At 27.7% G+C, this 121,896-nt stretch overlaps 5 protein-coding genes across 10 annotated transcripts; 4 read left to right on the plus strand and 1 right to left on the minus strand.

Annotated features, from left to right (window-relative positions):
• The first annotated feature begins 50,423 nt into the window (after positions 1-50,423).
• Positions 50,424-77,721, plus strand: LOC123269935. 2 transcript variants are annotated; one of them, XM_044735883.1, is made up of 7 exons: positions 50,424-50,436; positions 57,280-57,285; positions 64,800-64,961; positions 74,585-74,625; positions 75,091-75,189; positions 77,003-77,077; positions 77,245-77,721. In XM_044735883.1, the coding sequence occupies exons 3-7, from the start codon at positions 64,811-64,813 to the stop codon at positions 77,455-77,457; spliced, it is 579 nt and encodes a 192-aa protein (XP_044591818.1). In that variant the 5' UTR covers positions 50,424-50,436; positions 57,280-57,285; positions 64,800-64,810; the 3' UTR covers positions 77,458-77,721. The 2 variants fall into 2 exon arrangements, with proteins under 2 accessions (XP_044591818.1, XP_044591817.1); XM_044735882.1 differs by lacking the exons at positions 50,424-50,436; positions 57,280-57,285 and having other exon boundaries at positions 64,497-64,961.
• A 3,421-nt stretch (positions 77,722-81,142) lies between these two features.
• LOC123269937 (glutaredoxin-C4-like) lies at positions 81,143-82,641 on the plus strand. 2 transcript variants are annotated; one of them, XM_044735885.1, is made up of 3 exons: positions 81,143-81,311; positions 81,914-82,045; positions 82,392-82,641. In XM_044735885.1, exons 2-3 carry the CDS (start codon positions 81,917-81,919, stop codon positions 82,590-82,592), a joined length of 330 nt encoding a protein of 109 aa, XP_044591820.1. In that variant the 5' UTR covers positions 81,143-81,311; positions 81,914-81,916; the 3' UTR covers positions 82,593-82,641. The 2 variants fall into 2 exon arrangements, with proteins under 2 accessions (XP_044591820.1, XP_044591821.1); XM_044735886.1 differs by having other exon boundaries at positions 81,145-81,311; positions 81,927-82,045.
• Positions 82,642-84,903: 2,262 nt separating this feature from the next.
• LOC123269933 (group XIIA secretory phospholipase A2) lies at positions 84,904-88,361 on the plus strand. Its single transcript, XM_044735880.1, has 3 exons — positions 84,904-85,272; positions 85,769-85,836; positions 87,909-88,361. The coding sequence occupies exons 1-3, from the start codon at positions 85,038-85,040 to the stop codon at positions 88,233-88,235; spliced, it is 630 nt and encodes a 209-aa protein (XP_044591815.1). The 5' UTR covers positions 84,904-85,037; the 3' UTR covers positions 88,236-88,361.
• A 43-nt stretch (positions 88,362-88,404) lies between these two features.
• On the plus strand, positions 88,405-90,360 carry LOC123269936 (FACT complex subunit SSRP1-B-like). The gene is made up of 3 exons (XM_044735884.1): positions 88,405-88,683; positions 89,865-90,149; positions 90,337-90,360. The coding sequence occupies exons 1-2, from the start codon at positions 88,619-88,621 to the stop codon at positions 90,136-90,138; spliced, it is 339 nt and encodes a 112-aa protein (XP_044591819.1). The 5' UTR covers positions 88,405-88,618; the 3' UTR covers positions 90,139-90,149; positions 90,337-90,360.
• A 1,423-nt stretch (positions 90,361-91,783) lies between these two features.
• On the minus strand, positions 91,784-121,598 carry LOC123269915 (histone acetyltransferase KAT6B). 4 transcript variants are annotated; one of them, XM_044735832.1, is made up of 7 exons: positions 121,377-121,598; positions 115,028-115,779; positions 107,190-107,827; positions 103,700-104,696; positions 103,294-103,669; positions 100,083-100,465; positions 91,784-96,433 (listed from the first exon to the last, which is right to left on the minus strand). In XM_044735832.1, the coding sequence occupies exons 2-7, from the start codon at positions 115,547-115,549 to the stop codon at positions 92,375-92,377; spliced, it is 6,975 nt and encodes a 2,324-aa protein (XP_044591767.1). In that variant the 5' UTR covers positions 115,550-115,779; positions 121,377-121,598; the 3' UTR covers positions 91,784-92,374. The 4 variants fall into 4 exon arrangements, with proteins under 4 accessions (XP_044591767.1, XP_044591766.1, XP_044591765.1 ...); XM_044735831.1 differs by having other exon boundaries at positions 103,294-104,696; positions 107,190-107,824; XM_044735830.1 differs by having other exon boundaries at positions 103,294-104,696.
• Positions 121,599-121,896: the final 298 nt, after the last annotated feature.

Here is a 121,896-nt window from a genome sequence, read left to right on the forward strand (position 1 = left end):
AACTCGCCGCTAGGTGGCGACGCGAATCCAAATTTTCTCACTTGCAGAGACTTTATTAAAATTTAATAAGTTGAATTCTGTAATAAGTAATATCATTAACATTTTTATAAATTTTATTAGCAATTTTATTGATTTTCTTAAAATTTTACACGTATTAAAATTAATATATTAATTTTTATTGTCAGGTAAACTTTTTAAAGTTCTTCGGCATGTAAGTCGATTAAATTTGTTAGTAAAGACATCATTTTTCGCAAACGAATTTTTTTTTATTTATATTATGTCACTCATTGATTTATCCAATGATTAAATCCAAATTGTCGAACAACAATTGTATTGTCATTTGTAAATTTGTAAATTTTCAGAAAGTTTTCGAAATAATAATACGATTCGTATCTTGTTAGTCAATTTGTCAGTTAAAATTTCAAAAATTTGAAATGTTTTTAGTCGTAGTTGTTAATTTTTAAAGCAATTTTTACAATAATTTGTAAGAAACTTTTGATAATAATATCGGATCTAATTTTATAACATTTTTGTGTAATTTTTTACATGAAATTTAACTTTTATGTGAATATAAAAATCGACACTTAATTTAGTTTGCAAGCAAAAGTTTGATCTAAACATTCAAATATCCTTCGATCTAGCATAGCAAAAAAAATTACAAATCTTTCTGTTTTCTTCCGTATAATTCAGACTTACCTAAATCTGGTTAAAACTTCGCTTTCTTTTATTCGTTCATTCTTTTATTTTTATGAATATTCAGCTACATTGTACTGTTCCTAGTTTCCTTTATCTTGCAATTTCACAAGTATAAAATTAATATCTTATTTTAGGTGAATCGTATCTGTCAAAATTTGATCAATTCTTCATCTTTAATAAATTAAATTAAATTTCTTTCCTTTAAATTTCAATTCTAACTAATAATCAAACTATTTTTAGTCAAATAAAAATCAGTACTAATTTTTAATAATGTTTCTTGATTTTAAGAATATTTTCTTTCAACTGAAATTACTCTTTTACCGAGATTCGACCTTGAAAACAAAATCTCGCTACTTTAAAAGGCATTTTGATTTTTTATCGAGTTTAGTTCCAAAATTCGCCGCTAGGCGGCGACACGGATCGGAATTTTCTCACTTGCAGAGTCTTTATTCAAACATATTAACTTAAATTTTGTAATAATCAGTACGATGAACATTTTTATAAATTTTACAAACTATTTTATCAACTTTCTTGAAAATTTATAAGTATTAAAATTAATTTATTAATTTTGTTCATCAGGTAAAATTTCTAAAGTTTTTAAAAATTTAATTTGATGAAAGTTTCAGATAGAGATACTACTTTTTAATAAGCAATTTGTTCAATAGTGGTCGATTTCAATGATTGATTTATCTAACGATTGAAATTCAAATTGTCAAACAATTATCATATATTTAATTTGAAACTTACAATTATTGATGATGTGTATGAATTTCATTTCTTAAACATTCATATGAAATTAACTTACAATTTTCTACAAAGCTTTTGGAGTAATAAAATCATTTGGACATTAGTTAATTAGTTCAATTTTTTCATAATTGAAATATTTTTGGAATCAGTTGTTAAATTTCAAAGCAATTTTTAAATGGGTAGTTTGTAGATGGGTTTGAAAATAATATTAACAGATCTAATTTGATAGAACTTTTGAATATTCTGTTAATCAAAACTAAAGTTCAAACAAGTGGAAATAAAAAGCGACACAAAATTTTGTTTCCCTTTTTACTGTGTCTTTAAAACATGTTAGCATTGGCCGTTTTTTAGCATCGTTGAAAAAAAAATTTAGCTTCTTTTTTATTTCCCCAGTATAATTTGAGGTTAGCTGAATTTTTCTTTTAATTTTTTAACTTTAATTTTACTGTCAGTCTCTTTTCAATTTAATAAATATTTTTCTGCTTTCACTGTCCATTGCTAATTCTATCTTGTAATTTCGCAAGTTTTAAATTCGTACCTTGTTTTAGGTGGATCATATCTCTCAAAATTTGATCAGTTTTTCATTTTTTATAAATTAAATGAAATTTCTCTTTTTTAAATTACAATTCTAACTAATAATGGAATTATTTTTGGTGAAATAAAAATTAGCACTAATTTTTAATGATGCTTCTTGATTTCAAAAATATTTTCTTTAAACTGAAGTTACTCTTTTACTGAAATTCAACCTTGAAAACAAAATCTCGCTACTTTAAAAGACATTTTAGTTTTTTTCAAGTTTAGTTCCAAAACTCACCGCTAGGTGGCGATAGAAATCCAAATTTTCTCACCTGCAGAGACTTCATCTAAAGTTATTAACTTGAATTTTGAAATTAACAATGCGTAGAACATTTTTATGAATGTTATAAGCGATTTTAAACTTTCTTGTAATTTTACATGTATTAAAATTAATTAATTAATTTTGATCGTCAGGTAAAATTTTTAAAATTCTTTGATCTTCCTTAAATTCGATGAAATTTTTGAGTGATACTTTCATTTTGAACTAGCAAATTGTTTAGTCTTTAGTGCTTTTGATGATTGATTTATCTTATCGATTGTCACGATTAATTGGATCCACACAATTACTGATATTTTCGAATATATTTTTCTTTAACATTCATATGGAATAAACTTAAAATTTTTCAGGAAGTATTAAAAATCATAAAACGATTTATGTGTAATTGAAATTGACATTCTCTAAAATTTGTAATATACTTCCTTATCGGTGATTAAATTACAAAGTAATTTTTAACAATTGTAAGTAGAATTTGATAATAAAATCAACAGATTTATTATATAAAATTTTTATATATTTTTTTGAACGAATTTCAAGTTCTATCTGAAGATAAAAATGGAGGTATAATTCATTTACTCGCAATAGTTTGTTCAACAAATTCAAATATCTTTCGATCTAGCATTGCGAAAAAAATTTCGAATTTATCTTCAGTATAATTCAAACTTACCTGAATTTGGTTAAAACTTCGCTTTCTGTATTCGTTCATTTATTTTGATTAATATTCGGCTACATTGTACTGTTCCTAGTTTACTTTATCTTGCAATTTCGCAAGTATAAAATTAATATCTCATTTGAGGTGGGTTAAATTTGTCAAAATATAATCAATTTTTCATCTTTAGTGAATTTAATGAAATTTCTTTACTTTAAGTTTTAATTCTAACTAATAATAGAATTATTTTTTGTGAAATAAAATTTAGCACTAATTTTTAATAATGTTTCTTGATTTTAAGAATATTTCCTTTAAACTGAAACAACTTTTTTACTGAAATTCAACCTTGAAAACAAAATTTGACTAGTTTAAAAGGCATTTTAATTTTTTTTAGTTTAATTCCAAAACTCGCCGCTAGGTGGCGACGCGGATCGGAATTTTCTCACTTGCAGAGACTTTATCTAAATTTATTAATTTGAATTTTGTGATAAGTAGTATGATGAATATTTTTAAAAATTTTATAAGCTATTTTCAACTTTCTTCTCATACAAGTATTAAAATTAATTTATTAATTTTGATCATCAGGTAAAATTTTCAAAGTTCTTCGACATGAAATTCGATAAAATTTTAAGATGAAAATACTTTTTTTAATAAGCAAATTGATTCATATTCGTTGATTTAGATGACTGATTTATCTAATGATTGAAATCCAAATTATCGAACAATTGTCATGAAGATGATTGAGACATTTACAGTTATTGATGATGTTTATGAAATTTGTTTTTTTAACATTCATATGAAATTAACTTATAATTTTCTATTAAGTGTTTGAAGTAATAAAAACATTCAGATACTCTCGAATGAATTTTATTTTTCAAAATTTGAAACATTTTTGGTATCGGTTGTTAATGTTCATAGCAATTTTCAATAATTTGTGTATAATATCCACAGATTTAATTTTAGAAAATTATTAAATATTCTGTTAATCGAAATTAAAGTTTTGACAAGAGAATGGGAATAGTGACACATAATTTAGTTCCTATTAGATTGGTATCTGCAAAACATTTTTATTTCTTTCGATTTTCAAAATTGTAGAAAAAAAAATTCACATCTTTCTAATTTCTTTAATATAATTTGAGTTTACCCCAATTTGGTTAAAACTTTTATTTCACTGTCAGTTTCTTTTCAATTTGATGAATATCCTGTTGCTCTGGTTGTTCATCGCTAATTCTATCTTGTAATTTTGCAAGTTTAAAATTCGTACCTTATTTTAGGTGGATCATATCTCTCAAAATTTAATCAGTTCTTCATTTTTAATAAATTAAATGAAATTTCTTTTCTTTAAATTTCAATTTTAACTAATAATAGAATTATTTTTGGCGAAATAAAAATAAGCACTAATTTTTAATAATGCTTCTTGACTTTAAAAATATTTTCTTTAAACCGAAATTACTCTTTTACTGAGATTCGACGTTGAAAACAAAATCTCGCTACTTTAAAAGTTATTTTAATTTGTTTTTGTGTTTAGTTCCAAAACTCACCGCTAGGCGGCGATAGGGATCCAAATTTTCTCACTTGCAGAGACTTTATCTAAAGCTATTAACTTGAATTTTGAAATTAACAAAATATAAAACATTTTTATAAATGTCACAAGCTATTTTCAACTTTCTTGCAACTTTACAAGTATTCAAATTAATTAATTAATTTTGATCATCAGGTAAAATTATTAAAGTTCCTTGATCTTCCTTAAATTCGATAAAATTTTTGTGTAATTCTTTATTTAAAACAAACTGTGTATTCTTTAGTGATTTTAGTGATTAATTTATCCAATTATTAAAACCAAACTGTCGAACAATTTCACTGCAGTTGATTGTGTTCACAGAATTACTGTTGTCAAATTTATTTTTCGTCATCATTATCATTAATAAGATATAAACTTTGAATTTTTGATAAAGTTTTTTAAATGATACAATGATTTGTATCTTAATTAATTAGTTACATTCTCTAAAATTTTTTAAATTTCCATTTGTGTAATTAAATTTCGAAGCAATTCTTGAAAATTGTGAGTAGATTTTAATAATACTATGAATATATTTAATTTATAAAATTTTTGAATATTCTTTATAACGAATTTCAAGTTGCATGTAGATATAAAAATCGAGATATAATTTTGTTTATTCGCAAGTTTGTTCAAAACATTCAAATATCCTTCGATCTAGCATTGCAAAAAAAATTTAGAATCTTTTGTATTCCTTCCATATAATTCAAACTTATCTGAATTTGGTTAAAACTTCGCTTTCTGTATTCGTTATTTTATTTTGATGGATATTCAGCTACATTGTACTGTTCCTAGTTTACTTTATCTTGCAATTTTGCAAGTATAAAATTAATATCTTATTTAAGGTGAATGATATTTGTCAAAATTTGATCAATTCTTCATCTTTAATAAATTAAATGAAATTTCTTTACTTTAAATTTTAATTCTAACTAATAATAAAATTTTTTTTAGTGAAATAAAATTTAGCACTAACTTCTAATAATGCTTCTTGATTATAAAAAAATTTTCTTCGAACTGAAATGACTTTCTTACTGAGATTTGATCTTGAAAACGAAATCTCGCTTTTTAAAAAGGCAATTTAATTTTTTTCTGCGTTAAGTTCTAAAGCTCGCCGCTAGATGGCGACGCTGATCTAAACTTTCTCACTTGCAGTGACTTTATTCAAACATATTAACTTGAATTTTGTATTAATCAATATGATAAACATTTTTATAAATTTTATAAGTAATTTTATCAACTTTCTTGAAATTTTATAAGTTAAAATTAATTTATTTATATTGATCATCAGGTAAAATGTTTTAATTTTTTTGGACTTCATTAAATTTGATAAAAATTTCTAGTGCTTTTATTTTAAACGAGCAAACTGTTTAAGATTCAATGATTTCGATGGTTGATTTGTTAGATAAATCAATCCAAATTGCCAAGGAATTTGTTGATAATTGTCCTGCGGTTATCACAATTACTAATGATACTTATGTTCATCAGGTCAAATTTTTGATGATCGGATTTATTCTGCATGATGAAATTTTAAGATTAAGATACCATTTTAAAGAAGCAAGAAAATTATTCTTGCAGTTGATGTAACACTTACAATTTTTAATGATGTTTATGAAATTTGTTTCTTTAACATTCATATGAAATTAACTCATAATTTTCTACAAAGTGTTTGAAACGATAAAACCACTCAGATATGAAGTCGATCAGTTTCATTCTTCAGAATTTGAAATTTTGTTGGTATTCGTTGTTAAATTTCAAAGCAATTTTTAATAAGTTTTAATAGGTTGATAATAATATCAGCAGATTTAATTTTATACAATTTTTGGTTAATAATTTATTTTCAATTAGATTAACAGCTTCAAAACATTTTCAATTTTTTTCATTCTTAACATTGTGAAAAAAATTTCAAATCTTTCCTATTTCCTCAGTATAATTTGTATTTTTCTTGACTTTGTGATAACTTCGATTTCAGTTCTCGTTGTTTTACTTTATTGAATATTCGGCTACTTTGTATCGTTCATTTCTAACTTTATCTTGTTATTTCGCAAGTTTAAAATTATTACCTCTTTTTAGGTGGATCATATTTGTTAAAATTTGATCAATTCTTTATCATTAATAAATTCATTAAAATTTCTTTACTTTAAATTTCAATTCTAACTAATAATCAAACCATTTTTAGTCAAATAAAAATTAGCAGTAACTTCTAATAATGCTTCTTGATTTTAAGAATATTTTCTTTAAACTGAAATTACTCTTTTACTGAGATTCAACCTTGAAAACAAAATTTGACTAGTTTAAAAGGCATTTTAATTTTTTTCGAGTTTAATTCCAAAACTCGCCACTAGGTGGCGACGCGGATCGGAATTTTCTCACTTGCAGAGACTTTATCTAAATTTATTAACTTGAATTTTGTGATAAGTAGTATGATGAATATCTTTAAAAATTTTATAAGCTATTTTCAACTTTCTTGTAATACAAGTATTAAAATTAATTTATTAATTTTGATCATCAGGTAAAATTTTCAAAGTTCTTCGACATAAAGTTCGATAAAATTTTAAGATGAAAATACTTTTTTTAATAAGCAAATTGATTTATATTCGTTGATTTAGATGAATGATTTATCTAATGATTGAAATCCAAATTGTCGAACAATTGTGATCCAGATGGGTAGGACATTTACAGTTATTGATGATGTTTATAAAATTTGTTTCTTTAACTTTCATATGAAATTAACTCATAATTTTGTACAAAGTTTTTAAAGTAATAGAACCATTTGAATCAGTTGATTGGTCACTTTTTAGAACTTGAGATATTTTTGGCATCAGTTGTTAAAGTTCAAAGTAATTTTTATTAATTCGTAAGTAGGTTTTGAAAATAATATCAACAAATCTAACTTGGTAAAATTTTTTGATACTTTCATCATCGGAAGTAAAGTTTTAACATGTGGAAATAAGCGACACATAATGCGATCGTGTCTTTAAAAAATTTTAACATTGGCCGTTTTTTAGCATTGTAGAAAAAAAAATTTTACATCTTTCTTATTTCCCCCTTAAAATTTGAGATCAGCCGAATTTATCAGAAACTTGAATTTAACTGTCAAATGCTTTTCAATCCCATAAATATTCTGTTGCTTTGCTGTTCATTAGTAATTCTATCTTGTAATTTCGCAAGTTTAAAATTCGTATCTTATTTTAGGTGAATCATATCTCTCAAAATTTGATCAGTACTTCATTTTTAATAAATTAAATGAAATTTCTTTCCTTTAAATTTCAATTTTAACTAATAATAGAATTATTTTTGGTGAAATAAAAATTAGCACTAGCTTCTAATAATCCTTTTTGATTTTAAGAATATTTTCTTTAAACTAAAATTACTCTTTTTCTGAGACTCGACTTAGAAAACAAAATCTCGCTACTTTAAAAGAAATTTTAATTTTTTTCAAGTTTAGTTCCAAAACTCGCCGCTAGGTGGCGATAGGAATCCAAATTTTCTCACTTGCAGAGACTTTATCTAAAGTTATTAACTTGAATTTTGAAATTAACAATACGTAGAACATTTTTATGAATGTTATAAGCTATTTTCAACTTTCTTGTTATTTTACAAGTATTAAAATCAAATTAAATAATTTTAATCATCAAGTAAAATTTTTAAAATCCTTTGGTCTTCATCAAATTCGATGAAATTTTTTGTATTAGGTTTTACTGTCAACAAGCAAACTGTTAAGTATTTAATCATCGCTTTAGTCGATAAATGAAACCAATTATCAAACGTTTGATTGGTAGTTTCTTGTTTATTTACGATTCCTTATGACTCTGAATTTTCATTTCTTTAACGTTCATTTGGAATTAACTTTTAATTTTTTACAATGTTTTTATAGTGATAAAAGCATTTGGAGAATTAGCTAGTTTCATTATTTTAGATTTGAAATATTTTTGGAATCACTGGCTAAATTTCAAAGCAATTTTTATTAATTCTTGAACGGATTCTGTTAATAATATAAACAGATCTAATTTTCTAAAAAATTCCTCAGTATAATTCAAGTCCTTCGAAGTTGTTTGAAACTTTTATGTAGTTGTCAAGTTTCTTTTCAATTTGATGAATCTCGGCCTCGGTGTACAGTTCCTTGTTAACTTTTATTTAAATTTGCAATTTCGCAAATATAAAATTTACATTTGAAACTTTACAATTTTTGAAACTTCGTGGGTACATCTGTCAAAATTTGATTAGTTCTTCACCTTTAATAAATTAAATAAAATTTCTTTCCGTATAATTCCAATTCTAACTCATAATAAAATTATTTTTTGTGAAATATAAATTAGCACTAATTTTTAATAGTGCTTCTTGATTTTAAAAATATTTTCTTTAAACTTAAATTACTCTTTTACTGAAATTCAATCTCAAAATAAAATCTTGCTACTTTAAAAGACTCTTTAATTTTTTTCGAGTTTAGTTCTAAAACTCGCCGCTAGGTGGCGACGCGGATCTAAATTTTCTCATTTGAAGAGACTTTATATAAATTTAATAAGTTAAATTTTGAAATTAACAATATGTAGAACATTTTTACAAATTTTATAAGCTTTTTTCTACTTTCTTGTAATTTTACAAGTATAAAAATCAATTTACTAATTTTGATCATCAAGTAAAATGTTTTAAGCTTTTTGGAATTAAATCAAATTTGATAAAATTTTTTAGTGCTTTTATTTTAAACGAGCAAATTGTTTAAGACTTATTCATTTCGATGGTTGATTTATTAGATAAATCAATCCTAATTGCCAAACAATTCATTAACTGTCAACTGAGATTTTTACAATTACTATTGATGTTTATATTTTTTTCTCCCGTTTTATATTAATATTAAATAAACTTCTAATTTTTTAGGGAGCTTTTAAAATAATAAAATGATTTGTGATTATTGAATTATTCACTTTCTCTAAAATTTGTAACGCTTACCTGGTCGGGGTTGAAATTTCGAAGCAATTTTTAACAATTGTAATTAGATTTCAATAACAATATCAACAGAATTAATTTATAAAATTTTCATCTATTTTATTGAATAAATTAATGTTTAAAATAATTATTAAAATGGACACATAATTAATTTTCATTCGAATGTTCTTCTCAAGTATAAAATTAACATTCAAAATTTCGTGGATTTATCTGTCAAAATTTGACCAGTTTTTCAATTTTATTTAACTAAATGAAATTTCTTGACTTTAAATTTTAATTCTCACTTATAATAAAATTATTTTTGTTGAAATTAAAATTAACATTAATTTTTGATAATGCTTTTTGACTTAAAGAATAATTGTCATTAAATGGAAATTTTCTTTTTTTTAATTCTTACCAAAAAGACTTTTCATCAAATCCACAGATTCGGTAGAATCTGGCGCCAAGTTCCGTTCAAATCCGTTGTAAACGGAGCGCCAGACTACCGACTGTGTTTACTGTAAGCAGGACGATATTTTGAGGTTGCAAATTTTATTTAATTCTACGGTACTTTTTTTTTCTAAATTGTATATTATAACAGTAATTCATACTTTATTTTACTGACATTAATTAATAATAGTCGATCATAACAATTAATCTGCTTGAAATTATTAAATTTAATCAGCACAAACTATAGCAACGCAAAAATTTAGATCCTGACTTTTTCGATGTAAAAGTGACATGCCACAGACTAAATAATTCGAGAATACATGGTAATCCTCCAATAGATGGGAAACTACAGTTGAAAAAAGATATTTCAAGGCTTGCATCTACATCCGCCAGGGTGCGCTTGAATTATTTTTACATAAACTGTAGCTTCAAAGGGATAGTTTGCTATAAAAAATGCAGCCAACGCGATACTTAAGTTGGTACCAATTGTAAATTTTTATTATAATTACAAAAAATACTAAAATCCGAACAAAAACAGTTTCACTGTAAAAAAATCGCGCCAAGTCCACGTTCATAAGACTATTAAGAGAAAAAAAAATTTTTTTTTTCTTCACAAACCGATATAAAATAAAAATTGAAAAATCCAAGTAACCGATATGATTGTATACGATTTTTGAAAATTAAAAAAATTTTGTTGTAAATTTAAAAAATTAAAAAAAAAAATTTAGAACGTACTTGGTGTGCGTGGTTGCAAAATATTTTACTTTTAATGAAATTCGTAAAATTTATTTACTAGGACTTTCAAAAAATTGAAATACACAATGACGCACACCAAGTACGTTCAAAATTTTTTTAATTTTTAAATTTACAACAAATTTTTTAATTTTCAAAATCGTATACAATCATATCGGTTACTTGGATTTTTCAATTTTTTTATTTTATATCTTTTTGTGAAGAAAAAAAAAATTTTTTTTTCTCTTAATAGTCTTATGAACGTGGACTTGGCGCGATTTTTTTTCAGTGAAACTGTTTTTGTTCGGATTTATATTTGCTTCAACATAAAAATTGTCTTTGTCCCAAACAATATTAAATGAAGAAAAAAAATCGAACAAAAATAATGTTTTTAACTAAAAATCACCTTTTTGATCAAATAAAAAATATTCTTTCTTAAAACATGTATAAAATAAATCCCTTGCGTAAGAAAGTGTCCAGACGAATGACAAATGGATTTATATTTTATAAAAAAGTAAGTTACATTATCCCCAACAAGACCGGCAGCAGATCGAATGCTCCAAGTCGATTAGTTGACATTTTAAAAAAAAACCGTAGAATAAACGATTAAATTTGTTACCTCCCTCCTCTTTCTTTCATTTTTCTTCCGTTTTATCCATACATACATCCATATATTCCTATTTCTCTAAAATGATCGATGAAAGCTGCAATCACGCGTAGAAAATTCTTACGCGAATAATTTTAATCGTCGGCAAATTTTCATGGATGATGGATTTTAAAAACTTACAGAGGGTAGAAAAACGTTAGTTGCACATAGCACCTCTACCTCAGCTTCTTTTTTACCCTTTTTTTGTTACGCTTCAATCATACGGAATATTGTATATTTATTTCATGTCAAATACGATTGAGTGATGACTCTATGCTAATTTTACATCGTGAGAATTTTTTTATTTTTCGACACCCAATAAATTTTATTATTAAAAAAAAAATACTTATTAATATTACACTGTAAAAAAGCGGTGTTAAAATTGACTCATTTTAACACCGCTACACGGAAAAAAGTAAACTGTAATATTCACTCAGATTCCGGATAATTTTTATAGTTTCAAACAGTAAAGCGGACATTGGGGTGGCAAAAATATAAATATTACAGAACTTAATGTAGAAAGTATAAAAGCCACAATTTATAATTTAATATCCAAAACAAGTGATGAGTAGCTGTCACTATAGTAAATAACGACTCTTTCATCTTAAAAAATTACAGTTTCGAACAGTAAAAATTGCCATTTCGATATATAGTCCATATTATGAGGTGAAGTGGAACTCAGATGAAAGAGAAGGGAGTCTCACTTTGGGAGAATTTAACATTTGAAACAGTAAAAATTATGCTTTTAAGGAGGTCCTTTCGCCGCCAATGTAAAATAAAAAATATTAGATTATGAGTAAATTCAATTTTTTTTTTTAATAGTTAAGGTCCTTATTTATCTTATAGTAAGGTTTAAATTATACTTTACCGGACAAATTTTTGAAAAAATAAAATTTTTAAATGTTAGTATTTGTTCAGAGTCTTACGAGAAAATCAGACGTTTGCAGTATTTCTCGAATTATACTATCAGTCATGGATTAGATGAAGTAAAAAAAAAACTAAAAATCAGATTTTCGAAATATTCAGGTTTCTTTTTTTGCAATAAAATATATCAGTTACCGAGATATTTATTGAGAAATTAATATTTAAAAATCACAAAAAATTCTCAAGTTACCTACAATAAAATGGAGTCAAAAGATTTGGCAACGTTGCCCCGAGAAAAATGTTTATATATAATTATATATAATTGTATATAATCATATATGATTATATATGGAATCACATATATAATTATATACAATTATATATGATCATACATAATTATATATAATCATACATGATTATATATGGAATTGTATATGAGGTTATATATAATTATATATGACTATATATTGAGCAATATACAACCATGCACGATTATATATAGTTCCATATACAATTATATATAAGTATATAGAATTATATATAATCATACATGTATATGGAATTGTAGATGAGGTTATATATAATCATATATAATTATATATGACTATATATGGAGCAATATACAACCATGCACGATTATATATAGTTCCATATACAATTATATATAAGTATATAGAATTATATATAATCATACATGATTATATATGGAATTGTATATGAGGTTATATATAATCATATATAATTATATATGACTATATATGGAGCAATATACAACCATGCACGATTATATATAGTTCCATATACAATTATAAATAAGTATATAGAATTATATATAATCATACATGATTATATATAGAATTGTATATGAGGTTATATATAATCATATATAATTATATATGACTATATATGGAGCAATATACAACCATGCATGATTATTTATAGTTCCATGTACAATTATATATAAGTATATAGAATTATATATAATCATACATGATTATATATGGAATTGTATATGAGGTTATATATAATCATATATAATTATATATGACTATATATAAAAGCAATATACAGCCATGCAAGATTGTATATAGTCCCATATATAATTCTATATAAGTATATATAATTATATATGCTTATATATAATTAACAGACATAAAAATTTTTTTTTCTTTGAAAACAAATTTTTTTTGGTAATCACAAAAAGTGTAAAATGATGTTTATAATTACGTTTAAATAATTTTGAAATACAAAATTTGTCACATTTCCTATGAGATGTTTTGGTCTGCTCTGCTATTACCTAATAGTAAAATCATTATTTATTTTATTATTTAAATAAGTGTTATATTATAATGAAATTCGGCAAAATAAATAAATTATGAACAATGACTATCCAAATATATATTAAAATCAATTTTTATTTTCCATTTATGATAAACTCATATGATACATTATGTAGATCATAGAATCATTATTATCTAAGACAGCAGCACAGCAGACACTTCAAGACGCACGGAGATCACCAAAGTTAAGCAGCATTGAGCAGGGTTAATAGTTGGATGGGTGACCGCTGGTATTATAGCTATAAAATTATATCTAGATATTTTTTTTTTGCATTTTAATTGGTTACACAGAATTGCGTAGGACCATATTAAATATTCTATCCATAAAATTAACCCAATAATTAATTAGATGTAATAAATATATAATTAAATATTGTTATATATAATTATATATAGTTATATATAATTAGATATGATTATATTTGGCCATTTTTCATATATAATCATATATAACCAATTTATATATAAATATATATATAGTATATTACACACCTAGGGAAGTAAAGTAAGAAATGTCTCAGATCACATGTAATTGTCGGCCGAGGCGAAGCCGAGGTTGACAAACATGTGATCTGAGGCTTTCTTATTTACTTCCTGTGGAGTGTATACTATTTTTGCTCGACGAAGGCAGGAAGCGGCACTTTTGTTTAGCGCAGCGGGCCGAAAGTTGACGCTTTCTGCCCGTCGAGCAAAAAATATTTTCTCGGGGCGTAGCGCGCGAGCTTCAGACCATTCAATAAATTCAAACTAAACTTCAACACGCTTATGTTTTTCATGCATACTTATTAGTTAATTTATTGTTAACAAATTTTCATTATTCATAATTGAAAAATAAAACAATAATTAAAAAATACTAGCATTCCTGCCATGAGACATTACAATGCTATGGTTTTGTGACCAAACATTTTTAATTAATTTATTTATTTACACTGACTGCAAAAAGTTAAACACGGTTAAGGTTATATTGTGCAAATAAAAATGTAAACAACCGAAATAAAGCGTTGCCAAATCACGGACAGGTTACTAACAGCTGATTTACAACAGTCGAATTAATTTTTGTATTTATCTTTTTTTTTTTTTTAATTTTTAAAATTTCAACGATTAATGCCTCATATACTATTTATTTTTTAATTTTAGGAATTTTTATGGATTTTGTATTTTAATTTATTGAAAATTTACTACTACAGGTGTTATGACTCAACTGGAGCGAAAAGGACTTCCTTGAAATATACATTTTACCAGTCCAAGCAAGTCAATAATTACAGTTTGATTTTTAGCGTTTCGTTTAAAATTTACCATTTTACTTTGTAAATATTGACGTTGCTTGTATTAGAAATTTACTAACTTTATTTAATACTTTTTACATATCATAAGATCATTTTTTAGGTACGAAATGATAAATATCAAAGTCTGAATTCTTAATTATTATACTTTAACATTTTAGACATTTACATAGCAAATATTACTGTTTGAAATAGTATTTCCTTCAATGTAAAGAGTAAATTGTAACGTTTAAATGATAAATATTATAAAGTGAATAGTAAAATCACGATTTTACTGTTTGAAATGGTAATTTGTAGTTGTTGATCATTACTTATTATAAATCGACTGTTATTTATTACCGTTTACTTTTTTCCGTGTGGACTCACACCGGTTTTTAACAGTGTAATATTAAAACCCAGAAAAATTTTTAAAAACTTCTTTAATTTCTCTAAGCCTATGATTAACATGCGTAAAATAGAGTGTCATGCTTCTAAATTACAAAAAAAAAAAAAAATAAAGTTTTTCTACAAAAGTGGATTTATCGAGATCTTGCGTCAAACATGATCCACAAAATCCCCACCTATCCTTCGTATGGCGAGGGCGATTTTAAAAGGATCAGAGCGATGTATATGTATATACAGCATATACGGGTGCAAGGTGTCCTCGGAGGGGGACGGGGTGATGAATAAAGTCCCGTAAAAAAAGGTGAATTCCGTATTACACGAAATCTCTTGAGAAAACACAGCTGGTTACGTCAGGTATACCTTTTTTAGTGAGCATACGTATATAGACCTTGGTCCATTGAAATGAAAAGAATCATCGGGCCAGAGATGTCATCTTGCAATTTTTTTCCTTTTTCGAGACAACCCTCTACCCCTTTCACGTTTCGAATACGGACTTATTGTTTGTACTTTTTTTCTCATACTTATGGAGGTAATTTTAAGTTTTAACCGACTGTGTACAAACTGCAGAAATAAAGGATATTTTTATAGAAAACTTTTCTTCAAGAAGTTTTTTTAAATTAATAGGATTGAAAAAGTTGAATTAAGAAAATAACTTTTGATTGGAGAATTTATTTTTAAATCAAGCCAACATTTTTATTGAAACGTTAAGGACTTGGAAATTTAGGAAATTATTCTCTAAGCTTGTCAAGTAAATACTTGACTCAACAACATCAATGTTCGAGACTTGATAATATTTATTTTTTGAGAAACTTAAAATAATATAAAATACGCCCGAGACCGGACTCGAACCCTGATCGGACCAAGCACGAAAAAAAGAGTGCTACCACTTAGCAATCACAGCGTAAGCGAACTTACGCTCAATCTTGAGGTGGCGCTGCTGTCGGATTGTCTAAAGCCAAGAACATCTTCGCGAGTTTAATTATTTTGTTTTGGAGATAGTTAAATATTACTCTTGTGTAAGAGAGATTTTATTTCTTAGTCCGAAATATTTTATGTTTAAATGGAAAAATATAAATATTTATTGAAAAATAATAAAGCTTTACTGAATTATTTGAAACTTTTGAATCAAAATCTTCAATATCAAATTTTCTTAAATCAAGATTTTCTTCTTCAAAATGTTCTCTAAGAATATTGTTCTTCACCCAATATATCTTTTTTTTGTATAAAAATTTTCTTTAAATACAATATTTTGTTGTTTAATAGCTAAGTAGTTCTTCAATAAAACATTTAACTGATAGAAGAAAATTCTACGCTTATATATACTCTGGTAAAATTTTTCTAATAGCGAGAGGGCGTAGCCACCTAGCGGCAAAACCAAAAACTAACTTCTAATAAAACTCCTAATTAATTAAATATCTTTCAGATCAAGAGGATACAAAAACTCATAATAAAAATTCTTATACCATTGAAAAATAATCAAACTTTTCTTAATTATTTAAAACTTTTGAATCAAAACCTTCAATATCAAATTTTCTTAAATCAAGATATCAAAATATTTTCTAGGCAAGAATAGTATTCTCTACCCAATAGATTTTTTTAAAAATTCTCTTTAAATACAGTATTTTGTTGTTTAATAGCTAAGTACCTCCTCAATAAAATATTCAACTGATATCATTAAATTCTATGCTTATATATACTCTGGTAAAATTTTTCTAATAGCGAGAGGGCGTAGCCACCTAGCGGCAAAACCAAAAACTAACTTCTAACAAAAATTCCTAATCAATTAAATATCTTTCAGACCAAGTTGAGGATACAAAAATTTCATAAAATTCTTATACCAAAATTTTTTTTAAAATAATTTTACATCAAAAGAAGTTAGTCCGAAATATTTTATATTTAAATGACCAAGATATTTTTTTAGTATATAAATTTTTATGCAAAATTTTATACGTTACTTTTTTTTAAAACGACGTGATGATAATAAAAAAATAAGAAATCGCGTGCCGACTAATGAGAGTAATCACTTAATAAAGATGCCTGGAGATCGCGTGACCCTCTTATTTTCTCGTTCATTCTTCACCTCAAACTATCAATATTTACAAAATATTTTTTGCTCATCACTTTCAACGCGGCTCGATTACACATTTTACGTCAAAACATCTCTGTTTAACGTCAATCTTCAATTACCGCTCCATAAAGATGTTATTATATTTACACGGAATAAGAATCTTAACCTTACCATCTATTTTATTTCGGCTTTCTTAGTATATAAATTGAATTTAATAAACTAAAAAATTCTTACAAGCTCTCAGGCGCTTAGTTCATAAATAAAACTTTAAATTATTATTATTTCCACGATAAATCAGTGAGTTATATATTACTTATTATATATGTACTATCCAGGGGAATAAAAAAGAATGTTATTAGTACGTGTTTAGCAAAATGGAAAAAAAGCCAGGCGCTTAAATGCATCAGGACAAAATCTGGTCAAAACAAACAAAAAGCTGGGACAAAATATTTGTTCTTATATACATGTTTCTACAAGTTTCCTTTGAGCAAGAGAACAAACTTCGAGAGATGAGAGATCCTTTGAGATGATCCGCGCCGATTGGATCCCATAAATCAATTAATTTCAAAGCTAGTTCGATATACCGGTCTAATTTAAATTCTTGCGGTAGCCCTTTGGACATTATGTCCGACATTAATATAAGAAATTTATTTATTTATTTATTTATACATTAAGATCTGCAACAAAAATTTTATTCAACTGCTTAGGTAATTAATATAATTATTGTTTGAACGCCAGGACAAAAAAAAAGGTAAAATTTAGTTTTTTTTAATAATAATAATTTATTTAGCAATTTGCTATTTTTTTTTTGTATTACAAAATTAATACATAAATAATGCAATGTGCACGGAAAAAAGTAAACTGTAATATTCACTCAGATTCCGGTTAATTTCTATAGTTTCAAACAGTAAAGCGGACATTGGGGTGGCAAAAATATAAATATTACAGAACTTAATGTAGAAAGTATAAAAGCCATAATTTATAATTTAATATCCAAAATAAGTGATTAGTAGCTGTCACTATAGTAAATAACGACTCTTTCATCTTAAAAAATTACAGTTTCAAACAGTAAAAATTGCCATTTCAATATATAGTCCATATTATGAGGAGAAGGAGAACTTCCCGTGTAAAAAAAAAGTTTCCTGAAAAGTTCCGGAATAGTTCCTGGTCCGGAACGTTCCTATGATAAGACAATCCGGAACATCCCCGGAATACTTTTGCAATGTTCTCGAAATAGTTCTGGATCATTCATGGAACACTTCCGGAACATTTCCGGAAAATCTCCGACAGACTTATAAAACATCGCTGGAATACTTCGAGAATAAATTAGGAATACTTCCGGAACATAATCCAAACGTTTACCGGAAATGTTTCAGAAGCATTCGAGGATTTTTCCAGGAATATTTTAAACATATCCCCGATGTATTCCCGATATATTTTGTAACTATTCCCGATTTGTTCCAGAAGTATTTCGGGAATATTCCAGGAATGTACCGGAGATGTTCCGGAAGTATTCCTAATTTATTCTGGAAGTATTCCAGCGATGTTCTATAAATCTGCCGGAGATTTTCCGGAAATGTTCCGGAAGTGTTCCACGGATGTTCCAGAACTATTTCGAGAACATTGCAGAAGTATTCCGGGGATGTTCCGGATTGTCTTATCATAGGAACGTTCCAGACCAGGAACTATTCCGGAACTTTTCAGGAAATTTTTTTTTTACACGGGTTAGATGAAAGAGAAGGGGGTCTCACTCTGGGAGAATTTAACATTTGAAACAGTAAAAATTATACTTTTAAAATATACATTTTACCAGTCCAAGCAAGTCAATAATTACAGTTTGATTTTTAGCGTTGCGTTTAAAATTTACCATTTTACTTTGTAAATATTGACGTTGCTTGTATTAGAAATTTACTAACTTTATTTTATACTTTTAACATATCATAAGATCATTTTTTAGGTAAGGTAAAAGCCCCAATAGATGATCACGTACCAGTATATGATCACTCCATGTATTTGTATATCTATATTCACAAATATAGGTATACAAATACATGGAGTGATCATATACTGGTACATGATCATCTATTGGGGCTTTTACCTTACGAAATGATAAATATCAAAGTCTGAATTCTTAATTATTATACTTTAACATTGTAGACATTTACATAGCGAATATTACTGTTTGAAATAGTATTTTTAACTTCCTGCTAAGAAAATTGAAAATTTTCAAAAATCGGGAAGTTATTGTTTTCACCCCGTTTTTCGAAAATCGAGTTTTCATCAGATATCGACGTTTTGAGGTCCTAGGAAGCTTTCTTGACTATTTCCGCGGTGATGTCACCGTGTCTGTACGTATATGTGTGTGTGTGTGTGTGTGTGTGTGTGTGTGTGTGTGTGTGTGTGTGTGTGTGTGTGTGTGTGTGTGTGTGTGTAAATCTCTCATAACTTTTGAACGGATCATCCGATTCGATCGAAATAATAGGCGTTCTGAAGATTTTCTTTGCCCTTAGAATTCTGATACTAATTTACAGAATTTGAGTCGATCAATTTTGAGAAATCTCAAAATCAAAATTTCCAAAAATTCGTTTTTTTGAAATATCTTTTAAACGGCTGAACCGATCAATTCCAAAAACTAATCAGCTCTTAACCTCACAAGACCACGTCAATTAGCATCAGCCCGGTCAAAATCGGTTGATTTGTTCGTGAGATATCGTTGTCGAAAAAAATAAAAAAAAATGTTTTTTTCAGAATTTCTATGAAATTTTTAGTCTGACCAGTTTACGCTTGAAAATTTTTCAAAGAACTCAAAAAATTGCGTTGAATGCCGTAAACCGCGAGAAAATCGGTTAATTCATTCAAAAGTTATTGCGGTTTGAAAATTCAAAACATAGGGGAAGGACGGGCAAAACGGATATGTTAATTTGAAAATGAAATAACAAATATATATTACAATCATATCCATTTTTAACTTTGGCTAATAATTTTTTGGGTAATTGAAGTTTATAATTAAAGTAAAATAAAAATAATAACAAAGAAATTCTTCTTCGAAATTAAAAAAAAAAAAAAGTCAACATTATCCGTTTTGCCCTACCAGGGCGGGCAAAATGAATACTCAGATCGCGTAAAACGAATACTGATTGGAAAATACATTTCAATCAAAACAATCGTCGCAAAAATATCAACCGCGTCCTGAATATGAAGAAAAAAAATCAAATCTGCATCGTCCTTAACAACATTAAACTAAGTACTGTATACTTACGATTTAAAATTTTTTTTTTTTCCTAAATTTCAATATTTATAAAAAAAATTCCCACAAATATGCAAAATCAATGCTTTATCGATAACGGTAAGTGTAGTTACATAATAGATTGATAGATTGCTGTCTAAAATGTTTCTATCGACCGACCAGCGATTTAAAACGATTATTCATTTTACCCGCCCTCTCCGTCTTGCCCGTCCATCCCCTAGTGTTCTATAAAACTTCCATTAGCCTTTTGAGCTCGAAGAGCTCAAAAGCACAGAACAGCGATTCATTTGAGCTTGGAGAGCTCAAAATGACACAAAAATTATATTTTTGAGCTCGAAGAGCTTAAAAAATAAGTGAATTATTGAGCACTTAGGTATGGACGTAGCGGAAAGTTGCAGGGATGGCCTTTAGGGTCAACCGTTTTCCTAATTTTCTTCCATGTAAAGAGTAATTGTAACGTTTAAATGGTAAATATTACAAAGTAAATAGTAAAATCACGATTTTACTGTTTGAAACGGTAATTTTTAGCAGTTGATCATTACTTATTATAAATCGACTGTTATTTATTACAGTTTACTTTTTTCCGTGTGGCGCTTCGTGATAAAAACTGTAAAAATTACAGTTTCAGATTGTAATTATTACAGATTTTATAAAAATTACATTGTAGAATGTAATATTTACATTGAAAGCTCTGAAAATTAAATTCAAAGATTGAATTTAGAAAAATTTTATTTCAAACTGTAATTTTTCTAGTTTTGATTACGACAGGACCGATTTTACATTTTATACTATAATTATTCCTGTTTTTTTTTTTTTTTCCGTGTATATACAAATATAAAAAAAAAATTTTTTCTAGTCAAAAAAACATTATTAATTATAATTGATAAATTATTTAAATTTAAATTTGTCACTTTATTTTTTTGGGTAAATTTTTATTTGATCAATTTTAATATTTTCACATTGAATTTTTTTTTACAGACTAAAATAAAGCCGTCGAAATTAATATTGCATTAATAAATTATAAGAGAAGTACAATTAAACTTAAGAACGAAAATAAAGAATTTTATTAGAAAATAAATGGAAAATTGGGGAATTAATTGTATTAATAGTTTTCTTTTTTAAAAATTTTTTTAAATTGAAATTAAGTACTTAGGATATTTTGAAAAAATAAATACTAAATTTATGAAGTACTTAATTATGTATTTTATTGAAAATTCACAAATTTATCATAATATTTTATGGACAAATAACAAAAAAAAAGTAATGACAATTTAGTTTGTTAATCTCACAATTTGATAAAAAAAAAGTTGAAAAATGTTACTTAAATATTTTGCTTCTTTATTAAAACGATAAATTCTTCCTGTAAAAAAAAATAATTTTTTAAATAAAGATAGCGTGGAAATAATTAATAATTAAATAGAGATAATGACAGATTTGTTAAAAAATAATTCTATGAATTTAATTAAATTTAATTGAATTTAATAAATCTAAGTAATGTATCTGTAAATGGAAAACTTTGGTAGAATAGACATCTAGCGGCGAGTTAGGTACTAAATTTCACAAATTGACCATTAAGAAGATAAAAAATTAATCAATAGCATTGAAAAAAAATTTTATTTTTTAAAATGTTTAATTTTTTTTTCTTTGCATTTAATATTGTTTATAATTTTAGATTTTTTAAATAATTTACAATTTATAAATTATAAATTAACATGAATAAGTTCTTGTTTATCGACAGAAAATTAAATTACAGTGGTCGGTAAGGTTTATTGACTAACCGAGGTTCGGTAGTCGATAATAAAAAAAAATAACTTACTTATCGTGGATTATAACTTCAATTGATAAGTTTGACTTTCATTTTTATCATTTTTCAGTATATTTGATAGATGATTAAAAATAATTTTATTAATTTATTTATTTCCCAAAATTACAAATATAATTGTACATTTAACTACATATAATCCCGATAGAGACAAATGGTTATCTATAAATATAGTTGGTAAAAAAAAATAGGCTTAATACCTAGTAATAAACAAAAATATTAATTTCTAATTGAATTAAAAAAAAAATCAACGTTTTTGTATTTAAAATTTGGCACTTGAATTTTTAACTTAAAAATATTAAAAAAAAATCTTTGCTAGGTTTTTAGATTTGTGATGATAATTTTTTACAAATTCACAAAAGTAGGGTAAAATAGGCCGCAAAAATTATTAAAAATAGGCCGATGGATTATTGTTAGAAAAATCTCGACAAAATTAATTTTTTTAAGTGTTAAAAAATTTTCTAACTACTAAAAAAAAGAATTTAATACAAAAAAAAATCTTGCAAGAAAATTATTGATAATAATTCGATTTTTAAAATTGAGAAGAAATTCTTGAATAAAGCTCAAAAATTTTGGTCAAGTTAAAAAATTTAAATAAAAAAATATAATTTAATACAAAAATAAAGTCGAACGACACTAGTTCTGGTGAGAAACTTGAAGCAAAAGTTTCTCATTCTATTGGAAAAAATTAGGAAAACGGTTGACCCTAAAGGCCATCCCTGCAACTTCCCGCTAATTCCGTTAATACCTGGCCGCTTTTTCGAGCTTCTTCGAGCTCAAAAGTACAATCTGTGTGTTGTTTTAAGCTCTCCGAGCTCAAAAAGATACCTTTTCTATGCTTTTGAGCTCTTTGAGCTCAAAAGTCTGATAGAAGTTTCATGGAACACTATTTTTTGAATGTTCATACCGCAATAACTTTTGAATGAATGAACCGATTTTTACGCGTTTGGCGGCATTCTACGTAGTTTTTTAAGCCTTATAAATAATTTCTAAGTTTCAATTGGTCAAACTAGAAATTTCGGAGTAACTCTGAAAAACCCTTTTTTGGTTTTCTTTCGTTCACGATATCTCTCGAACGAATCAACCGATTTTGACCAGCTTGGTGGCAATCGACGTGGTTTTATGATGTTAAGAGCTAATTAGTTTTTGGAATCGATCGGTAGAGCTGTTTGAAAGTTATTCCAAACCATGTCAAAGTTATGTTGAAAAAATCCTTATTTCCAAATATTTCGTCGAGGATATCTCTCGAACTAATCAACCGATTTCCACGTTTTTGGCGGCAATCGACGCGGATTTTTAACCTCTAAAATTATTCTGTATCATCAAAAACGATCCGAGAAGAAATGACGAAGTTATGTGAAAAACAGCTTTTTCGCTTTTGTTTCGCTCACGCTATATCTCGAAAGAATCCACCGATTTTGACCGGATTAGCGCCGATCGGCGTGGTTTTTGACGTTAAGAGCTAATTAGTTTTGAAATTGATCGATCGAGCCGTTTAAAGATATTCCAAAAACCACTTTCAAAAATGATTTTTTTCTAATTTTTTTTGAGATTTTTCAAAATTTCTCAAAATCTATCGGTCCGAATCGGTTCAAATTCTCAGGAAATCTAAGTTTGGCGAAGCCCTTTCGAATGGCACCAACCGCGATGAAATCGGTTCAACCGTTCAAAAGTTATAAGTGATTCACATGCCCACACACACACACACACACACACACACACACACACACACACACACACACACACACACACACACACACACACACACACACACACACACACACACACACACACACACACACACACACATACATACAGACATAGTGACAACCTCGCGGGGATAGTCAGGGAAGCTTCCTGTGACCTTCAAACGTCAAGATCTGATGAAAACTCGATTTTTGCAAAACGGGGTGAAAACAATAACTTCCCGATTTTTGAAAATCTGAGATTTTTAGCGGGTAGTTAAAAAGAAATCTTACACATTTACAAATTATTAATATTTTATTTAAATATTTATTTATTTATCGCGTAAGGAATTCTATCGAGGTGTAAAGACACCTGTGTATAGAACCAGTACAAAAATAACAATTTTATAATACATAGACTTTTTTACAAAATTTTTGTCGATAATACAATGCAAAGAGATAATAAGTACAAAAAGTAATAAATTTATAGAGAAAAAAATACAAAAATATAAATAATTATCAGAAAAAGAAATATCCAATCAAATACTCGCATTTTCCATTACATTTTTTAAGCATGTTAACCATTAAGGTTTCTTATCCAGTAACTTAACTTTTTTTTTAACAATTTTTTATTACAGTCTATAGTTTTCATATCAGCAGGGAGTTTGTTATAATATTTAATTGCTACACAATAAGCATTCTGTGTACTAATAGTTTTGTTTATTTTTGGTAGAACTACACTGAAAAAAGTAAACTGTAATATTCACTCGGATTCCGGTTAATTTTTATAGTTTCAAACAGTAAAGCGGACATCGGGGTGGCAAAAATATAAATATTACAGAACTTAATGTAGAAAGTATAAAAGCCATAATTTATAATTTAATATCCAAAATAAGTGATTAGTAGCCTCACTATAGTAAATAACGACTCTTTCATCTTGAAAAATTACAGTTTCAAACAGTAAAAATTGGCATTTCGATATATAGTCCATATTATGAGGAGAAGGGGAACTCAGATGAAAGAGAAGGGGGTCTCACTCTGGAAGAATTTAACATTTGTAACAGTAAAAATTATACTTTTAAAATATACATTTTACCAGTCCAAGCAAGTCAATAATTACAGTTTGATTTTTAGCGTTGCGTTTAAAATTTACCATTTTACTTTGTAAATATTGACGTTGCTTGTATTGTAAATTTACTAACTTTATTTTATACTTTTTACATATCATAAGATCATTTTTTAGCTACGAAATGATAAATATTAAAGTCTGAATTGTTAATTATTATACTTTAACATTTTAGACATTTACATAGCAAATATTACTGTTTGAAATAGTATTTTCTACAATGTAAAGAGTAAATTGTAACGTTTAAATGGTAAAAATTATATAGTGAATAGTAAAATCACGATTTTACTGTTTGAAATGGTAATTTTTAGCAGTTGATCATTACTTTTAAAAAATCGACTGTTATTTATTGCAGTTTACTTTTTTCTGTACACGAAAAAGTAAACTGTATAATATTCACTCGGATTCCGGTTAATTTTTATAATTTCAAACAGTAAAGCGGACATCGGGGTGGCAAAAATATAAATATTACAGAACTTAATGTAGAAAGTATAAAAGCTACAATTTATAATTTAATATCCAAAATAAGTGATTAGTAGCTGTCACTATAGTAAATAACAACTCTTTCATCTTGAAAAATTACAGTTTCAAACAGTAAAAATTGCCATTTCAATATATAGTCCATATAATGAGGAGAAGGGGAACTCAGATGAAAGAGACGGGGGTCTCACTCTGGAAGAATTTAACATTTGAAACAGTAAAAATTATGCTTTTAAAATATACATTTTACCAGTCCAAGCAAGTCAATAATTACAGTTTGATTTTTAGCGTTGCGTTTAAAATTTACCATTTTACTTTGTAAATATTGACGTTGCTTGTATTGGAAATTTACTAACTTTATTTTATACTTTTTACATACCATAAGATCATTTTTTAGCTACGAAATGATAAATATCAAAGTCTGAATTGTTAATTATTATACTTTAACATTTTAGACATTTACATAGCAAATATTACTGTTTGAAATAGTATTTTCTACAATGTAAAGAGTAAATTGTAACGTTTAAATGGTCAAAATTATAAAGTGAATAGTAAAATCACGATTTTACTGTTTGAAATGGTAATTTTTAGCAGTTGATCATTACTTATTATAAATCGACTGTTGTTTATTACAGTTTATTTTTTTCCGTGTAGCAACTTAGATCTTGTAATTGTAAATTTTTCATAGTATCAGCTTTTACATTCTTGATAGTAGTAAGTTAATACATTTATTATAAATGAGTCTCTTATTGTCAAGGGATAATAATTTAATCTTTTAAATTGAGAAGAAATTCTTGAACAAAGCTCAAGAATTTCTCTCGTCAAAAAATTGGAATTAAAAAATTAAATTTAAATTATAAAAAAAAATTTATTTTTTCGCAATGTAGGATTTCGGAAATACCCTGTAATATTTAGTAGAAAACAAGCATTAGTGGTGTTTGACTGAAAGCATTTCGCGGATAAAGATAACAGCTAGGGGCTTTAAAGCGTCGGGACAGGCTGATAGCGGTGTAGTGTTACAGTGTTCGCTGGGTGTATATCGTGTCTACACCAGACGTGAAAGGTTGAAATTCACCATCCAGCATCGCAGCTGTACAACATAATGTTCAGTACTTGAGTCATACTCCAAAATGTACTTCACTACCGAGTGTGCATTTAAACAAGTTTACAAAGAGACTTTTTTTACCCTTTCACCGAGTTCACAAAGTCTTTGGAGCACCCTGTCGTTCCGCCCTTTCGCGTCTACTTCCACTCGCCCAGCAGACCAAGAACGAACCCATTTCCCGTTTGGACTGACCTCAGAATAGAACCAAGACGGATTCGTTATTATTATTATTATTACATCCTAACTTTTAATTCGTAAAATTAATCACCAACACTTCTAATTATGATAAAGAAGATCTTGATATTTTTAATGAATTAATAATGAGGTACTAAAAATTTATCAATTTAACTCACACACTTTTCCATTTATAACCTTCTCGATCTCCTGAGAAAATAGTTCCAGTAATTAAGGTAATTAGAGAGCGTGTTCTCGAGACCTGAGATGGTAGCGAAGAGTTGATGGAATAGCACGGTCCATCGAGGAGAGATGTGCATAAGCGGCGGCTCACAGAAAGCGCCGAGGGTGATATCAAGAGGAGCTGGTGAAGACTCAGTTGTTAGGTAGATTGAAGGGGTGGTAAGGGTGAGCCGATGCTCTGTTACAGCCCGAGGTGAAAGAGGTCGTAGGTCACGTACGTCCTTGGAGACCGCAATGCGGACTGCTCATAATGTGCTTTCACGATTATAATCATGCATAATCGGAATAATTGTTATTGTTAGTGTTTACTGAGTTATAAGGATTTATTTGGATAAGCCTCCAGGGTTCCTTTAGTTCTTTTGATTAGTATGATTTTTTGTTGATGCTAGTTTGAAATTTATGTATCATTTCTATTTATGTGTCATATAAGTTCATATGTGATGATACATGTCATATGAGTTCCTATATGTCTTATAAGTTCCTAGATCTTCGCATATTTTCTATGAGTTCCTAAATCGTCACATATTTCCTAGGAGTTAATATGAGTCTTATAAGTTCCTAGATTTTCATATGTGTCTTGTAAGTTCCTAAATCTTCACATGTTCCCTATGAGTATCCGTTTGTCTTATGAGTTTATCTGTGTCTTATGAGTTCATAGATCTTCAGATGTTCCTTATAAGTTCACATGTTCCCTATGAGTTCATATTTGTCTTATGAATTCATATATCTTCACATATTTCCTATCAGTTCATATGTGTTATATGAGTTCCTACATCTTCACATGTTCCCTATGAATTCATATGTGTGATAGGAGTTCATATGTGTCTTAGGAGTTCATGGATCTTCACATATTTCCTATGAGTTCATATATGTCTAATGAGTTAATGGATCTTCATATGTTACCTATAAGTTCATATGTATCTTATGAGTTCCTAGATCTTCACATGTTCCTTATGAGTTCACATGTTCCCTATGAGTATCCGTTTGTCTTATGAGTTCATCTGTGTCTTATAAGTTCATAGATCTTCAGATGTTCCCTATGAGTTCATATGTGTCCTAAGAATTCACATGTGTCTTATGAATTCATAAATCTTCACATATGTCCTATGAGTTCATATGTGTCATATAAGTTCATGGATCTTCACATGTTTCCTATAAGTTCATATGTATCCTATGAATTCGTAGATCACATGTTCCTTATAAGTTCACATGTTCCCTATGAGTTCATATGTGTCTTATGAATTCATAGATCTTCACATATTTCCTATCAGTTCATATGTGTTATATGAGTTCATGGATCATCACAAGTTTCCTATCAGTTCATATGTGTTATATGAGTTCATGGATCTTCACAAGTTTCCTATAAGTTCACATGTTCCCTATGAGTTCATATGTGTCTTATGAATTTATATGTGTCTTATGAGTTCATGGATGTCACATGTTTCCTATAAGTTCATATGTTTCTTATGAGTTCCTAGATCTACACATGTTCCATATAAGTTCATGTGTCTTATGAGTTCATATGTGTTTTATTAGTTCATAGATCTTCACATGTTCCCTATGAGTTTATGTATTCTATAAGTTTCTAGATCTTAACATGTCTCATATAAGTTTCTAGATCTTCACATGTTTCCAATAAGTTCATAGATCTTCACATGTCTCATATGAGTTCCTAGATCTTCCCATGTTCCCAATGAGTTCATAGATCTTTATATGTTCCCTATGAGTTCTTAAATTTTCACATTTTCCCTATAAGTTCATAGATCTTCATATGTTCCCTATGAGTTCATATATGTTTTATTTTTCTAGATCTTCACATGTCCCTTATAAGTTCAAAGTTCATATGTATCTTATGACTTCCTAAAACTTCACATGTTCCCTATGAGTTCATATGTGTCTTATAAGCTTCTAGATCTTCACATGTTCCCTATAAGTTCATATGAGTTCTTAAATTTTCACATGTTCCCTATAAGTTCATATGAGTTCTTAAATTTTCACATGTTCCCTATGAGTTCATAGATCTTCATATGTTCCCTATGAGTTCATATTCATATGTGTCTTATAAGTTTCTAGATTTTCACATGTTCCCTATGAGTTCAAAGTTCATTTGTATCTTGAGTTCCTAGATTTTCATATGTTCCCTATAAGTTCATATGAGTTCCTAGATTTTCACATTTCCCCTATGAGTTCATAGATTTTCATATGTTCCCTATGAATTCATATGTGTCTTATAAGTTTCTAGATCTTCACATGTTCCCTATGACTTCATAGATCCTCATATGTTCCCTATGAGTTCTTAAATTTTCACATGTTCCCTATGAGTTCAAAGTTCATATGTATCTTGAGATCCTAGATCTTCACATGTTCCCTATGAGTTCATAGATCTTCATATATTCCCTATGAGTTCTTTTGTATCCATATATCATGAGTTTTTATACATTAGTTCCTATTTTATGAGTTCACATATGTTCTATGAGTTCATGTATGTTCATACGAGTTTTATGATTTCATATGTCTTCACATGTGTCATATGAGTTAATAATATCATGTGACTCATATAAAAACACATAACCTTCTTAAAAAATGTTCAGAATTCATCAAGCTGCATTGTCAACTTAAAATTAAAAATACCAAAGCCCATTCGTTGACTTCATTACCGTAAAAAAATCTCCTTACTGTTTTTTCTTTTCCAATTTACATTATAATTGCGGAAAAGGTGAAGAAGGATTCTCTAGCTTCTAGAACCAGAATATTATTACTATTATTATTAAGAAAATGCAGGTACAAAGACTCTTTGGTCTCTAGTAAGTTTTTTTAATTTCTTCACCACGGTGATGAAAAAGTTTATTTCGAGGAATATATTCCAGATGAACAATCGCTGCGTGGGAACACTGTATGAGTAACGGCGACACTGAAGCTCCAGCTCCAGCTCCAGCTCCTGGAATTGAAAACTTGGAAAGTTGATAACTTCCGACGGAGAGCTTCTAAATCGTGGACAATAACGAGCTGGGAGTCCAACTTCAAGGTATTGATTTTCATAGTCATAACTTTGCTATTTGAATTTTTAGATTTTTTTATCCTCGCTCTGATGGATTATCGAATCCATTAGATTTATTAAAATTTATGTCTTACATCCTGCAATTTAATTTTCTTATGAAAAACTCGGATTAAACTAAATATTTAAATCGTTGTTTTAATTAGAAAAAATAAATTGAAACTTTTTTTTATTTCAAGGACTGGAACTTTTTTTTTTTAATCCAATTTTCTGAGGTCTGCTTTTACAAATTTACATATTTTATTCTATTAAAAGTCTCTTTGACATTTAAATATAGTTGCAAGAATTATTTTTTTTTCAATAAAATACATTAACAATAAAAATAAATTCTTTAATTTATTTTTTCTACAATATTAATTTTTGGATTTAAAAAAAAAAATATTAAATTAATTTTAGTATTTATTTATATAAAAATTCAATCAATAAAAATTTTGTAACTCGTGTGTGAAAACACACTCTTTGCTCGTTTGCCAACCTCTTACCCAAAAATTTAATCCATTAAAATTTTTCTACTCTCAATAAATTCACTCTCAATTTTTTTGCAGCCTAATCTATTTTAACAAGAGAATAAGAAAAATTTTGTGTTCGGGTACATAATTAAGAAATGACCTTGTATTTTGTAAACTATTGACATTTTTGAAGATAAAAGCTCATCCCGATGTTACACTCATCAAAACCTTTCATTTGAGTACCCACATCAATTTTTCATATATTTATAAATATTTATATATATGTATATATGAAAAATATATCAAAATGCATGTGGGTACTCAAATGAAAACTCTTTATAAGTGTAAAATCGGGATGAGCTTATCTCTTTAAAAACGTCAATATTTAAGAATGTACAGGGCATTTTAACAAATATCATGTGAACTATTGACATTTTTAAAGTTATAAGCTCATTTTGATGTTACACTCATCAAGACCTTTCATTTGAGTACCCACATCAATTTTTCATATATTTTATATATTTATATGAATATATGTATATATGAAAAATTTATCAAAATGCATGTGGGTACTCAAATGAAAGCTCTTGATGAGTGTAACATCGAAATGAGCTTATATCTTTAAAAACGTCAATATTTAAGAAAATACTGTGCAATTTAACAATATATAAGATACATAATTCAAAAATAACCTTGTATCTTGAGAACTATTGACATTTTTAAAGATCTAAGCTCGACCCCACATTACACTCATCAAGACCTTTTATTTGAGTACACACATCAATTTTTCATATATTGTATATATTTACATATATTTGTATGTATGAAAAATATATGAAAATGCATGTGGGTACTCAAATGAAAGCTCTTGATGAGTATAACATCGGAATAAGCTTATATCTTTGAAAACGTCAATATTTAAGAAAATACTGTGCAATTTATCAAAAGTCATTATTTAATTAAGCAAAATTTTTTCACACGGAAAAAAGTAAACTGTAATAAATAACAGTTGATTTATAATAAGTAATGATTAACTGCTAAAAATTACCATTTCAAACAGTAAAATCGTGATTTTACTATTGACTTTATAATATTTACCATTTAAACGTTACAATTTACTCTTTACTTGGAAGAAAATACTATTTCAAACAGTAATATTCGCTATATAAATGTCTAAAATGTTAAAGTATAATAATTAAGAATTCAGACTTTGATATTTATCATTTCGTACCTAAAAAATGATCTTATGATATGTAGAAAGAATGAAATAGTTAGTAAATTTCTAATACAAGCAACGTCAATATTTACAAAGTACACGGGAAAAAATTTCTGGGAAAATTTACGATACAACTATTGTAAAGCTGGACTATACTTTTATTACTATTAATTGTCAAATATTTTAGAAGAAAAAATACTATTTATTCATGAAAAATTACGATTTTACTATTGTAAAAAGTAAGAGATGAAAATTTCCAGTGCTGCCTCTGTATCTTTCCAATAGAACTATAGCAAATTTTACAATAGTTGAATTGGAATCTCTCTCAATTAGTGTGAGTGATGGCCGTGACAGCGCTAGACTCCGAGTTTATGTAAATGTTAAATGGTATGGGTCTTAGTTTACCTCGGATAGCGTAGAGGGAGAGTCTCTGGCTGCCACCACAGTGTTCTGGGTTCGATTCCCAGATAACACGAAAATGTCGGTTTCTTTTTTCGATTACTGTACAGGTACCAATTAGTCCAACCTTCTATCTCTCTCCCTCCCTAATATTTCTTTTAAAAAAACCAACTGTGAATTTTTACAATAGTTGAATTGTAAAGTTCACAAACACATATTGTATAATTTGCTCTATAGTATCCGACTTTTTAAGACTCTTGCTAGTCTTATTTGTTGGATAAAATTTACAATAGTAGATCGTAAAAATTACTAAATGAGAAGTATAGTCCACCGTTACTATTTTATTTTGTAAAAATTACAATAGTAAAATAGTAAAAACTCCTTCAATTTTCTTTCCGTGTAAAATGGTAAATTTTAAACGCAACGCTAAAAATCAAACTGTAATTATTGACTTGCTTGGACTGGTAAAATGTATATTTTAAAAGTATAATTTTTACTGTTTAAAATGTTAAATTCTCCCAGAGTGAGACCCCCTTCTCTTTTATCTGAGTTCCCCTTCTCCTCATAATATGGACTATATATTGAAATGGCAATTTTTACTGTTTGAAACTGTAATTTTTTAAGATGAAAGAGTCGTTACTTACTATAGTGACAGCTACTAATCACTTATTTTGGATATTAAATTATAAATTGTGGCTTTTATACTTTCTACATTAATTTCGGTAATATTTATATTTTTGCCACCCCGATGTCCGCTTTACTATTTGAAATTATAAAAATTAACCAAAATCCGAATGAATATTACAGTTTACTTTTTTCCGTGTATATATAGTTCACAAGTCACGGCAGTCACGTAGTGACTGCCAAGTTACTAGTAATTTTTAATTAAAAAAATAAAGTTGTTTAAAAATTTTAAACAAAATTATTTCTCATTAAATTGCTATTTAAAAAAAAAATTTCCTAGTGCATTGTATCATAATTTTAAATCCTCAATTTTTTGCAACTTGAAAGGGAAAAAAAAATTTTTATTGTGCCATTAACTGTATACTACTCATTATATTTCGGACTGAAATTAAAAAGCGTATTTATTAATAATAAAAATATAATAAGGACATAAAGTCCTTATGGAGTTTATAAGTAGAGAATGATGACAATAAACGACCTCGGCTTATAACATTTGAGTGGGCACTAGTGTATACTAGTAAGAGTAGGGATCTTCGCGGGTTTTCGGGGTAGCTCGCGGCAGAATCGCAAGCTCCCGGGCTGCTCTCTGGTCTCTGGCTCAGTGTGTTGCGCGCTACCCTGGACCGCACAGGCGCCTGTGAACAAGCACATAATACACGATTAATTTCATCGTTATTTCCGATTTAATTTCTTTTTATTTTTATTTTTATCACAATTTTCACTATTAATTAATCCCCCTCTTTTCCCTCAATTATTTTTAATTACTCAGTAATTGCAAACAATGAATAATTTATAATAGAGGGTTCAATACGGTGAATGATTTTAATAAAATGCTCCAAGTGCAGCTTTAATTTAAGAAGCTTTTGAGGATCACGAGATTAAGTGCCGTTCAATGTTTAAGTAGTTGTTGGATTTATCTTCCTGTTATTATTATTATTTATTTATTTTAACTCTTTTGTTAAGTTTATTTTTAATTATTAAATTATGGAAAAAATTATTCACTTAAATAATTTATGATAATTTTTTTAAGTAAGATAATATTTTTAATAATTCTTCTGAAAATGATTTTTTTTTTATAATTATTTATGAAAAGTGTTTTAAAAAAAGTATTTTTTTTAAAAACAACGTGATTTTTTTTTTTAAATGGATAAATGCACACCAAAAAGAAAATTTTATAAGTAAGTATTTTTTTTTTTTTTTATAAAAAAAATTGGAAAATTGAAATTTTTATTTAATTTTCAAGGAAATTTTTTGAATCAATACAATTATTTTTAAGAGTTTGTTTGCTTTAAATCAAGACGGAGAATTCTTTAATAAAGTTAAGTTTACTGAAGCCAAGAAAATTTTCAAGAAAAAGAATTTTTAAATTTAAATGAAAATGTTGAAGATCATTAAAATATTTTTCTTTGGTCGAGTTTTTAGTAGATTTCATAGAAATCTAAATATTGTATTGGTTCTCATGACGCAACTTTTGGAAAATTTTGCTATTTCCTCACTCAGCTCGTCGAACTGATAACGGGCTATGTCTCTACTCTAACTTCCGCAATTCTAATCGGATCTCAATAAAATTTAACATACTTATTTTTTGACCGGTTTCTGAGGTTAAGTTCTAAGATGATCAACGTCCAAATTTTCAGTGACCGTTTAGAAACGACACTTTCTAAATTAATTAAAATTTTGGACCGAAATAAAATTTTAATTGAAAAAGTTAATATTATGAAATAATTTGATTTAAAAAATTTTTTATTATCCATGCTTTAATCAAATGTGACTTATTGAGTCGGAGGAAATATTAAAATCAGATTGAATTTTAATTAATTATAGAAAACAATATTTTTAACGATATTGATCTGAAAACGTCACTGAAAATTTGGACATTGATAAGCGAATTCTCATAATCTTAAAACTCGTTTGATGAATATTGGAGGAACTACTGACTTTATAAAAAAAACTTTGTAATCAAAATTGGTTTTAAGTACTATATTCTTTAATTTTTTAAGGTTTATAAAATTTCAAAATTCTAATTAATTTGGAAATTGTCGTTCTGAAAAAGCCATTTAAAATTTGGAAATTGATAACAAAAAATTTTACAAATGTTAAAATATAATTAAAAAAAAGAAAAGTTAGTTTTTATAGTTATTATTTTTTGTCTTGTAAATATTTTAGAAAAAACTCTTAGAGATCGAAGATATAAAAATCAGAAGACTGAGATGAAGATAAATTTGCCATCATAATAATTAAAATAGAAATGATAATAATATAAAATAAAATGTATAATATAACTTTTAAGTTTTGTAGAATTATATAAATTAACTATAGAATAAATAATAATGATTTTTAAGAAATAACTATGTGGATTGTCTTTGTAGTAATTAAAAAAATAATAAATATCATTGATGAGCATCTAATCCTTGATTAAAAAAAAAATAAAAAAATATTGGAAATAACGAAATTTGAATTGTTTTCAATACTTTTGAATACTTTAAACACTTTCGAATTTCTTCTCTTAGGGAGCATGAACATTATCAATCGGTTTAAATTATTATTTTTAATCAGGGATAATTATGATTTTGAAAAATAATTTTATTGTATATAAAATGAAATCTACTTCCATTTCGGCTGCCGAATGGCCTTTTTTTTCTTAGAACAAATTTTTTTTTCAATGTAGTTATATGTGATTATATATGTCATATGGGAGCAATGATCAAGTGATCATATATGGGGCATTCCATAGTGACTGGTGGGACATTAGACTCTAGAATTCCATTAATTATAAACTACAATAAAATGAATTATGTGACTGAAATTTATACTCAAGTAAAATGTATCTTGTACTATAGAAAAATAACTAATTAACAACATCCCTTTGTCAAAAACCTCCATTACTTTTTAAGTTTTTCGTAATTATCATTTGACTGAGTGTGACTGGTGGGACTTAGAAAAATCCTTCTCTCTTACCAAAGATATACTTAAAGTCCAATTTCAGTTCGACCACTAAACTTTTAAAAAATACTTCCCTCGAAAATACAAAAAATTTTGGAAAATCAAAAAGTGCACGCCTCATAACGCTCATTCATTTTTTAAGAAAAAATAAATTGTGTAACTGATAAAAAAAAGAAAATTATAATTAAGTAATTTCTTACAGAGTATTTTTTTTTTTTTTTAATATCAGCGCCCTTTTTTCTTGTTATATGCGCGGGCAGTCTAAAAAAATATAGCTTTATCAAGTGGCGCCATAGTTTTCACGTGACAAATAAGAAAAATTCGTTTGTCTTTGTACAGTTATATCGTAATAAATTTTAATAAAAATTCAATTTAAAAAAAAAATACGTAAACTAGGCTACTGATATGAAATACGGACCCAGTTCATCGCATTCGTAAACTAATAAAAAGGTCCGGTCTTGAAATATCAATTTGTTCGGGAGTAATCATTGGTACATCCAAAATGGGGTGACATCCAGACGTCCACGTAAAATTTTTTTCAAAACGTTTTTTTTTTCAAAATAGCAACATGAAATGATTTTAGAAAGTAAAAGATAGTTTAATTCAAGTGTTTTCTCCGTGTACATCTACTTATATTATTGTATAAGTGTAATATGGTTGCGATAGAGACATTTAGATCACAAAATTGCTTGACCTTGACGAGTCGAGTATAAAGCACAACTTCACGCGCTTCGCGCTATGAGGCGTGCAATTTATCCTACAAACAGTCAATATTATAAAGAATTAGACTGATTACCTACGTAGAAACAATTAAAAAAGTTTGTTTTTATTGTGACTGGTGGGACAGGCATTTGTGACTGGTGGGACAAGTACAAAATGTCTACATCAAGTTGTTTATTAAAAAGTCTTTTATAATATTTCAACCTTAGAAACATTATTGTTTATATATTTAACTATAAATTATTTAGGATAATTAAAAAAAAACGAATAAAAAAACACAAATAAAGGATTTAGCATGCTGACAACACGATCTTAATAAACTTTGGTGTTAATTAATAATGAACATAATAAAATTTGTTCTTAAAACTATAATAATAAATATGTTAGTTAACAACAAACATAAAATGAATTTGTTGTTAAAACTATTAAAACAACATTTGGCCCGAATACAAGTTAGTACGACTGAAAAATTACTAGGAGAGAAAAATCGATTTTCTTATTGATTAAAAAAAATTTTCTTTACAAATTAGTAAAATATAGATTTTTAATAATAAATTAGGACTAAATTAGAATGAATTATAGAAATTTTTTAATTTTAGTCATTTTCCCATTTTGCATGAAATGCCTGATATGTCATATGTGATCATATTTATCATATATGATCATATATATATAATGAGTAACCATATGTATCATATGACCACACACAGAAAGAAAAATTTGTTGACTGGAGAAAAAAATTCTTGGCTCAAAAAAATTTGTCGGGTGCCTGAAGGAAGACCGAGGTTGTGTTAGCCGAAGTAAAAATTTTTCTTCAAATTCTATTCTTGCACGGAAAAAAGTAAACTGTAATATTCACTCGGATTCCGGTTAATTTTTATAGTTTCAAACAGTAAAGCGGAGATCGGGGTGGCAAAAATATAACTATTACAGAACTTAATGTAGGAAGTATCAAAGTCACAATTTATAATTAAATATACAAAATAAGTGATTAGTAGCTGTCGCTATAGTAAATAACGACTCTTTCATCTTAAAAAATTACAGTTTCAAACAGTAAAAATTGCCATTTCAATATATAGTCCATATTATGAGGAGAAGGAGAACTTCCCGTGTAAAACAAAAGTTTCCTGAAAAGTTCCGGAATAGTTCCTGGTCCGGAACGTTCCTATGATAAGACAATCCGGAACATCCCCGGAATACTTTTGCAATGTTCTCGAAATAGTTCTGGATCATTCATGGAACACTTCCGGAACATTTCCGGAAAATCTCCGACAGACTTATAAAACATCGCTGGAATACTTCGAGAATAAATTAGCAATACTTCCGGAACATAATCCAAACGTTTACCGGAAATGTTTCAGAAGTATTCGAGGATTTTTCCAGGAATATTTTAAACATATCCCCGATGTATTCCCGATATAATTTGTAACTATTCCCGATTTGTTCTAGAAGTATTTCGGGAATATTCCAGGAGTGTACCGGAGATGTTCCGGAAGTATTCCTAATTTATTCTGGAAGTATTCCAGCGATGTTCTATAAATCTGCCGGAGATTTTCCGGAAATGTTCCGGAAGTGTTCCACGGATGTTCCAGAACTATTTCGAGAACATTGCAGAAGTATTCCGGGGATGTTCCGGATTGTCTTATCATAGGAACGTTCCGGACCAGGAACTATTCCGGAACTTTTCAGGAAATTTTTTTTTTACACGGGTTAGATGAAAGAGAAGGGGGTCTCACTCTGGGAGAATTTAACATTTGAAACAGTAAAAATTATACTTTTAAAATATAAATTTTACCAGTCCAAGCAAGTCAATAATTACAGTTTGATTTTTAGCGTTGCTTTTAAAATTTACCATTTTACTTTGTCAATATTGACGTTGCTTGTATTAGAAATTTACTAACTTTATTTCATTCTTTTTACATATCATAAGATCATTTTTAGGTACGAAATGATAAATATCAAAGTCTGAATTATTAATTATTATACTTGAACATTTTAGACATTCACATAGCGAATATTACTGTTTGAAATAGTATTTTCTTCCAAGTAAAGAATAAATTGTAACGTTTAAATGGTAAATATTATAAAGTCAATAGTAAAATCACGATTTTACTGTTTGAAATGGTAATTTTTAACAGTTGATCATTACTTATTATAAATCAACTGTTATTTATTACAGTTTACTTTTTTCCGTGTGGTGGAAGTCATTTTTTCTTAATTCAAATTATCATAAATACTTGATACAATAAATTTTTATATTAGATCAAGATTTTTAGATACTTTAGGGAAGCAGCGCCATCTACTTCAGCTAAGAAAAAAATTTTCTCACCTTGAGAAAATTTTTCTCGAGAATATTTGATACCCATTTTATATTATTTTACCGTGCAATTATATATATTAAATGAAAAAAAATGATGAAATATTATTTGATCTTCCCAATTGACATGTTAATCAATAAAAATATTAATGAAAATTTACTTCTATCTTTATATTTAATTTTTTGGAGCAAGAGAGAAATTTTCTCAAGACAAGAAAATTAACTTCTATCAAGAACTAAATTTTTTGGAGCAAGAGGCTGAATTTTCTCAAAACAACAAGATTTTCTTGATTTAAATAAATTTTCTTGGATCAAGATACGTATTTTTTAAAGCAAGAGAATTAATTTTTGGAATAAGTGAAATTTCTTGTCGAAAAAAAAATTTTTTTCCACTCAAGAAAATAATTAGAAAAAATATTTTCTTGGCTCAAGTCAACCTTTTTTTCAAAAATTTAAATTTTTAATTACTGCGTATTACATCAACTCACATTAATTGACTAAAAATATCACTTAAAAATAAATAAATAGTAGAAATGAATATTGCTGCGTGCTTATAATTAATCGAGTAATTAACATGGCTCTGAAATTTCAATTAAAACCACGCACTAAGCTTTATTAATTTAAATTTTCGAGGATTTTGCATTTGACACTAGCGAGCTCACCTCTGTATTAATATTAACACCAGCCTATCAAACAATATATTTCTAGCTACACATTACAATCACAATAGTTGAAAATAAAAAAATATTGCAAAGGTATCGAGTGAGTTCTTGAAACCGTCTAGACTTGAAACTCATCGTGGAACAATACAAAGAAACTCAAACAATTGTTCCCTTTTATATCTGATTATTTTGTACTTAAACCAATTAACTGATGACACTTATTATATTTTTATTATTTACTTAATTAAGCTAACTATTTTTAGCGCATAAATCATTTTTTAAATAGATTTAAAAACACCTTAATAAATGAATAAACGGTTATGTCAGCATTAATAATTCATCGCTTTTATAATTTATACATCCTACTTTAGTCGAGCACGGGCTGAATTATAGCGTAGCTCAAAAAGATACGGTTGTTACGCGAAACGAGGAAATACGGTAACTATCTCGTGTTCACTTAGAATTTTCCATCTCTGGTTGTTCGCTTGGAAGATAACTTCAAAGAATAAAAGATACTTCAAGTAATGTTTCTGTTTGATTAAATGTCAATATTATTTTCATTATTATTGTAATTGTTGTAATATTATTGTGATTTGAGGTTTTGTTTTACTTAAATTTATTCAAAACTTCTATGTTTGTACAATAAAGAACAATTGAACTTTTTTTCTTTGTACAATATAAAAAATTATGAAAAATAAATTTTTTTAAGGATAAGAAAAAAATTCTTGAACATATAAAATAATTTCAAAGAGTTTTTTTTATTAATTATTAGGCTAGATTGAATTTACAAATTTTCAGGAAGTTTTAAAAATTTGACTACTTCGCGTGGATCTCCGTAAAATATTGCAGGAAAAAAAATAATTTTGATAAAAGAAAAAAATTCTTTAACAAATAAAATAATTTCAAAGAGTTTTGTAATCTTGGATCGAGTAAGAAAATTCTTAAATTAATTAGGATTGAGAAAAAAAATTTGTGAATAGAACGCCGGTTGATAGTATAATTTATACGGTGATGTAAGATAGATTTAAGTGTGTAGCTGAGTGGTAGGGGCTGGTGAGGAGGTTGGCGCAACGAGCAGAATGTGTGTGCCAAAACACGAGCGCAGAAAAACCTACTTAGTTCGTACATTGGAAAAATTGGGAGAAAATTCGGAGTGAATTTGGAGTTGTTTTCAGCGGAGTTAATCTCGATTTTAATCCCAAAAACATCCGGAGTTTTTACACTAAAATTAATTTTTATTTGCTGAAACAAGTTTTAAATGCTAAATTACTGACAAATACTTCAAACTATTTATTTCAAGTTTAACTTTGTAAATATTAATAATATTTTTTAAAAATTAGACTTTGGAACATTGAACCAAATTTTCATAAAGATTATTTTGTTTTTAAGTCTTGTTGATAAATCCTGACGTAGAAAGTTTTAAATAATAAATTATTAACAGTACTGCATTTAATTAAATAAAATTAACTAGCAACCTTGCAGTCACTATGTGACTCCCGTGACTTGTGAACTATAAATAAATAAAATTTTGCTTTATTAAATAATGAATTTTATTAAAATGCTTTGTACTTTCTTAACTATTGACGTTTTTAAAGATATAAGTTCATCCCGATGTTACACTCATCAAGAGGTTTTATTTGAATACCCACATGCATTTTTATATATTTTTCATATATGCATATATATAATATACATAAATATATGAAAAATTGACGTGAGTACTCAAATGAAAGGTCTTGATGAGTGTAATGTCAGGATGAGCTTATATCTTTAAAAATGTCAATAGTTCACAAGATATTTGATAAAATCTCCTGTACTTTCTTAACTATTGACATTTTTAAAAATATAAGCTCATCTTGATATTACACTCATCAAGAGCTTTCATTTGAATACCCACATGCATTTTCATATATTTTCCATACATACATATATATAATATATATATAAATATATGAAAAATTGATGTGGGTACTCAAATGAAAGGTCTTGATGAGTGTAACATTAAAATGAGCTAATATCTTCAAAAATGTCAATAGTTCACGATATTTGTTAAAATGCCCTGTAATTTCTTAAATATTGACATTTTTAAAGATATCAGCTCATCCCGATGTTACACTCATCGAGAGCTTTCACCTGACTACCCACATGAATTTTCATATATTTTTCATATATACATATATATAAATATATAAAATATATGAAAAATTGATGTGGGTACTCAAATGAAAGGTCTCGATGAGCGTAATGTCAGAGTGAGCTTATATCTTTAAAAATATCAATAGTTCACAAAATACAAGCTCATTTCTTAATTATGTATCTAGAAATGGAGCATTTTTGAATGCAGCCTAAATACTTATCATAATAAATCGACTGTCGGTAAGAATGATATAAAACCTTGAAAAGGCACAAATTTAAGTCAAGACCTTTGCAATGACACTAAATTTCACTAAAAAAAAAAAACAATTTTATCATATGATTATCCTGGATACAAAATTTTTCTTATTCTCTTCATATGGATTACTTAAATGTTACTAAAATTAAATTTTATACAGCAATTTTTAGGATTTTTATACAAATAAATTGCTGTATCAAAAAATGATAGTTGAAGAATTAAATAAAATTGCAATTTTTTTTAAATTTTTTATATCAAACTAAAATCTTTAAAAAAAAAAAAAAATAAAGAATCCCTCCAAATTTTCTTCAATTGTAAAAATTCAAGTTATTTTTAATAAATTAAAAAAAAATATTTTGAGGTTGACGCAACGAGCAAAGAGTGTGTTTCCACACACGAGTAACGAGTACCTTCTCTACTTAATTGTTACAAAACTAAATTACAATTTTCAAACCTTCAGAACATCTTTATTAAGATGTGATATAAATTTATTAAAAAATATTTCCATAAAAATTAATTTTCCTGGCTCTTGATAAATCTGATCATCAAACAAGCGACAGCTTGTCAAATTAAATTACTTCAACACAACCTCCTAATGTCATCAGAGGTATCAAAGCAAAATACATTATACTATGACTAGATGATTAAATATTTGCCGAGTCTTACTTTGACACGAAGAGTTAGTTGAGTTAGTTGTTTCGTGACTGTGCAAACACTCGCCGCATCAATAGAGTTTTCTCTGTGTCAATTCCCAACTAGGCGGTATAGTAGTTAAGTTTATGGAAGCCCAGCCCTTTACGATGCAATAATTCGACAAAGATGTCATGTTTGCGATGATAACACCCAAAAAGCGAGGCGTGGAATTTGAATTTTATAATTAAATAATTATAATAATAATAATAATAAGTATGAAGCCATTGAATAATCTCAGAGACTGACGGGACAAAGAGGATTTTCAATATAAGTTAGCTTAATTATTATTCATCAAGCCTCTCGAATAAAGTCGCTTAATCACAAGCTTATCTTTTAATCCTGTGATTGCTCGTGCTAATCATAAGTTTTATGACCTTATTAGTTTTATTGTTTTATTAATTAACTATTTGATTTGAATTTATACATGAATTGCTACAAGGTTTAGCAGAGATCCATCATATGCAAATGTCTTATTGTCTGGCTTCTGGATTCACAATAGTTACCCACGTGTGTAACTGTACAATCATGAATCAAGAGCTTCAATTTCGTGTCTTATGCACTCGTGCTTGAATTTACTGCCACAATGTATCATCAAAGGGCTCCTGGTATGCCAATTCCATTATAAAAATAATTTTTTTCTACAATTTAGTCGATTTTAGAAAATTACAAATTTTATTCCATCTTACGGCAATAAAATATACACATTTCTTCCATCTTACAGCATTAGATAAAAATTAATGAGTATTTATCCATATAAACATAGATAGTGAAATTTCAGACGCACTTTATCAGTATTTCATCCATCTTACGGCATTTTTGGGGATATAAATCATCATACAGCATTTTCGGGGTATCAACTATTATACGGCTTGTTCGCAGTTGACCTATACATCTTACAGCATTTAATAGAACGATTTTATATCCATCTTACGGCAATTCAGAAGCAGTAGCACTTCATATTTATTTTCCATCTTATGACTTCAATAACAAATGTTGAAAATTCAATATAATTAACATCATCGGGAAAAAATTGTACTTCTTCCGTACTTCATCCATCTTACGGCAATGAAGCGGACGTACCTCTTCCATCTTACAACATTAGATAGAAACCAATGAAGATTTATCCACATAAACATAGATGGTAAAACTTCAGACGGTAATTTATCCATATTTCATCCATCTTACGGCATTTTTTGGGGTATCAATTATCATACGGCTTGTTAGTAGTTCACCTATTCATCTTACAGCATTTCTTTAAATAGATTTTATATCCATCTTACAGCAATTCAAAAGTAGCTGCACTTCATACTTATTTTCCATCTTACGACTTTAATAACAAAAATTAAGAATTTAATATAGTTAACATCGTCGGAAAACTTCTATTTGTACTTCGTTAGTACTTCATCCATCTTACTGCAATAAAGGAAACGTATCTCTTCCATCTTACAACATTAAATAGGAACTAATGAAGATTTATCCATATAAACATAGATAGTAAAACTTCAGATGGTAATTTATCCGTATTTCAACCATCTTACGGCATTTCATAAGTATGAACCATTATACAGCTTCAAAGATTTTTCAATAAAATGTATAATATTTATTTAATTGTAATTGCTTGTAGTTCACCTATTAATCTTATAGCTTTTATATCCATCTTACAGCACTTCAAAAGCCGTAGCACTTTAACTTATTTTCCATCTTACAACTTATAATAACAAATATTAAGAATTCCATATAATTAATATCATCGGAAAAACTTCCATTTGTACTTCGTCAGTGCTTCATCCATCTTACGGCAATTTATGAGCTTTATTCATCCTAAAGTTAAAGATTTCTTTGAAACATACCTTAAAATTGTGATTTTTTACATTTTATCTATATATTAACAACATTTATCCGTCTCACAGCATTTCTTTGAATGAATTTAATCTCCATCTTACAGCAATTTAGAGGCAGTAGCACTTCGCACTTATTTTCCATCTTATGACTTAAATTAATAACAATTATTAAGGTTTTAATATTATTAATATCATCGAGAAGACTTCTAATTGTACTTCGTCCATATTTTATCCATCTTACGGCAATTTGTGACCACAATCCATCCTACAATTTGATATTTCTTCGTAATATCCCTTAAAATTGCAATTCCTTATACGTTATCGATTTATTAACGATATTCATCCATCTCACAACATTTCTTCTCAATAAATTTAAGTTTTCCGTCCATCGTACGGCTATTTAGAAGCAGTAACACTTCATACCACTTTTACATCTCAAATTTTATAAAGTAATATCCAGAATTTAATACAATCTTCACTAAAAGTGACTTCTTAGACAAAACTTCATCCATCTTACAGCTCATTTTTGAAGTGAAATTTCATACTTCTCTTCCATTTGAAAGCTTTACAAATGTAATTTCATACTTCTCTTCCATCTTACGGCTTTAGAAATGAAATTTCATATTTCTCTTCTATCTTACGATTTTAGAAGTAAAATTTCATACTTCTCATCCATCTTACAGCTTTACAAGTGGAATTTAATACTTATCCTCCATCTTAAAGGTTCAGAAATGAAATTTCATATTTCTCTTCCATCTTACGACTTTAGAAGTAAAATTTCATACTTCTCATCCATCTTACAGCTTTACAAGTGGAATTTCATACTTCTCCTCCATCTTAAAGGTTCAGAAATGAAATTTCATATTTCTCTTCAATCTCCACAGCTTTAGAAGTGGAATTTCATACTTCTCTTCCATCTTACGGCTTTAAAAATGGAATTTCATACTTCTCTTCCATCTTCACAGCTTTAGAAGTGAAATTTTATACTTCTCTACCATCTTCACAGCTTTAGAAGTGAAATTTCATACCTCTCTTCCATTTTAAAGCTTTACAAATGTAATTTCATATTTCTCTTCCATCTTACGGCTTTAGAAATGAAATTTCATATTTCTCTTCTATCTTACGATTTTAGAAGTAAGATTTCATACTTCTCATCCATCTTACAGCTTTACAAGTGGAATTTCATACTTCTCCTCCATCTTAAAGGTTCAGAAATGAAATTTCATATTTCTCTTCCATCTTACGGCTTTAGAAATGAAATTTCATATTTCTCTTCCATCTTACGACTCTAGAAGTAAAATTTCATACTTCTCATCCATCTTACAGCTTTACAAGTGGAATTTCATACTTCTCCTCCATCTTAAAGGTTCAGAAATAAAATTTCATATTTCTCTTCAATCTCCACAGCTTTAGAAGTGGAATTTCATACTTCTCTTCCATCTTAAAGGTTCAGAAATTAAATTTCGTACTTCTTTTCCATTTTTACAGCTTCAGAAGTGTAATTTCATACTTCTCTTCCATCTTACAGCTTTACAAGTGAAATTTCATACTTCTCATCCATCTTACGGCGCAACATAACTGACAAACTCATGAAATATCAGGTTAGCCCTTTGAAAACTCATTTTCCAGTCAAAGCAAACATAATCATCGAATCGTATGATACTTCATCAAACATTACAGCCAGTGTATTTATTCAGCATCCGAATAATCCAGGAAAACTCGATTAATTACGCATTTGGAACGTTATCGCCTCCATAAACCCTCTGTGCAAATACAAACACACCACGGATGACCGGTTTAATGCACCGGAGATATATTATGGATGATTTGTATCGTAAAAAATTAAACCCCAGATATATTCACGCTCGAAATAAATATAATATTTAATAAAATAATATTATACATCCACATGTGATACAAAAGGATCCAGTCACTGGAAATCTACCGCAGAGTTAAATTTGAATTTCAAACTAACCGCCATTACATACCCGCTAGTCTTCTATAATACAATGCGCATAATTACACCCCAAAATTATTTAAATATCTTGAGGTTTATCTTTAAGTTAAACGTGAATAAAAACTGTTTTAATTGTGCAAATATGTACTTAAAATTAAAATAAGTTAATTTTGAAAAAGAAAAGTTGGATTTTTTTCTGGTAAGGGGCGCTGAGCTTGCATTTATTGACTTGTGCACTTGACAGACCGGCCACAATGGAGTCATTATACTTTTTTATTTTTAGTGATCGGAGTGAAAGACCCGACTGGGATCCATTGAAATCGAGAAAGAAAAGTGAATAATAGTTACTCTGATGATCGAATATGATATACCTTGAGGCTTTATGCATATAGGCCTCGTATTGAACCGAAAGTAGAGCAATCAAAAATAACTAAAAATGAATTATTGCTTTTTTTTCCCGATAGAAAAATTGTGATTCAAAATAATTTACTTTATTACACACAGTTTATAATCTATATTATTAAGAGGATAAGCAAAATTTTGTGAGCAGTGTATTTATATGATAAAATGGGTTTTTTAAATGAAATTTAGTGTCTTGATTTGAATTTTTGCTCCTTCAAGATTTTATATCTTTCACACCTATAGTCAATTTATTATGAAAAGTATTTATATTCTATCTCTAGATACATAAGTTAGAAATGACCTTGTATCTCGTGAACTATTGACATTTTTGAAGATATAAGCTCGTACCGATGTTAGACTCATTGAGATCTTTCATTTGAGTACCCACATGCATTTTTGATATATTTTTCATATATACAGATATGTAATATATATAAATATATGAAAAATTGATGTGGGTATTCAAATGAAAGCTCTTGACGAGTGTAACATCGGGATGAGCTTATATCTTGAAAAATGGCAATAATTAAGAAAGTACAGGGCATTTCAACAAATATCGTGAACTATTAACATTTTGAAAGATATAAGCTCATCCCGATGTTACACTCATCAAGACCTTTCATTTAAGTACCCACATCAATTTTTCATAAATTTATATATTTTATATATATCTATATATATAAAATATATTAAAATACATGTAGGTACTCAAATGAAAGCTCTTGATGAGTGCAACATCGGAATGAGCTTATATTTTTAAAAACGTCAATATTTAACAAAGTACATCGCAATTTAACAAAATTCATTATTTAATAAAGCAAAATTTTATTTATTTATAGTTTACAAGTTATAGCAGTCACATAGTGACTGCAAGGTTGCTAATTTTAATTAACCGTGTTATTATTTTGGACTTAACTCTTCACTAGCGAGAAAATTTACTGACCATGCGCCACCTGTCGGAAATTCCAAACACTATTTTTTATAAAAATACTAAATATGGTCTTATATGACCACATTATGCTATATTTGGATATATTAAGTGATATATATGTTAATATGTCCTAATATGGTCATATCTGGCTAAAATATATTTATTAAATTGTGTAATAAAAATTACGATAATAAAATAGTAAATATCCCTTAAATATCTCTCTCCGTTGTACAGTACCTACTCAGTAATAAGTTTTTACCTAGCGACTATCTTGTCTTCGTCTACGGATTTTATAAGCGATAAGCGCTCGTCTTGAAGCCTCTGTCGTCGACAGACCTCCGGAAAAAGTAGTTTCTTATTTTAAAAAAATAAACCGGGAAATTGAGATACCAAAAAAAGGATTTTAGCCGGAAGCATTTAATCTCAAACTAACTCTAAGTTTAATACGTTTCGCCATTATATAAATAATATATATTATGGTTTTTTAAATAAAGATCAGGGTAAATATATTTGAAGAGCTTTATAGGGGATTAAATGTAAACAACTTTTAATGGGTTTGTTCATCATAAGTTTTATGATTATTATAATCGAAATAAATTCTTATTAAAATTGTAATCGTATGAAAAAATAAAAAATAACTGACATAATTTTTAACTATTTGTTTAATTAATTTTTTTCGCCGGGAAAAATGTTAAATAAAATAAAATACGTGTTCCCATAAGTTATCGATACAAGTACATTCGGATATTGGAAAATTAATAAAAATCTCTCCGGCACCACGTACTAGGATTTTTTATATATATGTTATTATTGTATAAAGGGATGATATGTGCATACTAGTATATTATAGAGCGAAGAAAAATCCGGGATACATGTTTGTAGATCCGCTCGTATATTTTCCTGGATTTTATACTTTTTTTAAGTCTTTAAGTATGCCAATAAGTTTGGATATTTATATTGTATGTATATACACATGAATATGGATAGATAGTTTGAATTTTTTTTAATAAGTTATGATTTGAGGGAGATAAAAATTGAATTTCACTCAATTGGAAGATTTTTTTATTTACTTTTTTTAAGAAAAAAGGGGGAATTTTTATTTTTAAATCTTACAAATTGAAATTCCAGGAAATATATTGAAGATATGATGAAAAGTGATGGAATATAAATTATAGAAAATTAAATTTAATATCGAAAAGATCCTTATCAATTTTTCTGAATCGTTTAGTCAGCCGAAAAATATTTTCTGAGTAATCCAAAAGAGCACACGGAAAAAAGTAAACTGTAATAAATAACAGTCGATTTATAATAAGTAATGATCAACTGCTAAAAATTACCATTTCAAACAGTAAAATCGTGATTTTACTATTCACTTTATAATATTTACCATTTAAACGTTACAATTTACTCTTTACTATGACGCAGATTTTACTTTTTGTATTTGAGTATTTTAGTTAATTACTTAAAAATTAATAGAAACAATTATTGTTATTAGTGCGGTGATTATTATTTAATTATTGTATTTATTTAGTTAATAATTTTATATTATTGTTACCGAAGGTATGATTAAATTAAGAAATTAAGCGTGTGAGAAATTATTACGAAGCCGAGCGAATTAATTGTAAAAGAAATTAAAAGACTGGGAGAATTATTCTAAGTTCCGAACAAGATTTAGTATGGGAAAGCGATGAATGGATATATAATGAAAGAAATTGCGATTAAAATAATAAAGAATTGTGAATTTGACGAAACGAATGGATAGAAAATGAAGGAAATTACGATTAAAATAATAAAGAATTGAGTTTCGAAAATAAAAACTTAGAATTTGGCGAGACGAATGGATAGAAAATGAAGGAAATTACGATTAAAATAATAAATAATTATTTTTGAATGCTAGTTCGAAGACACCGGACAGGTGTCTAAAACGACCCTTCCGGTTCGTTACAAGAGAGTTAGGGGAAAAATGATAAACGCCAAAATTTGGCTCGATCCACAGATTCGGTAGAATCTGGCGCCAAGTTCCGTTCAAATCTGCTGTAAACGGAGTGCCAGACTACCGACTGTGTTTACTGTAAGCAGAACGGTATTTTGAGGTTGCAAAATTTTATTTAATTCTACGGTACTTTTTATTCCTAAATTGTATATTATAACAGTAATTAATACTTTATTTGACTGTTATTAATTAATTATATTCACTTATAACAATTAATCTACTTGAAATTATTAAATTTAATCCGCACAAACTATAGCAACGCAAAAATTTCGATCCTGACTTTTTTTCGATGAGCAAAGTGATCTGCCACAGACTAAATAATTCGAGAATGCATAGTAATCCTTCATTAGATGGGAAACTACAGTTAAAAAAAGATATTTCACAGCTTACATCTACACCCGCCAGGGTACGCTGGAATTATTTTTACATAAACTGTAGTTTCAAGGGGATAGTTTGCTATAAAAAATGCAACCAACGCGAGATTTTAGTTGGTACCAATTGTAAATTTTTATTATAATTACAAAAAATACTAAAATCCAAACAAAAACAGTTTCACTGTAAAAAAATCGCGCCAAGTCCACGTTCATTAAGACTATTAAGAAGAAAAAAATTTGTTTTTTTCTTTACAAAAATATATAAAATAAAAAAATTAAAAAATCCAAGTAACCGATATGATTGTTTATGATTTTCGGAAATTAAAAAAAATTGTGTTATAAATTTAAAAATTAAGAAAAAAATTTTGGAACGTACTTGGTGTGCGTCATTGTGTATTTCAATTTTTTTAAAGTCCTAGTAAATAGATTTTACGAATTTTATTAAAAGTAAAATATTTTGCAACCGCGCACACTAAATACGTTCCAAATTTTTTTTTTAATTTTTAAATTTGTAACAAAATTTTTTTTAATTTCCGATAATCATAAACAATCATATCGGATACTTGGATTTTTTAATTTTTTTATTTTATATATTTTTGTAAAGAAAAAAACAAATTTTTTTTTCTTAATAGTCTTATGAACGTGGACTTGGCGCGATTTTTTTTTACAGTGAAACTGTTTTTGTTCGGATAAAAGAAGTTCTTTCTCGGGAGAATTACTCGGTTGAATACTCTTCACCAAGTAATTCGAGAGGATGATACTCTACCTGGAGTCTGACCAAGGCCCAGGTACCCTGATAGCCACAGTTTCAGACCAACCAAGTTGGTGTCAGATAGTTGCCACCAACTTAGCGACAACTTGCGGTCAACTTCCGAATTTGTAACTGTTGGCGCCAAGTTGGCTACAAGTTTCTGAGAAAAAAGAGACCAATCTACTGCCGCAATATGTCGCCAAATTTCTTGAGAAACTTATCGTCAACTTGGTGTGAAAAAGTTTCAGAGCAACTTTTGCTGACAACTTGGTGACAACTTGGTGAACAAGTTGACACCAACCGAGTTACTTTCCAAGAGTTGCCGCCAAGTTGGTGACAAGTTGCGGCAGTAGATTGACAGAAAGTTGCGGCCAACTTGGCTATCAGGGTAGGGCCGCGATTGACGGTGTAACCATCGGTAGGATTACTACTTTGTAAAGGTAGTAGACAGAGTTTAGCCACCAGGTGGCACCGAAAACGGAAAAACAAACGGTGTGTGCGGGTTATGTTCGAATATTGTTAATTTTGACATAAAGTTTGTACATATTATCACTTAAGCTTTTGATATTTGTTGAAAAGAGTGTTCTAATGTATTGTTTATATTGTTTAATTTGCTTATATTGTTTATATCGTTTATTAATATGATCAGGCCAATAAAGAGGTTTCCTTTTTTTGATTTATTTAAAATGAAGTGTTTTGTTTATATTTTGTTATTGATAATGTGATCTCCGTTTATGACTCTGGACTCCGGCGAGAAAATTTCGAGCCGGGGACAAATTAGTTATTTATATTTTTGGAAAACGTGGACGTTATATTACATGGAAGAAAATACTATTTCAAACAATAATATTCGCTATGTAAAGGTCTAAAATGTTAAAGTATAATAATTAACAATTCAGACTGATATTTATCATTTCGTATCTAAAAAATGATCTAATGATATGTAAAAAGTATAAAATAAAGTTAGTAAATTTCTAATACAAGCAACGTCAATATTTACAAAGTAAAATGGTAAATTTTAAACGCAACGCTAAAAATCAAACTGTAATTATTGACTTGCTTGGACTGGTAAAATGTATATTTTAAAAGTATAATTTTTGCTGTTTCAAATGTTAAATTCTCCCAGAGTGAGACCCCCTTCTCCTCATCTGAGTTCCCCTTCTCCTCATAATATGGACTATATATTGAAATGGCAATTTTTACTGTTTGAAACTGTAATATTTTAAGATGAAAGAGTCGTTATTTGCTATAGTGACCGCTACTAATCACTTATCTTGGATATTAAATTATAAATTGTAGCTTTTAACTTTTTACATTAAGTTCTGTAATATTTATATTTTTGCCACCCCGATGTCCGCTTTACTGTTTGAAACTATAAAAATTAACCGGAATCAAAGTGAATATTATTATTATTATTATTATTATTTATTTATTTATTTAATTGGCCAGGAAGTCGAAACTCCTTGCGGCCATCCACAATTGATACAAAAAATCTTAATATAATATATAAAGTAGTGTGTTAAGTAGTATATATAAAGTATATATATAAAGTAGTATATATAATGTAGTGTGTTAAACACTCAGTCACTCAATCACTCAATCATCACTAAATTCTAATACAATGAATACATATTATGATCTATCAGATTGTAAAAAATATTCATAACAAGCAGTTCGAAACTCCATAAACGTTGGTAACATCGTACAATCAGCTGGTAATTGATTCCAGATTTTAACCGCAGAAATCAAGAATGATTTTTCATACTTCGCTGAATGATAAACCGGTAACTCAAGATAATCTTGACGAATATCTCCTCGGCGTAGGCGAGGCTCAAGAATTTCTAAGTCTCGCCTAATTAGAGGCTTTTGATTAAGATACAATGCTTTATAAATAAGACACGATAAGAAAAATTTACGCCTAGAACTAAGTGTCAGCCAGTTCAATTGGTAGAGTAACCGACATGTCTTCGGAAGGTTCTGGGTTCGAATCCCAGTCCGAGCTATCTAATAATTTTTTCTCGCATATTCTATAAACTCACATTAAGATGATCCTCTCCACATTCCTTTCTCAATCCTTTCCTACCAATATCCTGTTACGTGAATGTGGAACGCTTCACGTAATAATTACCGTAACTCCTATTCTTTCCCGCTTCACAGCATTATTTATATTTATAAATAAACTATTATAGTTTACTTTTTTCCGTGCACTATTTTAAAAAATTTTATGGGGCATTCCATGCAAAATGGGAAAATGACTAAAATTTTTCTAATTCATTCTAATTGAGTCCTAATTTATTATTAAAATTTTATATATTACTAATTTGTAAAGAAAATTTTTTTTAATCAATAAGAAAATCGATTTTTTTCTCCTAGTAACTTTTCAGCCGTACTAACTTGTATCCGGGTCAAATGTTGTTTTAATAGTTTTAACAACAAATTCATTTTATCTTTGTTATTAAGGGGTTATACGCAGTTGCAAAGCTAAAAAAACAACATTTTTTTATGAATTTCTTCTAGACACAGTTTTTAATTATCAATTACAAGTCATGGTTATTTAAATAGAGCCTACTTTCAAGAATACAATAGCGCGTCAATCATGTAAAAATGTAAATGTACACCGCTCCTGTAGAAGATGTTCTGAACGACCTCTAAAAAAAAGGCGCTTGGCGGTGATCTCCATTTCGGTAATTTGGATTATCTGAAATCAAAAAATATGGTGAATTCTTTTACAGGATAGATTAATGCAGGTATTGGACGAAGGAATAAGATTCAAAAAAATTATTACTATTTTTAACTTCCCGCTAAGAAAATCGAAGATTTTCAAAAATCGGGAAATTATTGTTTTCACCCCGTTTTGCAAAAATCGAGTTTTCATCAGATCTCGACGTTTGAAGGTCACAGGAAGCTTCATTTCATCGCGGTTGGTGCCATTCGAAAGGGCTTGACCAAACTTAGATTTTGAAAACTATTTGGACCGATTCAGATCAATAGATTTTGAGAAATCTTCAAAAAACTGAAAAAAAAATTTTTTTTAAATGTGGTTTTTTTGGAATAACTTCTATTTAGTATAGAAGTAGTACTCAAAAAACTACGTCGATCACCACCAGTCCGGTCAAAATCGGTTGATTCGTTCGAGAGATATCGTGAACGAAAGAAAACTGAAAAAAGTGTTTTTTCGGAATAACTCCAAAATTCCTAGCGCGATCAATTCAAAATTTGAAATTCTTTGTGAGGCTTAAAAAACTGCGTCGAATGCTTCTAACCGCGTAAAAATCGGTTTATTCATTCAAAAGTTATTGCGGTTTAAAAATTCAAAAAATAGTGTCTTATCAAATCTCTATCAGACTTTTGAGCTCGAAGAGCTTTAAAGCATAGGAAAGCAATCTCTTTGAGCTCGGAGAGCTCAAAATAACCCATAAATTGTATTTTTGAGCTCGAAGAGCTCAAAAACGTCATTGGTGCAATTTTAAGCGCCTAAGTATGGAATTAGCGGGAAGTTACAGGGATGGCCTTCAGGGTCAACCGTTTTCCTAATTTTTTTTTTAACAATTTGGAAAATTGTTTTTCAACAAAAACGAAAAATTTTTTACAAATAGACGCCATTTTGTCAAAAATCAAAATTTTTCTTATTCCTTCGTCCAATACCTGCATTAATCTATCCTGTAAAAGAATTCATGATATTTTTTTATTTCAGATAAAACCATCTCCAAACCACCGAAATGGAGATCACCGCCAAGCGCCTTTTTTTTAGAGGTCGTTCAGAACATCTTCTACAGGAGCGGTGCACATTTATATTTTTACATGATTGACGCGCTATTGTATTCTTGAAAGTAGGCTCTATTTAAATAACCATCACTTGTAATTGATAATTAAAAACTGTGTCTAGAAAAAATTCATAAAAAAATGTTGTTTTTTTAGCTTTGCAACAGCGTATAACCCCTTAACTAACATATTTATTATTATAGTTTTAAGAATAAATTTTTTTATGTTTGTTATTAATTAACACCTAAGTTTATCAAGATCGTGTTGTTAGCATGCTAAATCCTTTATTTGTGTTTTTTAATTAGTTTTTTTTTATTATCCTAAATAGTTTATAGTTAAATATATAAACAATAATGTTCCTAAGGTTAATATAGTATAAAAGTCTTTTTAATAAACAACTTGATGTAGACATTTTGTACTTGTCCCACCAGTCACAAATGCCTGTCCCACCAGTCACAATAAAAACAAATTTTTTTAATTGTTTCTACGTAGGTAATCAGTCTAATTCTTCATAATATTGAATGTTTGTAGGATAAATTTTTTATTGAGAGAGAAGTATTTTTTAAAAGTTCAGTGGTCGAACTGAAATTGGACTTTAAGTATATCTTTGGTAAGAGAAAAGGATTTTTCTTAGTCCCACCAGTCACACTCAGTCAAATGATAATTACGAGAAACTTAAAAAGTAATGGAGATTTTTGACAAAGCGATGTTGTTAATTAGTTATTTTTATATATTATAAGATAAATTTTACTATAGTATAAGTTCCAGTCACATATTTATAGTTTATAATTGACGGAATTCTAGAGTCAAACGTCCCACCGGTCACTAATTATTTATAAATTCCAAATTCTTAAAAAATTTTCAATTGAAAATTTAAAAAATTTGAAATTAAGCCTATTAGTACACTCTTTTGTTATTTTTTTCCTAAAAAAAAAGTGAGAGTGATTCTTCTGTCGATAGAGCAGAAATTTTTATTAAAAAACTCAATTGAAATTTAAATAAATTACAAGCACAAAGATAAAAATGTTTTTTATTATTTTCAACCCCCGCAAAAGCAATAAAAGATAAAATACCAAGTTAATGGAGTGTAATTGCTGGAATTGACATTCGATAGGAATATTTACCGACGTTTTTAGTGAGAATTTAATCTCCACAAAAGGAATACAGTCGCTTTAAATTTCTAGTTCGTTAATTAAATTTGCCAAAAAAAAATCTTATTAAAAAAATCGAACAGAATATTTTTACAAAAAATATTTCCAGCTACATTCGTTGGCGGATAATCAAACCAGCTAATCAGGAGTATTGATACCACTGATGAAAAGAATTCTCCACCTGAATCAACACGGAACATATATGGAACGTGTAAACAACCCTCATGCATTCACCCTATTTTCCCACTCTGGTTTTTTTGTTTTTTTCTCGTTTCCTGTCCCGCATTCGGGTGTGAGCCAAATATTTAGGTCAACAGCCGCCAATTAGTGAAAATAACATCAACAATATCTAGATTCAATCGTAATAATTTATTATTGAGCTCCATTTATTTTTAGTAGATTTTATAAAAATTTAACTATTGTATTTGTCCTCGAAACTTTTAGCTATATTACGACTTAATTCGACGAGCTGAGTCAGAGAATAGATATAGTTCAAAAGTTAATGTATTTATAAATATATATACGGTAAAACGCGAAGAAAATTAAAGGAATTTTTACTATTTTACTATCGTAAATTTTATTCAACAAATAAAACTAGCAAGAGCCATAAAAAGTCCAATACACTAAAAAATAATTATACAAGACGTGTTAGTAAACTTTACAATTCAACTATCGTAAAAAGGGACCATCGGTTTTTTTTTAAGAAATTTTAAGGGGGTATTCTGGTCTAGAAGCCTAAATTTTAGGCATTTTTTAAACTAACATAAAAAAAATGAAAAAGATCTTTACTATCCGTCTTTTATATGAGATGCTTATTGACATTTTAAGAATATAAAAAAAAAATTAGGAAAACGGTTGACCCTGAAGGCCATCCCTGCAACTTCCCGCTAATTCCATTCTTAGGTGCTTAAAATTGCACCAATGACGTTTTTGAGCTCTTCGAGCTCAAAAATACAATTTATGGGTTATTTTGAGCTCTCCGAGCTCAAAGAGATTGCTTTCCTATGCTTTTGAGCTCTTCGAGCTCAAAAGTCTGATAGGGATTTGATAAGACACTATTTTTTGAATTTTTAAACCGCAATAACTTTTCAATGAATAAACCGATTTTCACGTGGTTGGCAACATTCGACGCAGTTTTTTAAGCCTCACAAAGAATCTCAAATTTTGAATTGATCGCGCTAGGAATTTCGGAGTTATTCCGAAAAAAACACTTTTTCGGTTTTCTTTCGTTCACGATATCTCTCGAACGAATCAACCGATTTTGACCGAACTGGTGGCGATCGACGTGGTTTTTTGAGGTTAAGAGCTGATTAGTTTTTGGAATTGAACCATCAAGCCGTTTAAAAGTTATTCCAAAAAAACCACATTTGAAAAAAATTTTTTTTTCAGTTTTTTGAAGATTTCTCAAAATCTATTGATCTGAATCGGTCCAAATAGTTTTTAAAATCTAAGTTTGGTCAAGCTCTTTCGAATGGTACCAACCGCGATGAAATTGGTCAAGTCGTTCAAAAGTTATAAGCGGTTCACATACTTTCACACACACACACACACACACACACACACACACACACACACACACACACACACACACACACACACACACACACACACACACACACACACACACACACACACACACATACAGACACCGTGACAACCTCGCGGGGATAGTCAGGGAAGCTTCCTGTGACCTTCAAACGTCGAGATCTGATGAAAACTCGATTTTTGCAAAACGGGGTGAAAACAATAACTTTCCGATTTTTGAAAATCTTCGATTTTCTTAGCGGGAAGTTAAAAATTTGAAAAATTCTCAATCTGTGAAGATGTCGCTATCGCGTTGAACTTAGCCGAAAGAAAAAAAAAAAATTCACGAAATGGCGTCGACATGAAATATCAATTTTTTTTTTACCTTTTCGAATTCTTTGAAAATACTTCAAATTCAAATTTTTTAAAATCCAAAGTAGACGCGATATAGAGATATATAAAGAAGATTCCCATCAAATTTCAAAGGAATCAGTTACGTAGAACTTGAGATATCATGTCAACCACTTCAAAAAAAATAATTTCGAGAAAAACGCGTTTAAAGTTTGAGAAACAATTTCAGTAGAGTAACTCATATAATAATATTTAATACTCACTTTGGATTAATCGGTGATGCTAATCGAGCTGTTCTGCCTTCTTTGGAAGAAACAGAAGCTCGCAGAAGCAGAAGCAGTTGCGTCACAAAATCCACTGTATCTCCGAAAATAATTCGAATTTTTAAAAATCCATTTTAGGATATATTTTTAAAGGTTTAAACTTTGAAAATATGCAAAAAAAATCGATTTTTTCAAATTTCTAGATCAGAATACCCCCTTAAGTAGAGAAAAGGATAGGAGATTGGATTTGGCGATATAATGCGGGTTGTAAGCATGATAGCGTCTACAATTCTTAAGGGATTTCAATGAAACTCAACATACTTATTCTATGGACGATTACGAAAGTGAAGTTTGAATTTGAGCTGAATCGGACAATTAGTTTGGAAATTGCAGAATTTTGAAATTTTGAAAATTCGAAACTTCCATATTTTTACTGTTTTTCCTTTAAATAACTTTTGAACGCGTCGAGATATTTGAATTCTGTGCAATGCATATGAAAGCTGAGAAAATAAGCTTTAATTTACATGTTTGCATGTATTTTTAGACCAAAAAATATCTATTCTGGGTTCATTTCAATAGAATTTTTCAGTACATTCCATAAAAATCTAACTATATAATCTATCTAACACTTGTATAATACAATAGTTAAAATACAATTTGTATTTTTCTTCGACGGAACTTTTAAAAAATTTGCTATTGACGAGCTGAGTGAGGAAATACATATGATTCAATAATTAATGTATATATTTACGATATAACGCGGTGTGTCAGCACAATAGCGTCTACAATTCTTAAGGGATCTTAATAAAACTCAACATACTTATTGTATGGACGATTACAAAGGTCAAGTTTAAATTTGAGCTGAATCGGACAATTAGTTTAGAAATTACAGCATTTCAAAATTTTTAAAATTCCATATTTTTACTGCTTTTTCTTCAAATAACTTTTGAATACCTCAAGATATTTGAATTCTGTGAAACGTTCCTGAAAGCTGAGAAAATAAGCTTTAATTGACATGTTTATATGTATTTCTAAGCCAAAAAATTTCTATTTGGGATCATTTCAATAGAACCTTATTCTTGCAGTCGTTTTATTTGGCTTGATGGTTGTAATTTAATATTTAATAGAAACATTTTCAATACGTTGATATTAGTTAATATATACATATTAACTAATATTAATATACATTATATACATTAGAACTAATATTAATATACATTAAAATTAATAATAATATATATATATATATATATTATTATTAATTCCACTGACTGAATTTACGCTATTGTAACAAAACCAGAAAATTTTTATTTGAACAAAATTAGTTCTAAATACTTTTAAATTAATTATCGAATTTTTTTTTAATTAATAAATTTAGTTATATATTATTATTATTATTTTAGGAAAAATTTTTTCTAATCGAATTTAATGCAATAATTTTTTGATAAAATTACAATAATAAATTGTAAAGAATCTTTTGTAAACAGTAAATCTTCGTCTAAACATTTGAAACTTGTCACAAATTCAATAATAGTCCAGCATTTCAGCTTCCGAATGGTTTCTTTTGTTTTTTTGGAATAAAATTGAACGGCCCGGCGTGAACTGTCAAGCGGGGAGGTGTTACAATTTTCAATTACAAGGTCCGAGTTATCTGCAATCTTCAATTTAAACTCACACACCAGTGGTTAAAAGTTACATTAATATTAATTACTACCCCGTTTTAAGTGACAATTTATTGCAAACTATAATTAAAAAAAAAAAAAAAAAAAAAAAAAAACGTGAAATATTGGATGTTAAAAATCAATGCATGCAAATACATGCATATCCGATTATCAAACTGCGATGAAGTAATTTTTTCTTTTTTGTATATATTTTTATGATGTATATATTGAAGCGAAAACTTTGCGGGCGAAACGCTCTATAGAGAAGAAAAAAAGGATGTTTTTTGTCTTTGTACACTCAAAGCCTTTTACGTCAAACTTTTATGACGAAAGTTTTCGGTGTATAACATTAGAATTTTCCTCTTTGTTTTTTGCATACGCTGACTTTAAGATGTCGTATAAATCACAACTGGTGAGTGTGTTGTAGATCACGCCTTATGGTTTCAAAGGGGTAGGGTCGAGATTTTCTTGAGAATTTTTATTAATAAATAGGCGGAGTCTATATGGCTTGATATAAAAAGATAATTTATGAAAACATGGCAGCTTCCTGATTTAATTACAATTTTTTTTTGATAATTATTCCCCACAATTTAATTAATATATTTTGGCCAGATATGACCATATTAGAACATATTTACATATATATCACTTAATATATCTATATATAGCATAATATAGTCATATAAACCCATAAATAGTATTTTTATTGAAAATAGTGTTAAAAAATTCCAACAGGTGGCGCATGGTTGGTAAATTTTCTCGCTAGTAGAGAGTTAAGTCGAAAATATTTAGTACCAAAAAAATATAAATTTTTTTTCGATTCTTCTACGTCATTAATTTGTAGCCTAATCGATTACAAAATCGTTTTTCGTCTTATCTAATATATAATCTATATTATTAAGAAAATAAGAAAAATTTGGTGTCTAGAATAGTCATATGATAGAATCGATGTTTTTAGAGAAATTTAGTATCATTGCAAAGGTCTTGATTTAAATTTGTGCTTTTTTAAGGTTTTATATCATTCTCACCGATAGTCAATTTATTATAATTAGTATTTAGGTTGCATTCAAAAATGCTCTATCTCTACATACATAATTAAGAAATATCCTTGTATCTTGTGAAATATTGCCATTTTTATAGATATAAGCTCATCCCGACATTACAGTCATCGAGACCTTTCATTTGAGTACCCACATCAATTTTTTATATATTTATATATATCATATATATTTATATATGAAAAATATATGAAAATGCATGTGGGTACTCAAATGAAAGCTCTTGATGAGTGTAACATCAGGATGAGCTTACACAGTAAAAAATTTTGTGTTAAATACCGTCAACACAAAATTAGTGTTAAAATTCAACACATTTTTGTGTTAAAATGACACAAACTATGTGTTAAAATGACACAAACTTTGTGTTGAAACAACACAAATTTAACATTAATTTTGTGTTGACGGTATTTAACACAGAAATTGTGTTGATTTTACACAATATTTTTTACTGTGTATATTTTCAAAAATGTCTATAGTTAAGAAAGTCTAGAGCATTTTAACAAATATTTTGTAAACTATTGACATTTTTAAAAATATAAGATCATTCCGATGTTACTCTCATCAAGACCTTTTATTTGAGTACCCACATCAATTTTTCATATATTTTACATATTTATATATATGTATATATGAAAAATATATCAAAAATGCATGTGGGTACTCAAATGAAAGCTCTTGATGAGTGTAACATCAGGATAAGCTTATATCTTTAAAAATATCAATAGTTAAGAAAGTACAGTGCACTTTAACAAAAGTCATTATATAATAAAGCAAAATTTTATCTATTTATAGTTCACAAGTCACGAAAGTCACATAGTGACTACAAAGTTGCTAGTAATTATTAATGTACATAAAAGTATAATGTTTATTTTTATCTAAATTTTTCTGTGGGTAATTTTGTAAAAACATTAAAGAATAATTTAAACAGCGACGTTTTTATACCTGACCATCTTTCAACTCTAATGTTTATTAAAAACATAACATCTCTTTTTATGTGGAATAAAAAATAAAGTTTAAGTGAAAGAAATTAAAGTACAGCATAAGCTTTACATTTTTTACCAAGTATTAGTGCTTTAATTATTTAAATGAATTTTTCTCATTACGCAAATGTGTTTCATCTTAGTAAATCATAAGACTAATTACTTTTTTCTCCTTCATATGGAATGTAGAATTTAGTATGTAATTTTCTTAAGTCTTAATGGTAAGCTTTGTTAATAATAAATTTGCAATTATAAATTAACGTCTCGAGTTTTGTAATTTAGAATAAAACTGATTGATGGCCGAGAAAAAAAATTTTTTTTTTTTTTGTGTCATCCAGCGGTTAAATTGCTTATAAATATTTATAAAAACAGAATAAGGGAAGGTATAGAATAAACAAAAAATGTTAGCGGTCGTTTTACGCAGGAGTTTCCTAGCGTAATAAAATTTTGGTAAATGACGCGTATGAATTATTGCATATAAAGCTCAGTACAGTTTGTAACTATTTCACGTTAGACAATTAACCCTCGTAAATGGAGTACATTTCTCGTGGGAAATTATGCTAACTGACAATTTACAATCATGAAAATGGGCTTTGTTGAAAAATATTTAATAGTAAAAAAGTTTTTTAATTGAGAAAGTGTTATGAAACCGTAGCTAATGTTATGTAACTCTAAAAAAATTAACTTGAATCAAGAGAATAATTTTGGAACCTATAAAGTAATTTTTGAAGAATTTAATTGTCTTGGATTAAGACGAAAAATTTTTTATTCAAGAAAAATTTCTTAGTTTAAAAATTGTTCTTCCAAAATAAGCCTAACAAAACGACTGTAAGAGTAAAATTCTATTGAAATGGACCCAGAATAAATATTTTTTGGTCTAGAAATACATATAAATATGTAAATTAAAGCTTATTGTCTCAGCTTTCAGAAACATTTCACAGAATTCAAATATCTTGAGACATTCAAAAGTTATTTGAAAGAAAAGCAGTAAAAATTTGAAATTTTGAAATTTTCAAAATTTTGAAATGCTGTAATTTCTAAACTAATTGTCCGATTTAGCTCAAATTCAAACTTGACCTTCGTAATGGTCTATAGAATAAGTACGTTGAGTTTCATTAAGATCCCTTAAGAATTGTAGACGCTATCGTGTTTACAACCCGCTTTACATCGTCAAATCCAACCTCCTATCCTTCTCCGTCCTAAAAATTTCATTAAAAAAAGAAAGTAGTAGATCTTAAAAATTATTAAATAAGAAGTATAGTTTATCGTTACTATTTTATTTAATAAAAATTAGCAACCTTGCAGTCGATATGTGAATGCCGTGACTTGTGAGCTATAAAAAAGTAAAATTTTGCTTTATTGAATAATGACTTATATTAAATTGCCTTGTACTTTCTTAACAATTGACGTTATTAAAGATATAAGCTCATCCCGATATTACACTCATCAAGAGCTTTCATTTGAGTACCCACATGCATTTTGATATATTTTTCATATATAATGATAAACGAAAACTGCTGATAAAAATTTGTCCAAATCGAAAGAGATCGATTCTAACTATTTGTCGATCTGACATGGAATGACCCAATTGCCAACTATTTCTTTTAATTTCGAAATTTAGTCATTTTTAAATGGCTGTAACTAGTCTTTTTGTAGAGATAATCATACTTTGTCTTAGAGTTTTGTAAAGCTCTAAGACTCTACTTTAAGAATATAAAATCGTTTTTTGTAAAAAAAATTGCGTAAATTATATGTAAATTCAATTTAAAACAAAAAAGAATTTTTCCCATGTTAATCTAATGGGAAACTAAAATAAAAAAAGCGACCCCTTAGAGTTAAGCTATAGGGCTCGTGTCGGGTGAGGATTTTTTTTATATCAAATAGAAACGTTTGAGAGGGTAAGAGTTAAAAAAAAAAATTAAAAAGTTTTTTTGAATCACCCTAATATACATATATATAATACATATAAATATATGAAAAATTGATGTGGGGACTTAAATGAAAGGTCTTGATGAGTATAACATCGAGATGAGCTTATATTTCTAAAAATGTCAATAGTTCATAAGATACAAGGTAATTTCTTAATTATCTTAAATCGCATCGTACTTTCTTAAATATTGACGTTTTTAAAGATATGAGCTCATTCCGATGTTACACTCATCAAGATCTTTCATTTGAGTACCCACATGCATTTTGATATATTTTTCATATATACATATATATAAATATATAAAATATATGAAAAATTGATGTGGGTACTTAAATGAAAGGTCTCGATGAGTGTAACGTCAAGATGAGCTTATATCTTTGAAAATGTCAATAGTTCACGAAATACAAGGTCATTTCTCATGTACCTAAAGATAGAGCATTTTTGAATGCAGAAAAGCACGAATTCAAATCAAGACCTTTTCAATGACACTAAAAAAACCTATTTATCATATGACTACCCTGGAAACAAAATTTTTCTTATTCTCTCAATAATATAGATAACGATAGTAAAATAATAAAAATCCCTTTAATTTTCTCTCCGTAGGATCAATCCACTATTTTTTTGCACTTTTATGCCAATAAAAGAACTCTATGTACAAATTTTCATTAAATTCTATATTTCCACATGACATATGACGATTCATCCGAGAGAAGACTTTTTTACCCGTTGACACAGCAGACCAATACATACATACATACATACATACGGGCATATGACTGTGAAAGTCCTTTTAATCCGTAAAAAATCAATAAAAAAATGATGCTTACAAGCACTATCGCCGGAAAGTCGAGGGGTGGGGGTTCATTCCCCTAAAGGAAAAACTAAAACCTAAAAAAAAAAGTATAAGCTGTGAGCACATCAGAATGGACAAGTAGATGGCCAGGGTTGGGTAGTTTTGTATAGTAATTCTACTCTCTTACTTTATCTGTCTTTTTTTTTTTATTTAATTTATTTTGACCCTTCTTTCTCCCATTCACTTTATTTCGAGCGCAAGTTTAAGTCTGCCTGGATTTTAAAGAAAATCAAGTTTAGTCTCTCAAGTAAATTACCGAACAACTTAAATTGAATGTTAAAATAATATCTCCGGACAGTTGTAGATTCCATTTGTGGAGTTTTATTTTATTTGTTGGATTTTGTGGCGTATATTGTTAATGTTCCGGCCGACTAATGGATTGTTGTTTTTTGCACTTTTATGCTGTATCAAGAGATGTGAGGAATGATCACGTGGGTGATGGTCGGACTGCTTCTGGCTGCGGAAACACACGGGAGAAATTTTTTGTCCGACGCCGACGACACTAACGATCAAATTCTGGTTAAATTAAACGGAGTTAAGAGAACTGCGGGGACTAATGGAGAAGATACTTATCGTAAGTACTAAAATTTTATTGCAACTTTTTTTTCATATTTTTATTAATGTAATTATTAATAATTATTTTTTTCATTGACCCATTAGGGGGCGTCCATTAATTACGTGAGGTGTTCTAGGGGGGGAGTGGATCATGCTAAATCTTACCAAATCTCACTTAGGGGGAAGGGGGGGGGGATCTTAACAAATATCACGTAATTTTTTCTCTAGCAGAAAACAGTGTTAAATTGCGTGAATTAGTATTTCTATAATAAAATATGGCCAAATTTGACACAATAGTGTTTGTCGTATTCGTCTGAACCCTGCAGAGCAGCAAAGTAGCGCTCGATTGTTTAATTTGATTATTGATCGATAGGATTCACTAATTTTTTAGGTATAGATTTCTTTAGAAATTTATCGGTGGTAGCCGGTCTCATGTTGTAATTTTAATACAATTTTGTCATAATATGTTTAATTATCTTCAATTTAAGGAAGTACGAGCACCAAGGCAACTTTTGATAAAAGGCTTGATTTTTTTTTAATATCAAGTTTAAATATGTCTAAACAAATTCCGAAAATTTGAAAGAGATTGCCCGATTATTTAAATAAATAGTTAACTTTAAAGATGAGCAATTTAACATTGGTCTTATGGGGTAACCTTCAAGCATTGATACCTTTCTGTATTTTTCTCGTAAAACTGTCGGTGAATATTTTTAAAAAACTTATGGATGAAAGTAAATATATAAGTGATAAATTTTATTCAAAAAAATTTACACTTTCCCGACTAATTAAAGTGTATTAATTAAAAGAAAAATAAATGCCGCCATTAGCCAATGTTAAATGTATATCTATACATTGAGAAAAATCATATGGTTACTGCTCTCCCCTTACCGCGCTAGAGTCGATACCTATCCCCACCCCGTCTAGCGCTCGTACTTCCTTAAACTACAGTCGACTCTCTCAAAATGACCACTCTCAAAGTGTCCGTTCCCCTATTTTCACTTTTAGATCTTTCCCCCACCAATAAGCAAAAATGAATTTTTTCGCTCTCTCTGAAAATGTCCGCCAAAATTTTCTCACCACGCTCTCTCAAAATGTCCCCATATAAACTACTAATTAAAAATATAAAAATTTAAGACCTTATAAATAATCAATACATATTTTAAATAATTAACACATATATAATATGAATTAGTATAAATATAAAAGATTTCTTGGATAATTAAGTGCAAATGAAATTTTATTTCTATGCTTGCACATAAAGAATAAGTACAGTCTGTTAGTAAAAATACAAAATTCCATTTTATAAACTAAAACTGAGAAAAAAATAAGTTAATGATTTAAAAAAGACATAAAAAGTACGAAATTAGAATTCTGCAGGATATAGAACATTGATTGATTCAGAGAAAAGTGATGAACAGTTATCTTGTGATGAAAGAGGGATAGGGTGCTCACGCAAATCATTAAAAAAATTTTCATCATGAATATTTTCTATTTGATGTAAAATATCAGGGTTGGAAATATCTTCAGTATCTGGAACTAAATTTTAAATGATTAAAACAATCAAAATTAAAAATGTAGTTAGTGTGATGAAAAGTAGCAATTTATAGCGATCAATTTATCTAATAAGTAAATTAATTTCTATACATATTGAAGAATAAAAATAATGAGCCTAACTTTATTTTAGTTTACAAAAGAAGTAATGTAGAATCATGTAAACGCATTATTTCAACTCAATATTAATTTAATCAATGAAGACCGAAGTATTAAAATGAAATATTAAAATGACCGAAGCCGAGCGGCGGACACTTTGGGAGAGTTGTCGACTAAGTTTAAAAACACGAAAAAAGTTAACGACGATGGTATGGTAGAGGGGGAACTGCCATTCTTAGAAATATATTCCCCTACAGCCCCAACAGCGGACATTTTCAGAGAGTTGACTGTATTGTTCGTCAACTTTTAATACTTTTTTCAATTTATTTCGTAATTGAGAAAATTCAAAAAAAATCAATAATAAATTAAATTTTAGCTTTTATCATCAAATGACTTTTATATGTAAAAAATACTATTTTTTAGGTAGATGTCTTTAAATATCTATTTGCTGTAGTCAGTCTCATATCGTTATTTGCAAAAATATAATAAAAAATAAATTTTAGGACATTACGGCCTTTTAATAACGTGTTTTTTTCAATATTCAAACAAGAAATCTACCTATCCATATCGGGTGTAGCCGAATGGCACTTTTTTTCTCAATAATCCAACCCGTTTACAGCCAAAACATAAATTTTGAATAATCTCGCGTGAGATTAGGGGAGGGGGAGGGAGTTGAGGAAAATCTTACGAAATCTCATCAAGGGGGGAGGGGGGGGGTTAAAAAATTCTCAAAAATGCCTCACGTAATTTATGGACGCCCCCTTATGTATATATAAATTAAAGTTTTATTTATTTTTTCAAAGTTTATCTTTACTCTCATGTACACGGGAAAAAAATTCTGGGAAAATTTACGATACAACTATTGTAAAGCTGGACTATACTTTTATTACTATTAATTGTCAAATATTTTAGAAGAAAAAATACTATTTATTCATTAAAAAATACAATATTACTATTGTAAAAAGTAAGAGATGAAAATTTCCAGTGCTGCCTCTGTATCTTTCCAATAGAACTATAGCAAATTTTACAATAGTTGAATTGGAATGTTTCTCAATTAGTGTGAGTGATGGCCGTGCACAGCGCTAGACTCCGAGTTTATGTAAATGTTAAAGGATGTGGGTCTTAGTTTACCTCGGATAGCGTAGAGGGAGAGTCTCTGGCTGCCAACACAAAGTTCTGGGTTCGATTCCCAGATAGCACGAGAATGTCGGTTTCTTTTTTCGATTACTGTTCAGGTACCAATTAGTCCAACCTTCTATCTCTCTCCCTCCCTAATATTTCTTTTAAAAAAACCAACTGTGAATTTTTACAATAGTTGAATTGTAAAGTTTACAAACATATATTGTATAATTTGCTCTATAGTATCCGACTTTTTAAGACTTTTGCTAGTCTTATTTGTTGGATAAAATTTACAATAGTAGATCGTAAAAATTACTAAATGAGAAATATAGTCCACCGTTACTATTTTATTTAGTAAAAATTACAATAGTAAAATAGTAAAAACTCCTTCAATTTTCTTTCCGTGTAGTTTCTTTCATTTGTTTAACATCTTTACAACTCGAACAGATACCACAAAACTTCCAGCTTTACTAGTATTCAAGTTCGATGGACCCCATAGAACTAATGCAAAGAGAGAATGTCTCTCGACCAATAGTGTAGATGAAATGTCCATCGCTTGGCTTGAATAAGGTTCACTAGTCACTTGACCAGTAGGCATGAAAAACTTTAATTTGTAATTATTAATATTACTCTTTAAACAAATTTATCATTGAAAATTCCTACTTTTTTTTTTCTCAAAGTTAATCTTCTCCAAAGTAAGCCTATTAAATTTTGCTATGAGAAGATTATTTTCTCAAATAAGAAGATTAATTTCTGATGTATACATCATGTAAGTTAAGAGCATTTTCCTGTGTCAGGTTTCTTGAAGCTTTCCAAAAAAATTAAAAAAGTTTTAATTTATTTTATTTTTTGATAAAACTTAATTAAAATAATTATTTCAATGAAATAGTGACGGGTACCGCAGTTTTATTTAAAATTTGAAGTAAAATTAGAATAATAGTTTTGCGACTGCCGCTAGGTGGCGAAAAGTAGTCAGAAGTTTCCGTTTGCAAAGCGGTAGCTCGAGTAGTCTTTAGTATCACTCAAATAGTCTTTAATATGATTGAAAATATAAATTAACGCACTGATAAAAGGATTTAGTTTTATTTAACAAGATTTAGTAATAGTTACTAAATAATTTAGTAACAAAACTTTAATTACCAAATATTTAGTAATAGTTACTAAATCATTTATTAAAGCCCATTTATTTCAACCAAATAAATATTTAGTAGTATTTAACAAATTATTTATTGCTATGCAATAAATCGTTTATTGATATTAAAGAAATTAATTTTTTAACTAATTTTAGCATACCTAACTTTTTTACTCAAAATAAATCAAAATAATTAAAATTAATAATTTTAAGTAAAAATATAAGATATTCCCGAGTAAAAATGAAATTATTATTTTTTACGGAAAAATAATAAATTTCGTTCGACCGCCGCACCACCGCTGCACGACCGCCGTTTGGCGGACTATTACGCCGCACGCTAAAAATTTACTCCCCCTAGCATCGCCGCACTACCGCTGCACCACCGCCGCACCAATGCTAAATCATACCTACAATTTCACAAAAAATGGTATCATAATTAATTTATCACGCAATAATTAATTAATAAATAATGCGACTAGAAATCTTTATGTAAGACCTATTGATCAACCTCCTTTTAATCGAATGCCTAACATTAAAAAAAAAAAATTTTTTTTAAATCAGGCCAAAGCACCGCGAAATTATTGATTTTTTTAGTCGTATTGTTGATGAAGATTTTTAATTTCGTCCTCGGGTTGCACAGAAGCGGTACGCCTATTGAAATACTCTGAAAGAATTTTAAAAATTGAACTGTGATGGGATTCGAACCTGGATCGTCTGCATGGAAGTCTCGAACATTGCCAACTGCACTGCAAGCCATACATAACTTAAAAAATTTAGTTAAGCTATTTGAATGATCAACGAATATATTATTTCAATGTATATACCATCAAACAGTGGTATGGTGCGGCGGTGGTGCAGCGGTGGTGCGGCGGTCGAACGAAATTTATTATTTTTTCGTAAAAATTAATAATTTTATTTTTACCCGGGCGCGTCACAGCTGTGATGCGGCGGTGGTGCGGCGAATAGAAATTTATTTACTTGTCACGGCGCTGATGCGGCGGTAGTGCGGCGAATAGATAAATTCTTTACTTGTCACGGCGGTGGTGCGGCGGTGATACGGCACTTATAAAATAACCAAAATTGTCACGGCTGTAGTGCAGCGCCGGTGCGGCGCTTAAAAAGCCGTGCAGCGGTGTTGCGGCGGTGGTGCGGCGAGATTCTGTTTTTACTCGGGTTATAAAGAAAATAATCTCATTAAATTATAATTTTTTATTTGAGACATTTATAAAATTTAAAATTAAACAAGTTTTTAACATATCAATAATAGACTAATTGAAAAATTTAAACTAAACTCCACTGAGAAATGACATATAAGCAATTTGGGAGTATGTGTGTTTTCAAAGGGAAGATAAATCTCCCAAAATCAAGCTAAATAAAGTATTCTAAGTCAGTTAAGGAAGTTCGAGCGAATCTAATGTAATAAATAATTTTCAACTTTGAGCTTTGAAATTAAGTATACGTATAAATAAATACGTCATTCATCTAATCCCAAAATTTAGAAAAGATTCACCGTTTAGTTACTTAGATATTAAATTTAAAAAATCACATATTTTATCTCCTTATACACGGGCTCTTATGGCGAACAAACGTTTTGTCGAGACTTTAATTATTTTTTTCAATATTAACCTCCCAACTTTAACGGATAAAAAACTATACACAAGAAACTTGGATTATTGCAAAATATAAAAACAATTTAATAATAATACATTACCGATATAATTTTAGAAATATTTAAAGTCAAATTTTATGTTTGCAACTCGTTTACCGTCAGCTATTCATTCGAATAACGATTTGACAACATCGCGTCAACAGCTAAGAAAAAAGAAAAGGATAGAAGTATAGTTACAGAAAGAGAAATATTTAACTCACTCACTCATCCACGTCTCTGTTATGGGTATAATCAAGCGCGCTATTGCCAAATCTGTTTATTTATTCCGGCAAGTAATAAATATCGAAGTCATTTTATTACTTTACTTAATTAAATAAGTAAAAATCATCAATTATTAAATTGTTTAAATTATTTTAAATTAAAATAAAGAATTTTGATGAATATTGGGAAGACTAAAATAAAAAAATAAATTTAACATTATTTTGACTCATTAGTTACGCTCGAACTTTCTTAATAGGTTATGTATCACATTGGAATTATAGCATTGCCATCTACCGACAATACTTACCAAACAAATACTTAGTACCTACTACTAAATATTATTTGGTGGAAACAAATATTTATTTTGATATCCCTGATAAAAAAAAAGTATTGAGACAAAGAAAAAAGTATTGAAAAGTATTGGTTTTCTAGTCAATCCAATACTTTTCAATAGTTTTTTCTTTGTCTCAATATTTTTTTTTATTCAGGGATAATAAAGCTTGGTTTATATTAATATAATTTATTTATAATAAAAAAATGATTTATTATACTGTAAAAAATAATATTGATGGGTAAAAAATATTTTTTTCTCCCAAATAAATTAAAAATTTTGTTACTAAATCAGTTTAGAACTCCGTTCTAAATCCTACATACGCCGGGCTCGAACCCGGTCCAATGCTTTAGTAAGCAAAGGCCGAATCCGATAGGTTACTGCGCGCCGAGTTAGTCTATGAAGGAGATCCACGCGAACTAGTAAAATTTTTAAAACTTCCTGAAAATTTGTAAATTCAATCTACGTAGCCTAATAATTAATAAAAAACTTAAAAAACAGTAGGTTTCCGTGATATTTTATCAAATAATTAGGTTTGAAAATTGTAATTTTTACATGTAAGTAAATGGAGATTCCACCAGCCGTGTATTTGGTTAAGAATTTAATGCAATTAACGATTTAAAAAAAATTTTATTTTCATTGAATTTGATTGAAAAAATAATAAGCTTTCGATTAAAACAATAAAAAAGTATTTTTTGTAATACCAACCGCGAAACTTGGATTTTCGAGCTATAGTTAGGGGGGGGGGGTAAAATGAATGATATCTGGTCATCTATAGTTGAGTCTACTTTTCACGCACACGTAAGGATAAGTGACATCTCTCTCTCTCTATCTGTCTCTACATTCCCGCATGGATGCTAAAAAGTACTATAGGATATTTAGGATGTTTAGTTTCGTTTATCAACAGACTCGATAGAGTCTGGCGCCAAGTTCCGTTCTCAAGCCAGACTACCGAGTGTGTGTATATACCGTAAGCAGAACGGTTTTTTGAGGTTACAAATTTTTTTTCAAATTTATTTTGATTTTTTTTTTTATATGATATTTTATAATAGTAGTTCATGCTTTTTATTACGCGTATTACTTGAGTATTATCAATTATCTTTATAATTTCTATTTAAAATTATTAAAAATAATCAGCACAAACTATAGCGACCCAGATTTTTAGATTTTAACTTTTTTCTTATGTAAAAAGTGGACGGCCAGAGACTAAATAATATAAGGATGCATGCTAATCTTATAATAGATGGGAAACTACAGTGAAAAAAAGATATTTGACAGCTTGCAATTACACACGCCAGGCGGCGCAAGAATAACTTTTACATGAACTATAGCTTAAAGGGGATAGTTTGCCACCGGAAATGTATTAAATTAAAATTGTCAATTTTTATTATAATTACAAAAAATACTGAAATCCGAACAAAAACAGTTTCACTGTAAAAAAATCGTGCCAAGTCCACGTTCATAAGACTATTAAGAAAAAAAATTTTTATTTCTTTACAAAAAGATATAAAATAAAAATTAAAAATCAAGTAACCGATATGGTTGTATATGATTTTTGGACATTAAAAAAATTTTGTTGTAAATTTAAAAATTAAAAGAAACAATTTTGGAACGTACTTGGTGTGCGTCATTGTGTACTTCAATTTTTTTTAAAAGTCCTAGTAGATAGATTTTAGGAATTTCATAAAAAGTGAAATATTTCGTAACCACGCACACTAAATACGTTCCAAAATTGTTTCTTTTAATTTTTAAATTTACGACAAAATTTTTTTAATGTCCAAAAATCATATACAACCATATCGGTTACTTGGATTTTTTAATTTTTTATTTTATATCTTTTTGTAAAGAAATAAAAATTTTTTTTCTTAATAGTCTTATGAACGTGGACTTGGCGCGATTTTTTTACAGTGAAACTGTTTTTGTTCGGATTTCTACAATCATCCACCAGGGAGAGTATGAATCGAAAAAAAAAAATCTTGGCGACAAGTCGATTCTTGTAAACAATTTTACTAATATTTTAGTTTGCAATTATTTACGTGTGACAGTTCATAAATGAATAACATTTTATTTGCATCCTCTCAAATCCGAGTTTCGCCGTTGCTATTACAAAAAATTTTGTTCGATACAAATCCGCAAAGGTTGGTATTTTGGTAATAAACTTGAAGTGATGACACTCGTCTGAGATTATAAATACATTCTCAACAAAACCTCGTACGTTTTATCTGGTCTCGCTTCGCTCGACCGATAACAACGTACTCGGTTTTGTTGAGAATGCACTCATAATCTCAGCCTCGTGACGTCACTTCAAGCTTACCAAAATGCCTACCATTGCGCATACGTATCGAAAATAACTATTTCCAAACGTATTACGGAGATATTTTATATGTTTTATGAAAAATCACTCGGAACTTGCGTTCTTTAAAGTCTTATTGTATTTGACTTGGCAACACCGCTTGCGCAGTTACTCGGCGCATAAGTAACAGCGGTTTTTTAAATGCTAGAAGATCTTAGTAATTTTAGTTAGACAGTAAACATAAATAAATTTTAAGGTTAGGGAACTCTTGCGGTGTTGTCAAGTGTATACCGGTAATTCAAAGTGCTATATTTTTTATTAGTCAATTAAATGTTAATAATTATTTAATGAAAGGTTGGCAATAGCCTAATCGGCTCGGTACCTGCATTTCAAAAGAGTGGGACCAGGGTTCGATTCCGGCGCGCACCAATATTTTTCAATGATTATAAACTAAGAATATGTGCGTTTCATTGCCAGCCTCTGTACCGGTCGGGTTTTCTGTGGTTTTCCCGTATAGTTATGGAGGTAAAATGTCATTATAGAAGTACCTCCATACTATTTAAGACCGTAATGCAAATGCAGGTACTGATTATAACGCGTAAGTCGGCCACAGTCGCAGCACATGTGTGTCGGGCATGAAAGAAAAAATCCCGACATGCAGGGGGGTGGGGACGAAAAAAGTGGTTGAGAGTTATAATGACGGGGTTGAGAGATTATATTGCGGAGAAAAAAGTGGAGAGACAATAATTCCCCACCCTCCCTTGTAAAACACTCTACAGTGATACAAGTAAAACCATCCTCCTCCTCATAATTATTTAATGAGTAAATTTATCGGAAATTTCCTCCAAAATGTTATTAATTAATTTAAAAATTAATTTTAAGATAACAAAAGTATTTCTACACATTATTTTTTTATAGATATTCTTTACACTAGGAAGGTACTTAGATCTACTTAAAGTTCAATAATAATTGTAAAATTGCCTAAGTAATTTATGTATTTGGTATTAGAATTGTCGTTTGGCTAAATAAGCTTTAGCATAATTATAAAATCAATCTGATAACGTAATAACAATACATCTAACTCCAAGTCACAAATTATCTCATCGCATGGATAAAATCAATACTCAGTCAAAAATCAACCGCAATCATCCGGCCAATTTGATGAAGTCTCGAGCATCAATCCCCACAATAATATTAACCGTAATTATAATGATAATAACAATCAATAATCGACAATTGTTTTGCAGGTCTCACATGCTACACCTGTGTCAACGTCAGCGACAATCAGGTAGGCTAGCCATTAACTTCTAGGAATAATACACGAAGCCCGCTTAGGTCAGCCATACAATCTCAATACTCCAATAAACAACCCCCTTCTACTAAACACCAATATCTGAGCACACATTTAGTATCGAGCATCCAGTATCGATAGCACACATCCAGCACAATCATACCAATTACATCTCGAAAGCTCAAGCCCCCAAATAGGGCTCCCAAACCTATTGAAGACGTTTCACCGACAATAACAACAATAACACCAAAAATAAATCAAATGATTTATTTTCGCTGTCGCCTGCTCCGCTTTTGTTGTTATTGTTATCGGTTATATTGATCTCCAATTTATTTTTAGTATCAGAAATAAAGTTTCCCGCCGATAATCAATAAATTATACGTTTTGACATTTATAATTCATTTAATTAAACGGGATTTATTTTGGTTTTATAGATAATAAATTGGTTATTTATTTTGGTAGATGTGCAACACATGGGCGATCGACACCCCCTGCCCGCCGGATGGAAAAGACTTCTGCAGGTCACTCCACATACTCGACAGTCGGGGCAACAGTGTGTTGGTAAGTTCAAGTTCTGTGTGATTCTACCATGAGACACTTTATCAATCAGAAGATTTCCTTTTGTTGATTTTTCCCCATTTTATTCTATTAATAGACCCAATTATGCGCATGCTCACATCACACACAATATTGGAATTCTCCAGTGACCCAAATATATTTACGAAGGTCAATAGAACACTAACAATGACCGTGAATGAGTAATGTCTGATTATAGGCTTCAATTAATATAATTTTATCCAACGGATTTAATTTGCCGTTAATTAGACACATTAATTTTTTTTTTTAATTTATAACCTTACCTCTTATTATTTGTTGGTCATATCAACATTTTTTTCTTCCTAAATTATTTTACTTCACCAAACTTTTCCGGGTTTGAACTTACTGGAGAAAATTTTTACCTAAAACAAAAAATGTTCTATTTTATCAACTAATTTTCCGTAAATTAATTTCAATACACCTCTTTTATCGACGATTGATAAAAATTATTCGAAATCTACCTTATCTACATAAGAAACGTCGATAAGAAAATTTATTAAACAAAATTATCCCTAATAGCCACCTTAACTCAAAATTATGGTTAATTTATTGCCAGAATTTGTAGCCAATTTTATGGTAAAAGTTTGCAAACCAAACAGTTTTAGTTAAAGTGTCTATAAGTTACTCTGCAATTTGACTACAAGACTTGCTGTGCAAGTATTATAGTCAAGTTGAAAGGAAATATAACCAAAAGTTTGGTGTTAACTTGTATTCAAATTGCGGCTGTATATTTTTGTCAATTTGCTTACAATTGTTGTTTAGTGAAGAATTAGCGCAAACTTGATGTAAAGTTAACTGTAACTATGTAAAGTCAAATAATTTTCATGAAAGCACTACCCAGTTAGCACAAGCGAAACGAAGTTCACATAAACCTGCGGCCGGAATTTGACCAAAAGTTTACGCTAACAATAGAACAACAGTTATACTTATAACAGTTGACGTGAAGTTAACGTTAACTTTCTGCAACTTCGCGTTAACTTTGAGCGAACCTTTCGGAAAATTCCGGCAATAGATTTACGCTAACTTTATGCGTAAGTTGAAGTTAAGTTCTGGGAAACTGTTACAAAAGCAGAAGTTGACGCAAAGTTAACGTAAAGTTGACGTAAACCATTGAACATAAACTTAGTTGATGGTCAACCTGTGCTAACTGCGGGTAGTTATAAGGGTTAATTTCAATACATCTTTATCGGCGATCGATAAAATTAATGTGAAATCTACCTTATCTATATGAGATACGTCGATAAGAAAATTTGTTAAACAGTTATTTGAATGAATAATTTTTTCTTCGTCACATAAAATTAATAAATTCGTTAGACATTTTATCGGCAACATGTTACTCTAATATATTAATTGACTTCTCCAATTTTATGTTCTACGGAACTTCTATCAGACTTTTGAGCTTGAAGAGCTCAAATGCATAGAAATACTATTTCTTTGAGCTCAGCGAGCTAAAAATATCACATAAATTATATTTTGAGCTCAAAAATCTCAAAAACGTCATAAGTATAATTTTAAGCGCCCAGTAATACATTTCTTTTATTTTATTCTGACAAATATTATGTGACCTAAGATTAATAAATTTGTAAGACAATGCAGTTGCATTTATCGCATTTTTTTCCGTTCATGTTATCGACTAAATGTTACTTTTATTTTTTAATCAAACTCTCCAATTTTATGTTTAAAAATATAAATACACGATACTAAACTATAAAAATTGTAAAAAGAATGATAAAATTGAAAACATCAATCGATAATATAGAAATAATACTGTTATCAGGTGAGCAAAAGCTGTGCCAGTAGTGCAGAATGCGGTCCAGCATCAGTCGGTTGCGTACCGATCGATACTCAGAAGGTAATGTAACAATCTTTATCAAACTAATAACTGGCTATTAATATTGCACGCCTCATAAGCGAAGCGTTGAGGTACTGCTCTACTCTCGATAGTTCAATAAAAGCAGCTTTTAGATAATAGTTGTTAATGTTACTTGTCAATACTTATAGAAATTTTGTTTGTTTTAGATATGTATAAGCTGTTGCGACGTAAGTTACTGCAATGTAGACTCACCGACGAATTCAAGCAACGCAATATACTCGCGAAAGCGTCGGAAGTCTAAGAAGCGCAAAAAGGTTGAGAAGAATTCTTCTTCAAGAGTATCTGCGCGTCGATTAATAAAGTTACTTGGCTTTTCCATCATAGCCACGTTGTTTTATGCATATCATTGTTATCGATAAATCAAATGTATATTATTAATTACAATAAGAAATCCTATTGATAAGTTATTGATTATTTTAAAGTCTAAGTACTCGTAATTAGCTTTAGAATGGATAATTTTTATCGTTGATTCGGTTTAAATTGTAGCCTTTGCCTTGTTAGAAATTATTCATTGTAATTAATAACTTAATTTATTCCTACTAATTATCTTAAGATAATAAACAATTTAATTAACAAATTAACAATTTGTTGTCCGTAAAAAATTTTAATGTCTTTGGGCTAAAAAAATTCCTCGCTTTAAATGCAAAAATTCAATAAAATTTACAATCTCTTCGCTGCATTATTGTAAAAAATTTGTTTATTAAATGTAATTGATAAATGAAGAAGTAGTTGACAAAAAATCCGCCACTAATAAAACTATGCAATTTTTTTTTTACGGAAGAGAAATTTGAAAAGTGAAGAATGGATGAGAATTATTTGACAAAGTTAAATTTTATTTATTATAATTAAGCAATGATAATGTAATGAATATACGAAAATAAATTAAATTTTAACGAAATTAATACTGTCTAAATACTTTAAGGACGTTCATACGCTAGAGCCAAATGAGTAGTGACTTTTAATGAAATTCATTGAAGCTTTAAGAAAATTTCAATTTTTTAGGGAAGATCATTAATTAAACTTATCATACTAAAAAATATAAATTTATATCTACTATTAATTTTTACGTATGAATGTCCTTAAAGAACAATATTCTTTATAGCATGTATAATGACATTAAAGTTAGCAATCACTTGACCATTTTTTAATTCTATTTAACAAACAAATTTGTTCTGAAAAATCATTTTTAAAAAAATAATACTAAAGTTAGCCGGCGTCTTTAATTTTTCGATTTTTTTAAATAATTTTATTAGAAATAGAACTAAAAAATAATTTCCAAAAATTGCACGTTTTTTATGATATTAAAGTTAGCTGTCATTTGACCATTTTTTAATTTTATTTAACAAAAAAATTTGTGCCGAAAAGTTATTTTTAAAAAATTACCCTTTTGATTTATTAAAATTTCTAAATGCCCATTTTTTTCTTATTTTTTTAATGCAGTAATTTATTTATCAGAAAAATTATTAAAATTATTAAATATCTGCTAAATTAATTTTCATACGTTTTTTTTTTTAATTTTTTAATTTTTTTGTAATAATTTTTTCAATAAAAAAAATTATAAAAATTTTTAAATGTCGACTAACTTAATTTTCATTTTAAAAAATTGCATTTTTCATTTTTTTAAATTTCTACATTTAAATTTTTGTTTCTCATTTTTTGTCATAATTTATTTATTACAAAATTTCTAAAAGTTATTAAATATCTGCTAAATTAATTCTTATCCTACTTGTATGATTAAAATAAAGTTAGCCAACATCTAAAAATTTTTATGATTTTTTTAATTAAAGAATTATTACAGAAATAAAAAAAAATTTTTTTATTTGTTAAAAACTTCAAAAACTATAAGTGCAAATTTTTAAAAATATTTTTTAGTTATAAATTAATTAATTAAGCGAAATAAAAAAATCGAACATGTCAGCTAACTTTATTATTATATTTCAAAATATGACATTCAAGTTAGCAGTCACTTTAGCACTTTTTAATTTTTTTTAACAAGCAAATTTGTTCTAAAAAATTATTTTTAAAAATTTGCATTTAAAACGTTTTTTTAAATTTCTATATTTCAATTTTTTTTTCTAATTTTTATTTGCCATAATTTATTTTTTAAATTTCTTAAAATTCCCAGATAGCAAAATGACGTATTAAGTTATTCCGAATGAGCTCAGATTTCTGATTTGGACGTCAGAGTCTACGTCTAAAAGACGTCTTTAAGACCTTCTGAAGAGGTCGAATGCGCCGCTTATTGTAGACTAAGAACTCATCAAAACGAGCTCTTAAAGAGCTCTTTTTTCTGAACTCGCACAAATAAATGATTTTTTATCTCTATACGCTATTATAATGATAACAATAATAAGAACACAACAAAAATAATATTAATAATAATAATAATAATAATAATAAAAGTAAATTATGAAAAATAATTCAGAGTTTCACGAAGCATCGAAGCTGATTTCGAATGTTTATTATTTTAGTTAGACCTAATATTGTCGGTTTAAAGAGAGAAAGTGAAAAAAATCGCAATTGCCGTAACTAAGATTCGAACCCTAGTCGCGCGCGTGCTAGATCGATACCTAACCCCCTACGCTGTTCAAACGATATGTCGTTACACATCTCATTATTCTTATAAGCTAAGTTTATATAGTGATGAAATGTTGCGATCATTGTCTATATTATTTATTCTATTTGATACTGTGTATCGATAGAGAAAAAGTAACTTTTACGAATATTTATATACTAAAAAATATTCAAAAGTCTACCTGTAATATTTTTTTAAATAGTCTATATAAATTTTGTTTACTTTTCACAATATAAAATCTAATAGATAAATTAATGAATATTAAAAATTCAACAATAATTAATAAGTATATAGTTATAAGATATCGTTAAATTCGAATAAAATGTTTAAAATTGATACATGCAAAGTACTCCTTAAATGTAGAAAGTTCACATAAATTTTTCAGATTAGAATCCAATTTTATTAATTTATCTAAATTAGTTTGATTACGAACCAGATTTTAACATTATTGCCTACTACTTCATAATATAATTTAAAATTTTTGAAAAATTTAATTAACCTGGATTAAGAGAAATGAGTTAACCTATGCCAAGTGTATATCTATATATTAATCTATTCAAATTGTTTTAAATTATTTAATTCGAATTATTTTTAATCATTTTCAATTTAATTTCTCAATCAGGAAAGTAATAAATGAAAAATGAATAAGATTTTGACAGCTTTATATTAAAAAGAAATTTATTTTTTTGTTTATAATGTCTATAAGCTCATTATACGCAACTCAAAAAGAAGTCCAAAAAAGAGACTCAGTTAGATGTCAGAAAATTGACTCCAAACTTATGAGTTCATTAAGAGCTCTTAGTTCTGACCTCGTAAAAAAGAGCTCCTTAAGACGTCACATTAGGACTTCTATAAGAAGTTTTTTAAAAGACTTCATACTGAAATCTTTCTGACTTGGATGCTGACTGGGTTATTAAATATCTGCTAAATTAATTTTCATGACATTAAAGTTAGCAGTCGCTTAACAATTTTTTAATTTTATTTAACAAAAAAATTTTTCGCAAAAAATCATTTTTAAAAAATTGCATTTTTTATTTTTTAAGATTTTCACGTCAATTTTTTTTTATAATTTTTTTTTGCTATCATCTATTTGTTATAGAATTTTTAAAATTATTAAATATATGCTAAATTAATTTTCATTTAATTTTCACATAAATTACAATAAAAAAATTCTATAAAAATTTCCTCTAATAATTTTTTTTTAGTACTTACATGTGGAATTATTTTATAAAATCCTTTTTATAATAATTTAATTGCTGAAAAATTATAAAAAAATTTTTTGTCAGTCAACTTCACCGTCATAATTGTAATTCTAACTGTCATCTGAATATTTAACACACTGCGACATCTATGGGCAGTTTTAAGACTCACCAATACCATCGCAGCGACAACCGCGCCACCACTCAGTACAACGGCGAGCGATCGAATCAAAAATCTCATAGAACTTAAAAAATATATAAAATTCTAATCTAATCTAAAATAAATTCTGACTAATAACTCACTAGCACGTAGATCACGTATTTTATTGATAAAAACAATAAAATAAAGTATTTTTTTATTAATTAGTCATTGTATTGATTATTACACTCATCATCCACTCCAGCTAGAGTTGCATCAACTTGTGAAGTCCATTAGCATGTAAGTACTCTGTAAAATATTAATTATTTTTTATTAATTATTATTATTATTATAATTTATAATATAAATTGATACTTAAAAATTTATTTTTATTTTTATAAAAATTTAATTATTAAAAAATTCCAAATTTAAGATAAATAAAAAAATATCATGAAAATTAATTTAGTAGATATTTAATAATTTTAATTTTAATAATTTTAGAACTTTTGTTAATAAATAAATTATGGCAAAAAAAAAATAAGAAAATAAAATTGGCATGTAAAAATTTTTAAAAATTAAAAATGCAATTTTTTAAAAATAATTTTTTAGAATTAATTTAATTGCTAAATAAAATTAAAAATTAATCAAGTTACAGCTAACTTTAATGTTATTTTTTTTATCACAATTAATTTGTTATAAAATTAAAAAAAATTATCTATTAAGTATGATTAATTATTAAGAATTATTTTTAAAATTTCGAACTCTACAAAACTTGGATTCATTTGTTTATTTTGTCTTCATTTTTTTAAAGTAATTTGTCAAAACATTTATAATTTATTTAATAATAATTCTTAATTATTAAATTAAAATAAAACTTACTGCCTTTGAAATAATGCCTATAGAAAATGGGTTTAGTTTCCAGTTCAAGAAGAATCATGACTATCGACAAAGCCGCTGTTCAAAAAATCATTGACTCAGATACTGTTGTCATTTTTTCAAAGTCCACCTGTCCTTACTGCACTAAAGCTAAAAATGTAAGTATTTTTAATTATTTAATATTAAAATTAAATTATTAAACTAAAGTCAGCCGACATTTTGTCGAAAAAAATTTCTAAAAATCATTTTTCAAAAAAAATTTTTTAAATAAAAAAAATATATTTTTTTAAATTAGCATTTATAACTTTTTATTTTTACAATTAAAATTTTTTAAATAAAAAAAAAATTTTTTTTTAAATTAGCATTCATAACTTTATTTTTACAATTAAAATTTTTTTAATAACAATAATAATTAATAAAAAAATTTTCAGTCTGATTTTATTATTTGTAAATTATTAAATAATTAAGTTAATTAATTTTAAATTGTTCCTTTTATAATTTTAGGCATTCAAGCAGATAGGCAAAGACTTCAAAGTAATTGAACTAGACGAGGAAGACGACTGTGCCGGGTACCAGGATGCTCTTGGAGAAATCACCGGTGCCAGAACTGTACCCAGAGTTTTTGTCAATGGAAAGTTCATTGGTGGTGGTGACAAGGTCGCTGAAATGCTCAAAACTGGAGAACTCGCCAAGCTTTTTGATTAAAAATCATCACATTTATTTTTATTGATTTTTTCCCAGTTGTATTTATTTAGCAAGCAAGAAATAATTCTTTTTTTACTTTTACATAAATTACTAATTATTTCTTATTTTTTTTTTGCTAAAAAATTTAATATAGAAGTTTACTTGGAAATATTTTTTTTATAAAAAAATTATGTTGCATTTTAGCTTTGTAAAAAATTTTATTTCAATTTAATTATTGGTTAAAATTATTAATGATTTTGTAATAATGTTGAAAAATTGTACTTAAATTCTGTAATTTTTTTTAGTATAAAAATACTTATATTGTTGATATAAAAATGTTCAATTTATGTAAAATAAAATTTTCTTCTTCAATTTAAATTTTAAGAATTTTTATTATTATTATTTAAAATTTTTAAATTTTAAAATTCTAAATTAAAAAAAAATCAAGTAATTAACTTTTGAATCTATAAACCTTCTAGAGAATGCGAAAACAATTCAATTAATAAATAATAATTATTAGAAATGAATTTATCAAAAGTTTTAAAGCCTATTGTAAGATAATATTTTGTTAATCTTTGAACGCGCGTTTTTAAATTTGAAAATTTTAAATTTTTTTAAAAATAATAAACTAATTAACTTTGGAGTCTATAAACCTTGTAGTGGATGCAAAAACAATTCAATTGGTATATAATAATCATAAAAAAAAAATTTATCAAGAGTTTTAAAGCCTCAAGCCTCATATCTAATTTAATAATCCAAAAAATTTTTTAAGTGTCATTTTTTTTTTTCACAGAACTGAATTTTTGTAAAATTTATTTTTTTCTTTAACGAATAAATTAATTATAAAAGTTTATTTTTAAAAAATTAGATTTAAAATTTTTTCATGTCAAAATTTATTAAATAAAATAATTATTACTATTAAATATTTAATGAAAATTGTCAGAATTTTTTTAATTAAATAAAATTTTTTAAATTCATTCTTAAAAAAATTAAATTTAGAATTTTTTTTATTTCAAAATTTATTAAATAAAAAATTGAATTATTGAATATTTAATGAAAATTATCAGAACTTTTTTTATTTTAAAAATTCATTTTTAAAAAAATTAAATTTAGAATTTTTTATTTCAAAATTTATTAAATAAAAAATTGAATTATTGAATATTTAATGAAAATTATCAAAACTTTTTAATTTAAAAAAATTAAATTTAGAATTTTTTTATTTCAAAATTTATTAAATAAAAAATTGAATTATTGAATATTTAATGAAAATTATCAGAACTTTTTTTATTTTAAAAATTCATTTTTAAAAAAATTAAATTTAGAATTTTTTTATTACAAAATTTATTAAATAAAAAAATTGAATTATTGAATATTTAATGAAAATTATCAGAATTTTTTTTATTTTAAAAATTCATCTTTAAAAAAATTAAATTTAGAATTTTTTTATTTCAAAATTTATTAAATAAAAAATTCAATTATTGAATATTTAATGAAAATTATCAGAACTTTTTATTTTAAAAAAATTAAATTTAGAATTTTTTCATTTCCAAATTTATTAAATAAAAAATTCAATTATTGAATATTTAATGAAAATTATCAAAACTTTTTTTATTTTAAAAATTCATTTTTAAAAAAATTAAATTTAGAATTTTTTTATTTCAAAATTTATTAAATAAAAAATTGAATTATTGAATATTTAATGAAAATTATCAGAACTTTTTATTTAAAAAAAATTAAATTTAGAATTTTTTTATTTCAAAATTTATTAAATAAAAAAATTGAATTATTGAATATTTAATGAAAATTATCAGAACTTTTTTTATTTTAAAAATTCATCTTTAAAAAAATTAAATTTAGAATTTTTTTATTTCCAAATTTATTAAATAAAAAATTCAATTATTGAATATTTAATGAAAATTATCAGAATTTTTTTATTGAAAAAATTATAAGTGCAATTTTAAAAAAATATTTTTTAGTTCTTATTTAACAATTAAAAAAAATAAATCAAATACGTCAGGTCACTTTAGTATTATAAATATTTGCTATTTTAAGTATCACAAAAAATTATTAATAAAACTCTAAAAATAAATTCAATCATAAAATCCACGTGTACCAGTAAGATCCGTGAAAATTTAGTACCTAAATATATTAATTTAAAAAAATTGTTTTTAATTCATAAAAAAATATTTTTTCAATTAAAAATCGTTAATGTTAATTTAAAAAAATATTTTTTTTTAAATTTAAAAATTAATTTTTAAAAAATTGCATTTTTTATTATTTTAAGATTTCTAAATGTCAATTTAATTTGTTATAAAAATTATAAAATAATTTTCATTTTGAACAGCCGAGTGACATTTGACCTGCAAGTAAAATATATAAAGTATGTAAATATTTAAATGTATAAATAGACAAATACTGTGAGTGAAAGTGAAAGATACATCAAAATACTGTTTGCGATGATCCAGGATGGATTTAATGAGGTATAGAAAATTCTTCGTCTACATATTAACCTTCCTCGCCTACGCCTGGTCAGGATATGGAGCTGGACTGATCGGGAACCTCCGAGACGCCGTTCTAGCAGCTGAGACCATTTTCGGGGACTTTTTTCAAAACGCCATCACTGTCGCCAGGAAAATTAAGGATATTCACGAGGTCTTCGATGCTGCCGTCGAGGAAAATTGTGTTTACACTTGTCCCAATGGTAATTATTATTGTTTTTTGCTTGTTTTATGTCAGTGTTGTTGTATATAAAAAAAAAAAAATATTAAACTTAACCTCAAAATTTGTTGAAACAAGTTGATTTTTTTATTTGTTACTGAAATAATAAAAATTATTAAATATTTACCTAAATTAATTATTATTTTTTTATTTATGATTATTAAATATTTTTTTTTTAATTTTGTGAAAATTTTTAGTAAATTTTAAAGAATAGACACTTGAAAATTTTTTGGAGTTTTAAAATAAATAAATTATTGCAAAATAAATATTTTGCAATAAAAAATATGATATCAATATTTTTGTTTTTTAATTATTAAAATTTTTGAAAAAATTTCTTTGATTATAATTTATTTATTGTGAAATTATATTAGTCAGTTTATTTCACTGTTATTAAATTTTACATTATATTTATTATTTTTTAGTAACTTATTTTTTTAAAAATGAATATAAATTTTTATTAATTAAAAATTTTATTACAGGTGTGACAGCAAAGCCTGACAGAAATCATGTACCTCAAAGTAATGGATGTGGTTCTCTGGGTATTGAGGTAATAAAATTAAATGTCAATTTTTATATTATAACAAAAGTATTATAATAAATGTAAGAAAATCAGTATGAATATGGTTTAAATCTTCAATTAATTCTTGGTACTTTTTATTAATTATTATTTTATAGTAAAATTATTATTAAAAAATATTTTATGACTATATAATCTTTAATTAATAATAATGATAATAATAATAATAATTACCTTTATATACAATTGGTCAATTACTGGTTCATTTATCTTTAAAAGAATGTTTTTTGTTCATTAAATTAATTATTTAAACATAGAATAATTTTTTTATGAATAATAGTAATAATAATAACTAGCAACCTTGCAATCACTATGTGACTGCCGTGACCTGTGAACCATAAAAAATTGAAATTTTGCTTTATTAAATAATGAATTTTGTTAAATTGCACTGTACTTTTTTAAATATTGTCGTTTTTAAAGAGATAAGCTCATCCCGATGTTACACTAATCAAGAGCTTTCATTTGAGTACCCACATGCATTTTCATATATTTTTCATATATTCATGTATATAAATATATAAAATATATGAAAAATTGATGTAAGTACTCAAATGAAAGGTCTTGATGAGTGTAACATCAAGATGAGCTTATATTTTTAAAAATATCAATAGTTCACGAGATATTTGTTAAAATGCCCTATAGTTTCTTAAATATTGACGCTTTTAAATATATAAGCTCATTTCAATGTTACATTCATCAAGAGCTTTCATTTGAGTACCCACATGCATTTTCATATATTTTTCATATATTCAGGTATATAAATATATAAAATATATGAAAAATAGATGTGGGTACTCAAATGAAAGGTCTTGATGAGTATAACATCGGGATGAGCTTATATCTTTAAAAATGTCAATAGTTCACAAGATATTTGTTAAAATGCCCTGTAGTTTCTTAACTATTGACGTTTTTAAAGATATAAGCTTATTTCAATGTTACATTCATCAAGAGCTTTCATTTGAGTACCCACATGCATTTTCATATATTTTTCATATATTCATGTATATAAATATATAAAATATATGAAAATTTGATGTGGGTACTCAAATGAAAGGTCTCGATGAAAGTAACATCGGGATGAGCTTATATCTTTAAAAATGTCAATAGTTCACAAGCTATTTGTTAAAATGCCCTGTAGTTTCTTAACTATTGACGCTTTTAAAGATATAAGCTCATTTCAATGTTACATTCATCAAGAGCTTTCATTTGTGTACCCACATACATTTTCATATATTTTTCATATATTCATGTATATAAATATATGAAAAATTGATGTGGGTACTTAAATGAAAGGTCTTGATGAGTGTAACATCAAGATGAGCTTATATCTTTAAAAATGTCAATAGTTCACAAGATATTTGTTAAAATGCCCTGTAGTTTCTTAACTATTGACGTTTTTAAAGATATAAGCTTATTTCAATGTTACATTCATCAAGAGCTTTCATTTGAGTACCCACATGCATTTTCATATATTTTTCATATATTCATGTATATAAATATATAAAATATATGAAAAATAGATGTGGGTACTCAAATGAAAGGTCTTGATGAGTGTAACATCAAGATGAGCTTATATCTTTAAAAATGTCAATAGTTCACAAGCTATTTGTCAAAATGCCCTGTAGTTTCTTAACTATTGACGCTTTTAAAGATATAAGCTCATTTCAATGTTACATTCATCAAGAGCTTTCATTTGTGTACCCACATGCATTTTCATATATTTTTCATATATTCATGTATATAAATATATAAAATATATGAAAATTTGATGTGGGTACTCAAATGAAAGGTCTCGATGAAAGTAACATCGGGATGAGCTTATATCTTTAAAAATGTCAATAGCTCACAAGATACAAGGTAATTTCTTAATTATGTATCTAGAGATACATTTTTGAATGCAACCTAAATACTTATAATAAATTGATTAATAATTGACTTTTACAATTCCACTAAAAAAAACCGATTTTATCATATGACTCTAGAAACAAAATTTTTTTCTTATACTCTTAATAATATAGATAATAATAATAATAATTTTACAGATAAACCAAGAATACCTTCCACTATCAGAAATGACAAAATGCTGCGACGAGCACGATATCTGTTACGACACCTGCAATTCTGATAAAGAAAAGTGTGATCTAGAATTCAAAAGATGCTTATACAAATACTGCGACGGCTATCAGACCACCGGAACAACAATAGTAAACACTTGTAAAGCTGCCGCGAAGATGCTCTACACCGGAACGACGACGCTGGGTTGCAAAAGTTACATCGACGCTCAGTCTGCGGCTTGCTGGTGTCCTGAAAAAGATAAATCTAGGAGCTGGAAGAAAAAAGGAAAGTGGTCTGGGTTCGACGAGCTCTGACTTAATAAAATAAATAAATATTTTAATTTAGATTAATTTATTTAATTATAATTTGTAATTTATAATTTATAATCATTTGTCTTAGCTCCGTCCCGGATAACAATAAATTTATAAAAAATAATTCTATATATTGAGCTTGTTTTTTTTTTATTAAACAAATGAACTTCATTTAGTTTTTATCGATAAACAAACGAGGCTGGAAAATGTCATCGTGAATTTGTTTAAATTTATTGTGACATTTTTTTGTCAAAAATAATTTTTTTTATTTAGAATTCTTGTGGATTTTCTTTGAGATTTTTTTAAAGGTTTGAGTTTATTTTTATAAATTAATAGTTATGCTGTAGGAAGTAGATGTCTGGTAGAAATAATAAGGAAGTACAAGAATGGGCAATGAAAACTCGACGCCCAAAAAGTCGGAAACACGAAAATTCAGAGGAGACTTCAAAAGGTGAATTTATTATTTTAATTATTTTTAAAAAAATATTTTTTTTTTATTAAAATTTTTTCATATTTATAGAAATAATTTTCTTTGAAAATTTTCATTTTTTTATGACAAAAAAAAGTGTTTTATTCAAAATTTTAATTTTTTACAATTAAGAAAAAAACAATTAACAAAAAAAATGTTTTTTTATTAATTTTAATTTTTTTATAAGAAAAAATGAATTTTACTCAAAATTTTTTATTTTTACAACCGAGAAAAAAATTTTTTCAATTTGAATCTTATTAAATTAAACCAATAAATTGTTTTTTTTTTCACTTTAATTTTTTTATGACAAAAAAGTGTTTTATTCAAAATTTTAATTTTTCCATAATAATAAAAAGAATTTTCTTTGAGAATTTTAATTTTTTTATTGACAAAAAAAGTATTTTATTAGAAATTTGAATTTTTTATAAGTAAAAAAATTTTTTTTTAATTTGAATCTTTTTAAATTAAACCAACTCTTTATTTTTTAATTTTGATTTTTTTGACAAAAAAAAACGTTTTTTTTTTTTTTAATTTAAATTTTTTCATGATTAAAAATGAATTCTATTCAAGATTTTGATTTTTTACAATTAAGAAGTAATTTTTTTTAATTTTGTTTTTTTTTTTAATCATTTCAATTTTTTAATGATAAAAAAATGTTTTATTCAAAATTTTAATTTTTTACAACTGAGAAAAAATTTTTTTTTAATTGGAATCTTTTTAAATCAAACAAAAATTTTTAATTTTTATTTTTTTATGACAAAAGAAATGTTTTTTTTTTAATTTTAATTTTTCATATTAATGAAAAAAATTTTTTCGGAAAATTTTTATTATTTTCTGAAAAAAAATGAATTTCATTATAAATTTAAATTTTTTACAATTTATAAAAAATTATTTTGATTCTATTTTTCTTCAAATTAAACAAAAAAAAAACTGTTTTTTTTATTTTTTTATGATAAAAAAAAAGTATTTTGAATCTTTTTAAATTAAACTAAAATTTTTAATTTTTGAATTTTAATTTTTTTATGACTAAAAAAGTGTTTTATTCAAAAATTTTAATTTTTACAACTGAAAAATTTTTTTTTTCAAAATTTTAATTTTTTCATATTAATAAAAATAAAAAAAAATTATTTTATAGTAGTATATTACTAACACATATTTACCAGCACAGATGGCGATTCCTCAAAAACTCCGGAGCCAAAACGCCCTAGAAAGCAGAAGGCTAAAAGTTCTGGAGGACCTACCAACCCGTTCCTGATTTTCTTCCTAAGGATGAGGAGCAAGAAGCCCAATGAGCATGTCACGACCATCGCAAAGGCCGCTGGCAAGCAGTGGGCAAAGATGACACCCGACCAGAGACAGAAGTACGTCAAAATGGCCAGTGTTGCTAAGAAGAAACGCGTTTATAAAAAGAAGAAACGCGATGATGATCCGGAATAGAATTTTTAATCGTCAAGAAAAATTTTAAGTTTATTTGGAAATTTTTATAAATTAAATTTGCGGTGAATTTTTCTTGTTAATTTAAAATAATTTATTTATTTACAAATTTCAAAAATTTTTAGTTTCAAGATTTATTAAAAATTTATATAAAAAATAAAAAAAAATTTTGAGAATAAATTTTTATGACTTAAATTTAAGGTGAATTTTTTTTCTTAATTTTGAAAATTTCAAAAAATTTTATAGATAGTAAAAGTTTATTTTTTTAAAATAAAATTTTTCATCAAAAAAATTTTAAGACGAATAAGAATTTTTTTTTTTAATTTTAATTTTTTCATGAATAAAAAAAAAAAGTAAACATTTATAAGTGGAGTCAACAATTTTAATTTTAATTTTTTTTAACGAAATTTCTATTTAATTTTAGTGATATATTTTTTTTTATTTAAATAAATAAAAAAAATGAACAATTTAAAAAAAAGTTGATTATCACAATTTTGATAAATTTTCAAAAAAAATTTATAAATTTTTTAAAAAATTGTGATATTCAATTTTTTTCTTCTTAATTATTCTTTATTTTATGTAATTTAAAGAAAAATAGATCAAAAACATCAAAAAAAGATAAAATAGAAATTTCACCTAAAAATATGAGCCAAAAATTTTTCGAATTTTTGAAGACAAAAAAACTATCGAACTCTTTATTTTTTTTCTTTCACATTTTTTATCAAAAATTCGCCGTAAAAACAAAATAAAAAAAAAATTTTTTTTTTTTAAATTAATTTTTTTCAATAAAATTATTATGACTTAAATTTGCGGTGAATTTTTTTTTGGTAACTTAAAAAATTTTATAAATTAAAAAAATGTTCAATTTAATACTTAATAAAAGTTTATTTTTTTTAAATAAAATTTAAGGAAAATTTTCCATAAAAAAATGTTTTTTTTTCAAAATTTGGATTTTAAAAAAAAAATTTTTTTTTTCAGTTTGGATTTTTTTTTTGAAAAAAAATTTTTTTTTTTTAATTTGGATTTTTTCTATTAAAAAATTAATTTTTTTCAATAAAATAATTATGACCTAAATTTGCAGTGAATTTTTATTCATAACTTAAAAAATTTTATAAATTAAAAAAATGTTGAATTTGTTGAATGTTGAATAAAAAAAAATAATAAATTGATATTAGTATTTATTTGTTTTTATTTTTAATATCTATGTACAATAAATATTTATACACTATTCTTAAAGACTTTCTTCGTAGTCACTTTGCAACTAAACTTATCATTACATTAATAATTAATAATAATAATAATAATTAATATTTTTTTAATTAATAATTTCAATAATAAAATTGACATCACCCATTCCCTTCTCACACTTTATTATTAACGACAAAAATAAACAAAAATAAAATAAAATACTTATAATCGATCCAGTATCATAAATATAGGACTAATTTGTTGTGTACTATTCGGCAAACAGTCGCGTTGTTAAATAAATTTACTTATAATAAATTTATCCGAGCAACACTTCACACAATTTTTACAATTTCCTCATATACTCATAAATTAATAATTAAAAATAAAAATATATTAATGAACAATATTTAAAAAAAAAAAAAAAATGTTGCTGAATAGACAATTTTAGGTACTTCCAAAAAATTAAAAAATTGAGGTTAATTTTTCATTTTATTTTTCTTAGCGTATATATGCATTAAAATGTTCTAGCTCTATTTTATTAAACTTAATTAAGCAGACAATTATATGAATATCCTTAAAAATGCAATAAAAGTCTGCTAAATTTAAAACTAGAGCATTTTAAAATGCAGTGTAACAATCACGTGTAGTGCACAAAGCATAAAACCAAGCTTTAACATATCCTCAAGGCGGATTTTAATTTAAGCGGCAAATTCAAATTTCGCGGTTGCTTATTGGCCGACAAAAACCGCGGGAATTTTCAAAATTTCCCGCCAAATTTAAAACCCGCCTTATCATCGAAAAAAACCAAGCTTTATAATACAGAAAGTACAACGCCGTGCGGTGGAGAAACCTAACAAGTCTAACAATAATAATTTGTAAATAAAAAAGTAAATTAAATATAAAAAAGAACCTCAACCTTTTATTAAACTCTCCACCCGCGGAATAACGATAAAACGTTTAGACTATATAAATATTTATATATATTTTACACAACATTGAGGTTAACCCCAGCCTGTCCTTATTGCTTCAACCTTAACATCATCTAACTAATTTATCGGGGGCGCATGGTACCATTAAGGGGTTGCATGAGCCCACTGTTGATGTACCCATGATAAGTATAAACCGGATTTTGCTGATGAGGATCCTGAGAGTAGGGAGCAGGAACATTGACGACCCCAACGGGCAATTGTCCAGCCTGGTTCATGAATCCTCCAATTTGTGCCGCCTGGTTCATGTATCCACTGGTTGGCTGACTAACCCGGTAGCCATATTGCGCAGCAGCCATTAGATTGGTATTAAGCGCCACATTGGTGCTCACCCTAGAGGCAGAACTCTGCATTTGAGGACAGGTGCTGCCAGGGTCCAGAGTTTGCCTATAGAGGCTCTCTGAAGGGTATTGGGTCAGGGAGGTCATATTGGTGTTAGCGGATGACCTGGACGTGGACCTGCTGGGTCCTGTGGCGGTGTTGACGTTGTAGTAGTTCTTGGGGTACCCTAGCGGAACTTGAGGTGGAGTTGGAAGTTGCCGTGAGTTCTGCGGCGGGGTCATGTTGTGGGAAATGGGCGGTGGAGTGAGATTCATAGAAGAAGCTGGGGTAGGAGGAATCATCTCCAGGCCGTTGGTCAGCTGTTGAAGCTTGGTAAGGCTACAAGAGCTGGGGGTCTGGTGATTAGTGGACCCGGTTAAAGATGGCGAGGGTGTGTGAGAGTGTGGCATTGCTGAAGTTTGGATGTAGAAGTTGGTAGCAGTGGTGCAGGGCGTTGGTGCTCCTGATCTTCCACCTCTGTGCTGGATCACGTAAGTGCTTTGCGAAGGGAATCCTTGGGAAGCGACTGCCATGTAGTTTCCCTGGGAGATCACCGCCATGTTGTGGGAGTGAGAGTGCGAGTGGGTGTGATGAGGGACGGACATGGTGGTCTGTTGGTACTGGGGTGGGAGCGCGCTTCCGTGAGTCACTGTGTGGATATGCTGGCTCTGGGAGGCCGGGGGAGTCGCTCGGTGAGATCTTTGCTGGTTGGACCTAGATCTGTGGGTCTGGGAGCCATTTGCTCGCTTGCTACTGCTGTGGGACTGGGTTTGTCCTTGAGATTGTGACTGGGCTGGTCCTTGACCTTGAATCTGACCTTGGTGGGACTGAGATTGAGATTGAGACTGGGCTTGGTGGTGGTGGTGCGGAGACTGCTGGACCATAAGTTGCATCGGCTGGGGGCTGTGGGTTATTGTGTGGACTAGAGGCTGGGGGGTGTGGCTTTGTATTGGCTGGGGTGTGTGACTCTGTATGGGCTGTGGGGTGTGACTCTGTATGGGCTGGGGGGTGTGACTTTGTATCGGTTGGGGCGTATGGCTTTGAATTGGCTGGGGAGTGTGAGATTGAATGGGCTGGGGAGTGTGAGATTGAATGGGCTGGGGAGTGTGAGATTGGTGGGGCTGGGGACTTTGGGTGGGGATACTAGAGGGCGTTCGCGGTTGCTGGAGCGGCTGGTGCATGGACCCGTGGTGGATCGCCATGTGGGGCGAGTGGGAGATCGCGCAGTCGTAGTGGACTTGGGACATGGCTACTGAGGGCGGAGGTATCTGTATGGGGTTGTTCAGGGGCACTGGTACTGTTATTGACGGAAGAGCACTGGGAGGTCGCTCCACACTGTGCTGGGAGGCCAGGTCACTGGCGATTGAAGTCGGAGACTCTAGACCTAGTTGACTAACGTCCAGGTCACATTGGCCGTAGTGCAAGGAGTGCACAGAGTTAGTAGTAGAATCAGGAGTGTAGACTCCCATGGAAGGAAGATCTGGTTGAGGCGGCGTCCGCTTAACCGATCCTGGGTTCTCCAAGTGTGGAGTAGTCTTCCCGCTTTCGGGAGAGTGTTGCTTTTCTTCCGGGGGCTGGATCATCTCCCGCTGCTCAACCACCACTGGCTTCTCCTCGACTACCGGCGCGACTTCTTCCAAAGGAGCTACTGGAGATTCTTTAGGTTCCTCCGGAACCGGAGACTCTTCAAGTTCCTTGACTTCCTTCACCAGCTCTTGTTCCTCCATCTTCTCTTGCACCTTCTCCACTTCTGGCTCAGGCTCCTTCTCCTCTTCCTCCTTTTCCTTTTCCTTCTCCTCAACTTTCTCTTCCTTATCAACTTCCATCGGCTCCGGCTCTACAGGCTCTGGCTCTACAGGCTTCTCCACCTCAAGAACCTCCACAACAGGAACTTCAACTTCCTTCTCCTTCTCCTCCTTAGGTTCTTCCTTCTCCTCAGGTACAGGCGTAACTCGCTCACAAACCTCCTCAACAACCTTACTAATCCTCGGAATATTCTTAGGCCTCAAATCCTCTTCCTCTTCTCCCTCATCCTCATCCCCGCCTTCATACTCCCCAGGACTGGCAGTCGAAACTTCCGTCTCAACCTTCCCCTTCTCCTCCTTCTTCTCCTCCTCCACCTTCTTAACCGGCGCCATTATCTGGGGAATCGTCAACTGTTTCTTATCAAACTTAGGAGTACTACTCCTAGATGCCACCCTAACCGGACTAAGTCTCTCCTTCTTCGCCTTAGCAAGCTCCGCAATCTTATAAGTAATCTTCCCTCGCCTCCTTCCCAACCCTTTATCCTTCTCCTCAATCCCCTCCTTACCATTACACTCCACCTTCTTTTCCTCCTCTTTCCTCTCCTTCTCCTCCTCAAGCTTCTTCTTCTTCTCCTTCGCCAACAAACTCTTAGTCTGCCTACTAGTAACCTTCATCAGGATATCATCAAGCTTGCTTTGCTTACTAGCCCGCTCCGTCATCTTAGCAAAGCTCTTCTCCTTATCCTTCTCCCTCTCCTTCTCCTTTTCCTTCTCCTTCTCCTTCTCCACCTTATCCTCCTTCTCCTTCTCCTTATCCTTCTTCTCCTTAACCTCCCGTCCTCTTTTAGCTTTAACCTCTTTGACCTTCTCCTCCTCAGTCTTTTCGGAATGTTTCCGTTTCCTAGAGGGCGTTGTGGTCAACGGAATGTCTACGGGAGTCTTCGGAGTTCTTATTCTCCTCCTACTTATCGACACAGGAGTCGAAAGTTTCGGAGTGTTTGTTATCGGAATACTCTTGTTCATAATACTGCGACTATTCCTTGGAGTTTTAACTTCCTCCATATCATCTTCAACATCCGCGACATTCCCACTGCCTTTATCTTTGTCCTTTTTCTCCTCTTTCTCCTCATTCTCTCCACATTTACCTTCATCTCCTTCCTCTATATCCTTCCCTCCTTCTTCCTCTTCTTCAACCTTTTTATCCTTCTCCTTTTCCTTCTCCTTCTCCTTAACTTTAGGAGTCTTAAGCGGACTTCTAGGCTTAACAGACCTCCTGACCCCAATTCTCCTTCCTCTCGGCCGCTTTTTGATCTTAACCTTCTGGATCTTCTCCACCATTGCAGTGACTGGCTTAGGAGAAATTTCCTGGACAATTTCTGGACTAGCTTCACTAGCCTCTTCAGGACTCTGGTAAGGATTAGGAATCTGGGTAAGCAGAGGAATCCACCGAAGACAATCAGGATCAAGAGGAATCCTGGAGCTCTTCTTGACCTTGACCATATGAACGTCCACCTTGCTCCAGTCTACGACTACAGCGATCCGGCCTTTGCACACGTCGTTTACAGTCTTGTCCAGGGTACGGACGAAACCCAGTAACTGAAGTGCCGTCGCGATATCGTGCGCGGAAACTCCGGTTTCCTTGGTGATGTCTCCTAATTTTATCTCCTTAGCGTCCCGGTGAGCGTCCAGGTGCTCCAGGACCACGCTTTTCCAGAAGGAGTGGTAAGATACGCGGCCCAAGTCGGATAGAGGTTTCTCAGGGGTGCCAGGAATTCCTTCCACTTTGGAGAGGAGGTAGCTAAACTCGATTAAAAAGCGACCGAAACCTTGACGTTGGTACTGCGGGAGGGTCATTATGCAGGACACGTTGTAACGCTGAGAGGGACAGTGCTTTTCTTTTGAGAAGTAACCTACTAAGTGGCAACCGTATTTGTCGTTTTTGGTCACTGCGTAGAAGAGAAAGGGCTCCACGTCGTAGTATAAGGTTTTGTGGTCCAGGAATAATTTTGCTAACAGGCAGAGGTTTTGACAGTAGATTTTGTTTACGTTGCCGTCAATCTGGGGAATTAAGGAAATTTTTTTATTGATAAATTGTTTATTATTTATTAGTTTTGAGATAAATTGACCAGTAAAAGAGAAAATTATAAAAATTAATAAAATGGAAAATTGTAAAAATAATTTAAATAAGATAAATGGAATAGTAGTTGACCAGTTAAATAATATTTATTGATTAGTCAAGTAATTTTTAATTTAAATTAATTTTTTGAACCACCAAATTTTATTTTATATTTTATAGACAGGAATTAAATTTCTGAAGAACTAAGTATAATTAAAAAATGTTAAATTCTAAATAAAAATTAAAATAATTATAATTTCATAAAAATTACTGATAAAAAAAATTGTACAACCCGCAGTTATAAAAACTTTCAATGTTCAGGTATGAAAATTAATTTAGCAGTTATTTGATAATTTTCTTAAAAAATAAATTATGGTAAAAAAATTGACATTTCAAAAATATTTATTAGAACTAATTATGCACTGATAGAAGGATTTAGTTCTATTTAGTAAGATTAAGTAATAGTTACTAAATCATTTATTAAAGCCCATTTATTTCCACCAAATAAATATTTAGTAGTATTTAACAAATGATTTATTGCTACGCAATAAATCGTTTGTTGGTGTTAAAGAAATTAATTTTTTAACTAATTTCAGCGTACCTAACTTTTTTACTCAAAATAAATCAAAAAAGTTTGGAAAATCCAAAAGTGCACGCCTCATGACGCTCATTCATTTTTTAAGAAAAAAATTAATTGTGTAATTGATTAAAAAAAAAAAAATTATAATTAAGTAGTTTCTTACAGAGTATTTTATATTTTTTTTTTTTGAATATCGGCGCCCTTTTTTCTTGTCATATGCGCACGCAGTCTAAAAAAATCTAGCTTGATCAAGTGGCGCCATAGTTTCCACGTGACAAATAAGAAAAGTTCTTTTGGCTTTGTACGGTTGTATCGCGTAGTGATAGTGAATTTTAATAAAAATTCAATTAAAAAAAAAAAAATACGTAAACTAGACCACTGATATGAAATACGGACCCAGTTAAGGTAGTACCCTCGCGACTTCCGTCGTCAAAAGTTTGTACTAGAGTGTATGGTACATATACTTTAGAGTCATTATTGACAAGCCTAAAACTTTTTGCTGTTTATGTACTTATTTTAGCCAATCACAAACGAGAAACTGATCGTTTGAAAAGTCTGGCAACACTGCGTGAGCGTTAAGATATTTTATAGTGGTTATACTGTAGTGTTTTGGACTAACTGTAGATTAACCTCTGTTTTGACACATGCGTTTATTTATTTATTTACATACATTTATTCGGAAATATAATTACAATGTCTGAAAAATTGACTTATAAAGGACGATTCATAAAAAAAGTCCTTGAAAAACGACAGAAATCACTAGCAAATATGCAAATAACAAATAGAAAAAATAATTGACAATATTGTTTTGTTTTTCAGAAAAATCAGTAATTGAATTTTTATGTTGATGTATTTACGGATTTTAAATTTTAGTATTTTTTTATTATTTCATCTGACTATTATTTTTATAACTTATGAAAGATTAATATATATTATTATATTCAACTTATTAACTTTTTGAATTTTTATGAATATAGAAAAATACTTATTTTCATAAAATAATCATTGTTACTTTTTTTTTAAATAAATAAAATTAATAACTATAATGTTACACTTAAAGTAAATTAAACTTTTCAAATTTTTCAGCACCTGCGCGTCTCATACTTTTTTCGCGGCTCACAAAACTTGCGTTGTTGCCACAGTTTTATTAACGTATCCCCTCCTCGGCTAAAGTCTGGTAAATTTTTCATTACTTATTAATAAATATCTCTGAAACTGTGTGGTAATTATCAATGAAATTATTTTTAAAAAATTGTTTAGTTGTTAGTTAACGTTACTCTAGTTTTTTAAAAGAATCCTAAGAAAAGTTTCTGAGATATAAAAATGTTTGTAGGTAAACTTTTCGATATCCCGTATACCGCAATGTAAAAGAGCGTTCAAAACTCAAACTTTGAAATTAAATATCTCTGAAACTAAATGGTCAAAAATTTTCAAATTGCGCCAATCGACGCAGAATTATATGAATATTAATCTGCCGAAGTTAAAAAAAAATCCTAAGAAAACGACTCTGGCGAGGGTACTACCTTAATCGAATTCTTAAACTAATAAAAAAGGTCCGGTCTTGAAATATCAATTTGTTCGGGAGTAATTGTTGGTACATCCTAAATGGGGTGACATCCGGACGTCCACGTAAAATTTTTTTCAAAACGTTTTTTTTTCCAAAATAGCAACATGAAATGATTTTAGAAAGTAAAAGATGGTTTAATTTAAGTGTTTTTCCGGTGTACATCTACTTATATCATTGTATAAGTGTAATATGATTGGGATAGAGGCATTTAAAGATCACAAAATTGCTTGACCTTGACTAGTCGAGTATAAAGCACAACCTCACGCGCTTCGCGCTATGAGGCGTGCAATAATTAAAATAAATAATTTTAAGTAAAAATATAAGGTATTATAAAGAAAATAATCTCATTAAATTATAATTTTTTACTTGAGACATTTATAAAATTTAAAATTAATTAAGTTTTTAACATATCAATAATAGACTAATTGAAAAATTTAAACTAAACTTCACTGAGAAATGGCATATAAGCCATTTGGGAGTATGTGTCTTTTCAAAGTGCTCAAAAGCATAGAACAGCTACCTTTTTGAGCTCATAAAGCTCAAAATAATACATAAATTGTAATTTGGAGCTTGAAGAGCTCAACAACATTATAAATGCAATTTCAAGCGCTTAAGTATGGAATTAGCGGGAAGTTACAGGGATCTCCTTCCGGGTCATCCGTTTTCCTAATTTTTATTTTATTTATTTACAATCAGGAAGTTGTCACAGTTGGAGGTAAATATTTCTGTGACATGTGGCTAATGTTTATTTATTTTAATTCAAAATAAGTGACTGAATTCAAGGAGAATTACTCGTAGGCAATATCACTGTGCTGAATTATTTATTTTTTTATCATAATGGCAGTACTTTTATCTCGGATAAAATTTTATCCCGGATTGAAAAACTGGCTCTCAGAAGTTTTAAAAAATTAAAGATGCAATTTTTTAAAAATAATTTTTTTGAAGAAATTTGTTTGTTAAAAAAAATTTTTAAATTGTCAAGTGACAGCTAGATTTAATGTCACATTATAATTTTATAATCTGGTCTTAGATGTTAAATTTAATTATGTCACATGTGATAAAAATAAAAAAAAAATTTTGTTATTCAATTAAATTTATGATAAAATATAAAAGTAAAATTATATTTAATCATAAAACATTGAAAAAATACTTTGTCTCACAAGGAAATAGTATTAGTTTACATTTGGCAACAGCGCGTACGTTTTAACAGAAAAGTGCTTTTTTTTAAATGTAGAGAGTAGAGCACAAACTCAATGCTTCGCTTATGAGGCGTGCAAAAATAAAAAATGCAATTTTTAAAAAGTAATTTTTCTAAATAAATTTTTTTGTTAAATTAAATTTAAAAATTCTCAAGTGACTGCTAATTTTAATGTCATATAGTTTCCGATCGGTCAACAACTGGTCCATTTACCCCAACAATAATAAAAAAAAATTAAAAACTCACCTCAAACACCGACAAATCATTGCAGCGATAAATTTCCGTAGCCGGTGGATGTCTCCACTGGCACTTGTCCATGTGTCGATCCAAAACTGCCCGGCTCTTGGTGTACTTCAGACAGAACTCGCAGAAGAAGAGCTTCGGCAGCCGGGCGTACTCTTGGGGAAACGGACTCGAGTACCAGGTCTCGACCTCGTACCTTCCGAAGACAATCGCAGCAGGGTTCCTCGTTCCTACTCCTGGGCCCGTTCCTCCGGGACTCGTTGAGGCTGGCTCCGCATCGTTATCCGTTTCTGTCAGCCGGTTCGCCTGCTCTCTTGCCTCTTTGAACAACTCCAGGTCCTTCTGCGTAACCCCCGAGGGCAAGTTCTGCATCATCATCGCTTCTTCTGTAAAGAAAATTATTTTTTTATTCCTCATTTTTAAATTATTACAATAATAATAATAATAATAATAATAATAATAATAATAATAATTAATAAAAAAAAAAAAATTGTAATTTTAATAATAGTAAAAAAAATATAAAACTAAAATAAAAATCAATTTAGCTGACATTTAAAAAATTTTTAGAATTTTTTATAAAAAAAATTATTAAAAAAAGTTTTTTTTAAATTTCATTTTTAAAAAAATTATAAGTACAATTTTTTAAAAATATTATTTTGTTTTAATTTAATAATTAAAAAAAAAAAAAACTAAAAATTTAATAATTTAAAACAAACTCAAAAAATTTAATAATTAAAAAAAAATTTTTTAATTTAATAATTAAAAACAAACTCAAAAAATTTGATAATTAAAAAAAAAATTTTTAATTTAATTAAAAAAAAAAATTTAATTAAAAAAAACTCAAAAAATTAAATAATTAAAAAAAATTTTTTAATTGAAAAGAAATTCAAAAAATTTAATAATTAAAAAAAATTTAATAATTAAAAAAAATTTAACAATTAAAAAAAAAACTCAAAAAATTTACTAATTAAAAAAAAATTCAAAAAATTAAAAATGTCAGCTAATTTTATTATTATAAACTAAAAGCAAAGCTTAGGTTAATGGAATCTAAGGATCTAAGGAGTGTGTTGGCAAATTTTTAATTACATCTCCAATCGTTCTCTTTATTTATAAATTCTCCACAATTTGCCACTGATCACTATGCATGCAGTACGATTTATAGGTTAAAAAAAAATTATTTTTGAAAGCTCATGCAAATAATAAAATCTAATTATGTTTGTTGATAAAATAATAATAGTAAATTTAATTAGATTTTACTTGATTATTTTTTTATAAATTTAGTGTAAGCACACATTTAAATTAATCGTTTGCCAGGGTAATTAGGTAGGATGCAGGCACACGCACACGTACTAAATAGTACCAAGATACCGCACACCACACCGCCAACACATCCACGTGGTGAATTTTATATATTAAAGTGACAGGAAGGTAATTAGGTAGGAATATGACTCTGGGATTGTTTTATCCGGTAATCGACTTCTTTAATTTATTTTTAGGACATTCGAAGACTTATTTATTTATTTTTTTTTTATATTAATTAGTTTTTTTTATTATTTTCATTTTTTTGGCGGGTTTAAACTTATTTATTACAAATTTAAAAATTTCATTTTTTATTTTTAATCATTCAATATTTTTTTTCAATTTATTTTTTAAGAAATTAAATAAAATTAATCTTTTGGATAAAAAAATTTAAATAAAAATTTTTTTTGAAGTTAAAGTGATTAGTAAAATATTTTCTAAGCACGAAAATTTATGTACTTTTATATTTAATGATCCAAAAATTTATTTGACAATTTTAAAGATTTTTTTATAATATTAAAAATTTAATTAATTAAATTAAAAATAAAAAAATTGAAGTTATTTAATTAATTAAATTATTACTAAAAAAATTGTATTTTTTTTAAATAAAAAAATTTATAAAAATGATCAAATGTCGAATTTTCAAATTTTTTTTTTTTAATAAATAAATTTATAAAAAATAAAAATTCTACTTTAAGAAGTTTAAAGAAATTTTTTAGGCTTAATTTATTTATTAAAAATTCAAAAGTAGTCAAATATTAAAACGCAATTTTAAATAAAAATAAAAATAATTATAATTTTATAAAAATTACTAATAAAAAATTGTACAACCTGCAGTTAAATAAAAATTTTAATCTTTAAAGATGAAAATTAATTTAGCAGATATTTAAAAATTTTTTCAAAAGATAAATTGATATTTTAAAAATAAAAAATTTTCATTTTTTTTTTTAAATAATTTATTTTTCAGAGAAAATTTATTTATTGAAAAATGTTAAACTGTTAACTTTAATGTCATAAATTAATTTATCAGATATTTAATAATTTTTTTAACAAATAAGTTATGACAAAAAAAAATTGACATTTCAAAAATTTTTGACCAAATTAATAAATAAATTTTGGAGCAAATTTATTAAAATTTTAGCAAACATTAATAAATTTTTAAGCAAATTTATTTATTAAAAAAAAAAAAAAAAAAAAAAAAAAAAAACAGATTTTCAAAGAACCATCTAGATGGCGTTTCAAAGTTCCAACTTGACAAAAACAAAATCCTAACCTCAACTCAGTCTTCAAAATAATCCTAAAGCTAACTGACATTTTTAAAATTTCTCATTTATAAAATCATCCTAAAAAATTATTTTTCAAAAATATCACTTCAATATTTAAAAAATAAAAATATTTTCCCTAAAAAAAATTCCTCTAATATTTTTAATATTTCTCCTTTATAAGATCATTCTAAAAAACTATTTTTCAAAAATATCACTTCAATATTTTAAAAAATAAAAATATTTCCCCTAAAAAAAAACCAAAAATCCTTCGTCTAAAAAATTTCCTCTACCATTTTTAATAATTCTCCTTTATAAAATCATTCTAAAAAACTATTTTTCAAAAATATCACTTCAATATTTTCAAAAATAAAAATATTTTCCCTAAAAAAAAATTCTAAAAATTTCCTCTAACATTTTTAACATTTTTAATATTTCTCCTTAATTTAATAAAATAATCCTAAAAAACTATTTTTCAAAAATATCACTTCAATATTTCAAAAATAAAAAACTATTCCCTAAAAAAAGAAATTGTCGTCTCCGAATGCCCAAAAAAAAAGTCAAAAAACCAAAATTCCCGGATAAAAATGCGCTTAGTAAGGGTGTTAGGAAAAAATATTGTTTGTCGTGAGCGGGCGGGGGTAGACTCTTACCCTTCCTGTTGGAGCAGGGTGTCGCGCGGGGTGTCGTGGTGGTGTTGGTGGTGTTGGCGCTAGTACAGGCTCGTGGTTGGGAGGATTTCGAGTGACCAGGATTGGACTTTGGTAGATCAGCCTGAAGTTGCTTGGCTCCTTCAACAAGTAAACCATTCCCACAGCTTTTATCCCTATCATCCCCCGAGTTTTTCTTCAAGTCCGCGCACTTAACAGCGTTCATAGTGCGCCTGCGGCTCTGCTCATGTCGCTTCGAATTCACCGCAGTTTTCACCAAATTACTCGGAGTCATTTTCTTGTCTTCCTCAATTTCCTTCCCTTCCTTTACTTCCTTCAATTCTTTCTTCCTAACAACCTTAACTTTCTCCTTTTCCTTCCTCTCCTTCTCCTTCTCCTTCTCCTTTTCTTTTTCCTTCTCATCTTCATTTTTTTTTCTCCTATCTGGCGCATAATTGGGCGCTTTATCACCAGACCTAACTCTGCTGTTCCCAGGAGCGAGGAAGAAATGACTAAGACCATCATAAAGTCCTTTAAGCTGTCCAACGCCTTTAACCTTCTCTAAATTAATTCCTCCGGAGCTTTCAGAAGACTTCTTTTTAATTCTAGCACTAGGACTTGCTGCAGGTTGAATATGAAGACCAAAAGTTGGCTTCTCACCAAGATCTAACTTAGGAAGAGTCGCTCCAAAGGTGTTATTAATGCTGCTGAATAACGGAGCGTCTACTTTTAATTTAGCAGCAGCAGCAGCGAAGCCCCAGGGACTTTCAGACTCTGGTTGATCTTTTTTTGGAGATTTTTTACAAGCAACTGGTAAATCTTCTGAAGAAGAGCTGCTTGCTGAAGAGTCTTCAGAGCTAGATTCGCTGCTACTGCTACTGCTGCTACTTGACAGTACTGGAAGTCTTCTGTTGACTTTTCGTTTTAGTGGAGGTTTGTCTGGATTGTTTGATTTGTCTGGCTTGTCTGACTTGTCTAATTTGTCCGGTTTTTTTGATACCTTGCAACAATTTTGGCTTGGCTCCTTGGACTTCTCCCGGAGTCTTTTCTTAGAGTGCTCGGCGTTGAACGCGCTAGACCTAAAGAACTTCTGCTTCTCCTTGGAAATCCGATCACTCTTCTCCTCGAGCAGCCTACCCTGGCCCGCGAGTGGGGGAGCTACCGATGAAGGTGGGGACGAGGGAGTCTGGGAGGATAAAGGGGGCAAGGGTTCACCGAGGGAGACAACACCCGCATTACCGTCCGAGCTGCTGTCCACCTGTGACACCGTCCCGCAACTTCCTATTCCTCTTGATGATTCTTTTATTAGTTCTTTTTCAGTTCCGAGGCGAGTTATGGAGCTTTCTAATGATACGCCCGATTTTCGGACGCCGGTTGATGGGCTCTTCTTGTAGGATGATAGTGATCTGAAAGATAAACTTGGGTTTTAGTATTTTTATTATTATAATTTATTTTAAAAATTGTCCAGTTTTTAATTATAAAAATATTATTGTATCTTTGGTAAATTTATGATTTTTTTTTTTTAAGGAAAATTTTTTAGTTAAATAAAAATTATAAATTTTTTTATTTTGAAAATAAAAGTGAAAAAAATTTTTTTCCGGGTAATTTTTGGAAAAAAATTTAATAAAAATTTCTTTTTTTTTTGATGGGTACAAAAATAATAAAAATTGGATTTTTTAATTAATTTTTAAGATTAGAATATTTATTTTTTTCGCCTCCGGGCGTAAAGCGGCAACTTCAGGGAAGGGAAAAAAATAGTATACACTCCTCGGGAAGTAAATAAGAAAGCCTCAGATCACATGTTTGTTGACCTCGGCTTCGCCTCGACCAACAATTGCATGTGATCTGAGACCTTTCTTACTTTTCTTCCCTAGGGGTGTAATATACTATTGAGATTGATAGAAATTTTAATGAAAATAAAGTAAGCCGACATCTCAAAATTTTTATAATTTTTTTTTATTAAAAAATTATAACAAAAAAATTTTAAAAATTTTTTTCATTTGTTAAAAACGTCAAAAACTATAAGTGCAATTTTTTAAAAATATTTTTTAGTTATAATTTATTTTATTTTATTTTATTCAAACAAACAAACCCAACAGCTTACGCCATTAACAGGATTAATAGTTAGTATTAAAAAAAAAAAAAAAAAAAATTTATAATGTATAACAAGATGACTTATAAATAGTACATTAATTTAATAGATAGATTGCTAAATGAGTAGACCATTGATGATTTAATAAATTAAGCAAAATAAAAAAAATAAAAATGTCAGCTAACTTTATTATTATGAAATTTTAAGCGATTTGTTTCTATAGAATATTGATATTTAATGAAAATTTTTTTTAAGTAGTAAAAAAATATTTTATAAAATAATGTTTTATTGGTTTTTAAAGAAATTAATTATATATCTTGAAAAATAGAGATTTTGTGCAAAGGACCTTTTTTATAGGAAATTTAATTTTCTGTAAGTTTGATAATTACTTTTTTTATGTAAGTTTCATAATTTATGAAATAATTAATTTTATAAGAATTTTATTTTAAAAAATATGCATAGGTTTTAGTAGTTTTTAAAGAATATTATTATATATCTCGAAAAATATCAATGAGATTTTATGCTAAGAATCTTTATTGTAGGAAATTTAATTTCCTACAATTTTGTTCTGTCATTTTTTTTTAACTTCAGTATTTTATGAAATAATTTTAAGAAAATAAAAATTTAACACAAAAATCAGATTTAGTTATTTGTAAATAATAAAATCAAAATTCTATAGCTCGGAAATATCTATTTCAGAGATTTAGAATAGACATTTTTTGTAGGAAATTAAATTTCCTAAAAATTTGTATTTTATCATTTTTTTAAAATTCAATAATTGATGAAATAACGTCAAAAAATAAGAATTTAATATAAAAATTGAGTCTAGAATAAATTAAAACTCCATAAATTTTCAGATAATTTTTTTTTTATATTTTCAAAATTTTTAGCTAAAAAATATTTGAATTCAAATTTTTTTCTTTCTGAGATGTGCAATAAAAATAATAAAAAATTAATTTAACATATTTAATAATATTTTTTACATGAGTTTATCATTTGAATTTATCAAATTATTGAATTTTACATCACCAAGTTCAACTCTTTAATTTTTATATTAAAATTCATACTTTTCTTGTATTTATCTTAATTACATTCCAAATTTAAGAAAAAAAATTTTTTCTGAACATCTAAAATTTTGAAATTTTATATCTTTATCATTTATATCTGTACACGGAAAGAAGATGACACTGGATACTATCCCAGATTATACTGAGTGAAAAAAAAATTCAGATAGTAGCCAGTATAATCCAGATTACAATGAGTATAATCCAGACATCACTTAGTATAATCTGCATTTTTTTAGCTACTATCTAAAAATTTTTTTTACCACAGATATCACTGAGTATAATCTGAGATGATATCCAGTGTCATCTTTTTATTTTTCCGTCTACTTTATTATAACTTTTTTTTTGTATACTTTTGCCATTTGACTGTACTGCCTAGCATTGAAATTAAATAATAAATAAATAAATATTAAAAATTTTTGTAACATAAATTATATCAAAATAAAATTGCAATTTTTAAAAAAAAATTTTTCTGAACAAAATTATTTATAAAATTAAAAATTTTTGTGACATAATTTGTCAAAAAAAAAAAACTGCAATTTTTTTCAAATAATTTTTCTCAACAAATTTGTTTATAAAATTAAAAATTTATGTAACATAAATTATATTAATATAAAATTGCAATTTTTTGAACAAATTTGTTTATAAAATTAAAAAAATCCAGGACCAAAAATAAATTTCCTGACAATAAATAAATAAATTAAAACAAAAAAAAAAAATTAATTAAAAAACTAAGTACTTACTTTCGATTCTCCCGAATTTTATTAAGTCTTTTCCTGGCGGTGACAGGTGAGCCTTCATCCTGAGAGCCTTCTTGTACTTGCTTGACCACCGGGGTCGTTAGAGCATGCTCCGGGTGTGGAGATTGCTGGAGCGATTGCGCGAGCAACTGATTGTTGTTGTTGTTATTGTTGTTGTTGTTGTTATTATTATTACTATTACTACTATTACTATTACTATTATTATTATTATTACTATTATTATTACTAGATTTACTACTACGCTTGGGCGTATCATCAGTCCTGTGGAAATTAAGACAGTGCCGACACCTCCAGGGTGCTTTGCTTTTCTTATCAAGTGCGGGGTCGAGACACGTCGGGTGATAGCACTTGGAACAGTTCGCGCACTTAACCAAATAATTCTGGGACTCGCGTTCCAGCTCACAGCCGGCACAAGTTGGCGCACAGTCATCGCAGCACCACGTAATTCCGCGGTCCAGGATACTCGCCAGCTCCGGGGGCGCACATGAATAATGCACTGCAGCACCACATACATTGCATTTGCTCAGTCTGTCCGGTAGATTCTTCTTCGCAGTGTTGTTGTTCCCCGCTGCTGTCGTTCCCAAACACTCTCGGCAAATTGGCAAGGCTGCTGGATGCTGCTAAAATAAAAAATAAACAATTATTAGTAATTATTATTATTATTAAAAAGATTAAATTAATAATAATAAGCAACTTTGCAGTCACTATGTGACTGCCGTGACTTGTAAAATATTAATAAATAAGATTTTGGTTTATTAAATAATGACTTTTGTTAAATTGCACTGTACTTTCTTAAATATTGATATTCTTGAAGATATAAGCTCATTATGATGTTACACTCATCGAGACCTTTCATTTAAGTACCCACATGACATTTTTTATATATTTTATATATATGGTATTTTTAAAATATAGAAATATATGTGAAATATATGAAAAATTGATGTGGGTATTCAAATGAAAGGTCTCGATGAGTGAAACATCAGGATGAGCTTATATCTTTAAAAATGTCAATAGTTACAAGGTAATTTCTTAATTATTGACATTTTTTAAGATATAAACTCATTTTGATGTTACACTCATCGAGACCTTTTATTTAAGTACCCACATGACATTTTTTATATATTTTATATATATGATATTTGTAAAATATATAAATATATGAAAAATTGATGTGGGTACTCAAATGAAAGTTTTTGATGAGTGTAACATCGGGATGAGCTTATATCTTTAAAAATGTCAATATTTCACAAGATATTTATTAAAATGCCCTGTCCTTTCTTAACTTTTGAAGTTTTTAAAAATATAAGCTCATCCCGATGTTATAATTATTAAGAGCTTTCATTTGAGTACCCACATGCATTTTTGATATATTTTTCATATATACATATATATAATATTTATAAATATATAAAATATATGAAAAATTGATGTGGGTACTCAAATGGAAGATCTCGATAAGTGTAACATTAAGATGAGCTTATATCTTTAAAAATGTCAATAGTTCACAAGATATTTGTTAAAATGCCCTGTACTTTCTTGAATATAAACGTTTTTAAAAATATAAGCTCATCCCGATGTTATAATTATCAAGAGGTTTCATTTGAGTACTTACATGCATTTTTGATATATTTTTCATATATACATATATATAATATTTATAAATATATAAAATATATGAAAAATTGATGTGGGTACTCAAATGAAAGGTCTCGATGAATGTAACATCAAAATGAGCTTATATCTTTAATAATGTCAATAGTTCACAAGATATTTGTTAAAATGCCCTGTACTTTCTTGAATATTGACATTTTTTGAAATATTAACTCATTCCGATGTTACACCAATCAAGAGCTTTCATTCGAGCACCCACATGCATTTTTGATATATTTTTCATATATACATATATATAATATATATAAAAATATATAAATATATGAAAAATTGATGTGGGTACTCAAATGAAAGGTCTCGATGAGTGTAACATCAGGATGAGCTTATATCTTCAAAAATGTCAATATTTCACAAGATACAAGGTCATTTCTTAATTATGTATCTAAAGATAGAGCATTTTCCCCAAATTCAAGTCAAGACCTTTATGACATTAAATTTCACTAAAAAAATCGATTTTATCATATGAATATCCTCAATACAAAGTTTTTCTTATTCTCTTAATAATATAGATAATTTAAAAATTATTATTATTATTATTTATTTATGTTACGGTTCAAGTAAGTAACTAGCTAGCATAACGTGTAATTATTCATTTTACCGGCTTTACGGTGGCATATCAGTCTACCTCATCTCCTACCAAGTAATAAAACCCTAGGGTGCATCTTATTAATTTCTCACGTTTTTACAGCCTGAATAATAATTCGTTTTATTGATAGGACTTTTGATAATGAAATTATTTATTCAACTTGTTTTAAGTAGTATTAACTCTAGTATATAGAACAATTGTTCTTTGGAAATTTTTATCTAATACTTTTATTTAAAAAAAAAAAAAAAAAATAGAATGATACTAAAATTATCCGTAATTTTTTTTCATTAATAAAATAAATAATAAGATTAAAAAAAATTCTATTATAAAAAAAAAAAAAAAAAAAAAAAAAAAAAAACATTAAATCATCATTTATCTATATTACACATAATTATAGTATGCTATTTGATGAATCATCTGTAACCGATAAGTTGATAAGTATGTTGAATTATGCTTACGTAATTATACGCAATCAATATATACAAGTGTACAAATGATAATAACAACAATAACAATAATAAATAATAAAAAATATCAATACGTAAACTCCGCATTGATAAATCAATCATCTAATTATAAAAATAAAAAATTAACAAGATAATCTTGAATGAAATGAAAAGTTTAGTAAATAATAATAATAAGCAGAGCCAATGATCCATCTAAGCGGTGTAAGTAAGAATCTTTAGAAACATGACCATCATATTTATCTTATCTCTAAACAGTAAGCCTGGTTAAGTGGCTAGGTACTTTACCCACGTGATCGAATGAAAGCACGCGCAGACCAACGACCTGTTGCGCGATATGATACGACAGAGTAACAACTTGGATAAGAAGTTAATTCAGTTAATTCACCTTTAATTTATCCGTTTACATTAACTAAATTTTACTTTTATTATTTTTTTTTAACTTGAAAAAATTGTTTTTACTATTTATTAGAATTAATTAATTTAATAGAAAATTATAATTATTAAATTTATAATAATAATAATAATTTTAAAATCAAAGTTAGTATCATTATTGTTATTAATACTAGAAACTTTGCAGTCACTACGTGACTGCTGTGACTTGTGAACTATAAGAAATTGAAATTTTATTATTAAAAAATGACTTTTGTTAAATTGCACTGTATTTTTTTAATTATTGACGTTTTCAAAGATATAAGCTCATCCCGATGTTACACTCATCAAAAGCTTTCATTTGAGTACCCACAAGCATTTTTGATATATTTTTCATATATACATATATGTAATATATATAAATATATAAAATATATGAAAAATTGATGTAGGTACTTAAAGAAAAGGTCTTGATGAGTCTAACATCGGGATGAGCTTATATCTTTGAAAATATCATTAGTTGACAAGATACAAGTTCACTTCTTAATTATTGACATTTTTTAAGATATAAACTCATTTCGATGTTACACTCATCGATACCGTTCATTTAAATACCCACATGGCATTTTTTATATATTTTACATATATGGTATTTGTGAAATATATATAATATATAAAATATATGAAAAATTGATGTGGGTACTCAAATGAAAGGTCTCGATGAGTGTAACATCGAAATGAAGTTATATCTTAAAAAATGTCAATATTCCCCAAGATATTTGTTAAAATACCCTGTACTTTCTCAACTATTGACGTTTTTAAAAATATAAGCTCATTCTGATGTTATATTTATCAAGAGCTTTCATTTGACTATCCACATGCATTTTTGATATATTTTTCATACATACGTATATATATATAAATATATAAAATATATGAAAAATTGATGTGGGTACTCAAATGAAAGATCTCGATGAATGTAATATCAAGATGAGTTTATATCTTAAAAAATGTCAATATTCCACACGATATGTGTTAAAATCCCCGATACTTTTTTAAATATTGGCGTTTTCAAAGATATAGGCTCATTTCGATGTTACACTCATTAAAAGCTTTCATTTGAGTACCCACATACATTTTTATATATTTTTCATATATTTATATTTATAAATATATAAAATATATGAAAAATTGATATGGGTACTCAAATGAAAGGCCTCGATGAGTGTAACATCGGGACGAGCTAATATCTTTAAAAATGTCAATATTTCACAAGATACAAGGTCATTTCTTAATTATGTATCTATAGATAATTTTTGAATGCAGGGAAACAAAATTTTTCTTATTTTCTTGATAATATAGATTACACATAAAAAAAAATGTTCTCGAATCAAGTATATAATTTTGAAGAGCTTTATCTTCTTGATTTAAGTAAAAAAATTCTTCAACTAAGAAATTTTTACTTAGTTCAAGTTTTACTTGAATTTCACTTGATTCAAGAATTTTTTATCTTGATTCTGGAAAATTACCCTTTTCAAAATTATTTTTTTGGTTCATGGATTTTTCTCTCGAATCAAGTTAATTTTTTTTTCAGTTTATTATTATTATCATTATTGGTTAAATTTTTTAATAATAATAGTAACTTTGATTTAAAAATTATTATTATTAAAAATTTTAAATTAATAATAATATTTTTTAAATCAAATTTATCATTATTATTTTTTTTGTTATTGTTATTATTATTGTTGTTGTTATACATAATGATTGAATGAGTGAATATAGAGTAAAGTGACGCAGTTAACAAATATACATGGCAACCTCGCATATTCCTCTCGATTTCCCCTGCTTGTTATATTGTACGTATTGCTGTTTGCCTGGTTTACCGTCGTCGTCGTCGTCCCACGATACCCGCGGCGTTCACCGATCGTTCGAGGTCACTGGACACGCACAAAAGAGACGCTCGAGCAAACGTACTTGGCCTAATTATCCGCATAATTATTTAACTAAAAAAAATATATTTCTTTTTTTTTTTTTTTTTTTAATTTCCAAATATCTAAAAATTAAATTTAATAATTAAAATTCATTATTTAATAATTATAAAATTTAATAATTAAAACCAACGTTTGAAAGGAAAATTTAATTATTTAAAAAAATTTTTAATTAAAAAAATAATAAATTATTATTGAGATCTTTACCGGAAATAGTATTGCATAATCTCGTTAAAGATACAAAGAGCCGAGGTGTGAATATAAGTTTTATTAAATAAAAAAGTATCATTGTATTTATCAGGAATGACAGAGAGAATTTAGTTCGGCCTTTACATTAGCTAAACAATTTCTCTTGTTGCCAATCGGGAAACGACATTATCACGCGTGCCGATATTTATATCTGTATATCTATATATGTATATATTTTAATATATATGTCGCGGTGAAACCTAACATTGACTGCGCAGTCTGTTCCAGGCTTGCGCTCTTTTACCCACTATCCGTCTATCCGGGTCAGCATTATTGACCCTAAATGCTCACTACACCGGGTAATTTTTCCTAAGGGTATAACTCTTCTCGTCACCCTTTCAGTTATTTAATTATCAGATTTTTGCTTTAGACCCGCGGCTTTCCTCAAGTATCTCCTTTATTTAAACACTCCACGGGAAAATTTGCATCCTTTGAAATAAATTTAATATTAAATACTAGTTTTATAAATTGACAGCTCGAAAAATTTCAGCACGAATATCTTGTGAACTATTGATATTTTTAAAGATATAAGCTCATCCCGATGTTACACTCATCGAGAACTTTCATTTGAATACCCACATTAATTTTTCATATATTTATATTATATATATGTATATATGATAAATATATCAAAATGCATGTGGGTACTCAAATGAAAGCTTTTGATGAGTGTAACATCAGGATGAGCTTATATTTTAAAAAAGGTCTATAGTTAAGCAAGTACAGGGCGTTTTAACAAATATTTTGTGAACTATTGACATATTTGAAGATATAAGCTCATCTTGATGTTACACTCATCGAGACCTTTCATTTGAGTACCCACATCAATTTTTTATATATTTTATATATTTATATATATGAATATATGAAAAATATATGAAAATGCATGTTGGTATTCAAATGAAAGCTCTTGACGAGTGTATCATCGGGATGAGCTTATATCATGACACTGAATTTAACAGACATCTAACAATTTTTAAAATTTTTATTACAATAAAATTACAATGAAAAAAATTTAGTAAAAAAAATCCACATGTAGAAATTTAAAAAAGTTATTAGTGCGAATTTTTAAAAATATGTTTTTTAAAATAATTTATTGGTTATAAAAATTCAAAAATTATCAAATGTCTGCTAATTTCAGTATCATGCTTATATCTCAAAAAATGTCAATATTTAAGAAACTACAGGGCATTTTAACAAATATCTTGTGAACTATTGACATTTTTAAAGGTATAAGCTCATCTTGATGTTACTCTGATTGAGAGCTTTTATTTGAGTACCCACATCAATTTTTCATATATTCTATATATTTATTTATATATATGTATATATGAAGTATATATCAAAAATGCATGTGGGTACTCAAATAAATGGGCTCGATAAGTTTAACATCGTGATGAGCTTATATCTTTAAATACGTCAATATTTAAGAAAATATAGAACATTTTCACAAATATCTTGTTTATTGATATTTTTAAAGGTATAAGCTTATCCCGATGTTACACTCATTGAGACCTTTCATTTGAGTACCCAGATCAATTTTTTGTATATTTTATATATTTATATATATTAGATATATATGTATATATGAAAAATATATTAAAATGCATGTGGGTATTGAAATGAAAGCTCTTGATGAGTGTAACATCGGGATGAGCTTATATCTTTAAAAACGTCAATAGTTAAGAAACTACAGGGCATTTTAACAAATATCTTGTGAACTATTGACATTTTTAAAGATATAAGCTCATCTTGATGTTATACTCATTGAGACCTTTCATTTGAGTACCCACATCAATTTTCTATATTTTATATATTTATATATATTATATATATGAATATATGAAAAATATATGAAAATGCATGTGGGTACTCAAATGAAAGCTCTTGATGAGTGTAATATCAAGATGAGCTTATAACTTTAAAAACGACAATATTTAAGGAAGTACAGTGCATTTTAACAAATATTTTGTGAATTATTGACATTTTCAAAGGTATAAGCTCATCTCCACATTACATTCATCAAGACCTTTTATTTGAGTACCCACATCAATTTTATATAAATTTTATATATATATATATATATATATATATATATATATATATATATATATATATATATGTATGTATGTATATATGAAAAATATATGAATATGCATGTGAGTACTCAAATGAAAGCTCTTGATGAGTGTAACATCGAAATGAGCTTATATCTTTAAAAACGTTTAAATTTAAAAAAGTACAGTGTAATTTAACAAAAGTTATTATTTAATAAAGCAAAATTTTAATTTTTTTCAAATCCACATGTCACATAGTGACTGCAAGGTTGCTAATAATTATAATTAAATTAACAATATCAATATATTGCAACCGGTTACGGCGGTGTGTTGAATAATAAATCCAACTCACCTTAAATTAATAAACCCTATTTTTTGGTTAGCTAGCAGTGACTTGCTCTAAAGTTAAAAAAAAAAAAAAAAATCATACCTTAGAAGACTCGTCAATCTTCTCGACTTTCTTGACCGGCGGGCGATCGGGCTGCCTAAAAAGCCTGCCATCCTGGATGACAAGCCCGCGATCAACAGCGCGCTTGGCCGATAGCCTGAGGGAGGTCCTGAGATCTCCATCAGCCTCCTCCTCGACGGTGTGGCTCTGCCTGACGTACTTCTCGATGCTCTTAAGCGTGGAGCCATCGCGCTCTCCCAGCTCGCGGACGGCCTTGCCGAGGACTTTGCTGAGGTCGGTGGTCTTGGAGACCTTCAGCGGCTTGGACTGAAGACCCCCGGGGTCTTTGTAAGAGGACTGACCCTTGTTGAAGATCTTGAGCACGACCCCGCGCTTCACTGCCTTCTCCAAGTGCTCTCCGATCTCCTCCTCGTGGTAATTGTGGTGCTGCCTTATCGCGTGGCATATCCTCTCGACACTCGGTCGCTGCTTCTGACTACGGATCTTTCGGATGGCATCCAGGAACCAGGCTGACCACGTCTCATCCGACTCCGTTTCACCCATTATTTATACACTCTATTTTAATTTTTTTTTTTTTTTTCTATTCTTATGTTCTCACTTTTATTGTTAATAATGATTCTACACCCCTAAGTGATAATAATAAACTAAATAAACTTATCACTAAATTGTTTTTTACCCTCTCGGTTCTACGAGGGCGCATCACACGGGCATTCACATTATGCCCCGATAGTTTTTTTACATCCGCGGCGGACTGAGTTTGACGGTGATGCTATCTGAAAAAAAAAAAAATTTTATTAGTTTTTTTGATTTTATTTGATAGAATTTTTAATTATTAAATTATTTTGGAAAAATTTTTAAAATTATGTTTATATTTTTTAGATAATTTTATCTTAAATAAATTAAGTTTAAAAATTTAATATGTAATAATTAAAAAAACAAAGTTTTTTTTTATAATTAATTTGTTATAAAATGTTAAAAAATTATCATAATTTTATAATATTGATATCAACAGAAATATCAAAAATTTTGATCAATATTTACAAGTGGGGTCAACTATTTTAATTTTCATTTTTTTAAACGAAATTTCTATTTGATTTTATTGATGTATTTTTGTTTTGAAAAATACATAAAAAAATGAATTTAAAAAAAATAAGTTAATAATCACAATTTTAATAAATTTTCAAAAAAAAAATTATACATTTTTTAGAAAATTGATATTCAACTTTTTTTTTCTTTTTATTCGTTCTTTTATGTACTTTTAAGAAAAAATATATTAAAAACATCAAAAAAAGATAAAATAGAAATTTTATTCAAAAATATGAGAGCCAAAACTTTTTCCAACTTCTGAAGGAAAAAAAGGAATCGAAATCTTTAATTTTTTTTCACGATATTTTTTATCATAAATGCGCTGTAAAAACAAGAATAAAAAAAATTGAAAATATTAATTTTTCATCTATATGTGGCCAAAAATAGGGTGGACTCCACTTGTAAATAATTACTAACAAACAGACAGTGTATCAAAAAATAATCTTAAAAATCACTTAAATAAATAAATAAATAAAATAATTCCCAAAATTTTTTGATATTAAAAAAGTTAAGTTAAAAAATTTAATAAGTAGAAATTAAAAGAAAAATTATTTTTGTTATGATTAATTTGTTATAAAATGTTAAAAAAATCATCATAATTTTATAATATTGATATCAAGAGAGATATTCAAATTTAAATAACAATTAAATTATAATAAAAAAAAATTTAATAAAAAAAGTCCACACTTAGATATTAAAAAATAATTATATTAATATTTTGAATTTAATTTTTTGATATGGAAATTACGATAGTTCAAAATTATTTAATATATTTATCAAAGATTAAATAAAATAATTCGAACAATATTTTTAAGTTAAAACCTTTTTTTAAATTAGCGAAATTATTTTCATAAAAGGTTTTGTCAAAAAAAAATTTTTCTAATATTAAATTCCTTCAGCTTCAATCGCTTTTGTCGTAACAGAGTACAATATTGACTTATACCACACTAGAAAGTTTAGTTATTTATTTATAAATACAAAATAAGAAAATGTAATTATTAAGAGAGCGAGAGAGTAAGCCAGCTATTTTATCTTTCAATTTTAAATGTTTTAAACTCAACATGTTTGACATTTACCGATTTGTTAGTCTACACAATATGTATACATAAATTTAGTCGATTATTATCTTATAGTGTTTGTATTTTATTTTACAATTGACATTTAATGTTTTTATTTTTTTTATTTACTTTTATTCTTAAAAAATTTTTTTTCAATTTATTTAAATAGTGTTTAACTTATAAAATAAAAATATTTTAATTAAAAATTTTTATTATTTTTTATGACCTTAAAAAATTTTTAATAAAATTTTTATAAAAATAAAATTTTATTAAAATTTTTATTAAAATAAAATTTCTATAAATTTTTTAAAAAATTTTCATTAAAATAAAATTTTTTATTAAAGTAATATTTTTAATAAAATTTTTTATTAAAATCAAGTTTTTTATAAATTTTTAATAAAATTTTTATAAATTTTTTAAAAAATTTTTATTAAAATAACATTTTTAATAAATTTTTTATTAAAACTAAATTTTTAATAAAATTTTTACTAAAATAAAATTTTTTATAAATTAAAAAAAAAAAATTTTTTTTTTAATTTTTATTAAAATAAAATTTTTTATAAATTAAAAAAAAAATTTTTAATAAAATTTTTACTAAAATAAAATTTTTTTTTAAATTTTTATTAAAATAAAATTTTTATCAAAATAAAATTTTTAATAAAATTAAAAAAAAAAAAAATTTACAGTCATTGTCAAAAATAAGTAACCAACTTGTCAATTTATCCTCAAGCGTAACTTTCTCCAATTAAATAATAATCGTAGCAATTACATAACAAGTATCTTTAATCCCCAAGATTAATTAATTAGTAATTAATCTTACATAAATCCTCAATAAGAATTTATAAATAATTAATTATAAATTTCTAATAAAGAGCAATTAAATTAAAAGATAAAGAAATAAACAAAGACTCGTAAAACTTGACCTAGGTCGCGAGCTTGCCCGACCGGTAGTTAATAACTTGAAGAAAAAATTAAAACTGTAATCGCTTCCTGGTTAATATTTACAGTTTATAATTAATCTATCGGGCTAACTTATAAGACAAATTTATATAATGTTCTTTTGCAAGTTTACAAGTTACAAGTTCATGCTGTTTTACATTTTGTTTTAGATATTCTAGTTAACTGATACTAATACTAATTTTCTAAAATAATAATAATAATAATATTCAACATCAAAATCGCTGAGAAATAAAAGACTCTTCAAAGATCAGACATCATTAGTCAACGTTTATAAATAGATAGACTACAGTAAGTTGACCGGAATGCGGTACAACGCTTTAGTCTGACGAATTAACTATACAAAGATCATTTTTGTAACGGGTTTTAAACCTTTTCATAAATTATTATCCTCAACAATTACGTCATAGTTTACATTCATTACTTTTAACTAGCAACCGTTGCCATAGAAATTTGTTAATTGTTTGTAAGGGCTGAAATCATTTTTAGGATTTTTATAAAAAATTTTTAATCTTTTTTTTTACTTCTAATTTTAATTTGGAAAATCTTAAATTATAAAAATTATTTTTTATAATTTTATTTTAATTAATAGAGTTTTAGAGTAAATATTTAATGATTTTTTCAATTAAAAATTCAATATTTTTTTAAACAAAAATTAAATTTTTATTTAACAAATTATTGAGAAAAAAAAATTTTTTTTTAATTCTTAAAAAAAATTTCAAATATTACAATAGTTAAATTTTACATAGAAAATTTTTCTAATTAAAAATTAAATATTTTTGAATTTTTAATTATAAAAATTAAATTTTTACTCAACAAATTATTGAGGAAAATTTTTTTTAATTTTTGGAATTTAAAAAAATTTTTAAATATTACAATAGTTAAATTTTAAATACTTAGAAAATTTTTTATATCAATAATTACAATAAAAATTTTGAAAAAAAATTCTATAAAAATTATTGTAAAAAAAAATATTTTTTTTAATATTTTAGGAAAGATAAATTTTTTAAATTTGAAAAACAATATTTAGCAATTTTTTGTAATTTTAAAATTTATCAACAATATTTAAATTTTTTAAAAATTTTTTTCAACAAATGACAAAAATTTAGAAAAAATAAATTTGAAATATTTTAATGGAATTTTTATGAATAAAATTTAAAAAATTTTTTTAATAAATGATAATAAAAATTCTATACAAGAATTTAAATATTTTGAAACAAGTACTAACTTATTGAATAAATCCTAAAAAAAAATTAGGTAATAATTTACAAGTAGAGTCAAACTTATTTTTGGTTATATCTAAGTGAAAAATTAACATTTTTAAACTTTTTTTTTATTTTGCTTGCGGATTTATTATGGTGATATCAAAAATATCAAAAAATTAATATTTTTATAGCTTTTTAGCGTTCAAAAGTTGGAAAAAATTTTAGCTCTCATGTTTTTGGATAAAATTTATTTTACCTTTTTTTGATATATATTTTTTTTTTAAAAGTACATAAAAAAAACAAACAATTAAAAAAAAATTTATAAATCTTTTTGAAAATTTTAAAATTTGTTAAAATTGTGATAAAATTTTTTTTTTCAATTGTTCATTTTTTTATGTATTTTTCAAAAAAAAATATACTAATAAAATCAAATAAAAATTTCATTAAAAAAAAATGAAAATTAAAATGCTTGACTCCACTTGTAAATATTTAATGATGATAAATTTAGCAGATATTTAACAATTTTTTTTAACAAATAAATTATGGCAAAAAAAAATATAAAAAAAAATTGAAGTAAAAATTTTAAAAAATTAAAAATGCAATTTTTTAAAAATAATTTTTTGGAGCAAATTTTTTTATTAAAAAAGTTAGACAGCTAACTTTAATGTCATAAATATTTACCAAAAATTTAAATAATTTTTCAGTACTAACTTATTAAATAAATCCTAAAAAAAAATTACAAACTGTTTTTAAATTTAATTTTTAATAAAAACTCAAATTCATAAAAATAATTTATAAAAAGTGATATTTTTCTTTGAATTTAAAATTTCATAAATTTTCATCATTACCTTTTAAAAATAATCTGTAATTCCACAATATTTACATTAAATTAAATGCAGTGAATGGAGAAAATAATTTACTAAAAGCCCTGATAAAATCATGAGAGCCTTGACCTAGGCGCTCTGAGCAAACAAAGGGAATTCCCATAAAAACAATAATAACAATAATTAAAAAAAAAAAAACAAAACAAAATCCAAACTTCAAAAACATCCCAATCAAAAAAAAAAAAAAGCCGCGTGTACTCGCGCCTTAAAACGCGCCCTCTTTATTAACTACTTACATAAATCCAACTTGTTTGTCCACTCACTTATCAACTGCATTAGTATATTATATATTACATCCATACATACATTACACACACCAGAAAATTACCACGACAGCTGCCTCCTGGGCACGCACCAGCGCCGCCGTTCTCTTCGCAATCTTTCACTATTTTTACCATGAAAAAAAATTAATCAATTATTTAAAAAAAAAAAAATAAAAAAAAACAAAACAATTTTCGTTATAAAATTACCAATAAAAAAAAATAATAAATAATTTAATAATAAAATTTTAATAAATAATTAGTCATAATAAAAAATTAAAAATTGAATATAATTTTTTTTTTCATAAATTTAGGCGCGAATTTTGCAATTTAATTGCACACGGGGATGAGAACCTTTGTGAAGACCTTGAGATTGACAAGATGGCCGCAATAAAATTATTTAATTTGAATTGTAATTATACATATGTATGTCTATATATATTTATATATATATATATATATATATATATATATATATATATATATATATATATATATATATATATATATATATATATATATATATATATAATTTTTGGTAGAAAAAATTTATTTAAAATTTTTTATAAAAATATTTATTAAAAAATATTAAAAAAAAAATTTTTTTTCTGTGTAAATATTGACGTGATATTATTGATATTCCTTTTAGATATGAATATATATAGCTCGATATTACAGATTAATTTAAAAGACGTAGTGGACTTAAATGTCTAGCCGAGGAGTTGCGCACCGCTTCCATCGCGCGCCCGTAGCATCGCGATCGTTTTGTAACTTTTTTATTATTTCTGGCAACTGTCTCACTCGGTTGGACTTTTCTCACTCGGATTGTCTCACTCTTACTGTGGTACTCTGTATTCTGTGGTTAATCTCTCTTTAGAATTACAATAGCCACGCATAGAAAACAATCGGGTGATAATTACCTTTTTTAAGTCCATATGTAATCCACTGGTGTTTATTGACACTCTTAATGGGGTTTGATTTAACAATCAACACTTATTTTAGATTTATTTACGCTTTACACTGATCACAGATTAATAACTTCGACGCACCGTAAACTTCTATGAGGTACACAGGCGTCACATTTCACAAATCAACAAAGATCAAGGGTTTTTACGCAGAGGGCTAACTCATCCGAACAAAATGTCACCTGGACTGATGCGACGCCTGGCGGGAGAATTTTGAACTAGGAAATAATTTTAAATTTATTGACGCGGGAAATTTGAATTTAAAATGAAAATTAAGTTAGCCGACGTCTGAAAAATTTAAGAACTTTTTTTTATTGAAAAAATATTAGTACAAAAAAATAAAAAAAAAAACATTCATTTGTTAAAAACTTGAAAAACTATAAGTGTAATTTTTTAAGATATTTTTTAATTCTAATTTAATAAATGAAAAATAATCAAAAAATTAAAAACGTCGGCTAACTTTAGTAATATAAAT

Source organism: Cotesia glomerata, linkage group LG7, assembly GCF_020080835.1.
Source record: "Cotesia glomerata isolate CgM1 linkage group LG7, MPM_Cglom_v2.3, whole genome shotgun sequence".
Classification (NCBI taxonomy): domain Eukaryota; kingdom Metazoa; phylum Arthropoda; class Insecta; order Hymenoptera; family Braconidae; genus Cotesia; species Cotesia glomerata.

What these genes read in the sequence shown, in the direction of transcription:
- LOC123269935 (XM_044735883.1), top strand. Translation starts at nt 64,811, where the DNA reads ATGATCACGTGGGTGATGGTCGGACTGCTTCTGGCTGCGGAAACACAC. An exon ending in TCAACGTCAGCGACAATCAG is followed by an intron (nt 74,626 to 75,090) that starts GTAGGCTAGCCA and finishes TTATTTTGGTAG; the next exon opens with ATGTGCAACACATGGGCGAT. An exon ending in GTCGGGGCAACAGTGTGTTG is followed by an intron (nt 75,190 to 77,002) that starts GTAAGTTCAAGT and finishes TACTGTTATCAG; the next exon opens with GTGAGCAAAAGCTGTGCCAG.
- LOC123269937 (XM_044735885.1), top strand. Translation starts at nt 81,917, where the DNA reads ATGGGTTTAGTTTCCAGTTCAAGAAGAATCATGACTATCGACAAAGCC. An exon ending in ACTGCACTAAAGCTAAAAAT is followed by an intron (nt 82,046 to 82,391) that starts GTAAGTATTTTT and finishes TTATAATTTTAG; the next exon opens with GCATTCAAGCAGATAGGCAA.
- LOC123269933 (XM_044735880.1), top strand. Translation starts at nt 85,038, where the DNA reads ATGGATTTAATGAGGTATAGAAAATTCTTCGTCTACATATTAACCTTC. An exon ending in TGTTTACACTTGTCCCAATG is followed by an intron (nt 85,273 to 85,768) that starts GTAATTATTATT and finishes ATTTTATTACAG; the next exon opens with GTGTGACAGCAAAGCCTGAC. An exon ending in GTGGTTCTCTGGGTATTGAG is followed by an intron (nt 85,837 to 87,908) that starts GTAATAAAATTA and finishes ATAATTTTACAG; the next exon opens with ATAAACCAAGAATACCTTCC.
- LOC123269936 (XM_044735884.1), top strand. Translation starts at nt 88,619, where the DNA reads ATGGGCAATGAAAACTCGACGCCCAAAAAGTCGGAAACACGAAAATTC. An exon ending in TTCAGAGGAGACTTCAAAAG is followed by an intron (nt 88,684 to 89,864) that starts GTGAATTTATTA and finishes CATATTTACCAG; the next exon opens with CACAGATGGCGATTCCTCAA.
- LOC123269915 (XM_044735830.1), bottom strand. Translation starts at nt 115,549, where the DNA reads ATGGGTGAAACGGAGTCGGATGAGACGTGGTCAGCCTGGTTCCTGGAT. An exon ending in AGATTGACGAGTCTTCTAAG is followed by an intron (nt 107,828 to 115,027) that starts GTATGATTTTTT and finishes TTTTTATTTTAG; the next exon opens with CAGCATCCAGCAGCCTTGCC. An exon ending in AAAATTCGGGAGAATCGAAA is followed by an intron (nt 104,697 to 107,189) that starts GTAAGTACTTAG and finishes TTTATCTTTCAG; the next exon opens with ATCACTATCATCCTACAAGA.